This window comes from Canis aureus, chromosome 26, assembly GCF_053574225.1.
Source record: "Canis aureus isolate CA01 chromosome 26, VMU_Caureus_v.1.0, whole genome shotgun sequence".
Taxonomy (NCBI): Eukaryota; Metazoa; Chordata; class Mammalia; order Carnivora; family Canidae; genus Canis; species Canis aureus.
Window position 1 is genome coordinate 32,020,775 of NC_135636.1, and position 107,211 is coordinate 32,127,985.

The window sequence follows — 107,211 nt, forward strand, 5'->3', positions numbered from 1 at the left end:
GCATATGGTGAGGAAGCATTCATTATTCCTAGGATCCTTCAGCACATTTGTGTGTGTGTCTGTGGTGGTGTACCTAAATTTATATAATCTGTGTTTTAAATCCCTCAGCTAAAAAAAAAAAAGAAAGAAAAGAAAAAATCAACTATTTATCCTGCTTTTTCCACACAAAACTCCCTCAAGGTTACTGCATGGTTGATGAAGGGAACGTTCCACAAGTACTCTAGCTAAAGACAAGCCAGGATGGGGGGGAAAGAACAGCACTGTCTGCATTCGCTAATGAGGGAGTGGATCCAGGTGAGGATCACCAATGGCCAATCCCATAAGAGATCAGATATTACATGCCTCCTGATGGAAATAAATAATACCACTTACGGAGGAGTGTTCCCCAAAACAATGAAAACCCCCAAACCGGATCACACCTCTTGTTCTGCCCTCCCATTTACAGGAAATACAGGTGATAGGAGAAACCCACGGAATGACCCCCATAGGGATGTAATCAGTAGATCTGGACTGTGAGAAATGCTGTAGGATAAATGACCTTGTTTCAACAAAATGTACAGGGAGAAGAAAAGAGGAGAGGGAATCTATAAATTAAAATATATTTATTAAGGGACATACAGAAAACAGCAATGTATATACCTTATTTGGATCCTGATTCAATGCGCTGGGGAAATTTAAACATTCACTGCATACAATATGAAAGGACCACTGCTAGTTTAGGTGTGGTAATGCTAGTGTGGTTGCACATTTTTTTTATTTTAATTTTTTAAAATATTTTATTTATTTATTCATGAGAGACACACAGAGAGAGGCAGAGACACAGACAGAGGGAGAAGCAGGTTCCCTGCAGGGAGCCTGATGCAGGACTTGATCCCAGGACCCCGGGATCACCACCTGAGCCACAGGCAGACACTCAACCACTGAGCCACCCAGGCATCCCCTTTTCTTAATTTTTTTTAAAAGATGTATTTATTTATTCATTCAGAGAGAGTGAGAGAGAGGCAGAGACACAGGCAGAGGGAGAAGCAGGCTCCATGCAGGAAGCCCGATGCGGAACTCGATCCCGGGTCTCCAGGATCACACCCCGGGCTGCAGGCGGCGCCAAACCGCTGCGCCACCAGGGCTGCCCCCCTTTTCTTAATTTTTAAAAAAGATTTATTTATTTAAGGGAGAGACTCTGTGTGTGTGTGTGTGTGTGTGTGCGCGCACACACTCACAAGAAAGCGCAAGCAGGGGGAAGAGGGGCAGCAGGAGAGAGAATCTCAAGCAGACTCCCTGATGAGTTGTGGAGCCCAATGCGGGGCTCAATTCCAGGACTCTGGAATCATGACCTGAGCCAAGGGCAGACATTTAACTGACTGAGCCACCCAGGCACCCCATGATTTACATTTTAAAAAAGGTTTGGATAGGACTTCCGAGATGTGCTTCAAAATACTCCGGGGACTGGGGAAGCTGGGGAGGTAAATGTGTGAGGGTAGCCATGAAGCAAAGCTCTCCACGTGCTGGTAACTCGTGCAGCTGGGGTATGGGTACATGGAGCTTGCTGTATACTATTATCCATAATAAAAGTAAAAAATAATCAATCTCCTACTTAACAGGTATGAAAAAATTGCCATGAGTGTTTGTCTTTTGGGAGGGACACCAGATGTCTGGGGAATGAGGTGGAGACTTCACCGTTTCTGTTTTGTACTGCTTGGATTTTACACCATGGCTCTGTATCATCCATTCAAGAACATAAATTCATTTCTTAAGAAGCACCCAATTTAAATAACAAACCTTAAAGTGAGCTCTTGATCACAGCTTTCATCCAAGAATTGCCTTTATTTCATTTTCTTCCAAATAACAGGTTGGGTACAATGAGTTAGCTCTAGCTCACTGTTCCAGGAGGGAAGGTACACATGTCCGCGATGTAGGGCTGCGTTCTGAAGACTCCTGGGTGCGTGGTACTTCCATGTGGTCCTCAGGTGCTCAAGGGACACACTTGGTGCATAGTAGAGGCCTCCCTCCATGTGTCCTTAGGCTCTCCGGTGTGGGGATGTGTGTGTGTGTGTGTGTGTGTGTGTGTGTGTGTGTGTCTGTGTGTGTGGTGGTGATGGCCCGTGGGGCAGTTGGGGCCGCAGAGATGGTAAGCGAAGGAGTTAAGCCCTTAGAGCTGCCAGACAATGTCATTTGAAAACACCAGGTATGAAATATAAATAACAGTCAGCTACTTTCCTTCAATTTCTAAGCAGTTGTGGGATCGATCAATTTATAAATCGACTGGCTGTCTAATCCACCTTCGCAGTCTTCTCTGCCACCACCTGGGGTCAGGGTGGGGTCGCCCCACCTGCGGGACAAAGATATTGCCCTGTCACACCTAGGTGTGTGTGTGTGTGGTGGGGGGTGGGGGGGTCACTGCAGCTCCTGCAGTAGGCAGAGCACATTGGCTGCATAAGGGTTCCCTTGCCCCATGGTCCCCCGCAGCTGCACGGGGTGGAGGCTGGGGTGGGGAGGTGTGAGCTGCTCAGGGCAGTAAAGTTCATTCAGGAGAAACCAGGTGGAGTCCGGGTCCACTTTCATCAAGTGGAGGAAAACCCTGTGGAGAGACAGAAAGGAGGGTGGGCTGGAGTCTCAAGGGAGCAGAGAGAAGGGAGAGTGGCTAGTGTTCTCGCGACGGGGCAGCTTACTGGGTTATTTGGGGGAGAACCTGATAAAATCCAATCTCTTCGAATAGCAGAGCAAACCCACTGTAGTTCGTAAGACAGGGCCATTAGGATGGTCCCACAGCGCATAAAGAATTTCATATCCATTGACATTGAGAAGTAAAGTAAGTAGTCTGAGCAGAACAATACTGACATTAAACAAGCTCTTGGCAAAGAAACCAGCTAAGTCCTGGGGTTTCAAGCAGGAGTTTTTAAAGAAAACTGACGGGCTCCACTTCTCATTCCAGGCTCATAGGGCAAGCCCACACTCCGAGTCTCCAGGTCCTCATCCCTGTCCTGCCAACTTGCTGCTGAGCTCTGTAGTTCACCCTCTTCTGGCCACCAAGATCCATGGGTTCTTGATGGTCTGGACAGGCTCATAGAGATCAGACCCAGTTATTCTCCTGTAGCAGGAACCGACTGAGCTGGGCTTCCTGACTTTTGGTGGAGCCAGAGAACTGGTATCCTACACATGACAGGGACAGAGCTGAAGGGCCTGGGCCACCCAACACCACATACCTCCTGAGGGTGAGGCTCTTTAACTTGGCCTGAGCTTTGGGGTTGCAACCTTTGCCTCTCATCTGCTCATATCCCATTTCTGAATGACCAACCATGTGCTCAGGGCCACTGCACTGAGCAGTCCAAGTGTAAACTTCATACACTTGGCCAATTCAGTGATTCAGAGTCTGGATTTTCAATTCCAGGAAGGATGAGGCCCTCCCCTAGTTGGGCAGCTCCCTGTTGGTATGTATCACCGGCTCAGAGAGGTTGGCCTTCCTGGACCATTGTGCTTAGGTGGCTGCCCCCTATTTTTCTCTTTCAGGACACCCCTCCCAGCACTTACTGTCTATCAACTATCTCCCGTCCTCACAATACAGCTTCTGAGGGCTGCGACCACACCTTTTTTGGCTCACTGCTGTACCAGGCACCTGGGATGGCACATGGTAAGCCCTCAACGAATACTTGACCCAACAGGTTCTTATATTTAATTAGTGATTTATGACACTGCATGACAATGGCTTAAGATGACATACCTCTCTGGAAAATCACATCCTATAAAAGGATCTAAAGGAGAGGTCAACTGTTCACCACCAAGGAAGGTCTAGGGAAGGTTACCAACAGGATTCACATTATGGCAGACATCATTGCTATGTGGCTGTGGGAGATTAGTCCACTTATCACTGCTATGTGGGATTTTGCTGAGGCTTAAATGAGAAAACACAGATCCAGTCCTACACAGCGTCTAGCCCATGTGATCCTTACCTACCAAGTAATGGCATGGATAGTATCTATTTGATGAATCACATTTTATTCTTGATGACCTAGGAGCCTCTCCCATACTGTTGGGCAGCAAACAGGAATTTAATGCATGCTGAATGGAGCTAAATTCTGTTTTTAATTTTGTTAATCTGAAAAACCCGTGCCTTTAGGGGATTTGGGTCTTACTCTGGGGGAAGCCAGTTTTGCTTTCTTCCTTGGGTTTAGTAGACATCTGCTAAGGAGGCAAGGAAGGCAGGTGGGAAGGGAAGGGGGATCCTTTGAAAATTTTTCTGGCCTGGTTTGTGCCTAAACAATTTAAGTTTTCTTTACTTAGGATAATCTTGTGCTTATAATCTCAGCGGTGGTTGCTGGAGAAGTGATTAGAATATTCTAATTCATCGTTTCCACTTCACCGCAGAAAGGAGATGGGGCCTGCGTGGGAGACAATTTTTGTTTAAAAACAAAAATATCTTTGATAATTAGAGTGGCAAGGGAAATTATGAAAAAACACACCAAAAATGGGAAGCTGATTTCTATTTACATGTGACACAGTTGACAGTTTTTCCTGGTGCCAAAGATGGTTAGAATGCAAATGGCTTCATTTGATTTTTTTTTTCCCTCTTCCAGAACTGGAACAGTTTCTCAGGCTACAGCCTGGCGCACCGAGGAATAATTTGATCTGGGCACCACCCGGCGAAGTGGTGCCGTGGCCCACCTCAGTCAGGGCTCTGCTCTGCCTTATAGGGGCATGAATACCTTGCAATGTTCACTGTGAGTCCTTTTTAACATGCTAAATGCAGATGTTCTGCTCTTTGGCAGGAAAGGAAAAGGAGAGAGCCACTCTCTTTGCCCTGTGAGAACTCTAAAATGCTCACAGAGAAACAAAGTAAGAATGTGTGGATAAAGTTCACCTTCTTTTATTAAGTGAGATCCAAACTCTTAGAAGAATTATTTCGGGTCTCCTTCCTTAGCTCTTAAAGGGGTAGACCCCCCAGAATGGCAGGGAGCCATACCAGTTCCCTCTCCTGCCTCTGGGGCTTGAGGCAAATTATTTTGCCTCTGTGAACCTGTTTCCTCTTTCTCCAAAGGAAGATGATCACACTCGCCCCACCCTCCTCACAAGTTTGTTGCCAGGCTCTAAGGAGATGAGGTGCAGGAAAACACTTTGAAGTGTATAATGAAAACACTGCTCCTTCCAGAGACTATGTGTGTGTCTAAGGAATAATTATCACTACCAACCTTTGCAGCACCGCCACACCACGGAAACTTCTCCGACACTCTGAAAAGGGCAAAACATTTGTCTTTTGTTTCACTCGTAATTTCCTTCATACTGACTTGGTGGGGGTCCCAGGCCTCAGCCAATGGCATTCTCATTTCGCCCGCTATTTTCAGGAAAAAACAAATGCAATATTCTTTGCCCTCTGCGTGCCTGAAGCTGGGAGTGAAAACCATGCTGGGCAACCAGGTGCTGGCAGGTGTAGCTGTGCTCTTGCTTGGCGAAAGGCATGCGACCTGCTGAACTCTAAACACTGACACATTCTGAACCTGAACCCTTGTTCAGTTTAAGCCACTGGGAGCTGAACACAGGCCTGGGAGGCCTTTGTCTGAGCTCAGTGGCCCAGCTTTGCTCCAAACTCTGGTACCACTTTGTCCTGCGGCCAGTTCTTGCCCATCCCGAGCTGGGGAGAGGGGTTCCCAGAAAGTGAAGAGCCAAAAGCTGAAGACCCTGAAAAGCCCTTTTGCATAATAGAAAGCCAGAAGACAAAGAGAGGACCTCCGCTTTGAAGTGACTGGGGTAACTGCCTGGAAAATGTTCCTAATACATCGTGAGACATGGCAGAGATGGCTGTTGAACATGCCAAATGGCCAGCTCCATGTTTTTTCAAACCTAAAGAGAAACACTTAAAAAAAATATATGTATACCATTTAAGTCCTGAACAAAAATTTCTTTCTCCTTCCCCCAGGCCCAAATCAGTGGCTCCAGGGAGCACAGTTATCAAGAGATTATCTGGTCCCCAGAGTTTCGGGAGGCACTCAGCTGTGCCTCATGCCTCTGAGTGTCCTGAGGCGAGTGATTATCTCTCAATAACCTGTAGGGCCGTGTAGCTTAAATGATAACTTGACTTTAAAAAATTTAGAACTCGCCGTTAGGCAGTTTCTAAGCAACCTCTGTTTCCATGGCAAAGAAGCCTGGTGTTTATACTGATTTTTCACTTAAAATGCGGTTTTATTGAATTTCGCTTCATGCAGGCAGCCATTTCCCTGCACTCCAGCCCTATCTACAATTGATGGGCATCAGCAAGTACCTAATAAACTCCAGACACCAAACCAACAGAAGCGGCTCATTCCTTTATGATCAATAGTGGCCTGCTCTGAGTGACAAAGCTGGGGGTGAGGTGGCCTGGGGAAATAGACAATGTGCTACTACTAGGTTCTGGTCAGCAGGGTTTGGGTCCCGCCTCTTTGTGGTTCACTGAACATTTCCTAGCACCTGCTCTAGCCCAAGCACTGAGCTGGGTATGTGGGACACAAAGATGGATGGACAAAGGCTCTGGCCTTGGGGCTCCGCATCTGGTAGGGAGGACAGACTATGCACAGAGGCACACGGTGCACTGCGGGGAGGGCTGCACATGTGAGGTGGAACCCAAGGAGGGGACACAGCCAAGTTGCTTCTCTGTAAGCATCAGCTCTAAGCCCCCTTCCAACGTCAACAGTCCACAGTGGTTCTCAAGCATGGGCACCGGATGGCCTCCCAAATATGGCAACACCCCAAAGAAATCCCTCTGTTGCAGATGCAAATACTATAGGGTGTGTCCTCACCATCTCGGTCTAGACAACATCTGCTCAAAAGCAGCTCTAGAAAACCGCCAGCCAATCCAGGCCTAGTGAAGCTAAATAAACTGTAAGTGAAATGCAGAGCTTCCACCTCTCCTGGGTGACAGGCTATTCTTTCTCTGTCAATTACTTGCTTGAGGGATCTGCTGCTCCTTGTCTCTTTCTGGATTTATAAAATGCTCTCATGAGCTGTCTGCATAAGTGCCAGTGGTAAAGAACTTGTGGCTTTGTGATCTGTTTATTTATTTATTTATTTGGGGCTTCTAAAGAAGTTATTCAGGGATGAAACCTTAGGAACATGATACGGACTGTCTCTACATGGCCATGACTAAATGCAATCAGAAAATGAACTCACTCGTTGGGAAGCAGGCACGCCCACAAAGTTATTCGAGCTTCCCTGCTATTCCCTCTCTGGCAGAACCTGTATGCTCTTCTCTTCTCCGGCCATCTCCTCCCGTGACTCGGTGCACGCCGATGCTACAAATGAGGCTGTGTGTTTCCTTTTAAACAAATGGATGCTGGGGGGGGCGACGTGTCCTAGCCAGCGAGCGGTGGGGTGATGTTTCTATCTCGGTAATTTACTCTAATGGGTCTCGGTTCATTGGTTAACCAGTATTTCAAGCCTGTCCTTTCTTGCTATTCAATTTAGCTATCTTCTCCTGCGAGGAGGTCGTTTTTTTGTTTCTAAATGTTGGAAATGGAGGATTATGACTTGGAGCAACGATTTACTCTCCAAATAAATACTACCAATTACCTCTGCAGCTATATGTACTCGTTAGACTTAACTATATTTACCTGTTCGAAACCATTCATCTATCGATCTAACTCCATCTTGCATACTCACACAAAGACCGATAATAAAAATATTTAAATGCAACAGGAACAGGATTTAAAACCATAAACACCAGTAGAAGCTTACAATGCTAATCGCACCCCTAAAGTACCACAAGACAAAGTATCATAAATGCAGTGGAGTGACTCCATTGCTTTGTGCATATTTAAAAAGATATGGCACTGAGAGGACCAATCTGTTACAGACAATTCAAAAATAAGCCAGACCTAGAAGGGTTTAAATCCCACTGGGGCAGGATTTAAAAGCAGCCCTTTCCATCTGGCTGCCTTGCCTGCCTTGAGGCCCCCCGCAGGCCTAGATCCACCCCCCTAGCCACGACGCCGCTGGGCACAGATTTCAAAGCGGCCCTGTGCCAGAGTACACAGGGGGCTGACTCAGGCCACATGGAGCGTTTCCTACTCCACACCCACCCTCTCACCCCAAAGGTGTATACCCTTGAAAATAAAGACATCTTTGTAGCAGCCTACCTATTTTGTCCCCCTCCCCCCAACTGTTTTCCTGGAACCCACGCTTTGGCACTAAGCCAGGAGCCTCTGCTGATGGATGCGAGGAAGAAGCAGCTCTAGGAAGCTTAGTTGTGTATTCACTGCAAGGACGTTAGAAACATTAGTCACAACAATACCCAGCATTCTTCTAAGATGACCCATGCAGAAATTTTTTAGGGTTCAAAACCAAGGAGAGCTGTGCTTCTTTCTGCGGAGCTCTCTTTTCTTATTTCAGGGATGCCGGAAGGTGCAAAATTGATGCATTTCCCTCTTTGCTCTGTCTGTGGAAGATGAGAGCCACACTGAAGGCTTGTCTCCAGCAAGGGTGCAGAACTCTAGGTGTGCACTTTATATGTTAACCTCAACCCTGGTTTCACCTTGTTTTTTCCCCTTTATTATTTTTGTTGCATATACTTAATTGATAAGATGCCCTAGGTCTCTTTTGGAATCAGGAGGAAGTTAATAATGCTAACAACTACTTACATACTTTTTCCTCTCTGTTGACATTTTGTGCTGAAGAATAATATGCATGAGTTTACTGAATCCTGCAATAATTTGATTAGGTGGAAGATAGCAGATATGCTCACTCTAGTCTTGCAGACGAGGGAGCAAAGACTTGGAGAAGTAAACTGATTGGCCCAGGGCTGTGCTGCCATGAGCAGCAATGTGAAGTCCACTCTAACCTGGTATTCATCTTTACAATCCTTCAGCTCTCAACACAGTATTTGCATGTTAATAAAAAAATTTTTGTGAATAAACACACATAAAATAAGATAATGAAGGCTGTTTTCCTGGCTGGTTTGCTCAGTACTGAAATCATGACATTCACACCAGTCTCTTAAGTGCTCAGGACAGACCACGGACCCTGCAAAGTGATGAAACAGGTACCCTATAGTCTGCCAAGGCTTTTGACATGTGAAACCCACTTTGTGCAGGTGGTCCTGCTCCCCGGAGCATCAAGCGCATCCTGGTTCCCAACCCAGTGCGGTGACACGCAGGCATGCCCCACACCTGCCTTACTACTAGGGGGTAAAACGGTTGACCTCGGTCAATTATCAATCACAGGACAACACCAAGGAAGCAGGAGAAGGATGGGTGGCATTTGGTTTAAGTAGCACCGAGGTCCCTGCCTTCAGATCTGAAACCCAGAAACCCACTTTGTTTATAATCTGCATGGCAGATGTCTCTTATCTTTGACACCAGGAAATCATGCCAGTATATGCACAGTGAACAGCTTCAGATCTGAGTGTATTTTTAGAACAATGAGCCTGGAAAAGAAAAGCAGCAATGCCTGTCAAAAGATGGATAATAGGAAAGCTAACTACTTGGGTCTGGATTTGTCAACTATTAATCAAATGTCAAAAGGAAAAATATTAGGAGTGCCCTCATTTCCATGCTGGGTGCAATCCAAGGGGGAAACAGCTTTGCAGCCCAAACTCAAACAAACTGCCCACAACATTTAAGGGGAAGAGCTACTAATTTCAAGCTCAGCTGAACTAACGGATCACCTCTGTGGCTCCTGATCTGTTCAAATATAATAGGCCCATGTGTGGGTAAAGAGAGGAGCCGGGCTCTGACGGGGATGAAATGAACCAGCCCGTGCCAGTCTATGTTCGTCCAGGGTTTGAAGGCACCGGCTGGTTCTTTGATAGGCTAGGATCCTACTGCTAGAAAGAAAGTGGGGAAGTCAGCCAGTAAATGAACCTTGAAACCTGGTCCTGACTTCTCACGCAGAGGGTGGTAGGGGGAGGTGGCACAATTAACATGAAAAGATCATTCCGGGGTGAAAAACTCTCTTCGGAGTTCAGTAAAGATGAGGTAGGCTTATAATAAGGAACACTATGCCCAAGTGCACAAGTGTTCATATAATATATACACACTGCACCATATATTTGGTGTATTTATAGATATTCCTAACAGGTGTGTACACACACACACAACTATACCTGCGAGGGCAGAGGCTTCCTCTCTCTTGCTTTTGTCTCGTTTCAGTACCTGGAACAGTGCCTGACACACAGCAGCTCCTCAGCTGGTCAGGAGAATGAACAGACTTGTCAGGTGCGACTCCCTCACATAGAAATGCAATTCATGTGCACATTGACTCTGGGAGGAAGGGGTCACCATCATCCTTAGTTTACAGAGGTGGGAAACGAGGTACAAGGACATGAAGTCATTTGGTCAAAGCCACAGATCCAGTAAGATCTGAGCCTAGGTTTGTCTGCCTCCAAGGCTGTGTACCCTCTGCCCTTGTGTACAATGGCTAGGCAGAGGAGGCTGGGAGGGAGCCCCCACCTCCAGCCACAGCACCCCCTTCCTGGCCACCACCACACAAAGGACCACAGCATTCAGTACCCGCACAACCATCTAGTCACTACCTGCTGGCACTCTACATCCCCACCTGGGTCCTGGGCTGCGCTGGTGGAGGCAGGCCTGGGGGTGGAGACCAAGTGGCCTAAGAGCATTGTTCTTTCATGGTGAGACCTGTGGAGCACAGACTTCATCTTTTTCAAAACAGGTATTGCCTTGTTTGTTCCTTTTAGCCCTAGGGTAGAAGGCTTATTAGATTATTTAAGACCTCTCTGCAAAAGACAAGGAGACTCAGAGGCTGCTCAGAGATAGGCCCAAGGAGCATGGTTTCGACAGAGTTCAGTTGAATCAAGCTGACACTGTGTACTGGCTTTAAGGAAAAACACAGAAATTTGGGGTATGTGCTCTCATCTCAGATTCCTTTCATGTGGGGGAAGGAAGAGCTCCATGGTCAGAAAGGCACAGAACTGTGGAGGCCCACTGCATGATGGGAGAAATCTCGGAGGCTTCCAGGGCTACTGGGGAATTTCAATCAGTTGAATGGGCCTCTGCCATGGTTGAGGTGGAGGCATGGCTGACCTGTTCTTTGTAATCTCATGCTTACCCTCAGAGACACTGCCTCATTTACAACTTGTGGTATGCTGACCCCTCCTTCCACACCCCAAATAGGATTTTCTTATTTGTTATCCATTGAAATTATTTAACTAGATGGACTTTGGGGGAGCTGGTATTTTTCTTGCATAGCCAGTTAATAGTGACACCTAGTGGTAACAGACGGTGAGGTTCTATCCTACCCCCGCCCCCCCACCCTTCCCCCAAGTTGCAAGATTTATGTTCCTCCTTACAAGGCACATTCGCTAGATAAAAGCATTAAACTGGAATGGCATTTCTGGTCTTAGCATTTACAGCCTTGGTTATATCAACCACCCCCTGATCAATTTCCATTTCTAGAGTTTACAGCTTGGATGTAAAAGCCTGCCACAAAGGCTCTATTTAATATGACAAATTAAAAAAGCAAACATAGGCTTGGTCATTCTTTGGAGCCAGGAAAAGCAAACAGGAGGGAGGAAAAAAGCTAATGGTAATGCACACAAAGAGAAACTTTCACGGAGCTGCTGAATTTGTCTCCGCACCAAGCACCAACGGTAGGGAGGCTGGCCCTCAGAGGTTCCGGCCTCCACCTGCCGGACCCACAGACTCGTGAAGTGGAGCAGAGGAGCCTGCCCCCAAAAGCATTTTGGTGTGTGGACTGACTTAAGCCAGAGGCAACAGAGACCCAGCAGAGGCAATAGAGACCCAGCAGATTCAAGACAAATTCTTACTTCTCTGTTAACTACCAGAAAGAATTTGAAGAGGGGCCTGGCCCAGAAAGAGAGCTATTACCTCGGATAACTTTTCTTCTGAATAACCTATGCATATGGTAGGGCCAACATCTAATTACCAAACCTCTGTTCTTCTTAAGGCAGGGCCCTTGAGTCACCCTCCTCCCCTGGTGACACCCAGGCCCCTAGGCCATTCCTGAGCTCAGGATGGCAAAGAAGCCTCAACTACCCCACATGACCTTGGGGTAGTTATAAGGGTACCCTTAGGTGTGAAATAAAAAAATGTGTTTTGTCTCCTATTAATCTGTCTTAACTCAATTATCAGGCCAGCCAAAGAACCTAGAAGGGTGAAGTAGAAGGAAACTTCTTCCACCCCTCAAACGGCTGCTCACCTAGCTCCCTGCAGAGCAGGTGCTGGCCCTCACTATTCCCCCGCCAGCCCTGTCGGACAGAGGGGCTGTCCACCCTGCACCAGCAACTCACTAGCTCTGAGGAAGCCGGGACATCTGTGGACAGTTCTGGCTTTCACTGGTTCTTCTCAACACTTAGCTGAAGCTGGTGGCTGAACACTTAACTACAAAGTCTTGGCCCTCACAATCCACACAACAGCCTTCCCTTCTCCCATGAGCAGGTGGTCGGGGTCAGCACCTACTTCATGGGGTGCAGACCCGGGGCGGGGGCAGGAGTGAGGGTGGGGGCGGCAATGAAGTTTCTGAGGGTGGGGGCCAACAATGAGGTTTCTGCAACTGTTCCTATAAGAGATGAGGGGGGCTTGGCCTGCCAGCTTGGAGGTGAAGAGACACAGAGTCTGAAGAGAGATTTTGCAAGTTAGGTGGACAGGCTTCCCTTCTAGAATGGAGATGTGGGGTGTGAGGGAAAGAGGAAAGTGAAGGACAAACAACTGGATGGAAGGTGAAGCTACTCACTGAGCCAGGGGACCTGGTTCATTGGTCCCCGAGATGAGGGAGCAGAAGGCTACATCACTTGTAGGCTCAAGTGTTCCAGTACCCACCCCCACCTCCCTCTCTTCCTTCAGGAACGAGGCTCACAAAGAGACCAGGTTTTCCATTGTCTCAGGCTTCTTTTCCCATTTACAGAGCTTATTAATTTCTGAATCAAGATGCCAAATCAGTTCTTGATCAAGGACAACACTGGTTTTTTCCCTTGACTTCAAAATAAGTTTGCAGATGATGTGTTGGTGAACCAATCAACCTTGCACTTCCTCGCCTCCCAGCCTGGCAAGAGGGAGGTCATCTGACTCAACCCTGAATGGAATGCGGTAGAGCAAACAAAGGCGCTGCAGTCAAGTGGTCTGGCTGCATTTTCCTCCTCCAGAGGCACCCTGAATACCAACTCAAGACTCAGCAAGGTCCAATTCCAGGTTTAATTGCTGTTAGCGGCACAAAAGAAAATTAGAAATGAAAAGATAATGACTGGTGGATATTTGTTTGATGGGTCTCAACTTGTAGGACGGGTATGGGGTGGGTGTAGGAAAAGTAGAATGGGACAGAGAATGGGAAAGTCAGATCTTTGTGACTCTTGGTTGTAACTGGTACACAGAGAATTTACTTCAAGATGAATTCATTACGTTCTTGAGCTGTACCTGAAATCAGCAGTAGCTTCAGCAACACCGCCCGGGGGAGGAGTATTTTCACCCCGAGTTGGTTCTTTAAGGAACAAGAATGAGGATAAGAGAAGCTGGTTGGGATGCGCCCCTGTGCTCAAGAAACCATGACTGATTCTGAGCCTAGGGGAAGTGACGGGAAAGTGACAGAAAGAAAAAAGGGAACTGGGGAAATCAAAAGCAAAAAATTGCAAAGGACAATAAATCAATTCAAAAGGATATTTCCATCACTCCCAGAGAGTGCAAGATTTGTAAGGGAGCAAGCAGCTTCCTCATTTCACAGTCTGAGCGGCCTTGCAGCCCTTCAGGGAACAAGAGAACTCCTACCCCACCAAGGAAGATCAGGGACTCATTTCTAGAAGCCTAAGAAGTGGGAGGGATTGTTGATTTGCTCTGGGACATAGAGCTGCAGTGCCCAGGGTAGTACACAGTGCCAGGCCAGGGAAGCCAACTTTTATTCCGACACCTGGGGGAGGGTAGGTCCACTCTGGCGCCCCTGCCCCAGCTGGATGGAGAGTTGGGGCAGGGGGGGCCACAGTGATTTTTGGTCCCAAGTCTGGGGAATGCTGCTGTGCTCAGAGTTTTAGCTTTTGAGAAAAATCCTTTAGGGCTCAAGGAACCAGACATAGCTTCTTCCGTTAGAGGTGGCACAGCTATTTGAGAATAAGCTAAACTCTTGGAAATTACCATCACATAATTTCAGAGTTGGAAAAGGCCCTTTAGACCATTAGTTCAGCAATTTTATGTTTCTTGGTTCACAGACTCCTATTATAATCAGATGAAGGCTGTGGACTCTATCTAGAAAAAGGAATATAAGTGTCTGCTTGCACACACCCAATTTTATGTACAATTTGCAAGGGTTAAAACACTTGATGTCCATTAAGATGCTCTGTGGAATCAAGGTGAGCCAGATCAGTAACCCAATGCTTATGCTTTGCAGAAGAGGGAGCTGAGGTCCAGAGAGGTGCCAGGGTTACCAGTGATCACTAGAATAGGGCCTAGAAGTGGATCTCTCTCCGATTGGGAGAGTGCTTTGTCCCCTTCGGCACGCCATCTTTCTGCCTTTTGCCCCTCTGGAATTGCTGCTGACGCTGCAGCAGAGGAAAAGGTTACTTGCAAAGAGAAATGCATCTAGTAAAAATACCATCTCTAGAGTTGGCCCAGTTAAAGAAACCATATTAACCTGGCAAGAAGAGCGAGGAGAGAAAAGAACAGAGATGCCTCGACTCCACTTGCCATTAGCAAATCATCTATAATTTAGAGCAAACGTAAAGGGATGCGGGTGATCAAGCAGACGTACCTCCTGGCAGCCTCTTGTAATTTCATGGGCTGTTTGGCGCTGAGGTAAATCAAGCAGGCATCAGCCACTTTATTCAGGTCGCTGTCACCTGCGGAGAGGGAAAACAAAACAAGCATCCGCCCTCAGACTTCATTTGGGCCAAGCAGTAAGCAACTGCTGTCTGGTGAACCCTGGGCTCTTTACTCCATCCGGCAAGGCAGAGAAACATCAAGATGGGTGGGACAATGAAGCCAAAGAAAGAATGAAGGATGAACACGTGAAAGGAGAGGAGAGAGCACGACCGGATGTGGGGCGCCATGCCGCTGGCGAAACCGTGTGCAGGGTGTGTGTCACCAAGGGAGAGTGGCTGGTACCTACCTAGGTCCAGTCTCTCGCAGAGGGGGCCCAGGCCCTGCAGAACAGCCAGCTGCAGCTTGAAAGCCAGCGTGTGGGAGTATACCGGGCCAGCCCGGGCACTGACAGGAGCTTGGGTGACTAAGGAGCCAGCCAGCTTTGGCAGGATGTCTTTGCAGAACCGGCTTCTCAGAAAGTCGCCACACTTGCCTCCGAGGGTACGTAAGACCTGCAGAAACAGCCCCGGGTCTGGTGACTGCACATTGCCAAGGCAGCACAGAGCTAAGGAACGTCTGGTAATTCAATTTCTTCTTGAAAAAAAAAAAAAAAAATAGAATTACTGCTGTTAATTCCTTGCCCATGGTTTGTGATTCTGACAGTTATGAATTTGGAGGTCTCTGCTCCCAAGGCATGGCTGCTTCTATCCATAAATACAGATTACATGGGGAATAATTCAAAGGAATCTTGGGTTGGATAAATAATATGATTAATACCTTGATTTTCCTCCCTTTTTTGGTTAAAAAAAAAAGAAGAGCTTAAAGCAGTTCATATAGATCATCTCTTGACTCTTCCTAACATCCCTTGAGAAAAGACTTGTGCTTTGAACTCTAGCTAGCTGAACAAACACAAACAGGGCAGCCCAACTACTGCTGCATACAGGACCCAGAAGGGCAGAGGCTGACTGTGTCAGTGCCCAGCAGTTAGGGCCATATTGGAGCCCTTCCTGTCTCACTGCACCGTCTCCTATGCACGTCACCCTTGTCCTGTCCTCCACAACAGGCGGCTTCTTTGCATCTCGTTTTAAACTCTCTCTAGCAGAACATATTGAAACGTTGTGCCCCACCGCACAAGGCTGAATATACAGGATAATAGGAATTTCTTTAAAAATTGGTCAGCAAGGCATAACCAGCGGTGTTGGCTGACTTTGCAGAGAATGAGGCCCTGACTTGAGGTCCCACAGCTGGGCTATACACAGCCCTCTAGGCCTCGGATGTCATCAGCATGTCTGGGGGTAGAAAAGCAGCCTCAGTTACAGTGTACACATCTTTCTCCTTTTTCTACACCTGCTGTCATTTCAGGTTACCTCTTAATTTCCATAAGGGAAAGTAGCACACCTGAATAAGATTTAGCGAGACCCCCCTCCCCGCCTCGCATTATCCCAGCCTCCCTCTTCCCCTTTCTGTGTGTCTGTGATTTTGTATATTTTGCTTTAGAATAAAAATATTAGTAATTTTATACGTTTTAAATGTAAGCTCTGGTTTTGGTCCAGTATCTGCTGAAGAATCTTACAGAAAACCCAAATACTTTTGTCAAGTATACCAGCTGCGTTCTTGGCTTCACTTTAGGTCCCTACACATCTTTTTTCTTTGCGTCATCTTGCTCACCTACTCCTAATTTATGTTAGCTTGCCCTGGGAAATAGATCTCTGTAGGTTGCCTTAAGTACTTTTTAGAAAAAGGAAGAATATAAATAAATAAGCCAAAATGTGTGCTGATAGAAACCAAACTAAGTCAGGGAGAATAATACCTGACATATATATATATAGCTTTTAACTTTTCAAAGCATTTCACCAAAATAGACCCATTTTATCCTTGACAACAATACTATGAGGATGGTGGAACACATGCTCCTGAGGCCAACTTGAAAAACAGGTGGTCACAGGCTTTGCTCAGAGTCACCTGGATGGGCAGAGGATGCCCACTGCTAGAACCCAGGCCCTTTCACCTTGACTCCTGTGTGGTGCTAAGAAGGTGGGCACAAACTCACAGGTTTGGGGTTTACCACTTACTAGCTGTGTGATCTTGAGAAAAATCCCTGAACTTCTCTGAGCCTGTTTCCTCCTCTGTCAAAAATGGGGAGAATAGGGCAGCCCGGGTGTCTCAGCAGTTTAGCGCTGCCTTCAGCCCAGGGCCTGATCCTGGAGCCACAGGATCGAGTCCCATATCGGGCTTCCTGCATGGAGCCTGATTCTCCCGCTGCCTGTGTCTCTGCCTCTCTCTCTCTCTCTCATGAATAAATAAATAAAATCTTAAAAAAAAAAAAAAATGGGGAGAATAGTAGCTCCCTCACACAGCTGTTGTAAGGAGATAACTTCCCATGTGAGGAAGTGCCAAGCACACAGTGGGTGCTCAATACTGGCAGTCCTTTTTACCTGCTAGTTCCTTCTGCTTCTAACTCAAGAGGAGACTGACTTTTGCTTTCTTCTTTGTACCTTTCTTATCCTGCTATGCTTTCTTCAAGGTATGACATTGCTATCAACTAAGATGAGAACGAATCCGCAAAGACATGGCAGTGCTCTGTGCTGAGTGCCCCCCACCCCCCACAGCTGACAGTGGTGAGGCATCAGCACAGTACCTTGAAGGCTCTGAGCACCACCAGGGGGTCATCATTGGTGAGTCGGTGCACAAGTGGGGGCCAGGCCCGATGAGCCAAGGGAAGGAGCTGGTTCTTGTGGGACTGCAGAACAACCACACACAAATTCAGCACATCCAACACCTGAAAAAAAGAGAGGATGTGATTTAGGCAGAGTAGGAGTTAGTCATGGGAAGAGTGTAAGAGTGTTCCTAAAAGGTCCCGGAGGTGGAAACAGCCATGGGGACAACCCAGAGGAGGGAGGCCTTGCAGGGGTTAGGGAACTAAAGGAAGGGCCTCATGCAGTACAGCACAACACAGGAGGGGTAAGAGGTAGCCCCTGAAGGTATCACATTATGAATTTTTTATTTCATACTAAGTGCAGCAGAGAGCCATCGGAATGTTTTAGGCAGGAAAGTGCCATGATACAATTCATGTTTTAAAAAGGGCATTCTGGCTGCTGAGTGGGGAGGGGCCTGTGACAAGAGAGAGATGGAAGCAGGCCCCTCAGGAAGCAGCCAGAAGAGAGGAAGACTGGGATGTGGCCACAGGGAGGTGGCAGAGGAATGAAGGGGTTTGGGGACTATCTTGGAGGTGTGTATATGCTGAATGTGTATATGAGGTGTGTATATGAATGTGTGTATATGCTGATGGATTAGATATTGGGGCAATAGAGACAGGTATCGGGGCAGCCCCGGTGGTGCAGCAGTTTAGCACCGCCTGCAGCCCGGGGTATGATCCTGGAGACCCGGGATCAAGTCCCATGTTGGGCTCCTTGCATGGAGCCTGCTTCTCCCTCTGCCTGTCTCTATCTCTCTCTGTGTGTGTCTCTCCTGAATAAATAAATAAAATAAATAAAATAAAATAAAATAAAATAAAATAAAATAAAATAAAATAAAATAAAATAAAATAGACAGGTATCCAAAGGGACTGCCTGGAGTCAGGCTTAGCAACTGAACAGATGCAGGTGCCACTGGATGAGATAGGAGGGGAGGATGCTGGGAAGCTGGGTTAGATTATGTTCTCTTTCTTCTACATGGAAAGGCCAAGTAGGCAGCTTTCTTCTTCATAGGTCTACCTCAGAAGAAAGGTTTCACGTAGCCTAGATGTAAATTGGATTTTTTACCCTCCCTGAGAATATGTGTCCTGATCTCCCATAGCTCAGAGTGCACTAAAGACCACTGGCCTGCCTCAGTGTCGCTGGCAGGGGTCATGATGATGACCAATGTGGGCTTTCCTCCCAGAGATGGCCCACCTTCACAGAGGAGGGGAGGGCACACATCTAAGTCAGAAAGATACAGTGAGGTCTTTTAACATCAAGCACTAAGCCCTGCTGAATGTCTACTATGTGCTGGTCACATTGAGACCAGAACAGAAACAAAGACCAGGGTGCTTGGGTGCCTGGGTGGCTTAGTTGGTTAACTGTCTGCCTTTGGCTCAGATCATGATTCTGGTGTCTTGGGATTGAGCCCCATGTCAGGCTCCCTACTCAGCAGGGTGTGTGTGTGTGTGTGTGTGTGTGTGTGTGTGTGTGTGTCTGCTTCTCCCTCTCCCTCTGTCCCTCCTCCCCACTCATGCTCTCTCAAATAAATAAATAAAAATCTGAAAAACAAAGAACAAAAGAGGGCCTGCCTTTGAGGGGGTACAGGTGGGCAGGAGAGTAAGAGAAACCTGGGCATATAGTGGATGACAGAGCAGTACAGGGGAGACAGTGCTATCACTGGCTTCTCGGTGAACTCTGTCACTAACTGGGCAAGTTACGTCAGACACCACTTGATTCCAAGACATACATTTCCTCTTTTGCCTGAAACATTTCATCTCCTTGCCTTTGCCCCTTTGCATGGCTGGCTCCTTTTCAGCCTTTAAGTCTTAGCTCAAACATCACCACCTCAAGAGAGGCATTCCCCAATGACCTGGTCGAAATCAGGGTATTAGCTCTGTCTTATTCAACAGGGTTTGGTACAGAGTAGGCTCCTATGCATGTTCACTGGATGGGTGAATTACTATTTTCTATCACAGAACCTGCTATTTACCTTCAGATACTTCCTTATCTTCTAAGTGTGTGTTGTGTATTTCCCCACAAGAGACAGGAAGTTCCATGAAGACAGGGATACCTGCTTCACTTCCTTCTATACATCCCCTGCCTGACCTGCAGCAGTCGGCAATAAACATTACGTGAATGAACAAATGAACGTGTATATGTGGCCTACTTGATGCTGTTTCATATTTATAATCAACAACCTAGCAAGGTAGATACCATCACATCCATTTTACAGAAGAAGCAAAGGCTTAAAAAGGTAAAGTAACTTCCTCAAGGTCACAGAGGCAAAGCCAGGAGGTGAGCTCAGGTATGTAGGTCTGACTCCAACGTTGGTGATCTCAAGAACTACGGGGTGAACACAACTGCTACAAAGCCTCCATATAAAAGGGAAGACACTTGGCTAATATATCACACAGACATCTACAATCAAGCCTTGCATATAGCAGGCACTCAAAGAGTACTTGCTGAATGGAACAAGAGATGAATGCTAAGTGGTGCCTCTGGGGAAACAAAACAAATTTCACAAAGCACAGACCCTGAGATCTGAGATGATCTTGGATCGCGGTTTCTAGCCCACCACCCCGAGCAGGGCAGTGTGCTCTCACTGCCAACAGTAACTCGCTGAGAAAAAAAAAAAAAAAGTAACTCGCTGAGGCAGCTGTTTCTTAGGCCTGCTTGGGGGTGAGAAGGACCAGGCTCTTCCTGTGTGAGCTTCTCCCAGGTGATTCTGAAAGCCTTGTCCCCACGCCCACCCACCTACCCCACTGTCTTGTTTCGCTATCACAGAGTTTGCTGATGGGCACGCTGCTTGGGAAACTGCCAGCAAACGAGGATGTGTGATTAAGAAGTGTGGGTGTCTTTCCAAGGATGAACATGGAAACAGAAACAGAGATGGCGCCAGAGTCAAGCTTGGAAGAATGACTGCTTCCAAGGATTCAAACCTGCCTCCTACATTAAGTCACTTCAGAAAATGATATCCTTTCCAAAGCATAGGACTCTTTTTTCCCTTGAAGAGTCAACGAATGTCCAAAACTTCGTGGTTTTTTAATTCTACAAAGGGGACTTGGCTCCCTTTTGGCATCTGAGCTGATACAGAAGGACGTAAGGCTGTCACCCCATAGATAAATTCTTCCTGATGCCTTCTCTTGGCCACCACACGTGGACCAGGAGATAAGGGCAGCCACTTGCTCATCCGTGCAGTCACTGCCAGCCAGACCGAATTGGAGTACTGCTGCCATGCAAATGCAGAGAAAGGGCTGCACACTGACCTTCAAGCGGATTTTCAGATTTTTATCTGACAACATGTGGATGCAGCGCTCCATCACATCTGTGGCTATTTGGATCTGCACTGGCAACGGTGGCTCCACATCAGGACCAGTGTCACTCTCGTCTACTTTTGGAGGGTCTGACTGCTCTTCTGAAAAAAAAAAAAAAAAAAAAAAAAGCATAACTGGGGACACAGTTTTATGAGAGATGCCCCACTTCCATTTGATCTCCCAACCTCAGACACAGGAACAGCATTTACAAGGGAAAGTGTCTAGGAACTGATCCTAAGGAAACCATATAAAATTTGGGTCAAGCTAGGAGTCAGTATATTCACCAGATCATTAACTATAATAGCTAAAAACTGGAGCGGGGGGTATGGGGGACCACTCCATGGCCATTCAAAGGGGAATAATTATAGAAGCCATGGTACATCCATACAATGACATATCATGAGGGCCCCAATTTGTGTTTGCTGAGGGCTTTAAAAACAAGGAGAAATGTTTATGAAAGAATATGTGCTAAAAAGAGAAAAGCAGTATATAGAATTGCATCCACAGTGGGAGCACTATTATATAATTTTTTTGCACAGCAGGAAGGACAACGAAATACTAAGAGATGGGGTGATAAGATCATATAGGATTTTAATTTTTTCCTTTACCTCCAGTCTTTTATAAATTTCCATTAATAAATATATATTTTAATTTTAATTTTTTTTTAGATTTTATTTATTTATTTATTGAAAGAGAGAGACAGAGAGAGAGAGAGAGAGAGAATGGCTGGGACACAGGCAGAGGGAGAAGCAGGCTCTATGCAGGGAACCTGATGTGGGACTTGATCCCGGATCTGGATCACACCCCAGGCTGCAGGTGGTGCTAAACCACTGCGCCACCCGGGCTGCCCTAAATATATATTTTTAAAGATTTTATTTATTTATTTATGAAACATACAGAGAGAGAGAGAGAGAGAGAGAGAGGCAGAGACACAGGCAAAGGGAAAAGCAGGCTCCCTGCAGGGAGCTTGATGTGGGACCCAATCCCTGGACCCCGAGATCACAACCTGAGCTGAAGGCAGATGCTCAACCACTGAGCCACCCAGGCATCTCATCCATTAATAAATATCTAAAATAAAAATGTGAAGAAGGCAACATTCTAATTTGGAGCCCTGAGGTGGGCAGCTCCCTGGCTGGCCTTTGCTCTGCCCTCTACTCTTTCTTCTTGGTCCATTCTTGACTAAAGGGATCATGTGGCTTCTCCACCAGCCTGTGAAATCTTTCGATGGCCAAGATCAGGCCTTACAGATGTCAGCATAAGAGATAACAGAAGGGCAGCTTGGCACAATACACAGAGAGAGGGTCTGGTCAAAGGAGGTCGGTTCAAGTCCTGCCTGCACACATATTAGCAACCTTCTCATCCGGCATTACTTCATCTAGAAAAAAAGGTATAAAGCACGCACACCTCATTTGCTCATTAAGAAAGTTAAATAAGATGAATGTCACCAGCTATTAGCATTCTTTCACTGCTTAGAATGCTGTGTTGCACATGATAGACATAAGTTTGCAAATTAAAACAAGAACAAAAAACCCGAGAGTTGCCCGAAACCCAGGCCAAAATCTCTACCCTGAAAAATTTCCCTCTATTTATAGCCTCCAGCTCTGTCCCCTCAGCCCCCATTACTGTTGGTGCTCATTTCCACTGCGCTGAACGTTGTTCCCTTCACTTTTTCCCACTTCAGTTTCCTCTGCTGGAAACAACAGAATCTTATAGCGCAGGCCACACCTGTCTCTACTAGATGCTGAAAAGATAAATGAAAATGCATTTGTAGAATGCTTGGATTTCTTGGAGAAAGGGACCTCAGATACACGAAATGCTTTCATTGTGGCTAAAACAAAAAACACATGTCAAACCAACATCAAGCCAAACATTCTTTATAATGCCAAGTGTGTGGTGTGTACTTGATGAATGATAATTATAAGAATGATAAGGCTGTGCTTTTCTTCCCAGAGGAGGATTTGTTGTTTGAAATTCACCTATTGCACAATGTTATTTGAGGGATGTGGATTTTTCCGTTACTGGGAGAAAGGTTGATTCATTCAGTCTGTTCCTAGCCAACATCAACTAGAACCTGAAGATCCTAATCGTGAAAGAATGGATTCACAGCCAATGCTAGCATTTCAAACAAGAACAGCAAATTCGGATTAGGAAGGATCATGATGCCTCCCCTCCTTCTGGGTTTCCAGGTTTTGGTATGGGGTGCAGGTCAGGAAAAGAAAGATTGGGTTGGCTTAAGAAATAAAACTGAGGGGATCCCTGGGTGGCTCAGCAGTTTAGTGCCTGCCTTCAGCCCAGGGCCTGATCCTGGAGTCCCAGGATCGAGTCCCACGTCGGGCTCCCTGCATGGAGCCTGGTTCTCCCTCTGCCTGTGTCTCTGCCTCTCTCTCTCTCTCTCTCTGTGTGTGTGTGTGTCTCTCATGAACAAATAAATAAAAAGAAAAAGAAAAGAAAACTGAGAAGAAGAGGTCTGTTGATAGATTTCTGATCAGAAAACTGTCCTCGGGGAGGGCAATGACTCTGTTCTGCATAAATCATTACTCTGTTCTGCATAAATCATTATCTGGGCTCTGTGATGCTTCCCTACTATTTAGAAGGAACTGGCTGTAGTTAGTTGCAATGAACAACTATTTCCTGTTATCCTGGAAGTACTGGTTTTAGTTCGGAGTGGAGACTACCAAAAAAGAAAAAGAATTCTGCTCAATTCCTACCTAATGAACTAATTTGGGACTCAGTTCGATTTAGGATAGTTCTGAGACCACCAAGCTCATTATGACTTGGCATTTTATGTTTGCAGAGGAGATTCTAACAATTTATTAATCCTTCTGTGACCTGAAGCTCCAGATTGAGCTTGTGAATAAAACAACAGGCTGGAGCTTCAACTAACCTGAACTCCCTTTTCCTTTATCATATAAATAAATAAGAAAATCATTGAAATCTCCTCCCACCAATAAATGAATGGACAAAGCATATGAATAGACAATGGGCATAAGAAAAAAAAAAAAGGTAAGGAACATAGAGTAAAATGTTCAACCTTGCCTGTAATCAAAGAAATGCAAAGCCCAATATCAAGAACCATTTTTCACCTATTAATTTAGCAAGAAGTGAAACTCGTTAGTGGCCAATGTTGGCAAGGTTGTGGTACAACCAGTGTTAATCCAGCACTGCTGAAGGGAAGGTATAAATTGACACAACCTTTCTGGAAGGCAATTTGGCAAGCATAAAATAATGTTCATATCCTTGACCCAGAAATCCCACTTCTGGGATTTATAAAGAAATATGCAAAAAAAGGGAAAAGGTCACGTGCACAGAATCATCCACTGCAGCACTGTTTATTAGAGTGAAAAGCAAGAAGCAACCTGAACTTCCCACAGGGGAATGGATACTTAGTAGCAGCTATTAAAACATTAATTATGAAAACTCTATAGCAATGTGGAGAGTTGCTGATTAACTTAGTGCAAAAAACGGTATAATGCATTTAAACTGTGGCTCTGACCACATGAAAATAGGTTTGCAACAAAAAAAAGAATGGGACAGGACTGCACAAAAAATGAGGATGCTTCCGTGGAGCATGGTGGGGTTATGAGTGACTTTTCTGATTTCCAAAATTTTTGTAATGATATCACATTCTTTTAATAATCCGTTTCAAAAACAAAAAACTGGCGAAGCCAAAATACAGTTACCTTCTTCATTATCAAAATCTGAGACATTTCCATCTGCCACATCCTTTTCTTTGAGGTAGTTCAGCAAAAACAGCTCCATGTCTTCTGCTGTGGTGGTGTTCTCAAGTCCCTTCTCAGAAGCTGCTGGTCTTTGGCTCAAATGACTTCCCGCCTCCCCTGCACTTTCCCCTTGGAGTTGCCTGAGATCATCTGTGTCTGGGAACCACTGGGCTGAAAACAAAGTGTTATAGTGATCACCATGGTCATGGACAATAGGCATTAGTACTCTGTAACTGGAATAAGCTCTTTGCCATGGCTTGCATGGCTCCACATGATCTGGTCCCTCTGTCTCTCCAACCTCATCTTCCAATCACTCCCAGCTGCCTATGAACTAGATATCTTCCCGTTCCTCCAATGTGGCAGGGGTTTTCCTGCCCTAGAATGTTCTGTATGTGCTATTCCTGCTGTCTAGAGTACTTTCCAGGGACGCCTGGGTGGCTCAGCGGTTCAGCACCTGCCTTTGGCCCAGGGCATGATCCTGGAGACCCGGGATCGAGTCCCACGTCGGGCTCCTGGCATGGAGCCTGCTTCTCCCTCTGCCTCTCTCTCTCTCTATCATGAATAAATAAATAAAATATTTTAAAAAATAGAGTACTTTCCCCACTATGTCACATCTGGCTAATTCCAACTCACCTTTCACATCTCAACACATGAAGAACTTGCCTGGTAAAGCCATCTATCCTTTGACGTCCCAATGCAATTTAGGTACCTATAGGTTGTCTTATATAGCACCATCTTCTTTCCTATCAACTCAGCATGATTTTTATTTACATTTACCTTGAGTTTGCTGTTTAGTGTCTGAATCTCCCACTAGACTCTATGCTCCATTGATTGCCACTGGAATTCAACATGTCCAGCATGGAATGGGTGCTCAAAATAGATGCTGAATGAGAAAATATGGTAGGCTGGAGAATACATACAAGTGACAAAATTCTGAGTACAGGATGCACTCCTGATTAGAAGACAGGCTCTACAGAGTCTTGGAATGGATACAGCCCCTCACATCTGTATTTCTGATAGAAAAGGCTGGCATATTCTCTTCAAAGCTTTTCCTTCTTTGGGATGCTCCAATGCTTCTGATGTGTCACCTCTAGGGCTCTGCAGAAATGTCTTGGGCCACAACAGGGAGGGCCCCAAAAGACAGCATGCTAAAGGGGGTGGGCCCAACGCTTCTAATTCCTCTCTAACCCTGCAGCTCTGATTTCAACTATTTTTGTATACTGGGGTTCCCCTAGGGCTTCATTTCAAAACTGCCTCTTAACAGTTAAAGAAAGAAACAGCAACGAAACCTGCCCCACCTCCTCCCCCTGAAAACCCTAGTGTGAATTTTCACCCTTTTACAGACAGCAGGAAAAATGCCTCTGATAACCTTTAGCACCTGCTAATCTACTTTCTATAAAGGAGCATGTGCATAGAGCCAGAGCAACAGCAGATGGGAGATGCCAGGGCCAGGCAAATAGGAACAGCAGAGAGCAAATGCTGGAGGAGAGTCTTCAACACAGAACCTAGACATTCTATATGTAAGGGATCAATGATGCCATTTCTTCAATGCCCTGCCCCCAGACATAAGTCAGGCCCTAGTAGACTCCAAGAGATTGCATTCCCAACGAGTTAAAATCAGGACCTAGCATTTACAATGCTCAAAGAGATATGCTGCAAAGATTTCTACATTTAGGCTAGAGTCAGGCATTAAAGTCTTTGCTTACAAATGGCTTTTAAACATATGGAAAAGCTCAACCTCACTCTTAATGTAAATTAAACTATAAGGTGCTATTTTTCTCCTATTGGATAAGCAGGGATTGGTAAAAAGCTTGGCAACATAGCGTAGATGAGTGTGTGGCAAAACTGGCACTCTCCTGCACTGCCGATAGGAGCTTAAATTGGTACAATTTCTCTTTGGAGAGAAGTTTGAAACTCTCCATCCAAAACTTAAATGAGGGGCACCTGGCTGGCTCTGTCAGTGGAGCATGTGACTCTTGATCTTGGGGTTGTGAGTTCAAGCCCCACATTGGGTAGAGAGATTACTTAAAAAAACAACAACAACAGATTAACTGTACTGTCCTCCATATCAGTATTCCTCTCTAGGAACTTACCCTATTGATATACTCAGACATGTTCAAAATGACCTATGAAGATACTTATTGCAGCAATTTTGTCTGTGTGTGGTGGCAGAAGAATGGAAACAACTAAAATCTCTACCAAGAAAGGAGCATTTAAATAAATGGTGTGCAGCCACACAACAGAACCTACACAACCATGAAAATAAGATACCAGTCCTACAGATATGGTTGTAGCACAATCTCTCAGTGGTGAGGTATGTGGGACATGGACTCTTTCTCACTTTAAAGGTACCCTATTTTTGTTGCTGTGAGTCATCAGCTAACTGGTAGGTAGTACTCAGCAGTAACTGAACTGATAATTCTTGTCCTCGCTGTGGTCCCTGATGCTTTATAGCCAACGGTGTGAAACACCATTTCCTAAAACATGTGTTGGGTCCTTTGAAGGCTTCTTAGAGGTTTTCTGAGACCACACTTCCATTCCCATCTTAAAAGAGTGGTCATCAGTCAGATGGAGATCTTATTAGGGTCGTGAGATTGAGCCCCATGTCTCCAGGGAGTCTGCTTAAGATTCACTCTCCCTCTCCCTCCACCACTCCCCTCTTCTCTCTCTCTCTCTCTATCTCTCTCAAAATAAAATTAAAAAATAAGAGAGTGGCTATCAGACAACTTGAAGACAAACAAACGGCAGCACGCAGGGCTGCTCTGATTCACGCATGATTTACCAGCTCCACCTCAGTGCTGCTTACCATTCCAAATACAAGTGTATTTGGGGTTATTTCAACATTTTCAGAAAAGCTATCCTCCATTTTGCTTCTTTCTCTAGGATGCTCTCAAGTCAATGTTAACCATCCTCATTTTTCCCTCTACAGTGGTGACCCCTCCTCTTTCACTTCAATAAAAAAAAAAAAAAAAAAAAAAAGCGCTACACAGGGTTTTTCCTTTTGAGATGACTGAAGACATCAACAGCCCAAGACAATGCCAATTTTCAAGGCCCCAACTGAGATATCTCCTGAGAGCATATATTTAATAGAGCTTTTCTCAATACAGTTTTAAAATCTCAAACAGACATGTAGTCTAGTTCCCCAAAGCACTAAAGGTGGAAGTCTGGGCCAGCTTCGGACCATAGAAGCTGGTCACTGTCTCTTACGTATAAGCCGTCAGCCAGTCTCAGCAGTGCTGCCACGAGGGCAGGGGCCTAGTCCTTCTTGGTCACTGCTGACGTCCCAGCGATTAGTCCAGTCCGTATACTTCCAAGCGGTTGCAAAATAGAATCCAAGCTCCTTCCCTTGGTTTACAAGGTCATGCAGGGGGTTTATCCTCACTTTGCCTGCCAGCTTTATCTCGTATCACTCTCTCCATAATGGCCTCTCTTCCAGGATCTGAAGACTTTAAGCTCTTTCTTCCCTCCACATCTTTGCACCTTTTCCTTTTGCCTGAATGTTCTTAAAAACCATAAAAAGGATAGGACAGCTCCATACATACCAAGGGGTCCTTCTCAGCCTTAAGGTCTCAGCTCTAGTGTTGCTTCCTCAGAGAAGTCCTCCCTGACCACTCTACTTAAAGTAGCCTAGCCCTGTTGTTCTCTTGCATCAGGTTGTCTCTTTTCTTCATAGTGCTTATTGGATTCTGAAATGAACTTGTTTAATGATTTACTTATCATCTCTTTTGCAGGAGCAAGAAAGCTTCATGAGTTTATTTGTCCTGCTCACTGCTATATCCTGACTACTTAGCACAATGTTGGACACATGGCAGCCACTCTTTATTAAATGAATGAATAAAAGAACACTTAGATAGATAGCATATGAATATTCATGAATGAATGCATGCATGCATGAATGGACACTGGAAATAGTCTCAGGTACAACTGTCTCTGTTCCAGCCGCCCTCCTTGCTGTGACAAACTTTCTTACAGGATGTTCGCTTTCTTGGCTGACAAAATATGAAGTCAGTGACATTTCCACTTACCATGGAGGCAATTAGTACTGAAATAAATACTAGAGATATGGTCTTTGGATCAAAAGGACTCAAGTACATAGCTCGTTTTTGTTTTTGTTTTTTCATTCAATGACTATCTAATTAGGAGATTCTTTTTCTTATTGTCCAAAATTTTGCATTTTAATGGTTATTAACACCTCCAATAGACACCCAACAGGATCAAAAGGAAGGAGAGAAACCTCACACCACCTCATACAATTAAAAGGTTAAAAGAAAGTTTCTAGACCTCTGTCCAGTATGATAGTCACTAGCTACATGTGGCTATTTAAGTTAAAATAAAGAATTCAGTGCCTCAGCCACTCTAGCTACATGTAGCTAGTGGCTATTGTAATGGACAGAACATATATAGAATATTTCCATCATCACAGAAAGTTCTAGTGGACAGTAATGTTCTAGCTCATCTGTGGTCTGAATAATTTCCTGTTATTCCTGTTCTCCATTAGCACAGATACTGAAAACTCCATGTACTGTCAGAAGCAGTTTGGCATACTAAAAAGAACAAAACTATCATAAATCCTGGCTTTGTTCCTTATTACCTGTGTGACCCTGGCTAAGTAGCTCTCTCTGAGCGTTAGTTCTTTTCTGTAAAATAAAAATGATGTTTACATTTAGGCTGCAGGGTTTATGTCCCTGACACAGAACAGGAGCTCAATCTGTGATAGAGATTATTAAAAGTATATATATATATATATAAAAGCAGCGGAACCCTGGCATAACACATAGGATTGGACTGACAACTATTCAAATAATGTCCTCCATAGCGTAACCGCACACAAAAAAATAAGATTAGGCAAATAAGGATAGTAGGCCTTCCTCCAAATTAGCGTTAAAAAGGGCTCAGAATGTACCTAATGCTGCCAGCAGGGCATGTAGAACACCGACAAAGGAAGCAGCTCTCTTATCATAAAATTGGTCCAGGGTGGCCAAGACATCCTGAACCACATCTGCCACCAAAGGAAGCAGGCTAGCATCTGAGTTCCACAACATGACTTCCAAGACTTTTGGGGTATGGGGGTGCAGAGACAGATGACGCAGATTTAAAGAGATCCCATTCACCAAATAGTCCGAATTTTGATTGATCAGGTGCTGCAGAGAGTAGTAGCCACAAGTGTGGCAAATGTCCATCATGGCACTGGTAGCTGCTTGACTGATGAGCAGGGTTTGGTCCCCAGCCTTCTCCAGTACTGGATAGAGGGCTGTCATCAAGAGCAAACGAAAGTCTTTTCCTAGTGCATAAGCAAAGCGGCCAATCCCTTCCAACTGGATGCATATTTGCCAGATGTTGCTGTTCATGGAGCAAATAGTGGGACTCGGCTTTGAGAAGGCTGGAAAAGATGTAACTTGGCAGGTGTGTGCACCAGATGTGATGGCCTGGAGGCCCGACTGCTTCATTGTTAGCTCCTCTCCCACTTCTTCAGATTCGATACAAGTGGTCAAATACCAATTTTCTTGGCTTGTGTATTCTTCAAGTATAGATGTCACAATCTCTCTTAGCTCCTCTGTGCTTGTTTTAATATGGTTTTCGTGAAGATTCTCCACTTCCAGGCCAGCAGCCCCTGCAACCAGTTCATTCAGGATCATGGCGGCTTGCTTCCGGTAAACCACAGACTCACGGTACAGCTCCATAAAGTGATCTATGAGCAAATAGACATCCCCGTAAAAACCGAGAAGCTGACACACCTGCTGCAAGAGCAGGAAAAGCCTCTCATCAGTGAAGAAGCGGAAGTATCTCCTCTGCATTGGGCTCCGTGGCTGCGTAGCCGCAGTCTCTGAAGCACCCAGAGACCCAGAATTCCAGCACCGCTCCTCAACAACCTTGATGTCAGTCACATCTAATTCTAGAACTTGGATAAGCGCTTTGGAAAGGCGCTGAAGATGGGTCACAGAGTTGAGGACAAAGTTCACTCTGGGGCCCAAGAGTTTCAGATAACCGAGTAACAAGGAGAGAGTAGAGAATTTGCCCTGATCGTCCTGGGAGCTCATGAGGCGGGGAAGAGACGTGGCAAGGGAGTGCAGGTTTTCTGACAAGATGTCAGCAAAGGCTCTATTCCCGACCACTACTTTCTGATCTGCAAAATGTCTCAGAACTTTACTGCACTGGGCTTGGACTTCAGGACTCTCATCATTTACTAGACCCACCAGAGCCTTCAGAAGGGGTCCAGCTGATCCGACCAGCGACTGGCTGCACTTCAGGAGAAGGGCCTCGACCAGTTCTATCAGGGCCAGCCTCACCTTCCAGTGTGGGTGGCCTGAAACACACTCAATTATCTTTTTAATAAGGATAGTTAATTTGTCGCTGGTGTTTTTTACCCACTTGGCTTCCCTGTGAACCATCAGCTCTGCTACTCTGTGCTCCACTGCAGGCTTTGGTTGGACTTTTGATATCCTTTCAAGCTGTTCATCAGCCATAATGAAACTCACTGTCTTGTAGAAGGTCTTTAGGGAAGACACAATGATGCCATGCCCTTGTTTAAAGTCCCCTGTAATAACCCTGGCCAGTGCCATTGAAATTCCAGGTAAAAAAGAAGCAAACAAATCTCCCAGCTGCTTTTGCTCAAGCTCATCCAAGGACCTCGGATGGTCTTGACAATCACATTGAAAGAGTAGAACCTGTAAACATTTTAAGGCAGCGATTTTAATTTGCTTTGATTTCTCCTGTTCTGCTAGGTCCAAGAGTAAAGACACAGCAAATCCTAAACGAGGCAGGATGGAGGGCTCATAAAAAGCCAGAAGAATGTCCCCGTAAGCCGAGTGCATTAATGTGCTGAGGCCCTGGATCACAGCCAATTTCAACTCCTCGGACACAGCTGCGGGCTTTTGGGACTTGGGTGAATACAGACAAGCAGAGATTTCCGAAAAGAGCTCCTGGAGAAGTACTTGTTCCTTCACACATGTTGAAGAGAGGACAAATGTGAGGCATTCCACCACGCTCTGAATCAAGCGCTCTCTTTTGGGACCCGGTGTCTTCAGCGTAAATCGCAAAGGGAAGAGGATGTACTGCTGCAGCTCCTGAAGGGCGGAGTCACTCACGGCTTGTAATTGTGCCTGCAGATGCTCCACGTTCTCCACCGTCTGGGTCTTTGTGAGCTGAACACACACTGGGCGCAAGGCACCAAAGGCCTCCTCAGGAGTATCAAAAACTGCCATTGTGTAGCAGACTCCTTCTCACTGAGGAAGCATCCTGTGGGCTGGAAGAAAAAAACTTTTCAGTAAAGGTCAAGCTCAAAGCAAATACAAAGTGAACTTGCATTTTTTTTTAAAGATTTTATTTATTTATCCATGACAGAGAGAGAGAAAGAGAGAGACAGAGACAGAGACACAAGCAGAGGGAGAAGCAGCCCCCGTGCAGGGAGCCCGATGTGGGACTCGAGCCCAGGTCTCCAGGATCACGCCCTGGGCTGAAGGCGGCGCTAAACCACTGAGCCACCAGGGCTGCGCGTGAACTTCCATTTAATCAATCAATGGACATTTAGTGGGGGCCTACGTGCCAGCCACCACACAAGGCATTAGGGAAGCAATGAAGAGAGGTGGCTGCTCTTCATTCCCCAGGCCAGTGAGGGAAACAGATGGACAGTTACAACACAGTCTGCTAAGAAATGGGATGAGCCTGGGCTCACGGTCCTAAGCGAGTGTGGAAGACCTATGCATCAGGAGCCTGGGTAAGCCAGGGTAGGTTTCTCAGGAAGAAAATGCTTGAGCCAGACTTGTGGGAAGAATAATAGGTGTCATGGGCTAGATTAAGGAGTTTGGCTCTTAACCTGTGGTAGTAATGGAGAGTCACTGAAAGTTTTATCTTTGTCAAGTTGACGTATAACATCATAGAGTAAAATGCACTAGTCTTAATGTGCAGCTCAGTGGATTTTTGTGATGTAGAGATCTATGTGACCACCACCTAAAACAAGACAGAGAATGTTTCCAGCACTCTAGAAGGCTCCCTCAAGCTCTTTTGCAGTCAATTCCTATTTTCCCTGCCCAGTGGTAACCTCTATTTTGACTTCTATCGCCATGGATTAGTTTTGTCTGTTCTTGCCATGGAGAGGTTTCAAGCAGGAGTTGATAGGATCAACCTGATGTGCTCAGAAGACCCTCCCCACCCCCACCCCCACTCCTTGGCAGCCAGTGACATGGGAGAATAGCCTGAGCTGGGTGAGACAGAGAGCAGAACAATACAGAAGGCAGTAGCCAGAGAAATGGGGAAATCAGGAGCGCACGCTATCACAGGCATCATGAGTGAAGAGAATCCAGCAGGACGGAAAAACGGAAAGCAGGCAGGCAGTGAAAGGAGACAGGTTTATAGGTGAGCTAAGGAACTGAACAACTTAATACCAGAGAGTCTTTTTTCTCTGTGAGAAGTTCAAAGTCATGGCTGACAGTGAAAAGAAGGGGGTGGTGGGGTAAACAGAGGGCTTGAGGAGAGAAATAAAAGTTTCAAATACTCCCTTTGGGGAAGCAAAGCATGCTGGGAAGACATAAAAGTGTGGCCCAAGGGTACTGAGGACTGAGCTGGAGACCATAAATGCATATAACTGTAAAATGTTGACACTGGAGGGAAGTTAGAGATCATCTAGTCTGGTGGGGTCTGTAGGTCTGTCTCTCTCTCCCAATCTCTCTTTTGGCTCAACTTGCGGGAGCTTCTGAACAGATGATGCCTCTCCCTGTCCCCAATCCAATGAACCCTCCTGAGCCCCACGGACCACAGGGCTGGCAGGCAAGTGTGCCTGGTGAATGTGGACAAGACCTGCTTAGCCCAGAGAGAAAACCAGTGCTGGATTTTCCTCCTGGGTCAGGAGAGGGCTCCAGGGCAATGGCCAGGCTCTAAAACCCTGGAGAGAGTTTGCTCCACAGGGCCCCATGGTCTCCTGCAAGGAAGGGCAGTATTGGTCACTGTGAGGCTTGTTGGGGGGATATCTCTTGGTCTCTGTGACACCCCCCCTCCCCAAGAAGCTAAGGAAGGGCAGAAACTCAACTCTGCCCTATTTCAGGCTATTGACACCAGAAGGCTCAGCCAGGGATTATTGCCATCCCACTGGCACCGGCTCACAAACAGATCACCAGAGGCTGCTGTGCCGTCCCCTGCCCAAGGTACTATAGTTGGAACAACAGGAGAAGAAAACCACTGAATGGGACCCAGCAGTCAAAGGCAGGAAAAGCAAGCAGAGCACTCTCTGAGGTGGTAAGTCTGAGATTAACAGAACCACTAAGGGAGACAGATAAGAGACAGATAAGAATATGAAAAATAAAAAGAGCAATAAAAAAGTTTGATCACACGGCAAATGATATCTCTTTCAGAATTTTATTTTTAGATTTTATTTCTTTACTTAGGGCGAAGAGAGAGAGAGAGAGAGCAAGAGCATAAGCTGGAGGGAGGAGACAGAGGGAGAAGCAGATGCCACACTGAGCAGGGAGCCCCACACAGGGCTCGATCCCAGGACCCTGAGATCATGACCTGAGCTGAAGGCAGACGCTTAACCAACCAAGCCACTCAGGCACCCCCCTTTTAGAATTTTAAGGGCATCATTTTCCACACCAAAAAAGCTCAATTGACGGGATTAAAAAAAAAAAAAAAAAAAAAAAGGATGGTTAATTACTGAGATCCAGTCAGTGGTTTGGAAGATCAAGTAGAGCTACTTTAAAACTCAGAGCAGAAATGCAAAGAGATGGAACTCGTGAGATTTGGAGAACCAACATGTAAATAGCTGGGAATTCTGGAAGGAGACAAAGGGCCAGATGGAGGAGCCAGAACAAATAAACAACTGAAACATTTCCCTGAGTTGCAGAAAGATTCATCTGGAGACTGAAAAGACAGAAGGACACACTCCTAGTCACATTCTGGTAAAATTCCTGTATGCTAAAAGAGACAGTGGAAAATCATACATGCTTTCAGGAGAAACAAACAAATAACTTAAAAGACTGGCTCTAGTTTTCTCATCTGCAATCATGGACACCAGAGGACAATGGACTGCAAATAAAGGACTGTGGCCCCCAAATCCTACATGTGGCCAAGACAGTCACCAGTCAGACTGCAAGAACATGAGCAAGGATTCAGAGAGGGCATTACTCACACACACACTCTCGAGGAAGATACTTGAGAAAGGATTCCATTCAAATGAACAACTCGAAATAAGATAAATCGGGAAGATGAATGAGGAAGGAAACAGTACCTTTTTTTTCTTCTAGCGTGGAAAACTTATTTCCAGTAAAATGTTTAAGTGGAAGCCCAGCACACGAGGTAGATAAAATCAGAGGGTCTGGTTGAAGCTGGAGTGAAGGCAATGGTCTGGGGCTCTACATCTCTCTTATCCATCTCAAGGGTTTCAAACAGACATCCTGCACCCCCTGGAACTATGCTCTCAGATTATATGACACAAACGGCAATAGGGCTATTGAAGTGGGAACACACAATATATCCAGAACTGAACTCTGATCACTCTTCCGTGCCTCCCTTGGTGATTTATGGCCCTTACCTGGGCTAAAAGCTTAGCCTCTCTTTCTTCTACCTCCCTTTTAATTCCACCATTCTCTTAAATTTCATCAATTCTACCCCTTCAACATCTTTCAAATCTGTTGGTGATAACCATCCATTTAAAGTTGGACTGACCGTAACTGTTTCCTCGATGGCCCCTGGCCTCACGTGGTTACCCTTCTTGGATCCACATTTTACACTGCCATATAAGTAATCTTCCCGAAACAAAAAATCTGATCACTCTTCTCTGTTTAAAATTCTCCAACTGCACTCCCTAGTCCACCTATTCACGAGGGCCCACCACACAAGGCCCTTCGCCATCAGGCTCCTGCCTATTTCAGTAATCTCAGCTCACAGGGCTTCACCCATCCCACCTGAAACTGCAGCCATGTGAAATGACAAAACGTGCAATTTCCCAAACAGGTGGTGCTCCTTCACATTCAACTGCTTTGTCCTGTTTCACATTCACCACTGTGCACACTACTACCACGGTACTTCATACACCGTATTGTTTTGTATCCATCTGTCCTAGCTACTTTAGACTGGGCCATCCTACGCCTTGAACCTAGAAGCACATCTGGCACATGACAAGCACTCAGAAACAACATGGTGCCTATTCTGCTTTGAAGTTGGATACGGTAGGGTATTGGCAGGCTAATACTCCTAACAACTAGAAAAAGCCAGATAAATTACGAAGATAATTTCTTAAAGCATAAGTAGTTGTGGAAGCGATGAGGACTATGTGGGCGAGTACTCTAGCTAGGGTTGAATGTTCAGTGAGCCCACAGTCAATAGCTGTTTCTTTTGGCTTTTTTTTTTTTTGCCCACTCTGGACATTAGCTCAGGAGTACAGCATGGCCCAGGCCGAGGGCCATCACTGAGGCAAGAGAAACCACAATGGTTTAAAAATGTGGTTATGTGGGGCTGAGGGAGGGACAAACCTGCAGTTTTCAGACATCTCAAAATACATGGCTTCTGGAAAATAAACGACTGAGAAATGTCCAAATACAAGAAAGAGATCAACTCCTCCGATTCAAGAAACTCAGTAAATCCAGGTTGGCGGTAGAGAGAAAAACACACACAGACATATCACAGTCAAACTGCTGTAAACTACAACTAAAGAGAAAAATCTTAAAAGTAATGGAGCAGAAAGACTGACAGGTCCTTCTCCACAGAAATGATGAAACCCAGAAGACAGTAGAAGGACATCTTTAAAGAGCTAAGAGGAGGGCAGTCCGGGTGGCTCAGTGGGTTCGTGCTGCCTTCAGTCCAGGATGTGATCCTGGAGACCCGGAATCGAGTCCCACGTCGGGCTCCCTGCACGGAGCCTGCTTCTGCCTCTGTCTCTGCCTCTCTCTCTCTCTCTGTCTCTATAAATAAATAAATAAAATCCTAAAAAGAAAAAAGCTAAGAAGAAATAACTACCAGGCTTGCATTTTATACCCTACGAAACCAGCTTTCAAACCTGAAGGTGAAATAAGAGATGGTTTATGGATTAAAAACTAAGTGAACTCATTGACATTAGGTAATGGGAAAAAATAAGGGGAGAAAATGAACCTAGATAGAAGCATGGCTATGTTGGAGGTAATGAAGAACAATGGAATATACTGATATAAATTAATACTAACTGTACAAAACAATAATTCTATCTTTTGCAGTTTAAGTATAGATCTAAAACCAAAATGCAAGATAATGCACAAAAGAAATGACAAATACCCACAATTTGCTTCAACGTGGATGGAACTGGAGGGTATTATGCTGAGTGAAATAAGTCAATCAGAGAAGGACAAACATTTTATGGTCTCATTCATTTGGGGAACATAATAGTGAAAGGAAATAGACGGGAAGGGAGAAGAAATGGGTAGGAAATATCAGAAAGGGAGACAGAACATGGAAGACTCCTAACTCTGGAAAACGAACTAGGGGTGGTGGAAGGGGAGGAGGGCGGGGGGTGGGGGTGAATGGGTGACGGGCACTGAGGGGGGCACTTGATGGGATGAGCACTGGGTGTTATTCTGTATGTTGGCAAATTAAACACCAATAAAACATAAATTTATTATTAAAAAAAGGTGCATGGGAAGGGATGTAAAAGGAGTTATGTATACGAAGAATCTCGCAGTATCAGGAGGTGGTATGATTATATTAGACTAACATATCAAGAATACATGTTGAAATTTGTAGAGTAAAGTGCCAAAAGAATTATAAAAGAAGTATACTTAGTAAATTCAGACAGTGGAAAAATGGAATACATATTTTTGGATTTATCCAAATACAGGTAAAAAATGAGAAAATGAGAAGCAAAACCTGTGAGTCAAACAGAAAATAAATAATAGAATGGTAGACAGATAGAAGGCTCACTGAAACAATGATTACATTAACACAGACTTTCTCAACAGTGGCACCATTGACATCTTGAGTTTGATAATTATTTGTTAGTGGAAGGCTGTCCTATGCATTGTAAGATATTTATTAGCATCTTTGGCCTCTGTCCCCCAGATGCCAGTAGCATTCCTCCAGGTGTGACAACCAAAAATGTCTCCAGACACTGCCAAATGCCCCATGGAGGGCAAAAATGGCCCTTGGATGAGAACCACTGGTATAGTCATCAAAATCCCAACGGAGGGAACACCTGGGTGGCTTAGCGGTTGAGCGCCTGCCTTTGGTCCTGGGCGTGATCCTGGAGTCCCGGGATCGAGTCCTACATCAAGCTCCTGTCATGGAGCCTGCTCCTCTCTCTGCCTGTGTTTCTGCCTCTCTCTCTGTGTCTGTCATGAATAAATAAATAAAAAGTCTTAAAAAAAAAAATCCCAATGGGATTTTTGTAGAAAGTAACAAAATGACTCTAAAGTTGATATGGGAATGCAAAGTGCCTAGAATAGCAAAGACAATCTTAAGGAAGAGGAATTAGATTGGTAAATTATGGTAGTAGAAGTTCTTACGCTATCTGATTTCAAGATTTACTATACAGGTACAACAAGTAAAGTCAGTGTGTTATTAGCATAAAGAATGACAAACAGAATAGACCCTTCATATGCAACAAATCCATATACCTCACAAAGGCAATGCTGAAATGACCTGGTGGAAAGAACAGTCTTTTTAATGGAAGGTGCCGTGTCACTTGGCTATCCCCTTATGGAAAAATATATATGTCTTGATTCCATCTGACATTGGATTTAAATGTGAAATGTAAAGAAAATGTAAGAAAACAGAGAACAGCATCTTTGTGATCTTGGGGTAGGCAAAGATTTCTTAAACAGGATACAGAAAAGGGCTAACTATATTTTAAAAAAAAGGATAAACTGGATTACATTTGAGTTAAGAACTTCTGTTCATCAAAAGACATCATTAAGAGAGTGAAAAGACAATCCATAAAGGAAGGAAAGATGTTTGCTATATGTCTGACAAAATACTCATATTGATAATAAAAGATTTTTCATAAATCATTAGGAAGAAGACAACCCAGCAAAAAACATAGAAAAGGACTTGAACAGACATATCAAAAAAGGAGATTTCCAAATGGCTAATCAACATATGAAAAAAGACACTAAACATCATTAGTCAGGAAAATGCAATTTAAAACTTCAATAAAATACTGTTATACACCCACCAGAAGGGCTAAGCTGAAAAAAAAGGGAGAAAAAAGACAATGAAAATACTAGGTGTTAGCAAGGAAATGAAGCAACTAGAACTCTCATTCAGTGCTGGTAGGAGTGTAAATTGGTACAACTAATTTGGAAAACTCTTTGGCAGTATCTATTATTTTAAAGGTGAACATATGCATGGTCTATTACCCAGTAATTTCACTCTTTGATAAATGCTCAACAGAAATGCATATATAGGGATCCCTGGGTGGCGCAGCGGTTTGGCGCCTGCCTTTGGCCCAGGGCGCGATCCTGGAGACCCGGGATCGAATCCCACATCGGGCTTCCGGTGCATGGAGCCTGCTTCTCCCTCTGCCTATGTCTCTGCCTCTCTCTCTTTCTCTCTCTGTGACTATCATAAGTAAATAAAAATTAAAAAAAAAAAAGAAATGCATATATAAATATATCAAAAGGTGTGTCAAGAATACACTATACACAATTGCCCCTGAAAATTATTGAATGCCCACCTCCAGTAAAATGGATAAATTGTGGTATATTCTCTAAATGGAGTATTACACAGATAAAGATTTACCACAATTGGACATCTTCAAAAGAACAGGTTATAGACTCAGAAATATATAAACTAGCTTTTTGTAAGGAAGAGAGTATACCAAATTGCTACTTTGAAATGACTATAAAAGGCAATCATATACCTTTATGGGATGGCCATGAAATCACATTTGTGTGACAATATGTCAATTACAGAAGGAATTGTTTAGAGGTTTAGAGACTTAGGAGTCCTAGCTTCTATTCCTATAAAATGCAACCCTGATTATTTAAAGTGGTGCTGCAAAGTTTGATGTTTCTGTAACTGACAGCACCAGGGTGTTCTGGCCCACTGGGATGAGGCATTCAGAAAGAGTGGATTATCTGGCTGAGTAGAGAAAACTGCCCAGAGTTCAACTGTGGCAGTCAGTGACTGAATAAACATAAGCTTGAATAACCAGTTCCCGATTGCTGATGGTCAACTACACCCTTCCTAGTTCAGCATACCCACACTGTGCATGGGAAGCAGTCACTGGAGTGGCAAGGGAAGAGAACTGTAACCATAGTGCATGGCTGAGCCCATTTCCCCCATAGCCCCTTCTCTCCCCATCCTCCCCTCCTCTCTCTGCCTTGTCACAAGGATAGGCTAGGGACCATCCCTGGGCCATGGCATACAGGTGGTGAAGACAAATGGGACAACAGGCACAGGATAAGGTACTATACCTTACAGACACTTAAAGGATAAGATGGTAGATCACAAGGCACTTACTGTATCATACAATCAAGAAGTGAAAAGGGGAGAAAAAGAAAGAAGTCCAAAGGACAACTGGAAAGAGAATGAACATCAACTGTGCAGTGTTCGTGGAGGGAGGAGGATTTGTGCTGGAATTCAGGAATTACGTTTGGGACCGTGAAGGAAGGCTGCTCAAGGTAAAACACCTGTTACAAGCAAAAGCAAGAAGGAAGAAAAGTCAAAGCATCTAATAAATGCAGAAGCAAGACAGAGATGCCATCACAGCAAGTAAGCCACACTTCACCAAGGACTGACATTCTGACTACCTGAGCCTTTGCACTTGCTGTTCCACCATATATTCATCTTTTAGGCCTTTGCTCAAACATAAACACTGAGTGAGCCTTCTCTGATCACTCCTATTTAAAACTGCAATCCATCCTCACTCTTCCTCTCCCTGGCACTCCCTATCTCCTTTCCCTGACTTCAGAGTTTTTCTCCATAGCACTTAGCACCATCCATCAAACCAGATTACCTACCTATTTATTTGTTTATTGTCTCTCTCCTCTCACTAGAATATAGGCTCTAGGAGAGTGATAATTGACAGGTTTGTTTATTGCTTCTGGCACACAGCAGGCATTCAATAAATGCTTGTTGAGTCAACAGCCATATTCTGGTTCTTTCATTGCTAGAGCTTTATTATCAGCTATGCCTGAATTGGATCTGGGTAAAAACTTCCATACTCTTCTTCTCTTGGGGTAATTCCTATGGGTAGGTGACATCATCCTTTATGATAGGGTCTTGTTACATTAATTCTTAAGCGGGAATCATAGCTCTAGATTTTGGCTAGGCCACTTTTAGGCTGTTTCCAAGACAGGGAGAGAATAAGAACACAAATCTGGCTAACTGGATTGAAGTCCTGGCTCTACATCTAGCTGTGTGATTTCCATGAATTTCAATTTTCTTCAACATAACATAAATTTGGTAGATAAGATTTTTCTCCAAAAGTCCTAACTTTGAATAACCAGCATATGGATAAAAAGACTGGGTTCAGATTCCAAAAACAAGAGTTCCAACATAAGAATTGTCAAAACAGGTTCTCGAACAGAAGGAAGAGAATTAATATTTGTTGGAGAAAACCTCACCAAATGCCAGGCATGTACTAGGTATTTTATGTCATAAAAATTCCTCATCCATCAGCTGAGTAACACAAGGCTCAGAGAGGTTAAGTGATGCCCATGGTCACGCAGCAAGCAATGCTAGACCTGGAATTCACCTGAAGCCTATGTGACTTCAAAGGCTGTGTGCACACTTTCCACCATACCAGAGGTTCCTCCAGTCTGTTTATTAGAATCTAAGGGGAACAACGTAAGCACAGATTCCAGGGCCCCACACCAGAGCTACTGAATCAAAACCTACTTTGGGGTGGGGGGGGATGGTAGGTATGCTTATGAATCTATTTTAAAAGTTTGCAAGGTCAGTGTGATGACCAGCCAGGCCTGGTATACATTCTACACAAACTCTGTCTTCTGAAGAATGAGAACCAGGTGATCAAAGTACTTGCTCAGTATCCATCTGGCAGTAGTGTGCAGAGTACGCTGGAGGACTACTGCCCTGGGTGAAACTGACTGGTTTATTTGTACACCTCTCCAACCAAACAGTATACTTTTTTAGTGTTGCAGCTTCACTTGTGATTTTTCACAGTATCTGCCAAACAGTTTCCACTGTTTGTTTAATAAATGAGTAAAATAAGCTGGATAAACATTAAACCTCTAGTATATCTGAAACTTTGTACCTTCCTACTCATCTTTCTTTCTGCCTAGAAATGTTTCCTTCGCATATACTATGTGCCATGTACTGTGCTAAGTTCTTGACAAGGAAAAGGAGTTACAAAGTTAACTGGAGGGACTTAGCCCTGCAAGAGAGGAGTATACAAAATAGAAAGTGGAGGAGGGGAATCAAGGAGACTTTCCATAAATCCTTCCTGAAACTACTTTAGGCTCATTTCCTTTCTAGCTGTCCTCTATAGAGTAGTTGTGAAATTGTGCCTTGTATTACACTAATACTATGTATCTAAAGCTTCTACTAGACAAGATTTTTGGTAGGCAATACATTTTAGAAAAGCAATTCTTAACTTAGAAAAGGGTGTACATCAAGAACATATGTTCCTTTCCCTCACCAGCAGGGCAGTGTCAGAGGAGGCCTAGTGGACAGTAGGACTTTGGCTACTGTCCTGTAATAATGAGGCCACCCCCAGTGAAGTGCAATGGATACTAAGTGGGGAGCTAGAAGTCTCACTTCTCCTAGGAAGTAATGAGGAGCTCTTCCCTTTGGGTGTCAAAGGAGGCTGAGAGAGGACTCTGGACTTCTGTATTGTGCTTGGTTCCCCTGCCAGAGTGGCATCAGAGAAAGCCAGCTAAAACAGAAGACTTAAATAGGATCCAGAGTATCAGAACATAATGCAAAAATGTCCAATCAAAAATCATTCATCATACCAAGAACCAGAAAGATCTCAAACTGAAAGAAGACAATCAATACATCAAACACTGAGATGACAGAGATGTGAGAAATTATTCGACAAAGTTACTAAAGCAGCCATAATTAAAATGCTTCAAGAAGCAATTATGAACTTGCTTGAAGCAAATGAAAGAACAGAAAGCCTCAGCAAAGAAATAGGAGATATAAAGAAAAAATACATGGAAATTTTAGAACTGAAAAATTCCATAATAAAAAGATCAGTAGTTGAGATTAAGAGTAGAATGGAGAAGACGCAGGAAAGAATCTATGAGCTGCAAAATTTAATTAGGTAGTTAGAAACTACCTAATCTGAACTGAAAGAAAATAAGACTGAACCGAGCTTTAGGGACCCACAGGACTGTAACAAAAGATCTAAGAGTTCCAGAAGAAGAGGAGAAAAAGGGTAAGTTTGAAAAAGTACTCAAAATAAATAATGGCTGAAAACTGGCCAAATTTAGCAAGAAACATAAATGTATACATTCAAGAAGCTTAGTGAACCCAAACAAAATAAACCCAAAGAAATTTACACCAATTACCAATTTATACCAATATAATTTCAGATAATTATTTAATTATCACATCATAATTAAACTGCAGAAAACAAACGACAAAAAAATCTTGAAAACAGCCAGAGAAAAATGATACCTTGCTTTTAGGGAAAAAAACAATTCAAATGACAATGGATTTATCATCACAAACCATGTATGCCAGAAGAAAGTGGCACAGTAACTTTGGGGGGGGGAGGGGAGAACTGTTAAGACAGAATTCTATACCCAGCAAAATGTCCATCAGAAATGAAGTGGAAATTAAGTCATTTTCAGATAAAGGAGAACTAAGAGACTTTATCACCAGCAGGCCTGCTCTAAAAACATGGCTGAAGGAAATCCTTTAAACAGAAAGGACACATCAGAAAAAGGAATATTGAAATGTCAAGGAGGAAGAAAGAACACAGTAAGTGAAGATACATATAAATATAATAGGCTTTCCCTATTCTTTTGAGTTTTCTAAATTGTGTTTAACAGTTGAAGCAAAAATTATATCACTGTCTGATTTGGATCTAAATGTGTATGTAGAGGAAATATTTATGACAATTATAAGTGGGAGAGGATAAGGAAACATAAAGGGAAGTAAGGTTCCTATACTTTACTAGTAGTGGTAAAGATAAGTTACATACAAATAACGTAATACCTAGAAGAACCATTAATAATGGTTCCAAAGGGACACCTGGGTGGCTAAGGAGTTAAGCATGTCTGCCTTTGACTCAGGGTGTGATCCTGGAGTCCCAGGATCGAGTCCCACATCGGACTCTCTGCATGGAGCCTACTTCTCCCTCTGCCTGTGTCTCTGCCTCTCTCTCTCTCTCTCTCTCTCTCTGTGACTGTCATAAATAAATAAGTAAGTAAATAAATAAATAAATAAATTTTAAAAAATATTAAAAAAAAGAAATATTCAAGTAACCTATAAGAAAGCTGGAAAAAAAAAACTAGAGAAACAAAAACAGAACAAACAGAAAACAAAAAATAAAATGGAAGATTATGCTATAACATATCAATAGCCATATTAAATATACCAATATACCAATATACCAATGAAAAAACAGATATTATCAAAGTAGATTACAAAATATGACCTGACTCTATGCTCTCCACAAGAAACTCACTTCAAATATGACATAGGTAGGTTGAAAGTAAAAGCACACACAGAAAGATATGCAAACATTAATCAAAGGCAAGCAAGAGTGGCTATATTAACATCAGGTAGACTTCAGAGCAAAGAAAATGACCTGAGAAAGAGGGACATTCTATAATCATTAAAGGGTCAACCCATCAAGAAGACACAGCAATACTAAAAGAATTATGTCAAAACACAAATCCTAAATACAAAACAACCACAAAATATGTGAAGCAAAAATGCATTAAAACTGAAAGTATAGGTGGTCACCCCAAGTACAGGTGGTGACTTCAACATTCTACGGTCAACAATTGACAAAATTGGTAGAAAATCAGCAAGGATAACAGAAGAACTCAACAACACATCTACCTACAGGATCTAATTAACATTTAAAGAATACTCCAACCTACAACAGGCAACCCTTTCAAGTGCCCACAGAGCATATATCAAGACAAATCACATCCTGCATCATGACACAGAGAATATAGTATGTCCCCCAACTATGATAGAATCAAACTAGAAATCTCTGTAACAGAGAGAAAGGAGGAAAATCTCTAAACACTGGGAAACTAAGCAACATATTTCTCAATAATCCATGGATCAAAGAGGAAATCTCAAGGGAAATTCTAAAAGATACATAGAAACAAATTAAATTTTTTAAAAAAGATTTATTTATTCACGAGAGACAGAGAAGAGAGAGAGAGGCAGAGACACAGGCAGAGGGAGAAGCAGGCTCCACACAGAAGCCCAACGTGGGACTCGATCCTGGGACCCCAGGACCATGCCCTGGGCCAAAGGCAGGCGCCAAACCACTCGGCCACCCAGGGATCTTAAACGAATGAAATTTAGTAAAAATACAATGTATCAAAATTTGTGGGACACAACTCCAGTCATGCTGAGAGGGTAATTTTTTTTTTTTTTTTGCGAGAGAAATTTATTGTAGTTAATACATACATTAAAAAAGGGGAAAGAAAAAAAAAAAAGGGGAAAGGTCTCAAATCAATAATCTAAACTCCCACCTTAAGAACCTGGAAAAGGAGGAGCAAAATAAAACCAAAGCACGCAGAAAGAAGGAAATAATAAAGAGAACAGAAATCAATGAAATTGAAAATAGAGAAAAATCAATGAAACAAAGAACTGGTTTTTTGAAAAGATCAATAAAATCAACAAACTTCTAGCAAGACTGAAAGAGGGAAAGACAGACAGATATCAAAGGATAATACAGGAATATCACAAAAACTTCACACACATATTCGACAACTTAAATGAAATAATCAAAAAATACTACAGCTCACCCAATATGAAATAGATTATTTGACCAACCTTATAACGTTTTGCCATTTAAAAACTCAAAAAGAAAAAGAAAACAAATCCAGAGGCCCAGATGGTTTCACTGGGAATTTCTACCAACCGTTTAAGGAATTAACACCAATTCCACACCATTCTAGAAAAAGGAGGAAAATTTTCCAACCTATTTTACCCTGATCCTGAAACCCAACAAATACATAAATCAAAAAACTGCAGACCAATTTCCTTCATGAACATAGATGCAAAAAATCCTAAATAAAATATTATTAGATATACTTTGCATGTAAAAAGAATTACACACCATAACAAAGTAGGGTGTATGCTAGGGATGGAAGGCTGACTCAATATCTGAAAATCAATCAGTGTAATTACGTATTAACGGGCTAAGGAAAAATCACATGATTCTATCATCTTATCTTTCAGGCTTCTAAATGCTGAAGTGTTTGAGGACTCAGTCATTGAACTTCTCTTCTTTCTGGTCCTATTCTCCCTATGACTCCCATACTTATATCTCCATCAGATCTCTCCCTTGAACTCTAGACCCATACATAAATCCAACTGCCTATGAGACACCTCTATCTGGATAGGCATTTCCACGTGGATATGTACAAAGCTAAACTCCTGCTTTTGCTCCCCAGATCAGCTCTTTCTATAATTCAATAAATGCAAACTCTCATTTTTATGGTTGCTTGGGCTAAAACCTTTGGGGCCATATAGACTCATCTTTGTTCTATACCTCATATATAATTTGTCAGCAAATCCTGTTCTTCCTCTAAAAGACAGAATCCCCGGATTCCTATCCCCAGAATCTGACCATCTCTCACCACCTCCACCCTGTTCTGAGTCATCCTTTCACCTGGGTTATGACAACAGCTGCTGAACTGCTCTTCCTGCTTCCATCCTTGCAGTCTTGCTGTTCTCTGCTTAACAGCCACGATGGTTCTCTTTTGCTCAAAAAGCATTCGGTGAACTCTTATTTCATTCTGAGTATTATCTAAAATCCTTCCTACTGCTTACAGGTCCCTACATGATATGGTCCATGTCATGTGGTCCCTGGCTACTTTTCTGAGCTCATTTCCAGCATTCTGGTTCACATCACTCCAGCCTTACCATCTGTCCTGCTGTTCCTCAAAAATGCCAACAATGGTCTGACAATCGCACTTGGTTTTCCTTCTGCCTGGAACAACATTCCACCATACAGGATATGGCTTGTTCTCTCATTTCTTTCAGGACTCTGACCGAATGTCACCCTATCAGGGAGGCCTTTTTTGATCAGTATATATAATACACTCCTACCCTCCCACAAATGCATTCTTCATCCTCCTTACCCTTCTTGATTTTTATTCAAGGTAGATACCATTTTCTGACTTGTTTTATACCTGCATATTTATTAAATCTATCTTCTCTTGCAGAAGGTCTGCTTCCGGGGACGTAGATTGGTTTTGCTTAAAATAGTGCTTGAGACACAGGTGTTCAAAAATTATTTGCCGAAAAAATGAATCACTGGCTCAGGAGTGAAGACTTTGGGATTAGACATCATATAACCTTGATGTGACTCCTAGCTCTGTCATTTTCTATGTCCAAGTGATACTGGACAGATTACTCAACTATGTTTTATGTTTTCTCATCTTTCAAATAGTGATAATAATCCACATCCCACAGAAATGTTGTTAAGGATTAAGTAAAACAAAATATGTAATGTGCTTAATACAAAGTGATTTGGTGTAAGTGTTCATTCAGTATGTGATAGTGCTGCTTAATATAGAAACATGGTCCAGATTTGGACTCGGGGGCCCTAGGTTACAATTATAACTACATTTTGACTGTGTAATTTTAGGGCATTTGCCTTTTTTATATTAATTCACCCAATCAGCTCTGAATAAGGTGGCAGGATGAGAAAACTAAAAAAGATGCAGTCCTTTCCCTCTAATCTTAGTTATGTGATCTTGGGTAGGTCGCCTAACCTGTCTTGTTTCCTAATTTGCCAAATGAGAATAACACAATAACTACCTTATATAGCTCTGTCGTGAGGATTAAATGTGTTACTGTGTGAAAACAGCATCTAATCTCATAGCAATTGCTCACTATGTTGGCTACAAATATGATTACGATGATTCTAGTCTGGAAGAGGAGTGAAAGAGCTAAACAAAGAGCTACAATATGGTGCAGTGAGAGCAAAAACAGTCAACTAGAAGAATGTCTCTTAACTAGGGTTTCCCCATAACTGGTAAGTTCCACGATAACCAGGATCTTTTAAAACTCTGTTATGTGTACAACAACCTAACTCCCTACCACCAACCCCACAGCAGCTGGAAGGACAAATTTCTCTACTGATTTGATCGTTGGAATTTAAAACGTTTTAAAAATACGTCAAGAGGATAGTCTCAAACAGCGTTTTAAAGGAGATCAATGGAACCAATGACCTCCCTGCCCCCACTCTCAAAAAGGTTAACATACTGCTTAAATTTGAGAAACGGTCAAATGGACCCCCCAGAGGGCAAGGGCAGCACAAGGGCAGCACGCAATTTCCTCAAAGAAGCAACTAAATTAAGAGCACAAAGGTGTGTTTTATGGCAGTGCTGTCAGAGTAAAGCTCAGAACTGGACATTAAAGGGTGGTCCTGGAGATCGAGTGCGGGCACACCAGATGAGAAGGCGGGGGGCGGGGGGTCACCTTTGGAGAAAGAACAGCAAGAGCCAAGGCGTGAAAAGTGCACGTGGGTGGCTTGGCACAACCAAAAGGAAGCTGGGGGTGGGGGGGCGGAGAGCAGGACGGGTACGGAGAAGACTGCGGCCTGGGGCCTGCCAGACGAGGGAGAAAGCGCCCCCCCGCCCCGTACCCATTCCTGATCCCTCGACATGAGTGTCTCTACCGGATCTCCCTCTACGGCTTCCCGGTTGCTGGGTTCCCTCTTGCTCCCGCCACTCTTCCCTTACCTCGTCTTCCAGCCTTTCCCTCACTCTCCCGCCTCCTTCGCCCCGCCGGAAGTGACGTGTAACTAGCGCGCCACAGAGCGCCAGAAAGGTTCTGCGGGAGCGGGAGAAAGGGTTCCGGCGAGACTCCCTGCGCCTGCGTGCGGGCGGGAGCGGTCAAAGCGCCTTCCGGAGGCCGCCGGACTGCGCTTCTTTGCCCGTCTGTCGCTTTCGAAGTGCCCTGAGCGAGGTTCGGGGAGGCCGCCGCCACTGGAGGGGCGTTTTTCTGTAGCTCTGACACCTCCCGGTGCCCAGCTACTCCGGCCCTTGCCCTTTGACCCTGCTCGCGGCGGGGTGAGAGGTCGGTGGCCATCTTGTGGCGGCGGCGCGGGCGGCTGTTACTGCGGAGACCCATCCCCTCCCCCTCCTCGCCCCCTGGCCGTCAGTCAGTCAGTAAAGAGCCCCGCAGGCGGTCAGGTGAGGCCCGGGCCTCGTGCGGTCGCTCCTCCCGCCGCACTGGGCGGCCCAGGCCGCTCCCTGCAGGGCCCCGCCGCCGCCACCATGTCCTCCTTCTCCGAGTCGGCGCTGGAGAAGAAGCTCTCGGAGCTGAGCAACTCTCAGCAGAGCGTGCAGACCCTGTCGCTGTGGCTCATCCACCACCGCAAGCACGCGGGACCTATCGTTTCTGTGTGGCACCGAGAGCTCCGCAAAGGTAAACACCCCCTGGGCCCTCCCCCCATCCCACTCCCGAGGCTCCCCTCAGCTGCTTGCTTTCCAAGCCCGGGCCTCTGCGCCTCTGAGGGGCGCAGGCAGTGTTATCCCCATTTCTCAGAGAAGGAAACTGAGGCCCAGGAAGGTTCAGGGTACTTGCGTGAGGCTCCCAGACTGCGAGCTCGTCCAACCCCCCCCCCCCCCCCCCCCGCAGGCTACTCCTGACACCTGGGACTGTTCTTATCTCGACAGCCTCGTAGAGGGCACTGGCCCTAGGCTGTTGTGTGCCCGTGGCTTGGCTGAGCGTTTGGAGTGAGGACCAGAGCACTGGAGTGAGACTGCCCCCCCGGATGCAGCCCTGGCTCAGCCGCCTACTAGCTGGATGACACTGGGCTAGGGTCTTCCTCTCTCTGTGCTTCTGGTTTTCTCATCCAGAGGACGAGGACGAGGACGAGGGTAGCTGCCCCTTGCAGAGCCTTTATTCTGTGCGGGTCAAGCATGCCAAGACCTTTCTGGATATCCTCACACTGGGTCCTCGGACACATCTGTGAAGTGGGTACAGTTACCCCCATTGTGGACGCCTCGGGCCGAGCTGCCTAGACTTTGCCTCTCAAGCTCGTGCATCTTTCATTGATTCCAGGCCCTGCTCAGGATCTGACAGACGGACCCCGAGCTCAGCCCGTTCAGTGCCAGGCACCGGGTTGGATGCCTGATAACACGTTGGCTCCAGAGGCCATCTGCCTGGAATTTAAGCCTGATTCTGCTATTCACTGACCCCAGCGGCTTAGCCTCTCTGACCCTCAGTTTCCTTACCTGTGACATGGAGGTGATGAAGACTGATATTTACTGTGCCTTTACTTATGTGCCCGGTGCAGTACTGATATTTTTACATACACTGTCATTTTTTAAATTCTCAGAGTTCTCTGGAGTAGGAACTTTGCAGATGAGGAAAACTGAGGCTCAAACAACTTGGCTGTGGTAAGGAGTAAACAGGATAATCCAAATGAACATCTAGCATGGTGTCCAGCACAGTTTAGGCATTTCATAAATAATGGTGAAACGGGACTACTGGTGACTCAATGTAAGGCATGGTCTTTGCCTTCAAGTTGCTTGTAGCCTGGTGGGGCAGGATAGGCACTTTTATAGCTGTTAACCTGATAATTCCATACCAGGAAGCTGAGGAAATGAAGCTTAGAGCCATTTTGGAGCTTAGATTAGCCTCTGTGTAGTAGGCCCTTGATAGCATAGGAAGTAACTTTACATGTGTTTTCTACTATCTGTGAGATGGAGTAGGTTAAGTGGTGTTTTCAGTGCCTTAGACCTGGTGAGGCTAGATTGCATTAGGCTGTCAGACACCAAGATCCTGATTCTTCCAGGAGACCGACCCAGTTCTAGCCTCGCAGAGACTCGCCTTCCCACAAATACATGTGCTGTATGCTGTACTGAGATGGGGTCCCCTCCGGGCAGTTGGAGAATAGAGTCTGGAGCCCCCGAATTCTCCTCCTTCTACCCTACTTGAGTTATGGAAAATAACAATTTAGAGAGTGCATTCATCTATGAAGCACTTTTAACCCTAATCTCATGTGATCCTAATTTCATAGAACCTTCTGTTTTAAGGAGACCAGCATTGTTATCTCCCTTTTATAGATGAGAAGGTAAAGATATGAAGAGATTAGTGCTTTGTTAGGGGCGTATTGCTGGAGCATAAGCAAGAGCCCTCTGATGCCAAAATTTGTACTTTCAAGTATCCAGTGCCTCAGTGCCCCTTAATAAGTGAAGGTGATCGATCATCTGGACTCCAACCAAACCCATAGCACTTATGTTGATCAGAATTAGTCAATGTATCCCACCCCATCCCATACCAATTTAGCATTTATTTCATGCTTACTAGTTTTGTCTTTTTCACTAGGTTTGTGTTTTGAGGGAGAAACTAGGTCTCCTTGTTTCTTTTCAACACCCATAACATTTAGCATGGTGCCTGTTACACAGTTTAAAAATAGGTTAGGAGTTCGATTGTCTCCAACTTCATTTTCATGGTTGAACAGAGGATCTAAACAGCACGACCTAATACAACTTTCTGTAAAATGTTTTATATCCATAATGCCCAACAAGGTAGCCACTTGCCACATGTGGCTATTGAGCATTTGAAATATGTGACTAAGGAATTTAAAAAAATTTTTTAAAGATTTTATTTATTTGAGAGGGAGAACTCAGGGGAGGGGGAGGGCAGAAAAAGGGGGAGAGGTAGATTCCTCATGGGGCAGGAAGCCCAATGTGGGGCTTGATCCCAGGACCCGAAGATCATGAGCTGAGCTGAAAGCAGACACTTAACTGACTGAGCCACCCAGTAGCCCAAGGAACTAAAATTTTAAATAATTATGCTAGTTACAATTCAAGTGTTCAGTAGCCATATATGGCTAGTAGCTACCATACTGGATAGTGCTAAGGTAGAGGATGCTCTTCCAAGCCTCAGGATACAGCTTCTTAATACCAAGGCTTCTTTCATGAATTGAGAATGCCTCCACAATGAAGTGGAAAAAGATTTTATGCCTTCTGTTCAAATTGACTAGCCCCCTAGATTCTGGCCCACCCTGTGTCTTTAAAAGTGGACATTTCTATCTGTGGTTAAGTCATTTTCCCTAAGATGTTGACAGACTATCTTTGAGTTGCCGTCAAAATATTTACAGGATTTAAGAAGTTATTATTATTTGCTTAACTACTACTTTTATTCTTGATGGGTTATTGTCTTTCCACTTTCTAGGAATAATTCTTAATTTATCCCTTTGGGCTCTGTTCTAGGTAGAACTTTCCTTCTTTATGGAGAAGTTTGATGTAAAATGCTCTTAGATGAATATTTTTTAGTAATGTTTTTATATGTTGGCATGAATGCAGATAAATAGGCTCACAAACACACACACACACACACACCCCAACTTTCTTAGATGTCAAAACCAGCTAAACAAGTAAAATTTTTTGGTCAACTAGTTGTATAAATTTTGCCTAACGACTATTCCATCCCATTTGGAATAGGCATAGATAGAGGGTAAAAGGATTTATTTTGTCATATTGGAAAGCTGTCTCAACAAGTGAGCTGTCACCTGGGACTAGAGTAGAGAAAGGGTGTATGTGTTCAAGTGCTCAGGGCTTTGTGATACCACTTTTACACACATACTGACTTTGGCTTCAGGATGCTGGATGTAGAGGGATAGCGTTTGATCCTCAATAAATCCCCATTGCAAAGTTTGAGGATGATAAAAACTTAATTGGCATTGTAAATAGTGAAAACTTTGACTCCGGCCTCTTGGCTATCATATTTGCAGTACTGAAAAATGTATCATGTCTTAATTGTCCAAATTGACATTTTATACAGTGAATTCTGGGTTTTTAAACATTTATTTTGTGGCATTTATAAAGCTTCGCTAAGTCAGATTTGCTTTGTTGAAGTTCTGTTGTCCTTTTGAATCCCGTAACTCATGGGTTATATAGACTTGGTAGTTTTACTTGTTGCAACATCCCAGAACAAGGTTTGCTTCAAAGAAAGAAAAGCCTTTGTCATAATGATACCTTTGTAGCACTGGTAGACATTGTAACTATTGACACTTGATCTGCTTTGGATAATAGAGTAGTTAAAGATTAGATATTATCGTCAGTTAGCCCTGCGAACTAGCTTCTTACCAGAAGGTTAATACAACTCAGGGTATCCATATTCAATTTTACAAATAATTTAAGTCATTTTAAACTGTTACATGCTCTTAAAAATCTTGTTTTTAACTTGGGTTATTCTTCTGTAGCTCCTTTAAAAATGTCACATCTTATGCCTGCTGTGTCAAAATTTATACATGCTGTGTGCATTTCAAAAGAAACAACTGGTTTCTGAGAGGAATAGAGTAAGGACTAGTTTTTCAGGTATGTAAAGGTTGATAGAAGGCTTGCTTGAGTTTTTCAGGTATTTTAGCATTGGAGAAAATTTAGTGTTTTGGACTGTCTGATTATATTTTTATTTATTTCTTTTAAAAGAAAACTGGGACCAAAAATGATGGTGATGTAACTTTACGGTTGAGAAGTTATGTGCATAGAAGCCAGGAAATTCAGTAATGTTCCCCCAAGCAACTGTAACTCAGACAAAGTGCATGAGGTTTTTATGGTTTAATATATGATACCATATAGAGTAATAGGAAATACTACATTTAGTATGTATAAGAGAGAAGAATTACGGTTTTTGTGGGAGCCATAATTTTGCATATCCAGAATTCAGACATCTTTAAATTTACAGTAATAATGTAGCATTAATATATATTTGTATTTGAGATAAATATCTATTGGTGCATCTAGAGATTTCTCTGGGTTGTAGAGTTGATATCATTGACTGATGATTGTTATTGGAATCTTCAAAGAGAACTTCTCAGTGTGGGAACCTAAATTACAAGAATCTATTTTAAAACTGAAACCTAGCTCAGTCTTTCATTCTAGAGTATTTGGTAATTAATAGTGAATTTAAATTGCTCATCTTTGCAGTAAAATAAATGAAGACCTTGGTCTTAATATGTCTTCTTGAGAATATTGACTGCTTATCCTTTAGGAATTTTCTTTGGATTATCTTTATTTTTACCGTCAGTTACCATGGTTAAAATATCACAGAAATGAAGATGACCTGCTCTTGTTTTGTTTTTTAAAATTGTATTCTCAAACATGTTTTGTTAGTGATGTCAAGAAGTTATTTAAGTTGTTGTTTCAAACATAAAGGAGCCCTGATCTCAAGTAGATGATGCTTGTCTTAATATTCTCTAGGAGTAGCTTAGGGCAGAAGAATTGTGGACTGAGAATTTCCTTGGTGTAAATTAAATTTTCTTTTTTTTCTTTTTTCCAGCCAAATCAAATAGAAAGCTTACTTTTCTGTACTTAGCCAATGATGTCATCCAAAACAGTAAAAGGAAAGGACCTGAATTCACTAGAGAATTTGAATCTGTTCTTGTGGATGCCTTTTCTCATGTTGCCAGGTATGTTGTCTGTTTTTTTTGTTTGGGTTGGTGTTTAAATGCATTACACTTTGCTCCTTATTGTTCTTTCCTTTTCTGGGATAGTCTTTGCAAATTGACAACTTCATATTGTACAGGGGTGTGCTTTACAGAGTGTTGCAGAGGCCAAATTACGGTTTTATGTTTTGTTGCGCCCTTAAGAACTGTCTCATGTGTAAACATTTTGATGCCTTTAAGGAATTGAGTCAGGCACTTGTAGAACATCTTTTTCCCTAGATGTGTTCCTTTGTTGAATTCATTTTTGAATATACTGTTTTTCTTGGTTTGGCTGAGTTGTCTCATTGGTTTATGGTCAGAAAACAAAGCTAAATAGTACCAAGAAACATTCCAGTAACAAAACCGTAATAGCAAGATATTAGTTGGTTATGTCTTCATTTTTACTTCCTTCCTTCTAGATGTTTAGATATCTCATTTACTAAAAATAGTGGTCATTACTGTAACTGCAAAGATAATAATTATCCCCGCCTGGAAAGTAGATACTTGCACTGGCTGTATTATATTAAATCTCTACCACTACTGTGTTTTTGAATGAGCGGACTAGTGCATAGAGCACACATGTAGCGAAGATCACAGAAAACACATTTGATTAAAACTTCTATAAATCACTTCTATCTACTTAAAAACAAATTGCTTTTCTAGATACACAGTTTAGTTGCTAAGGGGAGCAAAGAAAAACTATTTTTCACTGAAATATTACTTAGTAAACATGTAAGAAACATCTTTGCAAAAGGAAATTAGGAAGGGCAAAAAGGAGACCAGTTGGTCAAACAAAATTGTTCTAGGGTCTGAAGTAAGAGGTCTAAAGTAGGTCTAAAGTAACATCTGAAAGGCCTCAAATGTATAAATTAGTCTAGCATTCCTTGAAAGATTTGGGAAGTTTGAAGGAATAAAATGAAAACTCCAAAAGAAAGAAATGATACCTAGTTTTTTAGAGATGAGAAAAAGATTTTTGTCAACTATGTAACTGGTGCTTACTTTTAATGAACATGGACTGAAGAAGTAGAATGTGTTATGATCTTGAAATAATCCTGAATCCTTAGAACAGTATGCTTACTAGACTACTAGAAGTGCTATCTCAAATTGGAGCCAGGCACTTTCTTGTTTTCAGAAGATGTAGTTCAGTTTCTTGAGCTGTAGCTCTACCTCCAGCACTGTCTCAGTGATCTCAGATGTGTTACTTAGCTTTTTGAGCCCAGGTTTCTTAACTGATGAGATGGGGACAACATCCCCTACCTCACTGAAGTTGCCGTGGGGCAGAAATACACAAGTCTGTTTGAAAGTACGCAGTAGTACGATGCCTGGTCCCCAGTCTTTGCTCAGTTACGGAAATATGCTAAATTGTAAACTTTGTGATGAGAAGGACCATTTCTTCTCTGTTTTTTGCTGTATCCTGGGCACCTAGTAAAGTGTCTGGCACAGACCTGCCAGGTTACATAGCTTTAGGGAGTACCATTGATGTAGCCTTGATGTGATTGGTGTCTCAGGAGTTGGACATCATTGTGGTCTGCCCTGGCACAGTAGAGATATAGTAAATATTTGTTGAATGAGTTAATTAGGGTATGGGAAATTGACTAAAATAATTTCCTGTAGGGATAGTAAACATAACATTTTTGTTTAAAAATTGAACAGTGAGTGTTAACTTGCCCCCAAGCCAGGAACGGGTAAGTAGAAGGGAGTAAGAGAAGGAGGATGGGCAATACTGGGATTGAAAACTTTTTTACTTGGTGTAACATCTTAAAACCTATCTAGGAGGTGGCTGTGAAAATGTCTTGGCAGATTCTATGGCATTATGGGGAAACTAAGCCTGATCCTTTTCAGTGGGGGGGGGGGGGGGTGTCTATTCCCCCCCCCCCCCCATTCTTCTTTTTCTTTTAAGGTCCTTTTTGCTATTAGATTCAGGATCCCTATGTTTCCAAGCCTCTTCCTCCTACCTTTGTTAGAAAAGCTAGCTACTCTACTTCAATCCTAATGTACCTTATCTGTAGTAACAAGTACTCTGTATGGTTTTCTGTGCCTAGTGGATGAACAAAGATAGTGGACCCATTAATATTGACCAAAATTGATTAGGAATCTCTATGATAATCCCTCCCCCCCCCCAACACCATAAACCAAACCTCTCAGGTCAGAGGAAGCTGCCAAGCTCATAGGTGAGATTTCATCTGAATAGCTGTTTAAGTAGCTAGACTTTGAACTGTTTTCCCCACACAAATGCCTTCTTATTTTCTCCTCAGTTTGGATATAGTTGTGGACTTCATTTTTCATTCAACACGTATTTGGGTGCCTTCTATGTGCCAGGTACTGAGGTAGACACTAGAGGAGCAGCAGTGAACAAGGCAGGCAAGGACAAATAAATGAGCAAGATACTTTCAGAGGGTGATAACATGGACATAATGAAATAGAATAACAGCCTGGAGTGAGATCTCTTCTAGTGTGGTTAAGGAAGCCTCTCTAAGGAAATGACATTTGAAGCAATCATGTGAAGTAGGAACAAACAGCTTATTAAAAAGAACCTAAAGTAGAAATAATCTTGGCATGTTAAGAGGATCAGAATGAAGGCCAATGTGGTTAGAACAGTTGTGTTGGGCAAAGGGAAAAGCAGCATCCAGATAAGATCAGAGAGGTAGGCAGGTACCAATCACATATGTCCTGTAAGCCCTGGGAGAAAGAATTTTATTCTGATGGGATGTCAGTGATTAGTTTAAGCGGAGGAATGATTTTTTCCATCATGTGTTAGAAGGTCCCTCTGGCTTGGTGTGGAGAATGGATTATAAGGCCAAGGGAGAGACATGGACAGGAGTATGAAGGGTATTGCCTTTCTACAATCTAGAGATTACATTGGCTAGGACTCTGTGAAAAAATAGTAATAGCTTCCAGTTTATCAAATGTTTACTTTGTGGATGAATTTGCCTTACCTTCCCATGTAAAATTGATAGTATTTGTGGGAGTTGAGTGGGAACTGGTTGTGAAGGAAAAGAAAAATCAGATTATTTCTAGGTTTTTGACATGACTTAGTGGCTGGCTGCTGGTGCTGTTTGCTGAGATGAAATTTGAGGAAAAGATGTGGTAGAGGAAGTCAGGAGTTTTGGCCAGGTTAAGTTTGAGATGGCTCATAGATATTCCAAGGGCTGATGCCAGATAAGTGGATGGATGAACTAGTCGGAAACTCAGTAGGAAATTAATTTCTGGAGACGTCAATTTGGACTTATCATCATATACATACTTCTTTACTATGTGTCATGGATCCCCAAGGCCCCTTGCAGGTTTGGTGACTTGCTAGGAGGACTCACAAGACTCAGCATATAGTTGTGCTTATGACTATGATTTATTACAGTGAAAGGATACAGAGCAAAAGTCAGTAAAGGAAAAGGCGTATGGGCTGCAGTCCAGAGGAAACCATGTATAAGCTTCCAAGAGTCCTCTCACAGTGGAGTCACATAAAACATACTAAAGTCTTCCATCTATGAATTGTGACAACATGTGTGAAGTGTTGTGTACCTGGGAAGCTCATTAGACACTCAGTGCCCAGGGTCTTTATTGGCGTTAGCCACAGGTACCCTCTGCCAAAATCTCCAACTTGCAGAAAGAAAGCAGGTATTCAGCATAAATGATATTGCTAGCACAAACAGCTTAGGCATAGTAAACCACCCTGATTATCAGTTAGGAAATTGCAGGAACACTCCTGAAACCTGAGTTTCCAGATGCCAGCCAAGGGCAAGCCTAGTGAACAGGGCTTTCTAAGGGCGGCAGTCTCAGGCTTGCTACGCTCTTTTCTGCATAATTGGCGATGGAACATTTCTGCTCCAGTTTCACATGAGTCTCTGTTGGAAGCACTGGGGATATTTAGAATTCCTACTTTTAGTAGGCTTACCACAGGGCTGCTGTGCATGGGATAAGACAGAAACACACAAATTATAGTTGATACACCAAAGAAGTACCATTAGAACTACAGAGGAAGAAAAGGCCCCCAAGTTGGCTTGGCAAGGCCTCAGCTGACACTTCAAGCAGCGATTCTGTCTGAATAATATACAGTTTACACTTTGCAGATTGGTTTTGCAGTGATTGAGTTTATAATTATTATTAGAAGTGCATACTAAGTTGTGTTTAACATAAGTTACATTTAGATACTTATTTATCATTTTCTGTATAATTCACTGGTTAATGGCAAGGACTTTTTTCACTTAAACTTAAAGGTTTCTGTTTATTTTTTATTTTTTTATTTTTATTTTTTCGAGTACCAGTCAACTTTTATTGGATATTAATTGTGAATTAGGCAATGGAAGGATTCAAGGATGCCAGGCAAAAGTCATGGTCAGGAATGCCAAATGTGTTTCCACACTGGGCCCTCTTCAGTGGTACTTGGTTAGCCATTCATGTTTGAGCTCCTTGTAAGAACGACAGTAGTTGAAAAGCACATAAGCAGCCCGCACCATAGAAATCCCAGCGACGGCCCCTTTCTTCACATTGATATACTTGTAATACCTGTAGTAACCTCTTTGAATGCTCCAGCAGTGCCCCTATGGGTGAAATCCCACATCAGTATCCAGTCTGGCAGCTCTCCTAGTTTCACCTCCATGAGTTGCTTTTCCTTCACTGGTACAGATGACGCCACCTTGGAGTCCTGGGTGTCCACTCTGGTTTCTCAGTTTAGAATGGAGTTAGTGCAACCTGAGAAGATAGTTCTGTTATAAAACTACTTGATTGCTTTAGTTGTATCCAATTCCAAATACTAATGGGACTTCAGTTCATTGAAGCTACTTAGGACAAACCTCATGAGGAAAAAGATTTCTTGACTGTTGTATCTGAAGCTTTGAAACTTATCTGGCAAAACTGATTTACTATATTACTATATTTCTGGATAGGAATTAACCTATCCAGGTTAATTGCATTCACCAATTAAACTACAGCCCCTTTTTGGGTTTTCCCATTAGTGGTAAAAGCTTTTTGAAAATGACTGTTGGTTATTACAGGTTTGTGTATCAGTTTCCATTGCGTATCATAATGTGGCTGAATCTGTACCCTAAATCAGTCTTAGTCTAAATTGAGTCCCAAATATTTGGTCTGCATTGTATCTCCTCCCTTAACTAAATCCTTGATAAGAATTTGTTGTCGTGATAGGTTTCTCTTTCTTTTAAGTGAACAGAGAATTTGCAGAGAACAGGTTGTATGTTAAAAGTATCAGGGATCCCTGGGTGGCGCAGCGGTTTGGCGCCTGCCTTTGGCCCAGGGCGCGATCCTGGAGACCCGGGATCGAATCCCACGTCGGGCTCCCGGTGCATGGAGCCTGCTTCTCTCTCTGCCTGTGTCTCTGCCTCTCTCTCTCTCTCTGTGACTATCATAAATAAATTTTAAAAAATTAAAAAAAAAAAAGTATCAACCAGTTCAGTTCTGATTAGTTGTGATTTGGTTATAGTAGTTACAGTTATTTTATTTTCCACGCCATACATCTGATCTCATCAAAGATTTCCCGTTGCCTTCAGGATAAAGGCCACAGGTACACATACTTAATATGGTGTTCAGGGCCTTCATAATCTAATTCCACTCTACCCCTCCAGATTCTTCTGCTATTTCCATATTCTCCTTAGATACTTAAGCCTATATTACTCCCAACTTCTCCCCTCTTCACATTGTTCTACTTTGAGGGTTCCATTTAAAGGAGAGAAGATAGCATGAGCAAAAGCACATGTATGAGAAGGAGCAAATTTTGAGCAGAAGATACATATGGTTGAGTGCCCCGTTGGGGTGTTGGAAGGGGTTCCTGGGTTAGGCCCCAGAGGTCAGGTCCTAGGTCTTGTTCTTCATATTACAAGCACAGTATTTCATAAACTGCATTGAATGAGCAGGTGAGTATTTAGCTGATGTCTGACACAAATGGCTTTGTTGTGGGAAGATGATTGTTGAAAGGTAATTCATTATACATGGCTTATCGAAATCTATCTAAAAATTTTCAGGGAAGATTACAATTAGGCCGATATTGTGCCTGTTCTAGGGTAGGTAGCAGTGGTGAGGAGAGGACAAATCGCTGTCCCTTTGGAAGTTGCATTCAAATGGATAAAATATAAACAGGTAAACTGTAAAGCATATCAGAAGATAAATTGTATGGAGAAAAATTAAGTATGGGTAGGGAGTGTGATTTTAGATAGGGAGATTAGGAAGGGATGCTTGAGTCATGCCACAAAGTAAGGAAATGTGGTTCCAGGCAAAGTGAACTTTAAGTGCAAAGTCCCTGAGGCCAGAGGGCTAGGGTAGCTGTTAGGGAATAAGGAAGGGATAGGGTAGGTGAGGCCAAAGAAATAATGAGCTGTGTTGAGAATGGTTTTGTAAGATTTATAAGAACTTTCACACTTTTATTCTGGGGGAAAATGGGAAGAACCATTGGAAGTTTTAAGCAAAAGAGTGACATAATCTGCCTTGACGCAACAGAATTTTTAAAGCTTAAGATTAGCTTGTAGAAGGATAAGGGTGGAAGCATACTATATAATTTCAGTCATAGCTTTAAGTTTTATAAACTATCATTGAATTTTTTCCCTTTTTCCCCCCTCACCTCTGACTTGAAAAAAGCTTGACCAAAAAAATAGGTTGTGTGTACCCTGATTTAGTACTTTGACCCTAATGCAGTGAAATTTGCCACCAGTACTTCACAAATAATGCAGTCTGACCAAATGAAGCTGAACCCTTACGCTACCTTGAGTGTTAACATAAGTTTTAGAAAAGTGCTAACAAGGCTAAGGGTGGATGAAGTTCCCATCTCTGTTGAATTCAGTATGATTTCTTCTTGAAATTCCTGTAAAAGATACTGGCTTAGAAACTAAGGTCTCAGGATATCCCTTCTTGTTAGAAGTCACTCGGGGTAATAAGATCGTTAACATCCAGATAGCTTTACAAACCAGAACAAGTCATAGTAATACTGTGGATGGTGAGGGAATTTGTTTTGCTTTCAGAAAGTCTTCCCCTACTCTTCCACTTGCTGTCTGACATTTTCTGGTAAGCAGTTGTTGCACACTGAGTACTAGTTACAGTTATCTCCTCAAAAATACTCTGTTTCAAGAGTGCAATATGTCAGGAAAAAACTATACAGCTTCTCTTAGATGTAAATTACAAAGGGCTATCTTATGCTCTTATGCTCTATGTTCTAAGATTATCCATTAAATACCTTTGTGGGAGTGGGGACTAGTACCTAACCCGGGATTAAAATGACTGAAGTAGTTAAGTTGAGATCAGACTTGGTATATGTGTATTTTTATATTCATAAGGCATCTTGAGGTGTTGCTGTATTAGCATTGATGAGTTGTGGTGAATTTATTCCCCATTTTTAAACATTTGTTTTTTTTTTAAACCATGTGTTTTCTACCCTTAAAGGTTTTGGCTTCCTTTAATTTCCAGCAGAATGTCTGGCACCACATTTCAATTAATGTCTTCTTAAAAAGCAAGCTGTCACATTTGAAATGATCAGTTTTTGGTAATTCTCTTTAACAATCAGCCTATTGGCTTTTTGCCCTAATTTGACCCATCTTTCAAGAGATAAAGAAATAAAGACCGATAACTTTTATAACATACTCCCTCTGTCTTCCCTGCATGCCACAGGAAGAATGCAGTTTCTGGTCAAATTTTGGGTATCTATTTATCACAATATGTATCATACTTTTCTTTCTGTTTTTAAATATGTAAATCGTTTAGTCAGTTGTTTTTAAAGTAGATCTGTCCTAATTAAACACAAAAAAATCTTAAGCTTATATCTATCTTTTCGTCTTTTCTGGGCAGAGAGGCAGATGAAGGCTGTAAAAAACCTTTAGAAAGATTGCTGAACATCTGGCAAGAAAGAAGTGTGTATGGCGGCGAGTTCATACAGCAGCTGAAGCTGTCTATGGAGGACTCCAAGAGCCCTCCCCCCAAAGGTAGAAACATCACCACATGTTTACAGCTCTTGGTCTTTGCCTACTTTCGAATCACATATGAAAAGCTGCAATGGGGGTTGCTGTGAACCACCACCGATTATATGATTCTTCAGAGAGATGATCATAAATGATGGCGAGAATTTATGTAGTGCTCGCAGCGTGTAAGCCTGGTTCTAGTATTCATGCTATTCATCATTTCACACCCTTAACTTTTGCTGTCCTTGGCTCTCTTCTGCCTTGCAGAGACTTTCCTTGCACAAGGGAAAGAAACAACAACATTGTTTAGTTGTGGAGACCTAGGAAGTACCCTGGAGTAAGATTTTGTTCTAGCCCTGCCACCGACTACTACAGGGTCTTGGATATGTCCCTTAGCCCTTTTTGAGCTTGGTTTCATTAAATATTGATGTGGTTTTGAAACATACTTTTGATGTTTGTCAGCTTGCTGTCTACAATTGATTTTGGTCTTTATTGAACCCAGGATATCCTCCAGAAGTGTGTACATGTATGTGTGTGAGCCTCACCAATCATCTTAAGAACTTAGGTTCTTTTTTTCTTGAAAGAGGAGTAAGATCAAACATTACTTGTTTCTTGGTTTTGTGGTTAGTTGTGGTTTAATTCTAGTTGGCACGACATGTTTTTGAGCTACAGATCTGATCGAACTGCACGTGAACTCATTGCCTAGAGTAATGAGTCCAAATACTAGCATAGTACTTAGGACCCTTTATAATCTGAACTAGTTTACTTTTGTAGATTCTTCTGCCATTTCCTCACATACGACATGGTCTTTGGCCATAACCAACAATTTCTTTTCTAGATGCTCTCACAGTACCTCTTCCTTTGCACCTGGTGTTACCTCTGCCCGAAATGTCCTCTGCCCCTTTCACTGTGTGGTGAACTTTTCTTTAGAATGCTATTCTCATTTTGTTGTTTTTCCTACCTTGTCTTGGGCACATGTTGCCTTTTCTGTCCATGTTTCTCTGGTACTTTGTATATGCCTCTGCTGTAACATTTAACCATGGTTAGTTTACCTGATAATATTCATTCAGCAATCCTTTATTGTGTACCTTTCATGATCTCTTCCAGATCTGAGTTTATATGCATTGTAAGGTGGGGTAACTTTCCCATAAAACTACAAGTTAGAGGCTTTGTAAGAATGACACAGTGCTTTTAGACTGCAAGTCATTGTTGTTTTACTTAGAGTTGATGGAAAACAATTTTGAGGTCACTCGGGTGGTAGCTTCTGAAAAGCAAGGTGTTCCCTACTTTGGAATTCTGGTAGTGTTTGTATTGTGTCTTTTGGAGGTGTTCTGCACAGTGCTGGAGAATTATTCAGCATTCTTTTCTCTACTCGTAGACTTCATTGGTAAACAGTTCTGATTTTTTTTAAAACACCTTTAGGCAAGTAGGAGAGCTCTGAAAGACAATGTTGGAAGCTAAGTATTGAATTTCAATTCAACAAGCATTTGCCAGACATGTGCTTTGAGTAAATGACTATGCTAGATGCTATAGGACTGAGCAGAGGAGAGTGAGACATAGTTTTGCACTCAGGGAGCAGTCAGGCAAATTGGGGAATTTGTGGCAGTGGTAGATTTGAAAATAGCTCCATTGGATTTCTGATTTTTTTTTTTTTTTTTTTTTTTTTTGAGCTCTAGACAGTATAGCCATTGAGGCAGTATTCCTCCATGTGGAGGATAATGCTGATTGAAGGTGATTACTCTTTCTCTGTGCTGTAAAGATGGAAGCACGTATCAAAAGGTTCCAACATGTGTATTAGTCTCCACTAAGTCTATCTCCTCACCATCATCATTGGACCTGAGTTATCAAAATATTTTTATCTCAGTCCTTTCAAAATATTGATGAGTTCTCCAGAATTTTATTTCCAAATTTAAATAGTCCTTTTATATTGCAGCTTTGATTCATGGGTATTTCTTTGTCTTGAGACAGCACCAGAGTTTACCTTTGAAATAAAAGTTTTCCTGTGGAACTTTGACAGTGAAGGATAAATGAGCCTAGGAATTTTGTTTTAGAAGTGAAAGTTTCTTGGGGCACCTGGGTGGCTCAGCTGTTGAGCATCTGCCTTTGGCTCAGGTCATGATCCTGGGGTCCTAGGATTGAGAGTCCTGTATCAGGCTCCCCAGAGGGAGCCTGCTTCTCCCTCTACCTATGTCTTCTGCCTCTCTCTTTGTGTTTCTCATGAGTAAATAAAATCTTTTTTTAAAAAAAAGAAGGAAAGAAGTGGAAATTTCTTGGGTTCATATACCCATTTCCTCATGTGTAAGACTCATGTGTTCTAAAGTCATCTCTCTGTTCTTGGGCATACTCAAGCTGTCACTGGACTGAATGGAATTTCATTATTTACTGAAGTCACACATTAGTCACACAGTGTTCTATAGTTGTAGCAGGATTTAGAAAAGAAAGGTAGATACAAAGGAAATGGTATTTATTGAGCTTCTGTTATGTACCAGCCTTTCTATTAGCTGCTTTTCATGGTAGTGTATTTTAGATTCTTAAAACTCCTCTATGAATTTGGTATTATTTTCATGTTTCAGATGAAGATACTAAGGCCCAAAGGGTATAGTAAATTTTGTCAAAACAGATATAATAAGAGGAGAATTCATGTTCTAGTCTGTATGACTTTAAAGCGTATGTTGGTGGGGGTTTTTGGTTTTGAATTTATTTATTTGACAGAGCACAAGCAGGGAGAGTGGCAGGCAGAGGGAGAGGGAGAAGCAGGCTCCTCACTAAGCAGAGAGCCCTATGTGGACTCGGATTCCAGGACCTTGGGATCATGGCTTGAGCCAAGGCAGATGCTTAACTGACTGGGCCACCCAGGCACCCTAAAGTCTGTTCTTCGTACCATACTTTTTCCTGAAAGTACATGGATTCAGTAGATTTGAATTGGGGTATGAATTCATGAGCAGTTCACCCAACTTTCTTGGACCTTTATATAGTTAGTTTAGCTGTTATGAGCAAGGGTTTGAAACCAAGTTTCCAGAGTATGAATCCCAGCTCTGTCACTTCCAAGCTGTGTGACCTTGGGCATACATAGCATTAAACCTCTCTGAGCTTCAGGTTCTTTATTGTACAACATGGCTAGTAGTAGTAGTAGTAGTAGTAGTAGTAACACCTTACAGCATTGTCCTGAGGATTATTTGGGATAATGTAGGTAAGATATTATTAATGAGGTGATGATAGGACTTTTATTTGAGCCCCCTCCCCCCCTTGGTTCTAATATCTAACATTCTGAGTTTCCCAGTATGATCCAGTGGTAGATGTAGGAGGAGACTTGTTAGTATTCTTAGTCCCTCAAATTTTGTGCAAAACTAGAAGGCATAGTGGTTAAGAGCATGAGCTCTAGGCCCAGATTCCCCAGGTTTAAGTCTGGACCTGGCCACTCAGTTCAGTGAGACAGTACTGGTAAAGTACTTTCAGAGGAGAGAACAAACAATGAGGGAGCTGTTGCAAACATTTCCTGATTCTTTTCTCATTATAAAAGTAATATAAAATTAGTGGGCTTTGTGGGTTTTTTTTATATATATATATAATTTATTTATTCGTGGTAGAGAAAGAGAGAAACAGAGACACAGGCAGAGGGAGAAGCAGGCTCCATGCTGGGAGCCCGATGCGGAACTCGATCCCGGGACTCCAGTATCACACCCTGGGCCGAAGGCAGGCGCTAAACCGCTGAGCCACCCAGGGATCCTTGGCTTTGTGGTTTTTCTGTTGGTTTATTTTCATTTATTTACTTGTTTTGTGTTTTTTTTTTTTATTTGTTTTTTAATCCCAGAAAATTTCTTTCTTTCTTTTTTTTTTTTTTTAAAGATTTTATTTATTTATTCATGAGAGACACAGAGAGAAAGAGAGGCAGAGACACAGGCAGAGGGAGAAGCAGGCTCCATGCAGGGAGCTCAACATGGGACTCGATCCCAGGTTTCTGGGATCACACCTCAGGCTGCAGGCGGCGCTAAGCCGCTACACCACCGGGGCTGCCCAATCCCAGAAAATTTCAAGTGGATTCTTTGGAAGACCTAGCTTTACAGGTAGATGGCTGCATTTCATAAAGTGTTTGGGAGCCTTTAGGTTAACTTTTGCCTTAAAATTATTTTTGTGGTCTGCTGTAGTGTCTGAAATTCTACCACAATCAGGTCTCTAAGAGGCATATTATCAGTGCTTAGGTAACCAGAATTATGTGAATGTTAGCCAAGTATGAGAGACCTAGAGACACAGGGACAGGTTGGAGGATAGAATAGAGGACAGTACAGTATGAGGACAGGCAGTTGGGGCCATCCTTAGTGTTTTCCCTGCCTGTAAACAGAGTGGTTGAGTGAGTCCAGAAGGAAGTGTAAATGCTATGATCAGAAGCCAAATTGATAGTGGGAGGGTGCCTGGTCTTAAACTCAGATGTAGGCGTGAGACTGACAGATTTCCTAGGCTATTTTTAATAGCTGCCTGACTAGATTGAGAATGTTGGGCATCATAACTGCTAACTTAGTATAGATGAGTCAGGGGACAGTTAATAGAGCAAGCTGTCCCTTCTGTGTAAAGGGAGGCATGTAGACATTTTTGGTACAAGCTCTGTGCCACCTGTTGTTAAGAAGTTTCCAACTCAGCTCTGTTGACACTTCCCTAGGTATTATAGGGAAATAAGATAATGTTTCTATCAGAGAGGTAAGGGCTGTGCCTGCTGGCTGCATACAGAGCAGCAAGGTCTGGGTGCTGCAGGAGTAGAGGGAGATGATGGCTCAAGATGCTGTTGCCCTTACCATAAGTAGGCTTTGAGCTGAGGTAAACTCTGTAAGATCATTAGAGGCCATTCCAGGTTTTTGAGTAGAGGCACAGTGGGTAATTCATTCCATAAGAGTGTAGTCTAAGTTAGAAAAGGAGCAACTAGAGACAGGGTGACCAGTTGGGACAGTGGTCTGGACAAGGCATGAAAAGGGCACATTTCTGATAAGGAGAGATCTGTTAGATACATCTCAGAAGTGTAGAATCTACTGGAAGTTGGGACTTTAGGAGATTCTGGTGATCTCCAAGGCATTGTACTTGGAAGATAGGGCCAGTGGAAGTGTTTATAGTGTAAGTAGGTAGCTCAGGAAAGGAGGAGCCTTATGGGGGAAAATGATGAATAATTCATTTCCAGTAGGTCCTCCAAGTGGAAATAGAGAACTGAAGTAGGATGACTGGCTATCTCTTATTACACCTATTTCCATCAAAATGGCAAAGGACATAAATGGGCCTGCAGTTATTTTCATTAGTTTTATTTCAGTCTTGTAATGCTGTGAGTGTCAGTATGAAGTGGTAGAAAGTACTCCAGTTTTAGTGGGCAGGTGACTTTGGCTTTAGAGCCCAGACTTAAGCTCCTTGACTTTGGACAAACCACAAGCCTATGGGCCTGAATATGCTCATGAGAGACGAGGTGGGGAAAGCAAAGACATAGGTCTATCTAAGGCCTTCCCTTGCCTAAATTCAGTGATTCTGAGGGTCCTAAGGTATTTAGTGTGTGTGTTTTTTGTATATAATAACTTTTGTATAAGAGTTTGAAACTGAAGGATTTGAGTTTTGTAATTTTTCTCTTTTTAAATGTATTTAACAGTTTAATTGAGCGCTGTTCTAAGTGCTTGGAAATAAAAAATTTGAAAAATTTTTTGCTTATGTGCTTGTATTTTTGTGGCTACTTCTAACATATGGCCACTTTGATGCTGTGGTGGCTAAGTGCCTATGAGGGTCATACCACATACTCCACACTAATTAGGCAGTTAGTGTGTGCTAAGTACTGTTAGATATTTCATATGCAAATTATATATTACTAGATTTTCTGTCTTAAAAATATGGCAGTCATTGTTTTGCATAGTGCAGGACTGTAAAAATGACCATGTAAGCTGAAACCATGCAAAATGATCTTAACGGGAAAAATTATGGTTGTTCTATGACTTTTAAAAAATTTTCATCAAAGAATTGAGAACTCACTGTAGATTACAAATCTATATAGGGAAACAAAGAGGATAGTGACACTAAGTTACCTAGCATACTAGAACATAAAAACATTAGAAACATTGAGAATTAAAGTATTTTTGTTTCTTTGTAATGAACTTCACAAGAGAGGTTTGACGAGAACTGGCCTTATTGTATAATCTATGGTATGGAGCAAGCATCCTAGAAGTTTGTATCGCCTCTGGCAGTTTACCCTTAGTGTTCTCCATGTTGTGAGATACGTTGGAGAGTTCCTATAGTGTGAAAAGTTTTGTCAGCACCACTTCCCTTGGACACCGTCATCCTTGTCATCACAAGCACTTTCTTCAGAAAGTTTCTGGAAGGGCGTGGCAGTGCCAGCATCTCTGAAACCATCTGCGTCTTCTACAACTTCGTTTATGTGCCGTTCGCTTCCAGCGTGAGCTTTAGTTTTAGTTTCTGGGCTGCTCTTTGATCGTGGTCATTTTCAGTCAGTTCTCTGTTTTGATTATTCACTTTTATGAAATGTCATGTGAATCTGATCACCAGGAGACAACACACTTTGCTGTTTGTGAACGGAAATAACAGCTCTCCAGTAACCAACCAGTGACTGGAAAGAAGTGATGTGGTCACTGAACATGATACATTTCTATTATTTACGTAGTGATGTGTGGACTAAAGTTAGCAAAGTTTGTTCTTTATGCAGTTACTCAGAGTGAAATGCTGCAGTACTGAAATTTGAACCTTGGTGTGTTGGGAGACTGGTGTTATTTAAATCTTGGTAACAAATCTGTACATAACAGAATGGTACAAAGTGGTGAGGGCTGCCTGTGCTGGAAATGTTGCCGTTTTCCTTTATTTAGTAGAACAGAGGGACAAAGCTAAGAAAAAATAAAACCCATGATATTGACTTGGCATTCACGTCAGGCATAATTTGATCAGTTAATGTGTAAGGTAGGAGCAGGAACTACATCCTTGGTTCCAGGAGAAAATGTTTAATTAAGCAGGAAGTGTACACTATTCTGTTTATAACTCAGAGTTCTGAGACAGGTGCATGGTGACCCCTCCTTTGACAGATGAGAGAGTGTTGTATGCTGCTGTGGAATTTGATTGCAGTGGGAAGAGCACAGATTTTGAAAGTCCTACCTTTAGACAAGTGTTGAACCTCTTGGGTCTCCTCTCAGTTTTCTCACCTGCAAGCTGAAGATACTACATCTCAGAGTTGCTAGAAGGACTAAATGTACAGAAACTATTGCAGTGCCGGGCACACATTACCATCCTTTCTTTACAAGCGTATCATTTAGACTTATGTCCCACAGATGTTTGACATTTATTTTGTATTGTCCAATTTGATCAAAAGGAATGATTACTTTGGAAGGGCACATTTATCATAGCCATTTAAAAGCATACAATACAGATGATAAGTGTGAATGTAACCTGTTTGTCTCAAAAGTGGTTAATTCTAAAGTAGTGACTTAAGTAATTTCTCTCAGTTGTATCAGTCCTTTTTCTCAGCAATGGTTATTTTTAATTTTAAGGTAAAATAAGATTTGTTTTGTTTTTAGAGGGAGAGTTTAAAGGGCAGCACGTGTAGAGTTTCTGACACAACTTTATTGATAGGTTTCTCTCTACTACAGGTTTATCCTGCTTTCCGAAAATAGACCATTCCTAAGTTGAAATGGGATAAAGTGAAGAAGCAGTTACCATTAACTTATATGGAAGATTTTTTGAGCATTCCCAGACCCCAAAAATAACCTCACTTGGGCTTTTCTGATATCTTAGGCCACATCTTGCTAACAGATGCACAAAATAAAATTGAGATAAAGCACAGATGCTCACAGATAAAGCTCAAAGCTCTGGTGGCTTGATGCTGAGGCGCTGAGTGTAGTTGCTGGACAGGAGCTTAGCAGGGCTGCTCTGGCTGCTTGGGGTGCGTGCTGCCTCTACAACCACTCTGCGAAACACATGCTGACCGCTATTTTCACTTTGGGCCTTTCTTTGTGAAAGCAAAAATCCTCTTTGAATTTCTTTTGGTTAGCAAAAACAGGTACTATTACTGTAGGTATTTCATAAAAGCAAGCTTTAGAAAAGTGGGGGATACCTTGTTTTTGTTTTCTGAGATTATCCTGCGGAGTGTATATAGTGTTTCATTTTATATGCAATGTATTTTCTATAAACCTCTCATACATTGGCTTGCTTCCTTATTTTGTCTCATGGGTTTCTTACCACTTTACTTCTTAACTATTTTTAAGAAATAAACTTTTAATTAAATGTGTTTGTTTAGTAGGTTTCTTTTTTAGATGTTTGTTTTTTGGTTGTATTTTATCAGTGAGTCAATCCGAGATGACAGACCTGAGACCATTTTTGACTCTTCAATAATGTAGGGAACTACCACCAATTTAAAATAACTAGCATATAGGTTAATGTTCAGCCGTCTTTGGAAATGTACACCCCTTTTGCCCTTTTTTTTTTTTTTTTTTGCATGTGGCCCATTGTGCATAGCATTTGACTCTTACCTACACAGGCTGTCATGACCCAAATTTGTGCCCTTTTTCTTTCCTCTAGCAACAGAGGAGAAGAAATCTTTGAAGCGAACTTTTCAGCAGATACAAGAGGAGGAGGATGATGACTACCCTGGAAGCTACTCTCCCCAAGATCCTTCTGCAGGACCCCTCTTGGTATGTCAGAACTCCCAAGAGAGTAGGGCAGAGTGGTCTTGATGGGGTGACCGCTATTTGAAGATTATGGCCACAGGGTGGCGCCAGGGACCAATAGTATGGAATCACCCGAGGGCAACTCTGCACTGGGTGCAAGATCCACCGGTAAAGCTAGCCAGGCAGCAGGCTTGCCTTTGTCTTTGCATGCCATGAGTCTAGATAGCTGTATGTGTTATATGGTATTTGGACTTGGCTTTGTTTCACTTCTAGGAGTTGAAAATATTCTCAAAGAGTAGATTTTTGTGAAAGGATAGATAATGCTACAAAGACATTTGTCCTCTGCCATGGCTTTTCTCCTATAGCATGTTTTTTTTTATAAGTAGACAACTCATTAGTTTCTAGGACAGTCGGTGTGGCAATAGCAAGTTTTCTACACTATCATCTGTTCAAATATTAAAATGGAGCTGAATTTTTAATTATACATTTGCATTGTTTAGCCCTTCATGTAAATTAGCTCATAAACTCGGTGGTTAGTTAATTTTTGCTGTTTATTACTTACTAATTTACTTACTGTCAAAGAAAGTGAGGCTAAAAGATTAAATAACTTGCCCAGTGTCTTAATTTGAATCTGGGTCTGAATGACCTCAGAGACTACTGGGATCTTTTACGTGGCCTCTCATTTTGCCTAAAACAGCTCTACTTTGTTATAGTAAGGCCCACATAATAGGAAGCGTGTCTGGTTTGTGTCATATTAAATTGAGTTAGATGGTGGATGAAGCGAAAATGGTGTTAGGCCATATAACTTTGCATTTGAAAACTTCCAAGGGGCCAGTCTGAATTTTAGCTTTTAGAATAACTGGATAACTGTACTGCCGTCTGCCTTGCCAGTTAGTTACTCCTGGGTCATTATGGACTGGTGAACCTAGCAGCATTCATTGTTTTCTGAGGATTTAAAATTACTCTTTTTAGCATATGAAGTATGCATTCTTGGTTTGCTCTTTTCTTAGTCTTTTCCTCCTTTGTTTGTAATTAATGAGTTTGACACATTTAATTTGGGGAGTGGCTGCCAAAATGGAAACTGTCATCTTTGTGACATTCATTTTATAAAGCAAATCCAAGAGAGAATTAAAGTAGGCAGTGTCACTTCATTTTATCGGCACGCAGTTGTTCAGCATCTGGTACATATGCTTTTTTTTTTTTTTTTTTTTAATTTTTTTTTAATTTTTATTTATTTATGATAGTCACAGAGAGAGAGAGAGAGAGGCAGAGACATAGGCAGAGGGAGAAGCAGGCTCCATGCACCGGGAGTCTGATGTGGGATTCGATCCCGGGTCTCCAGGATCGCACCCTGGGCCAAAGGCAGGCGCCAAACCGCTGCGCCACCCAGGGATCCCTGGTACATATGCTTTTATACTATACTGGAGACCAGAACATTTTGTATTAGAAGTCCTACATTATTTGAAACTAAGCAATATGAACCAGACTCCTTTTTTTTTTAAGTTGCCAAAAACATGCTCTTTTGAAAAGTTGAAGGGTTTTTTTTCCCCCAGAATTATGTAGAATCTTCATGTTCTTTATGAATGTTAAGTCTTCATGCTATCGGCTTAGAAAAATTAACTTTTTACATTCTCTTAGAATCCATTATCCAGTCCAGTCACTGACCTCAATATAGGTGGTGGTACTAAAGACCATATTTTTATAAATATCAGGAGTGATCATTTTTAGGATTTGCCTCCACCTCTTTTAATTCTGGCTTTCTAAATCCCCTATATCTCAATGGGCAGCATTGTTTGTGCTTTCATTGTACAGACTGAGGAACTGATCAAAGCTTTGCAGGACCTGGAAAATGCTGCATCAGGGGATGCTACTGTCCGGCAGAAGATTGCTTCTTTGCCCCAGGAAGTGCAAGATGTTTCTCTGTTGGAAAAAATAACAGGTGAGAAGGTAGTTTAGGAGAAAGGTTAGGGAAGAGGGACATCTCTCTAATGCATCAAACCCTAGGACATGCTTACATCTGCAGATACAGACTTCTTCTATGTGGTATTGGGTTTTGCAAACAGTGAAGCTGTTGAAATAGTCCATGCTTGAATAGTGATTCTAGGAACTATGCAGAAATGCTGAACTCTTAAGTAATGTTTGTTGAAAACGCAGGGTAAATTGTGTGATGTGGGGTAGCAGGAGAAGACATCAAATTCATAATCCTCTTAACTAAAAAAAAAAATTATTCGGTGCTGTGTGATTTCTGCACTGTACACAGACACACCCCATAGATGATTGTGCCTTTAATGCCAAGAATGCCAGGTGTATATTGTTAATCATGTTATTTTGCCCTCTTGATGATCACCCCCCCCCCCAGTTAAACAGGGAGGGACTTGTAACATTATTCCCACTTTATGCATGAGAAATTGAAAGGAAGGAGTGAAGCACGAACTAATATTTATAGAGAATGTTCTGTGCCAGATACTTCTACTCTTCCTGATAACCTTTTAAGGTCACTGAATATATATCCCCATATTGCATAGGAGGAAATTGAGGCTTTGAGAGGTTAGGTGTCGTCAAGCAAGACTGTCCGCTCCATTTTCCCTGCAGCATCTGTTTGCTTCATGTCTCTGTCCCATTTTGATAATTGCAATATTTCAAACTCTTCTATTATATTTGTTATGTTGATCTGTGATTAGTGATTAGGACTCCCTAAAAGTTCAGATGATAGCATTTTTAGTCACAAAGTATTTTTTTATTACAGTATATACATTTTTTTAAAGACCTAATGTTTTTGCAGGTTTGGTAGAACACTGTAGTGTAAACATAACTTCTGTGTGCCTTGGGAAACCAAAAAACTGATTTGACTCGCTTTATTGCGACATTTGTTTCATTGTAGTGGTCTGGAACTGAAGCTGCAATATCTCCAAGGCACACCTGTATTTTAAAGGTAGCTGGGGAAAACGTTTCTGATGAGATGACCTTTGATCAGAGGCACCCTCCCCTGAAGATTAGGAAGCAAGCTGTGAGGATATCTGAGGGAAGGAAGTACCCCCCCCAGGCAGAGGGTACAGCCCCAAGTAAAGACCTTCAGGTCAGGAGCGTGCTTAGCTGCAGGACACAACACAGAGGCTGTCTGAATTCCTACAGGCAGCATTTGGGCTCACTTTCACTTCCGAGCTCCAGCACTTGGAGCCCACTGGATCCATTCTGTTAATCCTTCCACCTTTTCTCAGCCTCCAATCCTTTCTGGCCTTAACTTTCTTCACTACTCAGTGTGGTGAAGAAAGCGATTCTTCATAATTGCTCCCGTACCTATGCCCTAAATTTGGTTTTCTCTGTCCTCTTTGCTGTGGTCTTCTGGCAAAACCCCAGCTTTTCTCTTAGTTAAGTCCAACTTTTGAGGTTATTATAATGATCAGTTTATTTATTTATACTGTTAGAATCCTAGTCTATAAAAATTGGGAGCAAATTAACATAAAACTAGCAATGTATGTGATTTTATTTATCTATTTACACTGAGCTAAAAGTCTCATGTCTCCTAGCCTTTTTTTTCTTTTTTTTAAGATTTATTTATTTATCTGAGAGAGAGTGTGTGCACACAGGAGTGTGGGCAGGGGGAGGGGCAGAGGGAGAGAGAATTTCAAGCAGACTCCCTGCTGAGCACAGAGCCCACTGTGGGGCTGGATCCCAGGACCCTGAGTTCATGACCTGAGTTGAAACCAAGAGTTGGACCTTAAAAAAAAAAAAGTTGGATCTTAATTGACTGAGCCACACAGGTGTCCTGCTTTTTTTAAATAAAAATTTTATTTTGGGGATCGCTGGGTGGCGCAGCGGTTTGGCGCCTGCCTTTGGCCCAGGGCGCGATCCTGGAGACCCGGGATCGAATCCCACATCGGGCTCCCTGCATGGAGCCTGCTTCTCTCTCTGCCTGTGTCTCTGCCTCTCTCTCTCTCTCTCTCTCTCTCTGTGACTATCATGAATAAATAAATAAAATCTTTAAAAAAAAAAAATTTATTTTGATTTTTAATTGTAGTAAAATACACACAGTTTACAATGTTAATCATTTTTAAGTGTACATTTCAGAAGCATTACGTACATTCACATTATTGTGCAATTTCCAGAACTCTTTTCATCTTTCAGAACTAAAACTTTATATCCATTTGTAACAACTCATTTCCCCCCTCAGCCCCCTGACAGCCACTATTCCTAAATCCAGCTTTTCTTCCTTTCCTGGACCTGCACAGCTGAGTCTGGCTGACTGGGAAAAACTAATAACGCATAAAGGCTGACTTGTCTTCCTACTTCTGTGGGTGAACATGCCGTTTTCTAAACCAGCCACCTACCTGTTTGCTAGCTCTGTTTCTTCTCACTACTCCAGGACATTGCTCCAACTTTTCTTTTTTTTTTTTTTTTTCCTTTACTGGATCATTCTGTGTAGCATAAAAACGTGTACTTTTTTCTGACGTGGGAAAATTTTTTTTTCTTGACCCATATGTTCCTCTAGTTACTACCTCGTTTCTCTCTTCTTTGTAATAGAACACTAAATAGATGTGCCTGTGCTCATTTCTCTCCCTTTCCCCTCCTCCCATTCTCTCTTGATTCCACTTTAAGTCTGAAATTGCTCTTATCAGTGTTGTGGATAACTTCCATGTTGCTAAATTCAGTGATGAATTTTTGCCCAGTCTTTACTTGTGTTCATCGTAGCTTGATCTTAGTGACATTTGGCCTCATTAGTCATTTCTTCTCATTTGGTGCAGAAGACAGAATAATGATACCCCTGGCCACCCCCACCCCTCCATCCTTGTCCTAATCCCCAGAACCTATGAGTATATGATCTTACATGGCAGAAGGGACCTTCTAGATACGATGATGTTAAGGATCTTGAAGTGGGAGGAATATCATGGATGATTCAGGTGGGCCCTTCTGAGAGGGAGAGCAATAGAGAAGGAAATAGGACCCTGGAAACAGTCTTTGGAGAGATGCATTTTGAAGATGGAGGAAGAGGCCATGATATTAAATACTAAGTTAATACATTTGTGTTATTTTCAGCCACTGAATTGGTGGTAGATTTGTTGCAGCAGCAGCAGAAAGTAGGACTTTATCCTAGCTTTCCTCTCCTCCTCTGGCAATGGCTCTTTAGTCTCCTTTGCTGCTTTCTTCACTCCTCTTTGACTTCTTAATGTTGAGTACTTAGTGCTGTAGTTAGTTTCACTGACAGTTCCTCTTACAGTTCCTCTTGAATAATATTTAGACTAATAACTCCCTAATTTATATCTTCTATTGTTGACTTTTCACTTCAACTTGAGAGTCTGCTTAGTGTTACTAGTTGGGTATCTCAAAAGGCATTTCAAACTTGACCTGTCTCAAACGAAACTTCTTGTCATCTCTCCAAAATTCATTGTTCTCAGGGTCGTCCCCATATCAGTAAATGATCCCCTCATAATTCCTGTTGATTAGGACCAAAACCAGTATCTGACACCAGTATCTAACATTGTCACCACTTCTGCTGCTACCACCTGGTGCAAGTTGCCACCATCTTCACTTGGATTATTGCAGTTATTTCCTCTTTGGTCTCCCTGCTTCCTCCTTATCTCCCACCCCCAGCCATTGTTCTGTTCTCCACATAAGCAGAGTAACCAGAGTGATCTGTCCAAATGGAAGTTGGACCATGTCTCCCTCTGTTCAGAGCATTCCAGTCACATAGGCTTCTTGCCAGGCACTTCCCCCTTCTAGGGCCTTGGTACTTGCCGTTCCTCTGCTTGGAATGATCTTTCCCACATAGTCACATGGCTTGTTCTCGCACTTTCTCCAGGTCTTGGTTTACATACCATCCCAGTGAAGCCTACCCTCACCACTACATTTAATATCATATTTTTCCCTCTGAATGCCCCGGGCTTTCTCCTCTGCCTTTTTTTCTCTAGAATTCTTATCTATATTCTTTCTATTCTTACCTGAGAATGTAAACTCCTTTGGGGCAGAGAATTTTTGTCGTTTGTGTTCCCTGTTGCTCTGAGATCCTAGAATGGTGTTGGGCGCATAATGGGAGCCCACATATTTGTTCAGTTACTTGGAAGGTTTAGGGTCTAGCAGTCTGATTGCAGGGGGTGAATTGCAGTGGTTGGAGAGGTGGTGGGCGCCTGGAGTATAGTCAGTTCTCCTTAAGGGTTCTGTAAAGGAAGCAGGGAAATGAGGCAGGAGCTAGAGAGTGACATAAGGACAAAAGGTAGAGCAGCATGTTTGTATCCTGATGATAGTGGTTGTGGAGGAAGAGAAAGAAATTGAGAGGTGTGGGGAAGCACAAGGGACAGTCACAGAAACAGGATCTTGGAGTAAGCAAGAGGGAATGGAATGCTCGTGCACAAATAGAGCGCTGGCCAAAGAGACTCACAGCCAGTGGCCTGTGTAACTGGGCATGGAGGATAGCCACAGGTAAGTTCTTTGGAGTAGGCATCTAACTGCTGTGTTTTGACTGCATTTTTTTTTAGTAGATCCTAAAACGATCACAGTTATTTTTCTGGGTCGTAATTATTTGTGTGAAGGAATTATCTCCCTTGTACAACTTAGAGGGTGAGAATTGATTTTTTTCTTTTAATCTTTAAAATTAGTGTTTTAGGGATCCCTGGATGGCGCAGCGGTTTGGCGCCTGCCTTTGGCCCAGGGCGCGGTCCTGGAGACCCAGGATCGAATCCCACGTCGGGCTCCCGGTGCATGGAGCCTGCTTCTCCCTCTGCCTGTGTCTCTGCCTCTCTCTCTCTCTCTCTCTCTCTCTCTCTCTCTGTGACTATCATAAATAAATAAAAATTAAAAAAAAATAAAATAAAATTAGTGTTTTAAACTAAAACGCCTGCTGTTTTTGCCATGGGCACTCAAAACATTATAATGTATTACACACTTGGGGGGAAAAAAAAGAGATGCAGTCAAACAATGACAAAGCCAAAACCAACCTCACCACTCCAGCTCCTTGTTCTTAGACCATACCACCAATCTTGAAGAATAAAGTTCACCGTCCTCTTTAATTCTCTGTGACTGAGATTGTCTCTTCCCTTTGTACTGTCTTTAGCTCACTCTTAAACTCCTTCACCAAGAACATACTTTTGTTTCCCTGCTCCTAAGGAACCTGATCTTTAGCATCAGTCCTAATTTAGGATCTCTCAACAGTTTATCTCCTGACATTCATATTAAGAAGGTGTCTGAAAGTCAGGCAGACTGTCCAATAGAGAAACTATGTTAGGAATTCTTAAATCCCAATTGCCTATGAGAATGCTGAGGTCTCTCACCTCTGATGACATACATTTATAGGGAGCAGCATCCTGTATCACTATCCCCCTTCTAGTTTGTTCCATAGAGCTACTGGAAATCCCTAGAGCTCTTGGCTTCAAAACACTGATCTACTCTTTTGACCCTTAAGGACCTTTTTTAAAATGCTGTATACAAATCAGAGTTCTAATTTCACCAGAACCATGTGAAATTAATTATATCAGTTCTTTTCTAATACAGCTCATCCTTTTGTCCCTTCCTCTCATTTCCTAATGTTGAGTGCACCTTGTTCACCTTACCTTTCTTAAGAATATCCTTTCATATACTTTGATACTTCAACAGTTTTTTTCCCAGTGAGTTAAAACCCATTAATTAGATGTGAAATCAGTCTGGTTGGTAATGACCAAAATTAAAAACAAAAAAGAATAGAAGATGGAACACTTTGCACATAATAAGGATAGTATTGTTTTATGAAGCTTTCTTTTTATGTGTTCGCATAAAAGTGTATTTCTTACTGTGGGTCATGTTTTAAGAATTTGAAAGATTATCTGTTATTATGAGGCCCTTTATTTTGTTGAATGGAAGAAGAGAGCTCACCCCCAGGTTTCAAGGCTTAGATATTTATTTATAAGGGATAGACTCTTCTAGGCCCATTTTAGAGACATAGTTTTGAGTCCCAACTCCTCTGCTAACTGCAGGATATCGAACCTGTCCTATAGCTTTTATTTGGTCTTAATTTCCATACCCAAGAAATGAATGCTTGCTTTTGTATTTCGGAAGAATGTGCAAAGAATACTTAACAAAATAATATAAATGAAAGCGCTTTCGAGATTCTCAGAGGCAAGGAAAAATTATTTCATGTATGACCTTAAATATCTTTCTGTTTTATTTGTAGAGCTTTTGCAGGAATAGGCATTTAGAAATCCTTTGCAACATTCCCCTCCTTGTATAATTGCCTCACTTCAGGTAATTCAGAGATGTCCTGCCTTATTAACAGGAGTGAGTGCCTTTGGATTACTCTGTCAGCCAGTCCATTGTTTGTCTACAGGTTCTGGCTTATTCTTGGACCCTCTACATTGGGAGAGAAACTGTTAACCTCCCCCAGAAATGTTTGCAATCATGCCTGTGTGATTTCTATATTGTCTCTATTTTTTGGTCTCATTTGTACGTAGACAAAGAAGCAGCTGAACGTCTTTCAAAAACGGTAGATGAAGCATGTCTGTTACTAGCAGAATATAACGGGCGTCTGGCGGCAGAACTGGAAGATCGGCGCCAGCTGGCTCGGATGCTGGTGGAGTACACCCAGAACCAGAAAGATGTTTTGTCAGAAAAGGAGAAAAAACTAGAAGTGAGTACACGGTGAGACCGACCCAGACTCCCCAAGTTTCCCTCCCTGTAGTCCACAGTAGGAGGTTTTCACTGTGCTTTCACTGACACATCTTTTTGTCTTTTAAAAAATTTATGAGATGATAACATCTATCAGATACTGTAATTATTTGAACCGAGTTGAAAATTGAAGTCACATTTTTGTGTCCAAGAAAGAATAAACTGGAATGCAAGAAACAATGAAATCCTAAAGCATTTAGTATCTTGATTACTTCTGTTTGAAATCACATTAAAAAAAATTGTAGTTGAGGTTCAAAAAGACCAGGTGATTGACAAAACCAAAGTATGTGTATTTGGTAGTATTTGGAAAATACTTAAAATTGTCTTTCTTTTAGATTATATTGAGATTTATTTTTGACTTATATCCATGGTTAAGGCCAGTAGTCTGCTTATAAGCTTTGCAGTCAGTTGTAGAATTTCACAGTAATGTGTAGGGAGTCCAGTTCTCAAATTGTTGAGAAGGAACCGATTTCTACCCTGAATTGACATCAGTCTGAATGCCCTTAGGGATGGGCTTTAGAACTAGTTTCTCGCCATGCATTTATTTGGCTTCTTTTTTAAGTATGTGGTGGTTCAATATCAGTGCTTGCATAACACATCCAGCAGAGTGGACATTTGGGAAGCTTTGTTTGCCCCAAGCTGCTAGTGGTTTCAAGGGTGAGGACAGTTTGAGCTGAGAATCAGTTACATATAAGAAACACCAGAGTGGATAAGGGAGGCAGGGGATACTCCCCCTTCCCCACTCCAGCACACAAGAAACACATTCTCTGGTACAGAGAGAGGGGAAACAGAGCTAGTCCTATGGCTGAGATGATGGTGTTTGCTTTTCCACACAGTCACTGACTTGAGGGCAGAGAATGAGGGTACTTTTGATGCTGTCCTTACCTGCAGTGATTACAGGAGCAGGGCTGGGTGGTGGTACAGGCAACTTCATAAGCCAGCCTGGAAGTGGAAGATGGGAAATGGCTGTGAAAGTAGTATGGCTTCGATTTAGAAATCAACACTGACCAGAAATCCTAAAGGGAGTTTCACAGGCAGTACCAGACGGTCATTTATCTGAAATGCTCATCTTTCACTGAGGAAGCATTCTCAGCACTGTGCCCCGGGACTAATAAGAGAGTGTAATTAATGATTCTGGTTGTAAGTCACCATGCCATCTGTTGAACTGCCCCTTGGCGACACATTAGGGCTTTCTCTGATCTGTCAGACATTGATTATCATGAGCAGCTGTTGGGTGGAACGTGGCAAGCAACCATAGAGGACAGAGTCTTTGAGAAGGAGATTGGGTTGGTAGAGTGGATTAACTCTTTGTTTATTTCCCTTCCTCACAGTTGCACTTGCCTCCCTATGTTTCTTGGGGGATGATTCTGGTTTCTGTAGAACTAGTGGTTTGCAAGATGTCATGAAGGGTCATTAAGCAGAGAGATGGATCAGAGATTTGGGTCTGTTCTGTAGCTTTCCAGTCCAGATTCCTCTGCTCATCTGGGCTTTGGGATTCCATTGCTTAAGAATCAGGAGGCTCCCATCACTGGAAAGTACAGATTCTCAGCTAAATAAAGGTCCTTTTTTCCCTCAAAAACCAAGTCTCTTAGCCACTTGAACAAAACCATTAGCTTCAAAATGAAGCTAAATTTGCTTAATTAAAAAAATCAAATGACTGAATACAACATAAAATGTTAAGAGCTGGCTTTAGTTCTTTACTCATGTTTGCTAAAAATGTGACTAGTCTGCTCTCTAGAATCTATAATTTTTCTCTCACATTCCATAACAGACTGGTCTTACTTCCACCATACCCTTACGGTGATGGCAAAACTTGCAAAGTATATGCCACTTGAAAGATGATGCGTTACCAGTATGAATTACTCCAAATCCTCAAAGTCTTATTGATGAGGGCTGTGTATCAAGTATATTTATCTCTTCAGCATTCATTTTTTTAACACTGGCAGTCCTTGTTTTAAAATTGCTATATCAGAATGTAAATGAAATCTTTTATTTTTTAATCCTTTCATTGCCATTAATGTATGAGCATGCAATTCTTAGAACTCTGGAAATGTAATGATTTGCTTGAGAGTCTGTTTTCTTCCCAAAGTTCGAATTTGTTAACACATGAAGTCTATCTGTCTTTCTGTCCATCTTTCTTTTCTTTCTTTCTGTCCTCTTTCTTTCTTTCTTTCTTTGTTCACCTCTTCCTTCATGTAACAAGCATACCTTTTTGTCTTTCACTTATGAATCTTATGTTAGATTTCTGGGTGACTCCTAAGCTTTGGGGTAGGGAATATGATGATTCAGAGCCAAAGATGATTCAGACACTGGTATGTAGGAGAAGCAGTTTCAGCTCACAGAGAAAGATTGTGTTCTGCCCTCAAGGAAGTCATGGTGGCATAAACATAGCGGTGAACATGAAACCAAACCAGGGGATGGTCCATAATGTAGATTAAGGAGACAGTTGGCAACTCTGATTGTGGTTTAAGGTCAATTGCAAACTTCCTGGAAGGCAAGCCTTTTTGTAAAAGGAAATAGCAGTTGAGGAAGAGAAATATGTTTATAAATGGAAAAGCCAAACTAGAACAGACAAATGAGTGAAGACAGACAAAAGAAGGGGTGGGAGGGGGATCCCGTGGCGCAGCGGTTTGGCGCCTGCCTTTGGCCCAGGGCACGATCCGGGAGATCCGGGATCGAATCCCACGTCGGGCTCCCGGTGCATGGAGCCTGCTTCTCCCTCTGCCTGTGTCTCTGCCTCTCTCTCTCTCACTGTGTGCCTATCATGAATAAATAAAAATTAAAAAAAAAAAAAAAAAAGGGGTGGGAGGGAAGTGCCACAGTCCTCCAATGGGATAGGCTCCGTGCTCTTTAAGAAGCTGCCTTTTTTTTTTTTTTTTTTTTAAGATTTTACTTATTTATTCATGAGAGACACAGACTGATAGAGAGAGGCAGAGACACAGGCAGAGGGAGAAGCCAGCTCCACGCAGGAGCCCGATGCGGGACTCGATCCCGGGCCTCCAGGACCACGCGCCGGGCCGAAGGCAGTCGCCAAACCACTGAGCCACCCAGGGATCCCCGAGAAGCTGCTTATTTATTCATAAATAAAGTCAGCAAAGCCTTTGTCACTCAGAAGATGTCCAAAGATGAGCAAGATGTGTGATCAAGGAGCTTACACTCTAGTGGGGGAAGAAACAGCAGTGAACGGGGAGTTTAGCATGTGAGAAGAAAGTAAGGAGAATATTCTAGCTCACTCTAAGTTGAAATAGACCTGGAGAAAAAGCACATGTTAATAACACTAATTTGGTCAAAAGTTTATTTAAAATATGAGAGAATTATTAAACATATCGGCAGTTTCTGAACACCGTAATACCTTCAGCAGGTCTTCCAAAGTCTGCTAGCCTACATGGTCTTATGCCCTTTCAGTGCCAGGAACATAACTGTTTCTCAATAAATACTTGTTTTCTGCATGAAATTACATCAGTCAGTGTAATCTTTTTCTATGAAGATGATATTTTTTTGTTTTTTGGTTTTTTAGGTTGCATGAAAAGTGGTTTGACAAATTTGATTTAATATGTGGTAAAGAAAGGTGACTTTTCATAGAAACTCCTATGGGTTTTTTCATTTGTGCTTTTTTTTTCCTTTTAAGTAGAATTACGATTCATTTTGAGATGATGGGGTTTTATTTTGTTTTGTTTACTTGTTTGTTTGTTGCTTCTGTTTCTGGATGTTATAATTGCCATTGGCCTACCACCTTTTGCTTAAACTCCAGGCAAGGTTAGAAGGGGGCTGCTTCAAAACTGTTGGCAATGCTTTCATCACAAACATGCAAAAACCTAGAAATGGGAAAGAGGGCATGTGGAAGGAAGCAAATGGCAGCCTAGAGGTGGTTAAGAAGTGCGGAGGGTACAAAAGGTTAATTCAAAAAGGTAAAGGCCAAAGGTACCAGAAAAGCCTCCAAACTTCAGTTTTTAGAGCAAATGGAAGGTTTCTAATAGGCAGAGGTGGCTATTACCCCAGTTGTCTGTTAGAAGCTCATAAGCCATAATAAGAATGGGTTGGTTGGAGTTCCTGTCTTGTCAGTTTGGATAAAGCATGATGTAGATATGTTCCATCTGAGTGATCAGGGCATGTGGGGGATAGGGGAGGGACCGAGGGGAGGACTACAGATCTATTTGTACAAGCATTGGAGAAAAAAAGTCAAAAAGGAGCAGGTACTCGCAGTTTTACTACCCTTAATACCCAGTTATTTTCATTCACATCATGGTGTTCGGCTGTCATTTCTGGAAAAAAAAAAAAGTCATTGGAACTTTCACAGGAATTGTACTGAATCTCTAGATTGCTTTGGGAACTATTGCCATTTTAATAATCTCAAGTCTTCCAATCCATGAACACAAGATTTTTTTCTATTAGATTTTTTTAAATTTCTACTGCAGATTTTTAAAAAGCATGTTAGAGGCCCACTTATTGCTGCATTTGACATTACAAAGGACCTATTAAGGTGTCATAAGTATCAGGGACCACAGAAGAGGTAGTAGTGTATGCCACCTTGTAGTAGGTGTGTATACTCCCATGTTTACAAAGCATGCATACAGACACATGTGTGCTAAGCAAAGGCACCAAGGCACAGCCATGACAGCTTCACTCTTCACTCAAAATGAAGTGGCACATTGAGGCTTGGTTGTCTGGGTAAGTCACCAACACGGATCATTTAGCTGGATAGAACCTTAGACATCACAGAGTCTGACTTACAAGTTGGTGAAGAAACTCAGATCCAGAGAAGGGAGTTTGCCACAGACCAGGAATAGAATCCAAGGCAGACATCTGGTAACTTTCCACCAGGTTTGTGTTTTCCTTGTTGTTTTATTTTAAATTTGATTCCATCGGGTCAACAGCCGGAAGACATCCTACACAGAAGAGTAGCCAAAGTTGAATCATTTCAACAATCCCCAAGAACCTTGTTTTAGAAAAATGCCATCTTATGTAGGGGGATTAAAATACTTGCATGAAGCATTTCAGAGTGGCCTCTGAGAAGACCTTTCTAAGGTTTGGGACAGCTGACTGCCACTGAGGTTCTAAGTACCCTCCTGGCTGTGATTGTGCATGCTCTGGGGAGGTGAGGGGTGACTGACTCACTGAACTTGAGGGTGCTGCTGTTTCTCCACAGCTTGGCGCCTCCTTCTTGGCTGTAATGAATACTCCAGAGTAGAACCTTCCAGTTCAGACAGTACAGCTGGGAAGGGGGAAATGTCCCAGGATCTGACATCGCCTTGTGACTCTTCATATTTCTATTTACACTTTAGTTATAACAACTTGAGAAATTCTTTGGCTGTAGCTGAGGAGGTACTAAACCAAACTGATGGCCGTCTGTTGTTTTTGGCAACCTCGTCCCCCTCCCTGCAGGGTGCAGATGGTTAGAAGCATTTATTTCAATAATGGGATAGGCAATAGATGGAGATAGCTCCATTTTTGTCAGCTTTGGAGTAGATTCTTCTTTTTCCCATGATGTTCAAAGCCAGTATCTCATTGTCCATTCCAATAAGGGCAGAGGGGAGCAGGTGATCTAATCCTCATTTTAGATGAGAAAACAAAGTTCAAAGTGTCTGAGCAGTTCAGAGTTATAGAGGAAGTCAGCAAGGACCAGAACCCTAATCTCCTGACTCCTGACACTAGTGAACATCTATAGTATTCTGGGAGTTTAGAGGCCCTGCTTAGCCGGGCCCCACCTGCTTACAGACCTCTACACTCACTGGCCTTCCTTAGCAAATGATTCTTTTCCTCCCTAGACTAACAGTGCTATCAGCACCACAGGCTTATTCCCAGCCATTGTTGAAAAGGTCGGTCTGCTTACAGTGCTCAAGTGACACCATGGAGGGTTCATAATCACATCCTTCCCTACACAGCAACCCATGGCTTGCCCATGGCTTTTTCACCCCTGCTTTGATATGGGAACCTCCATGTACTAGTTTCCTTCCAGTAGTTGGGGACTTTTCTTGAATTGTGTGGTTCTACAAGTAATTCCGAGTTTAGAGGCTGCGTCTTTTAAGTCTTTCCATTCTTTTCAGTTGCTGCCAGCCCTTAACACTCAGATTAGATTTGCAGCCAGAGCTTTTCTATCTGTGAGAGTGTTTGTGTGCGTGCTTGTGTGTGTGTGTTTGGGTAGGTACTCATATGTGTATTCTTTTTATGTTACAATGTGAAAACTTTGATGTTTGTTCATCTTTTTTCATCCCAGAGGAAAATACCACATTATAATCATTATAATGTACTTCACATACTTGGTGACCTAAGGGCATGGTTTGCCAACATTTGAGACTTCATATTAAAGAAGTGACGTGATTTCAAGGTTCTCCCAGCCAGAATTCCATACATTTAGTCATAGCATTGTTTCCATGTTTATAGCCCAACTTTTGGCAGTTCCTCCTGTTTTCTTTCTTTTTTTTTTTTTTTAGTTCCTCCTGTTTTCTAAAATAGTTCCATTGAGTTTAGGCCAGTGTGTGTATCACTAATTTTTCATATTTATAAAGTACATATACATGTTAAGTGAAAACAGCATCTGGGCCCCTTGTCATTGCTTGCCTGCCAGAACATTCATTCTTATTCAACCATTAGTTCTTTCTTTATTTCTGTTTTTCTGATTACAAACACATTACAGAGAAACTTAAAAAATAAGTTAAAAAAAATGATAATCTCACTACCCAGAGAAAACTTCATTTTGGTTATGTTTCCTTTATTTTTTCCTCCAATTGTAGTTATTATTTTTTTAAAAAGAGATTGTATTTATTTATTTGAATGAGAGGAGAAAGAGAGTGAGCTACCAGAGGAGGAGCAGAGGGAGAAGAACAAGTAGATGGTGTGGAGCCTGACACAAGGCTCACTGCCACAACCCTGAGAGCATGACCCAAGCCAAAACTAAGAGCAGGATGCACCAATCTACTGAGCTATTCTGGTGCCTTTTTTCTCCAGTTTTATTTTTATTTTATTTTATTTTATTTTTTCTCCAGTTTTAAAATTAAAGTGATCATAATACATAGATAATTTTGTTATGCTTTTTTTTAACTTTATATGATCATTTTCTCTTATTAACAGAAACCTATGTAAACATTTTAAATGGTTGCTTGAACACCTATAGTTGGATAATCAGTGATTATTTTTATTGAGCGTTTTTGGTTTTTAGTGTTTTTGGTTTTGTTGTTTTGTTTCGTTTTGTTTTACTTTGGGCTAACCTCCAGTTTGGATTAATTCTTTCCTGTAAATTTCCAAAAATGGATTCTGTGTGTATGTGTAGATGTCTGCTTATCTTTAAGTATGCTAGAGTTTATATACATTTCAATGTCTTTGCCACTAGCATTCATTCCTGCCTTAGGAGTTCTTGCTCTTCAAAGCATCTTCAGCATTCTGTCACTTAATAGAGTTTTGGAGATAGGACATACAGATATCCATCCCCAAGTTAAGGATTAATCATTGTTTTGTGAAGAAATGAGCATTGAATAGTTTCATTAGACAAATGGGGCTCTCTTCTAGGTTTTAAGTTATCTGTTTACATTTGAAACAGCTGTGGAAAATAGCAGCTACTTCTTCTAACACTGACTTGATTGAGCATCACTTTGAGAGCAGGTTCAGATTACAGAAATTTGAGCTCTAGTGTCTAAATATCTGTGACCGAATGGATACATGTCATTTTGAGCAGAGATCTATTTAGTCTTTAGGAATGTTCCTACTAGTGTTAAGGTAGGCCTTCACCCACTTCAAGTTGCAATTTTTGTAGAAAGTACAATTGGATTGTATCATACTTTGTAATCTTGGAAGTTTCATCTCTGACTTTTTGTTTTTATCTTTATAAAATATAGGACTTGAAATAAGATTAGAAAGTCTTTTTCTATTATTAGAGTAAAAGTGTTCATAATTGTAATCAGGAGTCAAAATGGAACCTGTGCAAACGAAGCCCATGAGCTCCCAATGGTGTGGCCTGCTTAATGTGGGAGGTGAAGGTACTAGCTGTCATTATGATTTTGCAAGTCTCATAATTTGCTTTTCTCCCTTATTCAGATTTCTTAAACATCTTTAGGAAAAAGTATGGACATAAGATACTTGGAGAACTTGAAGCAGAGTAACTTTGCAATTTCAAACAACAGAAATTTACCAGCAGCCTTCTTGAGCATTCTTGGGGTTTGGATAGTGATTAATGGACTTAGTCTGCTTTTTCTTCAAAATGTCTGGTATGATGTATTTGGTGCTTTTCTGGGTCCTTTTATTTTGCCCATCGTGTTTCTGTTCTGTGAGGCATAGACTTGCTAGGAGTTATTCCCATGGATATCATTTACCTCAGTTATGATTCAGTGATGATGATCTGTAGTCCCCATTCCAGGCTTTTTCTGGCTTTCTCTGCTGAGACCAGTGGTCCTTGCAGCCTTTTATCATTATTGTGGTTTTCATTTATGAAACAGCAGTGTTATCCTCACCTGGGGCAAGCAGGTCCTAACACTTGTCTAACCTGAAGTTGTTAGAATCTGCCTTTCTTTATCACATGGAGCCTTCAGGGGCACGTTATGTCCTTTCTGTGCAAGAATTCTTCAGTAGACTGGCTACAGGTGCCCTTCTCAGGCAGCATGCTTTGCCTTTTTAATATTGAACAGAACAGCATTCACGTGAGCACACCCCCACCACTACCACTGTCCCTTTTTAATTACCCCATTTTCTCTCGCTGCCTTTACTTCTGAACCCACTGCAGCTTGGCATGCATATCTACATTCTCCTGCAGTGGGTATCTTCAGACTCTGCCACTACTGGTCTGGACTCAAAAGCCAAGATACTAATCCCCCCACCCCACCCCCTTGTTTCCTTTTCTCTTTGTGGTCCTCTCTGTAGCTCGTAATACTATTCATTACCCTTTATGTGTTTTCCTTCTCTGCTTTCTGTATACCACCCTTGCTGTTCCAGTTTTATTTTGTGTGTGTCCCTAGTAAGCTTTTTTCCATCCTCACCCTGTAAATATTGGTATTTTAGACTTTTTCTCATTCTGTCCTTGTGTGACACACTCGAAGTGGCTTCAGCCACCACCTGTGTGCCAGTGGCTTAAATCTAGATTTTTAGCCCAGACCCTTCCTTGTGCTTCAGACCTATATATCTTATTTCCACAGACACCTCACATATCATATGACCAAAATAAACCATCCTCTTCTTCCAACCTTTCCTTTCCTTTTTTTTCCCTGTCTTGGAGAATGGCGTTGCCATTCTTCAGAAGCAGACTCCAGAGCTCATCTGACACTGCTCCCTCTTTGTCCCACCTCCCAGATGGGTCAGTCCAGCCTCCTCCTGTTCCAGTCTCCTCCTCAGCCCCTGTGCCACACCTCTGGCAGACAGCCTCCTGTTGCCTGAGTGCTCCATCTGAGTGGTCAGCAAGCCCTTGTGATTTTCATCACCTCAGTCCCTTCTCTACATCTCTTTCTCTATGCCTATCACCTTAGCCGCCACTGCCACCACCTCTCCCCTGCTTGCCTGTACTAGCCTCTTTGCAGACCACCTGCAATTTGTTCCTATGTTTTGTAACTCTTTCTTCACATGGCAACTCCGTGGTTTTTTTCAAAATGTAGCTCTGAGCAGGTCATTTCCCTGTGTAAACATTTAAATGGCTTCCCCTATTCCTGGAATATAAGCCCAGATCCTTGCATGTTCCTGCCACAGGCTCCATGCCCTGGCCCATGGCTTGCCTCTGCTGACCTCATCAGCCATATCTCTTGTCATGTTCCATTGCATTTTGTCTGTGCTGGCCTTTTTGGTCTCCCAACTTTACAAAATATGCTGTTCCCTCTGCTTAGAACACTCTACCGCCTTTCCTTCCCACTGGTTACCCTCACCTTGTTGATTCCTATTTCATCATTTATATTCCACATCAAACAGTATTTCTGCAAGACCCTACCCCCATCTTTACCCCATAAAACCAGGTTTCTCCTCTGTTCCTTTTGTACTGGCCTATCTCCCTGTCTTTTTCCTTCAGAGCACCACATGGTTATCCTGTTTATGGATGATTTGATTACTTCCCTGACCAGACCATAAAGTCCTGTCTGAGTTGTTACTCTTTCATCCCTAACCTTATACTAATGCTTGGCAGAGTGTCCTGATCTCAGGTGGCTGGTATGATTGCAGTTTGGTTCATCTCTAGGCTAGGTCAGACTATATTTTTGATGAGATTCCTTTCAAAATGGTGATACTACCATGAGATCTAGGCTTTACTGCTTAGACAAATTTTTTCCTCTCTCTTGGCCTTTAGATTGATGGGACTAGGCTGTGGTATTACCTAGTTATAAAACTTTGTGACTTTTTATCATGGTCTTGGAGGTTGGGGGGCTTTTTTTTTTTTTTTAAGATTTTATTTTCTTAGAGAAGAAAAAAGAGCCTGAGCACGAAGAGAAGAGAAGCAAAGGGAGAGAGAGAAACAGACTCTCTGAGTACAGAGCAGCCCAATGTGGGGCTCCATCCCAGGACCCCAAGATCATGACCTGAGCTGAAGTCAGATGCTTAACGATGGAGCCACCCAGGCGCCCGGAGGCTCTTTCATTTACTCAAACCAGTTTCTAATAAAGGTGTTAAACTTTCAGGACATACTCAGATGACTTGTATGAAGAAAGATCTTTGTATTCCATTAACACTTCTCTTTTTCTTCAATTCTGCATGCCTTTTCTTAGCATGCAAATCAGGAAGACTAAGGACTGCTTATAAAACAATAAACATGGGAGTGGTGGTGATGGTTCCTCTTGCCTTTGGATCTGCTGATTTCACACTGAACAGTTTATAGCACATGCCTGGTCTCATTCAAATCTGGCATCACCCCATGGTGAGGCATAGTTTCCATTCCCATCTTAAATGTAAGGATGCTTAGCTCTCAGCAAGGTGAAGTCATATGGTGCACCACAGGCAAGTGGTAGAGTAGGATTTGAACTTGGATTTTCCGACTTCGTGTTTTCTGTTCTATCACAGCAACCTCTCTCTGGTGGGAGAGATGTGACATATCCTCAGTCTTTTGGAGGAACCAGGAAACATATTTCCTTCCTTTTATTTTTTTATTTTTTGCTTATGGAAAGAAATGGTCTTTTTATTGCTTGCAGAGAAAACCGTATCCATATGCAGCACAGTAACCTTCAGGCTGCCTTGCCCCAAGCAGACCTTCTGGCACTTAAAATTATAATCAATATCACCTAACATTATTCTGTGTGGAAAGTGCCCTTTACCTTTCTACCCTTTGCTTCTCAGCTGCCCTCCAGGAAGGCTTGACTCTGTCAGTATTTGGCTCAGAAGGAGAAACCATAGGAAGGCGTGCATCTCATGTTTGTGCAACATCCGTAACCTAGTTTTCCATGAAAATGGTTGTTAAGGAAGCAAGTTTTGGGGGGCTTTGTTACTTGCATAAAACTTAAGATTTTTAAAAAATAAAACTTAAAATTTTTAACATTTGACTTAAAAAAAAAAAACGCTTATTTTGTTTATTTTGTTTGCTCAAATGGAGGGGAGGGGCAGAGGGAGAGGGAGAGGGAAAATCCTAAGCTGTCTCCATACTCAGCATGGAGCCAAATGTGGTGCTCGATCTCACAACCCTGAGATCATGACCTGAGCCAAAATCAAGAGTTGGACGCTGAACTAATTGAGCCACCCAGGTGCCCCTAAAAAAAAATACTTACTATAAATCATAAATAGTTCTTGTACTTTAGTAGCATGGTTTTTACCTGTTTTTATATAATGAGGGACCCATGGCATAAATATAAGCATATTCGGAGGACCCAGATACATTTTTAAAATAAATCTCTATCTCTTTTTTTTTTCCTCCTCTCTGTTAATTAGGCTCCACGCACAGCGTGGAGCCCAATGCTGGGCTCAAACTCATGACCGTGAGATCAAGACCTGAGCCAAGATCAAGAGTCAGACACTTAACTGACTGAGCCACCCAGGTGCCCCAAAATAAATCTCTTTTTAAAGCATTTTATGGATATCTGTTAAATTGTACATATTTAGTTTTATGAAGTTTGAAAATCTGTCCAGTCCTAAAATTGACTTTTTTTGTTAGTATCATTTTTATTTAATTTTGTACAGACACCATCTTTTTCTTCTTTTCTGCAAATCCCTGTCAGAAGGGAGTTTTTGCTGCAGCAGTAGAAGCTCCCTTAAACCTTTTGTGTAGAGGGTCTTCTAGGGAGAAAAACATCCTGAAGACACTTTGTGGTATAATTCCAAGCTTACAAAGCCCCGTCCCATTTGACTCCTCCAGTGGATGGGTTGGATTGCCCTGAGAACATTCCTCTAATTGTAGCCATTTTGTCATTTTCCGTTCTGGGAAATACTTTGTGTTTACCTTTCTTACGGGTTTAGTAATGGAGCTAAGAGGCCCTGAGCACTGGAGCTCGAGCCACAACTTCCTCCTTTTCTCCTATCTTCCCCAGCGTCTTACTCAGCAGCTCCAGCCTTGCTGTGACACCCTAAAATGTATCATTCTGAAATGTTTCAGCTGCCACTGAGTTCCACGGGAGCATGGAGCCTGCTGGGGGAGAGGTGCAGATCAGTGATGGTTTTTTTGTTCCTGCAAAGATCTTTGAAGAGAACTTAGAAGTGCTATTCTTATTTTCAGTCGGAAGATTTATATATTTTCCCTAAAAAACAAAAGAAAGAGAAGTACATTAATTGTGGTTTAAGTGAGGCTATGATTTCTAAGTGTAGATCCTGTGTGCTTTAGTGGCGAGAAGTAATAAGCCTCCTGGCAGGATGAAGGGGGCTGACTTGGGGTGTTAAATAATTTTAGGGTGAGAGTCAGCTTCCCCTTTCTGTTTGGCTCTCAGCCTTCATGAGATTAAGCAGTCCTTTGACTTAAATTCAGTATGGCAGGTCACCTTTAAAACAGGGCCCTTCATAAACTGTTTCGTGTGTAATAACCCTTTATGACTCTTAATTGGGAGTAGCCAAGCAGTGGGTGATATTTTATATACCATATGTCCTATAGCACAACAGGGCAAGATAAAGGAAAACGTGGGTCTTGATACTAGAAATCTTGTCTCATCAAATCAAGCCCCTGCCAGTGGTATTATTTCTAACAATTTTTCTTTTCTTCTTTTTTTTTAAAACGATTTTATTTATTCATGAGAGATACAGAGAGAGAGAGGCAGAAACTTAGGCAGAAGGAGAAGTGGGCTCGCCACAGGGAGTCCAATGTGGGACTCGATCCTGAGACTCCAGGATCATGCCTTGAGCTGAAGGTAAATGCTCAACCACTGAGCAACCCTGGCATCCCTCTAACATAATTTTTTTTATGTTAATTTTTTTATGTAAATTTTCTAGCCAGAAAAAATAGACAACGTTTACATTTTGATCAGTATTTCTTATAGGAGTTGCTTAGAGGAGAAGCTTATAATTTTGTTTTGAAAATGAAATTCCTGTAGAAAGGTCACGGCAATGCAGTCCCTGTCATTTCTAACCCTCTTATCTCAGAACTCATCTGCAGCATATCAGGTCTTTCCTGCTGCTCCTAACCAAAAAAGGCAAAGAATGTGGAAGCCTTGCTCCCTTTAGCCAGTTGTCTTAGTGCTCCATGATTGTCTGTGTTCGTACAGCGTCAGCTGAATCCACAGGAAGCAGGGGGTGTTGGACACGTTTTCTACTGCATCAGAGCGTCTGTGAGGCAAGGTTCCAGAGCTTTGCCAGAAGCATAAATCCTAGGCATTATCTCAGAACTGCACACTGGGCCTCACCCTCTGTGTTTTAAACATTTCTTGGCAGTCAAATAAACCCAGGCAGTTTATCACAGGTGCCCACATCCTCCCCTCCCCTCCAGGATCCTGAAACAGAGGGTAGTGGCAGCAAGTCTAATAGAATCTTCACCTGTTTCATGGCTCTCCACGGCTCTTGCTGCAGTAGATGCATGCAGCTGAATGGCAGCCCAGCCCACTTTGCCTCTTCCACCAGCGGGTATAAATTATGCATAATCAGGAAAGGAAGAGGGAGCTTCAGGACCCCTTGGATTTGCCTTGTCTCCTCTAAAGATAGGTAGTAGGGAAAAGGCAAATATCTGAAGATGGGGTACAGAAAAGAGACCCGGTGAGTTGTGATTGAGAGAGAGAGAGAGAGAGAGAAAGCTGACGAGCAGGAATGCTGCAGCTGTTCTCCTACTGCTAGAAGTCATACAGGTCCTGATCTTATATATTCCTGTTCCAGGCAGGATAGCATGTTAGAGGCATAGTCCTCTATTGCACACACATGTAAGGTATTTTAAACAAGGAGCGTGTGACCACCTTGCCACATCATTTCTCTAGCTGAGTGTGGTGCTTGGTGTACTAAAGAGGTTGTAGGATATAGTGTACTTAAATGAGTTGGAGGATTGTGAACAGGTCTCATCACGTTGATTTTTGTGATATCAGGAAAAGAAGCCGGATTTCTGCTGAGGGCACAGTTTGTTACCTTGTAGCTGCAGAGCTTGTGGACCGAACTTTGGTTAGAAGACAAACTGGTAGGTTGAGAAGAAAGATTCTTGGGTTTTCATGATCTGTCTCCTCTACCTGACCAGAACCAAAGAGAAAAACTGTGGAAAGGCAGCTAGTGAGGAAGTGCTGCCGCCCAACCAGGGGAGCCTGGCAGCGAGAGAACTCGAAGGCAAGTGAGAGTTGGAGTTGTGTTTGGGGGATAGTTTTGTTTGGGTTCAATCACAATTTTTTTTTGTTTGTCCACAGTGACATTTATAGATGACTTTATTTGGGAAAACACAATCTATTTTTTAAAAAAAATAATTAAAAAGAAGGGTAAGAGATCAGTCTGTTACTACTGAATCTATTATAGGGGACTTAAAAATTTATTACTATTCAGTTTTACCTAATGAGATTTTGCCATGAATTCTTACCTGCTCATCTCTTATCATAGCATTAAGCCATGCAAGTGTCCCAGCCAGGCCAGGTGTGTGTTTTCACAGTTTTCAAGGCAGTCTTTATCTGTATTTGGATGTTTAGAATCACCCTTGTTTGATGCATTTAGACCTTTTGGCTTCTCTTTTTAGGATGGTTTTAGGTTCACAGCAAAATAGGAAGGTACAGAGGTTTCTCATATGCCCCCCGCCCCTGCACTCCCAACTTCCCCCACCAATGTGGTGTATTTGTTACCGTTGATGAACCTACATGGACACATCCTAATCACCCTGTGTCCATACTGTAGGGTTTACTCTAGGTGTTGTACATTCTGTGGGTTTGGACAAATGTATGATGGTATGTGTCCATCATTATAGTATTTTCACTACCCTGAAAGTCCTCTTTGCTCTGCCTATTCATGCCCCTAATCCCTGTCTCCACAGTTTTGCCTTCTCCAGAATGCCATATAGTTGGGCTCATACAGGTATATGGCCTTCTCAAATTGGCTTCTTTCATTTAATAATGTGCATTTAACATTTCACCATGTCTTTTCATGACTTGCTATCTCCCTTCTTTTTAATGCTGTGTAATTGTTGTTTGGATATACCTAAATTTATTAGCCCATTCACCTACTAAGCTTCTTGGTTACTTTCAGGTTTTGGTAGTTATGAGTAATGCTGCTGTAAACATTCAAGTGTAGGTTTTTGTGTGGCATAAGCTTTTACTCCTTTGTATAAATATTAATGAGCATGATTGCTGGATCAGTTGGTAGAGTATGCTTAGTTTTGTAAGAAACCACCAAACTGTCTTCCAGAAGAGTTGTACCATTTTGCATCCCCACCAGAATGTATGTGAGTTCCTCTTGCACCACATCCTTGTCAACATTTGGTGGTGTCAGTGTTCCAGATTTTAGTCATTCTAACAGATGTGTGGTGGTATCTAGTTTTAATTTGCATTTCTCTGATACCAGATGTCCTTTGCAAACATTCTCTCCCACTCTGCCTTGTCTTTTCATTCTGTTAACAGTGTCTTTTGCAGAGCAGAAAAGTTTTCATTTCAGTGCAATTGAGCTTAGGTGTTCTTTCATGGATCAGGTCTTTGGTATAGTATCCTAAAAGTTATCACCAAACCAAAGATCATCTAGATCTACTTCTGCTGTCTTCTAGGAGTTTTATAGCTCTGTGTTTTCGATTTAGGTCTGTGATTTATTTTGAGTTAATTTTTGTAAAGAGTGTAAGATCTGTGTCTAGATTTGGTTTTTTGCATGTGGGTATCCAGTTCCAACTTTTTTGTTGAAAATACTATCTTTTCTCCATTGTGTTGTCTTTGCTCCTTTGTCAGGGATCAGTTGACTATATTTATGTGGGTCTGTTTCTAGACTCTGTTCTGTTGCATTGATCTATTTATCTATTCTTTGGGCAAGTATTACATTGTCTTGATTACTGTAGCTTTATAGTAAGCCTTGGAGTCAAGTAGTGTCTGACCTTTGAATATTGTGTTGGCTATTTGGAGTCTTTTGCTTCTCTATGTAAACCTTAGAAGCACTTTGTATTTACATAATAGTTTACTGTGTTTTTGATTGGGACTGCATTGAATCTATAGATCAAGTTGGAAGGAATTGACATCTTTACAGTATTGAGCCTTCCTATTCATGAACATGGAATATCTCCCATTTATTTAGTTCTTTGTATCAGAGTTTTGTAGTTTTCCTCATATGGGTCTTGAACATATTTTGTTAGATTTATACCTAAGTAGTATTTCATTGTTTTGGGTGCAAATGTAAATAAACGCTCTGCTTTTTTAATCATTTTCAGTGACAGTTCCACTTTCATCCTTTCTGTAGTGGGTGCCCTCCTAGGCTCATGCACCTGCTCTGAAAGTAGAAATCCCTATGGAAAGAGTAACCCAGGGGCATGAGGAGGTATATACAGGCTCCATCAGCTTCAGAATAGCCCAGAGGGAGGACTTTAATGAGGAACATGTTTCTCTTAATTAAAACAAAGTTACTTTGATGATACTTAGAATAGGATAGCTGCCTGAGCATGATGAGATACTTTCTCCCAATCAACCTACCCCCCAAACAGGAACAAATGGGTTTTTTGTTTTGCGTGTGTTTGTATGTATGTTTGTGTGTTTGTCTTTTGAGGATTACCTGGGAGAAGATTATTTGACTTAAGGTGGTATCTAACGAGATCAACTGCCTTTTGTTTTAAACTCAGATGGACTTGCTAAGTTAGTGTGAGGGTCACCCAAGAGTGCGGAACCTTGGATTTCTGACCCCAGCTCTGCTCACTAAAGGTCACGTGATCTTCAAACCATTCTTAAGGAATTCTTTCCATCAAATTCCTCTGTAGTTGCCAAGAGGTGGCTCCAAGTCAAGGTGGCTTTCATCTATCAGCTTTGGTCAGAGGATTTGGGCAGGGAGCAAGGAATAACTGTTTAGTAACTATATTTTACCCTTTATGTACATGGAATTCTGAAGAAGTTAATTAAATGAATCCATGTTCAGTAATAGAGAGTTGGTCTTCTCTATTAATTTCCCTTGAAGTGTATAAAACCAAAGAAGAAAAATGTTGCAGAGGGAAGTGCAGGGAACCTTGACATTTTAGATCCTCAGATGTGAAATTAATTTTCAGTTTCAAGAATGAAAGCTGATTATTTAATGTGTGCTTGTAATGTTATGTTTTAAGTATTGTTAATTTATTGGGCAACTGTTGGACACCTGCTGTTTACAGGGCACTGCTGGTCATGGTGAATGATGGATAAAGCAGGGTCCAGTCTTAGCTTCCTGAAGCTCACTAGTTTGATGAAGGAGTCATTATTTATAATTTACATATATCATTATTTTAGTTGTGTTAAGTCTACAAAGGAAAGAAATGGGATGCCAGGAAGGCTTACTTTCTTCCCCTGTATTCATCCAGTGGCTTGTGTGAGCAGTTCTCATTTTAGGTGGAAGCCTTGACTGATGTGGACACAGAGCCTCCCTACCCATACTACGTATCTCTTCTCCCACTACTTTCTTGGACTTTGTCTTTACAACTTGAACTAAGTGTTCTTCATTTAACCTGTTCCCTGTCTTATCAGTCTTTCTAGAAGTGCTTAGGCATATACCCTCAAACTCTCTGCCTCTTTAAGAGTGTAGAAGGTATTTGGTAGGAAGGAATCTAGAACTTGAAGAACAATCTTATGGGTGGGTCAGTTCCTTCACTTTCAGATAAGGAAGGTGAGGAGAAAGCAAGAGAGAGATCATGAGCACAGTCACATAGCAAGTTAGAGCGAGAGCCAAAACTAACCCAAATCTTTGACTTATTGCCCAGTGCTTTCTCCTACATTCCTGCAGGAGAGGCATTAATCGCAGAGATCCATCCTCAGGAACTTTCCGTCTTTGCAGAAAGACTGAGGAGTATGACACAGCTTGAGAAAAAAAGACCAGCCCCCAAAGGGGCCATATACAAACCTCACCAGTCCCAGGGTTGTTATTCCATACAGACTTACCAAGGGTGCCTTTTGCTGGGAGGAAAGAAAATAGTATACCAAGTTCCTGTCATCAGGGAAGTCAGATTTTAGAGGAGCATAGAAGTCTAACATGTATGAAGAGAGCACCTCAGAGCAGCCTGTTGGGGGTTCAGATGCACCTCCATGCACAGGAGGGCTCCAGAACAGGTGGAGATGGGGCCCAGGCTCCTGGATGAGGAGAGCTTTTCCCGGAGAAGCAGATAGGGAAGTGGAGGCAGAACTTCACTGAGACGGGGGAGAAAGGTCCCCCTCCAGGCTAGGGCGGAATCCCAAACAAATGGTGCACTCAGACAGTGGCCTATGTGTAGGGGGCTAGAAAGCTGTGGGAAATCTATTTGGGCAGGAGCTAATCTTAGCAGACCTTGAGCTCTGAGCAGTCACAGACACAGGGCAATGCCACACTTTTTTTCTCAAGGAAATAGCTTGATGAAAGCTGGGCTTCTGGAAGATAAGCCTGGTGTGTTGAGGGGAGCCTACTCGAAGGCCTCTTTCGGGACTGCCACAGTTGCTCAGGTATAGAACGAGGAAATCCTTGACATAGGTAGTGGCAGTGGGTATTTTGAGCTTCCGCGGTGCTTGTTTGTGATAGGTGATAGATCTGCATTACTCTCAGTTTAATACAGACTGTGTAGCTTTATAGTAATTTTTCTAGGCATGTTTAGGTGGAGCCCTCAAGATAATTATAAAGCCTGAGCATCTATTTTATTTTATGTTTTGAAATAGATAAGAACCATTTAAGAGAATGCAAATACAAAATGTCACTGCTTTTACTTCCAATCTCAAGTGCAAAGTTAAATACCATTTAATTCACTGTTGCCAGTATTGAATTCTGCTTTCCTTTTTTATGTCAAGGGTTTTTTTCCTTTTGAGAACCCCAGCATTGTAGTTTAGCTGGAAAGGGGAGGAGTGGTTTGGTGGGAAGAAATAGAGCAAGAAGCTGAGAGTATCTGTATTGGCTCTTTAAGCCTGACCAGCACCTACAGACTTAACTGCATTGTCTTCTCTTTGTCTCCTTAGGAATATAAACAGAAGCTTGCTCGGGTAACCCAGGTCCGCAAGGAACTGAAGTCCCATATTCAGAGCTTGCCAGACCTCTCATTGCTGCCCAACGTCACAGGAGGCTTGGCCCCCCTGCCCTCTGCTGGTGACCTGTTTTCGACTGACTAGGACAGGTGTCATGCCCCAGATTCCCATCTCTACCAACAGAAAGAAGAGGGCAAGTCATGGTTGGAAATAACCTTGTGGCCCCAGGTTCTGTCCCTCCTTCATCCTGGTCCTGCAGCCTCAAGAAAGAACCACAGACCCTGATTCTCCTCTCCGTCCTCTCTTTGTTGAGCACAATTCAAAACAGTGGCGAGTGGAGTCATTTAGGTTCATATTTGGAAGGAATACAAACTCCCACTTCATGTGTTCATGTCCCTGTTGGTTTTCCATTCTTAGCTCTCTCTTTACACCCAAGAAGTTACGAAAATCATGTGTACTTCTGGAAGCTTTCAGAAGAATCTTGTCGCTTAGGACAGCATTGTGTCACGAAAGCAGCAGCTTTTCTGAGCTGGCCTTGTTCAAGTTCAGTACAGGCCTCCACTGAAGGACTTGCTCTGGTGTCATTGACTTTCCTGGCTACCATCCACCCCAAAGGTTGGAGGCACAACTGTCAAGCAGCTTTGCCATAAAGAGTTTGCCAAATCTCATCCTTCCTTTTCCTTACTTCCAGTGACGTGTAGTCAGAGGTGAGGTGTGTTTGTTTTATAAGCTGACTAGGGAATCTAGCAATTAGATTCACAGCTGATCTGGGACATGAAGTTGTAGTTGAGAAACAAGAGTAACAGGGATCACAGGCATGAGTTAAAAATAAGTTACTTACTTCAGGTTCCTACGAACAACCCACTGTCTGAGAAAACGTTCCTAAAAACATGATCTTTTGGCCCAAATCGGTTGTGAAGGCGGTTGTTAGAAATGGCACTGGTGGACCCCAAAAGCTACCGAGTCTGGGCTCTGCACAGGTGTTGCTTTTTCAACCCATGTCTCTTGGGGAGTAGGGCTCACACTCCTTTCCTTCACTGGGCGCATGTCTACAGTATGGTGAGTAAACATGAACATGTCCCTTGAGAATATGACACTCTGTTTGTCAGTTTCTGCCACTGGCCACTGCGCCTGGCCTTGTGCCCGGGGGAGGAGAAGTACTCTGATCAGCTGTGACTGAATAGCTCGGGCAGAGGAAGGGGGTAAGTCACGGATTTTAATTTTGGGTTTTAATTCCACTATCATGCCAGCTGACATTATGACTATATAATGTAGTTTGAGAGGATTTTTACCTTGCTTTTAGTGAAGGTTAGGCCTGCTGACTGGAAATCACTCTGATTTGGCAGGCTTATTTTTGACATTGGAAAGGGCAGAAAACAGTTCGCCCAAATAGTATACTAGGAGTCAGAGCCCAGAGGCTGAAATCCAGAAGCTGTAAAAAGGAATTCAGTGGTGGGGGCTTCAGAATCTCCATTATTTTGAGTTATTTTCAGGATTACCAAAAAGCCAATTACTTGTAATCTTACATGTTAAACATGTTGAAACATAGCCTGTGTTTTAAACGTGTGGCAGGCTTTCCTTTAAGAAGCTCTCCTGCCTGCCATGAAGCAAAAAGGATGAAAAGTCGTAGCAGGTGTTCAGTTTAACTCTCTGTAGAACATAGTAAGTAGCATTTAAGCTGTTTTTTGGATTTGAATACAGACTGTGTGTTTGCTTATTGACACTGCCTGTTGTCCTGTCATTATTGAATTAATGAGTCTCTACAAAGTTTTTCTTCCCAGAGGCCATAGGGCAGTAGGTGACTTTTCTAAAATCGAAAGATCAATTCTAATATTTGCTGTTTCTGCACATATACCCCCTCCCCATATGGCGTGCTGCTTTAGTCCTACACATGAGCGCTTGTTTTGGAATAGACCCATCTTGGACATTCTCTGTGCTTTCACCAAGGAAGCAAAATGTTACTAGCCATGAATCAAAGGGGTATAGTAGATATTTGCTTCTATCAGCTAGATGAAAATGTTATGACATAATGGATTTCGCCCACTGCTATGTTTTATCTGATTGAGTTTGACCAGCAATTGGTGCATAATTATTACAGCAAGAGCAAGAAATGAAACTGTAGCAATTATGTAAATGAATGAGTTGGCCTCCTAACCCCTGTTACTAGTGGACTTCCTATAAGGAAGTTAGTTTTGGGTTTTTTGTTTTGTTGTGTTTTTTAATGAAATGCTTTTGTTTTTTAAATTTTAATTCTCCCCGTATCCTCCCCAGGTGTGCTATTACTTCATTTGTTTAATTTAAGTGAACCTTCTCCTTGTATGTATGAGGTGATCGGGTGGGGTGGGGTGGGTGGTTTTGTGTTGTGTGTTTTCTTTACTTGGGGCATCCATAGGCCTCAAAGGACCTTTCCTTTAGGTCATATTCCTCAGAAAGTCTTCATTCTTCTTTTGTTTTGTTTTGTTTTTCTTAAAGAATATTTTTAAAGCTTAAATTTGTATATTAATTTAGGACTTTATTTAGAAGTATAGGCTGTCATTGGTGGCAGCAGTATATTCTGAAATGTCTCATAGATATATATTTTTGAATAAAGATGGTGTTGTTGAACGACATTGTGTGATGTTTCTTTTCCCTGCCTTGTTATAGAACACCTGATGCTTTCTTTATAAGCAGCGGGTAATTAGTAATCACCAATAGAGATTGTGCTGTCTGCACAGAATCTTGTCCCTTAGGAGTTTTGTGACTGTTAGTGGCCCATAAATACTCAGCACTTACATAGTATTTTCTGGTTCTTTCCAAGGGCCTAATTAGCTTTAATTAGCCAATCCACACAGTGCCCTGGAGAGGTACTCCATAGTTACATCCTCATTGTACAGAAGTGGGAACCAATGGAGAGAGGTTAAATGACTTTTCCCCCAGTACCACAGTCTCTGACAGATTAAAAAAACTTGAAAGTTCTTTGATTTCAGTGCTTTTGCTCACACTGCTAGGCCCCTGGAGAGAGATTTGATTTGGGCAATCCAGTGAAAGCCACTCTGAACTGTTAAAAAAAGAAAGACCTGAGATAATCATATATCCAAGTGGCATGTCTTTTAAAAACATTTTTGTGGGTTTCCTTTCTCCTTTCCTTTCACTAGCAAATTCAATGAAAGCATATTGGCTGCAACTTGTTGGTGAGAACTTGAAATAATAAAAAAACAGTTTGAAATACAGCCTTTGAAGTAACAAATAGGTTTGGAAGGCTGATTTTAACCTTTCCACTGGGTGAGAGCAAGATTTGCCAGAAAAAGTGGGGTTTCCCATCTCATGGAATGCGAGAAGGCTGTAGGAGCTGTGGTCCTTCACGACTAAGAGGCAGCTCAAGGCCAAGTCCAGAATCAAGGGAGTTGAAGCTATGCATTGCTGAAGTTCTGCCTTAAAATCATAAAGGCTGAATGTGATAGTGTATCTCGGGAGACAAAATCTCCTGTGTCCCCCAGGTTTCATGGCGTACTTAATGCCTTCACTCCTACCTATAAATAGGAAGTCCATAATTCCTCAGGTTTAATTAGCACTTCAGGCTACAAAATATGACTGCGAGGTCCTCACAGCTGAAGATGGAACTGCCCAAGAGTTCATGAATCTGTCAAAATGCTTAACTTCTGTGATTAGAGTCTTTAACTCACCGTGTGACATTCCTGGGCCAGGTACTTTGCCTCTCTGGGCCCCCGTTTTCTTATGTCTGAAATGTGGTAGTGGACTACATTATTTCTGTGTTCTCTGCCAGGCCGAAAAGCTCAGGGTGGTTGTGCTGTGTGAGAAAAATGCAGGACTGAAATCAGAATGCTGAATGACAAGTCCTAGGTCCCCAGGAATATTCGTTAGATGGGTTAATATCACCGTTGGGGCTGTATGCACACACAAAAAAAAGGGGAGCACATATGAAACCCTCAAGACTGGGAATCTATGAGAATCAGAACAACACAGGGGCAGAACTAGGAAGATGGGAGCAAACACTGTTCACTGGGCACAAACAGTCTGCATTTGGTTTATCAGATCTTTAAGAAAAGGCTACTTTCAAAAAAAAAAGAAAAAGAAAAGGCTACTTTCCAGCCTGGTTTGCTGTCTTACTTTCTGCTAGAATCATTCATCTGGCTAAACTCATTTCTCATCACCACCTCCGTGGAGTTTTTTCATTTAAAAATCATTCTTCCACTCTAAGGCACAGATTCCATTAAGAATCCATTATTCTCCTGTACAGGAGATTGGGATTCACATAGCTTCATGTAGTGTTGAAAGCCCAGTTCAATTTTTAGACTCTGAAATAGTTATCTTGCATTAAAATTTCATTTCCACCACTGGTTGGATAAACATTAAAATTAGTACGAATCAAATTTAATTATGTGTGTGTGTGTGTGTGTGTGTATTTTTACAAATAGGCAGCTGTGGTAACTGACAGCCTCCATCCGATCTCCTCTCACTGTGATGACCTTGGCCGAGTCCCCCAGCCTTCAGAGACCTCAGCTGCTGCTTAAAGGGAATGAATGGAGGGAGTTGACTGCATAACTTCTGAAGCCCTTTGCAGGTCCAGAGTTTGATAGGCCTGTGCTTTCAGAGGATTTCCTTCTACTGAGAATCTTACTAAAGTACCCACATGGTACACTCCATAGGTTTTTAAGTGCCAGTTATCTGTATGAATTCTTAGTTATAGGATTCATAAAATGCTTACAAACATACCTATTAATAACTTTAAATGAGGGTTTAAAAAGAGCCTAGTGCCATGTCTGGGATAAATAAGGGGCTCAACAGTTGCTATTACTATATTTAATAATGAATGTAGGTGTTTAAATGCACCTATAACAAAATGTTAAAATAGATGTTTTTTGGAAAGCAGTGATAGATACCTGATACCTGTACCATATGCTGTGTTTACAGTGGAATACCTGTAGCCTGCTTAAACTTTCTCACTCATGTGGAGGGTATAAGCCAGGGGTTAAGAGTTGAAGGAGGAGGATTTTTGGGTGCAAATTTCTTTGAAAAGAGCAATGGGTGTTTTGAGTCCCCCAGAGGAGAGAGTAGTGGATGCCACATGGCCCCTTACCTTCAGGTTAAGGAAGAGGGTTTCACCTATAGGGTGACAATCCAATAAATAGGACAGACCCCTGCCTGGAAGAATCCAAAGGATGGGATGCCAGTAGCAAGGTGCTTTGGTGATGGAGCAAGGGAGAGGCGGCTGAGTCAGGTGTAGTCTCCTAGAGTTTGCCAGACGAGCAATGCTTGTCTGTCTCCCAAGGACCAGACGTGGGCCGTACATAAGAGAACTGGGATGAGGTCATCTCAGACTCTAACCAAGAGGAAAGGGCGCTCCTCAAGGTATAGTGCTGAGGAGGAGGAAACTAAGAGCTGGAGGTGTACATAGAGGAAGAAATGTTAATAGGTACATGCGTGTGGGGGCTTGGTAAATCCAAAATCTGTAGTGTAAGCCAGCAACTGGAGACCCAAGAAAGAATTGCATTTGAGTCCAAAGACAGTCGGCTGACTGCATTTCTTGCTCCAGGGGATGTTGGTCTGTTTTATTTATTAAGTCCTTCAACTGATTGGATGAGGCCCACCCACAAAGAGGGTTATCTGATTTATTCAAAAGCCGTTCAATTTATTATTTTTTAAAAATACTTTGTTTATTCATGAGAGACAGAGAGAGGCAGAGACATAGGCATAGGGAGAAGCAGTCTCCCTGCAGGGAACCCAATACAGCACTCGATCCCAGGACCCTGGGATCACAGCCTGAGCAAAAGGCAGACATTTGACCGCTGAGCCACCCAGGTGTCCCAAGTCCTTCAGTTTAAATATTAATCTCATCCTTAAAGCACCTTCACAGAAATACCCAGAATAATGCTTGACCAGATAGCTGGGTTCTGTGGCCTACCCCATTAGACACATAAAATTAACCATCACACTTGCCAAGACTATTTTCCATTTTAAAAATTGTAGCTACATTTGCATCCTGAGGCTTCATGAGAAAGTACCAGAAACCAGGTGGCTTAAAACAACTTTATGGTCTCAAAGTTGTAGAAGCTTAGAAACCCAAAATCAAGATGTTTGCAGGGCCATGCTCCCTCCAAGGCCTCTAGGAGAGGCTCCTTTCTTGCCTCTTCCAGCTTCTGGTAGCCCCAGGCATTCCTTGGCTTGTGGCAATATAACTCTCATCTTTGCCTCTCTCTTCACATGGCCATATTCCCCCTATGTTTTTGACCAAATTTACCTCTTTTTATGGCCCATCCTGATGACCTCATCTTAATCTGATTAAATATGCAAAGACCTTTTTTTTTTTTTTTTTTTTTAAGACCTTATTTTAAAATAAGGTAACAGTCACAGATACCGGGACTTAGGCTTTTAACCTTTTTTAGAAGGGGACACAATTCGACTCATAATAGTAGCTATCCTCATGGGTATGAAGTGATTTGCATTTTCCTGCTGGCTAATGGCAGTAAGCATCTTTTCATGCGCTTGTTGCCATTTGTACGTCCTCTTTGGAGAAATGTCTATTCAAGTCCTTTGTCCAATCTTTTAAAAATATTTTATTTATTTGAAAGAGAGCACAAGTGGAGGGGAGGAGCAGAGGAAGAAGCAGACTCCCTGTGAGCTGGGAGCCCGACGTGGAGCTCAATCCCAGGACCTGAGCTGAAGGCAGACGCTTAACTGACTGAGCCACCCAGGCGCGCCCTTTGCCCATTTTTGAATTGGATTGTCTCTTGTTGGGTTGTAAGAGTTCTTTATATATTCTAGATATTAGACCCTTATCAGAAACATGATTCGCAAATATTTTCTCACATTCTTTAGGCGTGTTTTCACTCTTGATAGTATCCTTTAATATATTTAAGTTTGTAATATTAATGCATTCCATTAGCTTTTCTTTTGCATCTTGTGCTTTTGATGTCACATCTAAGTAAACCTTGCCAAATGTGAGGTCATGAAGATTTACTGCTATATATCCTAGGATTTCATACTTTTAGTTCTTAAATATAAGGCTTTGATCCATTTTGAGTTAAGAGCTATGTCTTGATCAACTCACAGTAACCTTGAAGATCTCTTCCTGGCTCAGCTCTTCATAAAATCTTAAGAGAGCCTGGCTTCCTGGTAGAGTTGTAAAATTCAAGAATATTCATGAATTAACTCCAAACACAATTTTCTTAAAAGGTCTCTAGCAAACTTTGGTGAAGTCACCATCTACTAGTAAAATGATATTTTGAAGTTTAACCCCAAATTAAAACAGCTAAGGTAGAGATTTTCAGTTCCATCTATGAAGGAGTAAGTGCTATGGGAATTGTCCTCAGCCATAAACGATTGGAAAAGCATAAATTTGTGAAACAAATGTTTTCAGACATTGGACATCGGGAAGCAGAGAACTGAGTTCCCGAGAAGGGAAAGAGATAAGAAGAAGCAATTGCCCCATCTTACTGAGGGTGTTTTCCCAATCTGCAGCACAGACTGGGGAGCCCGAGCCTCACCAAATCACAGAATCTAGGAGACAGACTTCAGAGTTCAGGAAGGTGGCAGTGGCTAGAATTTGTGGGGAGAAGTAACAGAGATGAGATAGCTGCACAGAGACTGAGCTCCGAAAGTCTGCAGAGGGTTCCCTTGACCCCTCAAGTGAGTTCTGATTAGGCTGTGTGGATTTGAAGCCCGTGTGACCAGGGGAAGAACAAACGGAAAGCAGCGGCCCCCCAATAGTTCTGCAGCTCACAGAGAGGTCAAGGAATAGTTGAAGTTTCTGTTAGGCAGAGTAGACAGGACTTGTAATACACAGAGCATTGGATAAAATCCTCAGGTCATGCCTTTGCAATTGGACTAAATTAGTACTAGAACAAAGGCTGCTGGCAGCCAGCCATAAATAAAGCTTGATAGTAAGCCTCCAACTGGTCTGTAACTTAACTGATTGGCAAAACAAAGCCCAGCTCTATTTAAAGAAATACAACAAAACCTAGCACTCAATCGTATAAAATTTACACATTGGCACCCATAAACAAGCAAACAAACAAACAAACCCACACAAGCAGACATAGAAAATACGACCAGAGTCAGGAGAAAAATAAACTAGTGGATCCAGAAGGGCACAGATGCACAGATGATGGAATTAGTTGACAAAGATCTTAAACAGTTGCTATTAACATGATGCTCAAGGATATAAAGGAGAATATGAACATAATGAGGAAAAACATAGGACAAATATTTTTTAAATCCAAGTCAAATTTCTAGGGATGAAAAGTACAGTTTTGGGACACCTGGGTGGCTCAGTGGTTGAGCATCTGCCTTCAGGTCATGGCCTGATCCCGGGGTCCTGGGATAGAGTCCTGCACCAGGCTCCCCGTAAGGAGTCTGCTTCCCCCTCTCCCTATGTTTCTGCCTCTCTCTCTCTGTGTGTCTCTCATGAATAAATTTTTTTTTAAAGAAAAGAAAACAGTATCTGAAACTAAAATAACTAGAATAGGATTAACCGCAGATTGGACCCTGGAGAGGAAAAGTGTGAGGGAAGTTAAAGGCACAGAAATAGAAATTATTCAGAGTGAAGCACAGAGAAGAAATATCAGAAAAGAAAGAAACAGAGTAACCTATGGGCACCACCAACCACCAAAAATATGTGTCAGGAAGAAAGGAAAGAGGGAAAGAGAAAATATATCTGAGGAAATAATGGCATTCCCCCAAATGTGATGAAAATTATAAAGCCATAGATCCAAGACTCAGCACCTCAAGAAGAATAACCCT

The 107,211-nt window shown here is 42.4% G+C and overlaps 2 protein-coding genes and 1 pseudogene across 8 annotated transcripts; 1 reads left to right on the forward strand and 2 right to left on the reverse strand.

Annotated features, from left to right (window-relative positions):
• Positions 1–1,801: 1,801 nt before the first annotated feature.
• On the reverse strand, positions 1,802–48,350 carry TTI1 (TELO2 interacting protein 1). 6 transcript variants are annotated; one of them, XR_013365253.1, is made up of 9 exons: positions 48,236–48,350; positions 29,332–31,671; positions 24,390–24,599; positions 20,662–20,810; positions 17,356–17,496; positions 15,025–15,229; positions 14,668–14,755; positions 10,061–10,143; positions 2,368–2,575 (listed from the first exon to the last, which is right to left on the reverse strand). XR_013365253.1 is itself a non-coding variant. In XM_077873126.1 (9 exons), exons 2-9 carry the CDS (start codon positions 31,628–31,630, stop codon positions 2,519–2,521), a joined length of 3,189 nt encoding a protein of 1,062 aa, XP_077729252.1. In that variant the 5' UTR covers positions 31,631–31,671; positions 48,236–48,350; the 3' UTR covers positions 2,368–2,518. The 6 variants fall into 6 exon arrangements, 2 of the variants coding, with proteins under 2 accessions (XP_077729251.1, XP_077729252.1); XR_013365255.1 differs by having other exon boundaries at positions 15,025–15,311; XM_077873126.1 differs by lacking the exon at positions 10,061–10,143 and adding an exon at positions 5,181–5,220.
• On the forward strand, positions 48,345–101,081 carry RPRD1B (regulation of nuclear pre-mRNA domain containing 1B). 2 transcript variants are annotated; one of them, XM_077873129.1, is made up of 7 exons: positions 48,345–48,923; positions 53,790–53,919; positions 61,717–61,850; positions 70,365–70,477; positions 72,266–72,392; positions 78,868–79,043; positions 93,457–93,680. In XM_077873129.1, exons 1-7 carry the CDS (start codon positions 48,773–48,775, stop codon positions 93,478–93,480), a joined length of 855 nt encoding a protein of 284 aa, XP_077729255.1. In that variant the 5' UTR covers positions 48,345–48,772; the 3' UTR covers positions 93,481–93,680. The 2 variants fall into 2 exon arrangements, with proteins under 2 accessions (XP_077729255.1, XP_077729254.1); XM_077873128.1 differs by lacking the exon at positions 93,457–93,680 and adding an exon at positions 98,467–101,081 and having other exon boundaries at positions 48,348–48,923.
• On the reverse strand, positions 58,198–58,729 carry LOC144298894 (ATP synthase F(0) complex subunit f, mitochondrial pseudogene; annotated as a pseudogene).
• Positions 101,082–107,211: the final 6,130 nt, after the last annotated feature.

Excerpts from the sequence above, each read along its gene's own strand:
- TTI1 (XM_077873125.1), bottom strand. The coding sequence starts at position 31,630 with ATGGCAGTTTTTGATACTCCTGAGGAGGCCTTTGGTGCCTTGCGCCCA. Across the intron at positions 20,811-24,389 it reads AGATTTTGATAATGAAGAAG|AAGAGCAGTCAGACCCTCCA; the intron begins GTAACTGTATTT and ends TTTTTTTTTCAG. Across the intron at positions 17,497-20,661 it reads ATCTGAAAATCCGCTTGAAG|GTGTTGGATGTGCTGAATTT; the intron begins GTCAGTGTGCAG and ends TCTTTTTTTCAG.
- RPRD1B (XM_077873128.1), top strand. The coding sequence starts at position 48,773 with ATGTCCTCCTTCTCCGAGTCGGCGCTGGAGAAGAAGCTCTCGGAGCTG. Across the intron at positions 48,924-53,789 it reads GCACCGAGAGCTCCGCAAAG|CCAAATCAAATAGAAAGCTT; the intron begins GTAAACACCCCC and ends TCTTTTTTCCAG. Across the intron at positions 72,393-78,867 it reads TCTGTTGGAAAAAATAACAG|ACAAAGAAGCAGCTGAACGT; the intron begins GTGAGAAGGTAG and ends ATTTGTACGTAG.